Genomic DNA, 127,637 nt, shown 5'->3' with positions numbered 1-127,637 from the left:
ATGGGGATGACAGGCAACTAACACTTTCACACAAGAAACAGCCCATCTCCTATAGGAACCAGACTTGGAAGTATCAAAACTACTTTTATGGTATACATCCCTTGAACCACCTCATCAATACGTGTAAAAAAACAAACATGTTGGTAGTTTCTACTTTGTAGGGAAAAACTTTGAAAAAGCAAACTAAGACTGCCCCACCCCCAAATTAACAAAAGCCCATTTCCCCTCGGTATTAAAAAACAGGGTGGGTCTTAGGATAGAAACTGGGTCTCAGGTAGAAACTTTCTTTCAAGCCAAGCCCTATACCTCTATCCTGCCCACTCCCCACTCCCCCGGCCCCATGCCCGGAGCACAGACTCTAATCCTGGGTAGAGTTGCTCTGGCATGTAATATGTGGGGCATACATACACTAATAACCTTTTTGTTGTTTCTGACTTTTGAATTTAACTGGATGCTCTGTATTTTTATTTGCTAAATCTGGCAACCCTAACCCTGAGGTTTGCTTTTGGTGCTGATATTGGAGCCCAACTCCCAGGAGAGCCCGCAGAAAGCAGTAGATACACCTGGCATCTCTGGCGCACACATGAAGGAGTTTACCTGCCTGTGTCCACAGAGGGCTCTCACAGCCAAGAGGCGCCAGGGGTGTTCTCCAGAAACCATACTTATTGACTCTTCTGCAGAGATTAGCATCTGCTTGTAAATCTGCACTCGGAGCCAGGCCTCTGGGGTGGGCACGGGGGGTGTGTCCACGCTTCCCGTACTGAATTGTTCTTCTTCCTCCTTTTTCCAGCAGCTCTGAGGCTCCTCTTGGGCCTGTGGTTCTGGGCAGGCCCTGTTGAGTGCCTACCACTGCCTCACTCAGGAGCCCTCCACCCGCTGCACATCTCTGTTTGAATGGCCAATCTGTTTGTTCCCTGTGGCTTCTTTTGCCTTAACGTTCATTTTCTCTCTTACAGGCTTTTGATTCACTATAAATAATTTGATTGCTTTCCAAAGGCTAGATACTCAAATTCAAGTTTTATTGTGGTTTGAGATGGCTGAATATCATCAGGTGAATGTAGGTGATGACCTAGTCACACCACCATTAGGACAGTCCCAGAGATTGGCAAAAAGACTGAGACATAAGCTGATAATCCTCTGCCTGGCTTAGCAGATAAATAGTGCAATGCTGGGAACACAGAATAGCTCCCCAGGAATGAGGCTAGAGTGACCTGGAGTGACTGGATCCATCAGTGCAGGTGTTTCTAAGAAGGCCTCAACCAGCTTGAGGGACACCTGTGTCCTTTTTCTCTCTAACCTTCTTATCCTTAGTCCTTGCAGACTTCTATGAATAAGGCAGAGCTTCTCAATCTTTGGAGCACCTATGAATTGCAATGGCTGAGTGGGAAGAATGTAGTCTCTGGTAGGGGTTTTGAGGATTTGTCCTCCTGCATTGCACAGTTCAAGCAAATGGGGCTTGACCTTCACCCGTAGGAAGGGGTGTCTCAAGGACAGAAGGAGTTGATATCAAGTTCAGGTTTCAAATGGAACAAGTAGGCCCCTGCTCAGCAGGAAGTGGGATGGGAGGAACACTCAGTTCAATTCAGTTCAGTCGCTCAGTCGTGTCCGACTCTTTGTGACCCCATGAACCGCAGCACGCCAGGCCTCCCTGTCCAACACCAACTCCCGGAGCCTACCCAAACTCATGTCCACTGGCATCAGTGATGCCATCCAACCATCTCATCGTCTGTCGTCCCCTTCTCCTCCTGCCCTCAATCTTTCCCAGCATCAGGGTCTTTTCAAATGAGACAGCTCTTCACATCAGGTGGCCAAAGTATTGGAGTTTCAGCTTCAACATTAGACCTTCCAATGAACACCCAGGACTGATCTCCTTTAGGATGGACTGGTTGGATCTCCTTGCAGTCCAAGGGACTCTCAAGAGTCTTCTCCAACACCATAGTTCAAAAGAATCAATTCTTCAGTGCTCAGCTTTCTTTATAGTCCAACTCTCACATCTATACATGACCACTGGAAAAACCATAGCCTTGACTAGATGGACCTTTGCTGACAAAGTGATGTCTCTGCTTTTTAATATGCTGTCTAGGTTGGTTATAACTTCCCTCCCAAGGAGTAAGTGTCTTTTATTTTTTTTATTTTTTTATTCTTGAGTAAGCATTTTTAAATTTCATGGCTGCAATCACCATCTGCAGTGATTTTGGAGCCCAGAAAAATAAAGTCAGTCACTGTTTCCCCATTTATTTGCCATGAAGTGATGGAACCAGATGTCATGATCTTAGTTTTCTGAATATTGAGCTTTAAGCCAACTTTTTCACTCTCCTCTTTCACTTTCATCAAGAGGCTCTTTAGTTCTTCCTCACTTTCTGCCATAAGGGTGGTGTCATCTGCTTATCTGAGGTTATTGTTATTTCTCCCAGGAATCTTGATTCCAGCTTGTGCTTCCCCAGCATTTCTCATGATGTACTCTGCATATAAGTTAAATAAGCAGGGTGACAATATACAGACTTGATGTACTCCTTTTCCTATTTAGAATCAGTCTGTTGTTCCATGTCCAGTTCTAACTATTGCTTCCTGACCTGCATACGGATTTCTCAAGAGGCAGTTCAGGTGGTCTGGTATTCCCATCTCTTTTAGAATTTTCCACAGTTTGTTGTGATCCACACAGTCAAAGGCTTTGGCATAGTCAATAGAGCAGAAATAGATGTTTTTCTGGAAGTCTCTTGCTTTTTTGATGATCCAGCGGATGTTGGCAATTGATCTCTGGTTCCTCTGCCTTTTCTAAAACCAGCTTGAACACCTGGAAGTCCAAGCCTGGCTTGGAGAACATACGAGATAGTTAATGAGACAAACTGGTTGAAGTTGAGCCCATCTTTTAGGGAGGCTCAGCTCCTTCTGTGAAGACTTTGCTCTTCTCTAACTGGATTCTCAGGAATTTCATGATTTCTATACCACACATATATTCTGTGGCTTCCTCCCCTGTTCGCAGATTCCATGTTGACGTTTAACCACGAGGCAGATCTAGGAGCTGGGTGCAGCCACTCTCCGCTCCTGAGCCCTGGCCCCTCTGTGCACTGCTTCCAGGTTTCTCTGCGGACTAGCCCCCCAGGGGCCCCAAACGGGACATGTCCTGCTGACCTTATGTAGCAACCTGCTCCTCCTCTGGGCCCCTCGATGCTACCGTCTACCCTGCTACTCTTCCAGAAACTTCCTTGCCATCTCTCCTCCAATCAATCCCTTTCTGTTATTTGATTCTCTAAATCTCTCCTGTACATACTGCTCTTTACCCCACTCCCACTACCCTAAGGGAGACCATTGTATTTTTGTCACCTGGGATTCTGCAATGTCCTTCCAGCTCATTTCTCTACCTCCGTTCCAAGATCCCAGACTGCAGCGGGCACTGGGCAAGATATGGTCCCTGTCCTCGGCATTGTGGATGGGACAGACTGATTCATGATGTGATCGGTGGGCTCAGTCTTGAAAGATCAAAGACCTCCTGGAGTGCCACCTGAGTTTAGCCAGGAAGGATGAGGGGGAGTGAATGGCAAGAAGCAGGAAATGCTTCTGCCAAAGCTATGCTGTCTTAGTAGTTTTCTTCATGAGGCAGGCTCTTAATGACACATATACCCTGAATCTCTTCCTTTTCTGGATTCTTTTTCTATTTACACACTAATTGCTACTGAGTTTGCCCCACTGTCACTTACCTCTCCCACCAGGCTTCCCTCAACTCAGGTTTCTTTCACCCTAGCCTAAATCTCTGAACATGTGTTGGGGGAGGAATCACAAACCATGAGAGTGGAAATCTCAAATACATGTCCCTAGGAGGGAGAAATGCTCTAGAAATGGGCAGAACTCACTGCATTAGCACATGCCTCAAATGCACACCATCTACCTCACACATAAGCACACATACTATTCCCCATATATTAGTTATATTAGTGCTATTAACCAAGGATTTTTGCTTCTCCTTCCAGGCACATGAAAGCATTGCACCTATGGCATTCCCCTGTCCCCTTGTGACTTGCTTTGGCCAATGAAATCAGAGCAAAAGTGATCTATGTTACTTCCAGGTAAATGCTTTAAGAGTTCACGCTCAATTTGCCCCACCCTCATTTCCTGCCTTCAGAGTTGAGGAGGCAGCATGTCTAGTTGCAACAGCCAGAGTCCCTAAGTGGCTATGGAAAACAGAGGTCCTGTTGATCTCCAGAAGACATATTTCACGATGGAGACATAAAACTGTGTCAGACCACTGAGAGCTGGGGATTGCTTGTTACTCTACCACAATCTAACTGATCCCGATTGATACACGCAGTCAAACCAAGGTTTGGGGGCACCGAGGCCTTTATTCCTGTTGGATATTCAGCATCTTGAGTCTCTGAGTCAATCAAAGTTCCCATCTTCCTGCCCAGTCCCCTTAGGTTGGAAGATTTTTAGGTTATTTAATCTCTTTTCCATTATGAAGGGGACCCTTGCATGTTCCTTGTAAGAGTAGAACAAGGAGTCTATTTGACGGAAACTAAATTCAAAATGAAGTCACAGAAATAGCTGTAAAACACAAAAGCAGGATTTCCCTGGGGGCACAGTGGATAAGAGTTCTCCTGCCAAGGCAGGGGACACAGGTTCGATTCTTGGTGCAGGAAAACTCCACATGTCGTGTGGCAGCTAAGCCCGTGCACCACTGCACCCATGCTCTAGAGCCTGTACTCTGCAACAGGAGAAGCCATGCAATGAGAAGCCTGTGCACGGAAACCAAGAGGAGGCCCCACAACCAGAGAAAGCGCACACAAAGCAACGAAGACCCAGCGCAGCCATTAATTAATTGATTTAAAAAAATCACGAAAGCATTTGCTGAGTTATTCAAAAGCATAGTCTAGATACTCTACATCTATCACACTAACTAGTGCACGTCCAAAAGCAATCCACTAACAAATCTCCCTTTCACCAACAGCAAAATGCCAGTTTCTTCCTCCGGAATAGCCCTGGCACTAGTAGGCTAATTTCAAAGGTCCCAGATTGTAGGCCTAATTCTGCCATTTAGTAGTGGATGACCTTGGAAAAATTACCTCTTTGAGGCCTAGTTCCCTTACCTGAAAATGGTCGTAGTAACAACGGGCTTCTCTGGTAGCTCAGATGGTGAAGTATCTGCCTGCAATTTAGGAGACTAAGGTTTGATCCCTGGGTCGGGAAGATCCTCTGGTGAAAGGAATGGCTACCCACTCCAGTATTTTTGCCTGGAGAATTCCATGGACAGATGAGCCTGGCGGGCTACCGTCTAAAGGGTCGCAAAGGGTCAGATACGGCTGAGTGACTAAAACACACACACACACATAATAATAATAATAACTATGTCATAGAAAGAAAAGGAAAGTTACATTTGCACATTTGGTATATTCTTCAGACAGACTGAGAAAGGGTATGGCAAGGAAAAAGGAAAGCTCTATGCAAATGTAAGTTGATGTTTTTAACCAAAACATGACCAAAGAAGAAACATAAAATGAACTTCCCAATGCCTTCAGTCTTTAAACCAAGCTAAAGTGTGGACATTGGAGTGTATTTACATTTCTGCAAAAGGTCCCATAATACAAAGTTCATTCTTCAAATAGGACAAATTGCTTATTACCTAAAAGGGAAGCAGTGGTGTCAAATGCCTCAGAGAAGGTCAGTCACATTCAATCATTTGCTGGTTGGGCAAACACCCAGCAGTGGCGCTTCCACGCAGTGACTTCCCGGAAGAACCGCGCGCGCACATCCAATTATACCTCTTGCGCCCTTTGCTCAGTGCTGAATTAAGGTTCAGTTCATCAATGGAAGCCCTCCTTATTCCCCAGCCCCACCTCCATCCCCCTCCTGCGACACGCCCCCTGTCAATTTTGTATTACCAGCAGTCCTTTAGGCTTTTCCCTCTCCAGACGGTATTTCCCTTTCTAGCCCTCGGACCACCGGTGCAACCAGGTCCTGACCAGATCGGAGCGAATGCCTAAAAGGCTCAGCCCTCGGCCCCTGGGGATGGGGCCCGCCAAGCCGGTTTATAAATGGAGCCTCCGTGGGTTCGCCTCCTCTAAGCGCCTCCGGCGTGATCTTGGCCGGCGCCTAGGTGCTGAAGTAGCTTCCCGTCCACTTCTCAAAGTTGAGGGTGCAACACCCGAAGGGCTTGTTAAAACAGAGCGCTGCGCCCCACCGCCAGAGTTTCTGCCTGAGTAGGTTTAGGGTGGGGTCCAAGAGCTTGTATTTCTAACAAGCGCCCAGGTGTCGGTGACGCTGCGCACCCGGGACCGCACTTAGCTTCTAGGCTGCCCGGCCACGGAGAGGCTCGCTGGCCACCTCCGCGCCGGTCCCGGCTGCTTACTGCCCTGAGCGCTGGTCTAGTAGGAGGAACCCGGCAGCACCGGAGGCTGCAGCCCTGGGAAGGCAGGGCCTGAGGAGTTCGGACGTTATCTTAGGGGCCCCTAAAGGGTCCCCGCAGGTAGAAAAGCAAGCAGGAGTAAACCTCGGAAGCCTGTGGCTGTTCGGCGTTACCGGGACATTTCATTCATCAGGTTCTCCTGACCTCCTTTCTGCATTGAACACGTACTGATTGAGTGTCTAGGTTTAGGGTTACAACGGCGAAAAGACAGGGTCCCAACCCTCCAAGGGCTCATAGTAACTAGGAGGGAAATGTGCAAACGATTACAATACAGCTAAGACAACTGTTTCTAGGGAGGCAGCGTCAAACTTCTGGGGAGGGAGAGTGGGTGGGACTCGGAGTCTGAGGAGCCGGAAGCCGTTTCCTGGAAGAACTGGCATTTATGCAGAGACTTGCAGAATGAATGGGAATTTGGCAGGTAGAAGGAGACAAACTGTTGAAGGGGTTAAACTGGGAAGGGTTAGGCAGACGGAATGAGCGACAAGACTGCTGAAATACAAGGTTCCAGAGGGAGACTGAGAGCTTGTCTGGTAGCGGCCGGCCTCCCTCTCTGGCTGCTCCTCTGTCTCCTTTCTTTGCTGGCCTCTTGTCAGCTGCTGTCCCTCAGGAGCTGGTGTTTGCCAGGGCTCTGTTTTCCTCTCACTCTCCATGTCCGCTCCTCCAAACGTGAGGCCCTGAGCTGCTCCCTGTTGGGGCCCACATGTGTTTCCAGCTGAAGCCTAGCCTCCTCAGCTCCACGCAGATGGCCCCAGTGCCTCCTGCACTCTATCTTGGTGAATGGGGCCCTCATCCACCTCACCTAAGCCAGAGGATTTTGTGAAATGCCTCTTCCATATACAGCTGGTGAAGAGTGAAGCGGCACAGTAAATTGCTGGTGCCATTTACCAAGATAGAAAACAAGAGGAAAGATGCCGGGCTCAAATTCTGTCTACAGTTCACTAGCTGAGTGACCTTGAGCAAGTTAATCTATTTTCTTACCTGTAAAGTGGGTTTCAACATTGTTATACGGCTCACGAGGTTGTTATATGGATTAAACAATAATTGTTATTTATTAAGCACTATGTTAAGTATTTTGTATGGGTTCCTTCAGAGTTGGTGAGTCAAAGGTCACTCTGCTACTATGTGCCAGAGCCAGGTCTGGAACCCACAGTTCCCCACCTCCTAAGCCACCTTATTCATTGTCACACTATCTGGAGATTGTCTATCAAATAGGGAAATACTTACAATATAATGTTAAGTAAAAAGTGGACAACAAATTGCATAACCAGTGTGAGTGCAGCCATCTTTTAAAAAAGGGAAATACTCTAAACACAGAAAACGCTAGAAGGAAATATAGCAAACGGTTAAATGTTGTATTGAGGTTATTTTTGTCTTCTAGTTTTCTATTTCCTGTGTTTTCTTTAATGTACATGTTTATTAAAAATATTTAAAACACTAAACATTCATTACATTAAAAACAATTACAAGTCCACAAACTGTTCTCACGTTTGACTGAAAATTATACTCCATTGGTATCTCTTCTCAGTTCTAGTCTTAACTTCCCTGAACAGAAATTCTTTCCTACTCTCAAAGGCCAGAGTAGGAAGTAGGTATTGCAGCCATGTTCACCACCCTCCCCACAGCTGACAACCTGGCCACTCGAGGAGGCTGTCAAAATCAGCTCTGTGGGGAGGGAAGTTCCAGACAGAACGCGGGCTTCTCCTACCGCCTAGGGCTTTCTGGACAGCGCTGCTTGAAATCAATTACTTTTTTCTTCTTCTAAATAAGCGGCCGAATGCTCTTTTTCCAGTTCTGGCTGAGTTGTTAGCTTCAGCCCAGTGGCGACGCCTGCCAGGTACCTGGCTCGGTGAACACCGCCCAAACTGGTCAGGCCAGTCCTCCCGTGGATGTTTCTGCCAGGACTTGCCTGTGTGTGTGTGTGTGGGTGTGTGTGTTGTTAGAGACCCACCCTTCTCCCCAGCAACCCAGGTAGGTGGAAGGTAGCTTCGGGGACCAGCCTGGCAGTGAAGCCAGATGGGTGGAGCTGAATTAATCTAACCTGGAATTTCAACTTGGCCTGCACAACAGGTGAGAGGAAAAAAGCAGCAGAGAGAACGGGCAGTTAGGCAACTTAGAAATATTCTTATGCCTTGCCCCTTGGAAAACAGCCCGGGGCGACTTTTCAAAGTCTTTGCCATGGGTTATAGGGCTCGACCCGTCGAAGGCTGTCCGAGCCCCTCCAGAACGCTGTCCTCCTCGGTTACCCTCCGCGACGCGCCCGTTCCCCTCCTCTGGGAGGCAGGGCGGGGGTATCGGATTAGTCTTTGTTTTCGACGCGAAAGAGCCGAGAGCGGCGCAGGGGAGGCTCGCGTTGGCAGGGCCCCGGGGTCCGCCTGGGTAGGGCGCTGGGCTGTGATCCCGGCGAAGGTTCCTGCCGGCTGGCCCTTGGCCTCTGCTCGCGGGGTATCCCCTCCGTGCCCGCTAGGCTGACTCGGTACGCAAACGCGCGATGTCCCCCATTGTCCTGCCTCGGAATGAGCGAGCGGCGGCCAGGAGAGGGGGGTCAGTGGGGCCCGGAGCTCAGGACTCCCTGGGGCACGGGGGCCGTCCCAGGCCGCTCGGCCCGCAGGGAGTGGCAGGAAGTGGGGGCACCGAGGCCGGCTCGGCCGAGGGCCTAGGCTGGGAGGTCCGCGTGCCCCACCCCGCGCCGCCCGCCGCGCCCGCTCGGCTGCAGAAGCGCCGGAGGGCGGGGGCGGCCAACCCGAGGAGGGCGGCCGGGTCCCGGGAGGACCGACCGCGGGGGAGGGGAGGTACTGCAGGTGCAAAGGCGCGGCGTCCGGCCCGGGCCCTGCCCCCATCCGCTCCAGGACCGCCCGCGCCGTCCCCTCCCCCTCCACGGAACTCCCCCCCTCGCGCAGCCCCGAGCCCGGCGGAGGGGGCGGCGGCGGGGCCGGCGGGGCTCGGCGGGGCCGCACGTGCGCGCCCTCCCGGGCGGGGGAGTCCCCGGGCGAGCACGTGCCGCGGCGCGCGGGGGGCGGGGAGTCCCGCGGACGCCTTCATTGCTGCTGCTGCTGCTGCCGCCGCGGCCGCCGCTGCCTCTTCCTTCCTCCTGCGCCGTCCCCTCATCGGCCCGGGCGGGGGGCTCCGTGCGCCGAGCTCGGTCGGCCAGGCGCTCCAGGAGGCGGGCGCCCCAGGCGGCGGCGGCGGCGGCCGCGACGGTGGTGGCGGCGGCGCGGGCCGGGAAACTTTGCCCCTTTGTGCGCTCCGCCCCGGAGGCGGCGGGCAGGTCGGTGCAGTCGGTGCCTTTCCGGCTCCGGGGTGGGGGAGGGGAGGCCGGTGGGGGGGCCCGCAGGGGAGGGGACGGTCCGGGGCGGGGGGCCCGCTACTTTGTTGCGGGAGACGAGGCGGGGGTGCTGCGGGTCACAGCTTAGCGGAGCCGGGCGGGGGCGGCGGGGCGGGGCGGGGGCTGCGGAGCCGCCGAAGCCGAGCGGCCGAGGCCCCAGAACAAAGGAGCCCGAGCGGCTGCGCGCGCGCGGCCGGGCCTGAGCCGGAGCGCGCCCCCTTCCCCGCGCCCCCTCGTTGGAGCGGGCCGCCCTCCAGGGTCCGGCCCGCTGGCGGGGCGGCCGGCGCGGGCTACCCAGGGCGCGCCCCACTCCAGGCCGCCTCAGTGCCCGGGGCGCCCGGGCAGCCCCGCCGAGTGAAGCTCTCGGCAAACTTTATTTTGAAAGCTGTGCTCCCTTGGGGAAGGCCCAGCGACCTCCAGTGAGGGGCGTGTGGGAATTTTGGCAAAACTCTCCCAAGCCCGTGGGGCTGGGGAAAAGGACAACTTTCTTAGACATCTCTCCTTGACCGCCCCATAGATTCGCCGTCCAGGTTTCCTTAACACCACGTCAGGCCCTCGTCCCTCTCCATCAGGGAGCGGGTGCCAGTGCGCCCTGCCAGAGGTTCTGGACACAATTTCATGAGAGCAAGCCCGTTCTCTTCCCCCAGCTTCTCTTTTCCCAGAAGCAGGAAGAGGTAACAGGAAGAGTGAAAGTTGTCCCCCAGCCCCGAGTGATGCGCTTCCCCTTTCTGTCTCTTTTCCAGGCTGCGCGCTGCCTTCTCCATCATTCTGACCCGGGAGAGGAAAAGCCAGAGGAGAACCTCCTCACCCTCCCCTGCCCCCGCCACACACCCACCTGCTCACCTCATGCCTGGGTCCAGGGTGGGTGAGGGTGAAGAGCCCACCCAGCCAAGATGACCCCTTCTCTGGGGACCGCCGCTGATGTCCTCCCCCCGATCCCGGGCCCCGGCAGGTGGGAGAGTGGCCCCCAACTGAGTCCTGTCAGACTGCTGGAGAGGAGGTGAAGCGGGGTTGAGAAGAGGTGCCCGTCTCGCAGCCTGGAGCTACTTGCCTTCGCTCTGTAGATTTTGACTGCTTTAGGAAGAAGGACTTGGTGGTGGCCTTTGCAGGCAGGAAGCTGGACTGTGGCTCTGCCCCAGCACCTATGCCCCCACCTCTGGCAACGTCATGAGTCAGTTTCAGGTGCCCCTGGCAGTCCAGCCGGACCTGCCAGGCCTTTATGACTTCCCTCAGGGCCAGGTGATGGTAGCGGGCTACCAGGGGCCTGGGCTTCCAGTGGCCGGGAGTGAACCCCAACTCCGAGGGGGTGGAGATGGGCGGAAGAAGCGGAAACGGTGTGGTACTTGTGAGCCCTGCCGGCGGCTGGAAAACTGTGGGGCTTGCACCAGCTGTACCAACCGCCGCACACACCAAATCTGCAAACTGCGCAAGTGTGAGGTGCTGAAGAAAAAAGCGGGGCTTCTCAAGGAGGTAAGCTGGGTCTTGCTTGACAGCCCTGTTCCTTCCTTGAGGGTGCTGCATTCACAAGAGTCTTGCTGAAGACCCTTAAGCCTATTCTCCTGTTTTGATCCTCCTGGTCCAACTTTGAGTTGGGCTGTGAATAGGAGAGTAGCTGTCTTTAGAAGATGGTTTGGGCTAGTTTGCCGCGCTTACAATTGGTGGGAGGGTAACCGGGTTGCACAGGGCTTTGATCTAGCACTCTCATCCCTGATGCTTGCATTTGACATGGGACAATGGTATCCAGCTTTATCTTTAGAAGTTTTTTGTCTACTTGAAGCTTCAGATATATTTCAAGGTCATGCTAATGCTTGGGTGATCTGGGAGTGATGGTGTCAGGTAAGGGTTGGAGGCTGATGCTTTGGGAAGGAAAAATTTGGAGTGACAGGATGGTCTTATGCTGCCCTGATGGAGTGGGATGTTTCTTTCCCTAAATCTTTTTTTGGGTGCCATGCTTTTGGGGATGGTAACTAAAAATGTTTGGGAATTTAATGAGAACCCCGTGGTTTGAGTTCCCCTGCTAGACAGTACTTCTTGAGGTCAAGGACTTTTTATGCCTTGTGTTCTTAGGACCTGGCTCAGTTCCTTGGTGTGTAGGAAGCCCTCAGATGCTAATTGAATGAATGAATGAATGATGTGTGTTTGAGACGCTGTCAACCCCAGGAAGGAGTACTCCCTTAATTGGGAGTTGGGAGGGCAAGGGAGGGGAGGAGGAGTTGGAATGAGAACAGAGAGGAGAGAGGGAGGCGGTGGCACCGCACTGGCCGCCTTGCCTTTACGTGCTGGTGGTGGGTTGCCGGCCGTGAGGCTGGTGGCAGCCGTAACAGCAGAGAGTTGGCAGAAGTAGGGACGAGCGAAGTGAAGCAGCTTGGGAGGAGCGGTGTAGCGGCCGAGGTCGCTCCAGGCAGCGGGACTCGCGCTGGACAGAGACCGGGGCCTGCGCTGTCTGTGGGGCTTCCCCGCTTTGCCACTGATTTGTCCAAGGGCTCGGACGGCTCAGGTCCCCTCCCTGAGTGTGTCTTCTCCCTGGGGACGTGGAGGGGCTGTGCTTCTTGGCCTTTGAAGCCCTTTCCAGCTGAGCTGGAAACCTCTGTGCTTCTGGGAGCCGGGGCACCTGTGGCTTCTGATGGGCTGGCGCCTCGCACTTGGGATTTCCCTGACCGCTGAGTTCAGAGCTGTGCCGCCAGTTTGGTGGGGCCATGGTCTTGTGGCTGGGAAGAAGGATCCAAGTGTTTTGGTCAGGAAAGTGGCCGTTGCTGGGATGTTTCTGCCGCTTCTTTCCTTCTCCTGTCTGCTCCCTGTGGAAGCTGCATATCACGGTCCAGGGACGGCGGATGGATGCCCTGTTTCCCCAGTCTAAGGTTAAAGCAGACATCTGGATCACATCTGTAGCTCCCCACCCCAGCCTGGGAGACTGTGTGCCGCCCCTTTATGTTGCTGCTGTTTACGGGGGAGTTGGTATCCTGCTGGCCCAGTGCCCTGTGGGTCATTTCTGAAAGCGGGGGTGGGACCAGGGGTAGGCTTCACTCCTGGGCACGAGAGCTCCTGTTTCGGTATAAGGAGGACATGCCCCATCTACTCTGTAAGGCTTGGTTCCTTTGCTTGCTTCCCTCTAGGGTTTATCTCCTCCTTTTCTGCCTTCCTCTCACTCCATTCCTCTCAAACCCTAGGGGGATGAGCTTTCTGGGCTGGATGTTCCTCGAATGCGTGGCTCTTGTGAACCATGTTTAAGTTCTTCTTTTGGCAACAAGTAGGTGCACCTGAGTGGAAGGGGCTGGGAGTGTAGCCAGGGGCCTGTCATCCTTGTGTGTAAGCTGCTGCCCTGGGTTACCAGTGGTCGCGCTTAAGAGAGGAGGAATCTGGCGTGGCTGAAGCTTAGAGTCAAGCCCCTGGATGTCTGCGTCCCTGTGGACCTTGCATAGCCGGCTGCCTCTCAAGGCCCCCGGGACTGGGGAGAAGGCAGCTGGTGCCCCGTGGTCCCCCCAGACAGAGGGTCCGGACCAGTGCTGCCTCTGACAAGTTCTCTGGGTTTCTGCTGAAGCCATGAAAAGCGGACATTGGAGTGAGCTTTGTCTGAAAGCTAACTTTGACTGAAAGAGCAGAACTTTGTTTTAGGGATAGGTACTTTCTACTTTTTGATGTTTGAAAATATACTTTCTTTTATGGAATAGAAGTGTTGATAGAAAATAGATCTATTTTTTTTTCCTAAAAAAGAGTCTTTTCTTGGCAAAATACAGAATAGTAACTAGTGTCTCTCACCATAATTTTTTTTTAATTGGTCTGTGAAGGCTAAGAGCGTGGGAACCACTGTCCAGGCAACACTCTGTTTGACAAATGTATCGCTGGCAGAGCTGACAGGCCCTCTAGGCTGTTCCGGAGTGAGAGCCCAGGGAACCAACCCGGCATTTATAGCCCCTGGGGGAATGCTGGGACCTTCACCACCAGGTCCGAGCAGCCTTGTAAAAGATGGGACGTGTCCCAGGATCTGGGAGGTTGGGAAAGGAGGAAACCTATCCCTTGGAAATAGAACTTTAGATCTTAGCCCCTGCTCTTCAGGTGGGACAAGACAGAGCATCCCAGGAGCCTCCTGGGGGTCAGGCCCTCCCCTTGCATCCGTGCTTCTGTCTCCTCTTTGGGCATCCTTTCTTCACGTCCATCCTGTCCCCACCTCCTCCAGCTTCCTTTGGGACTTCCTCAGAGCTGTCTGCTGACAGCTGCTTTGTGTCATCCTGTAAGAGGGGGAACATTATCTCGATTTTCTTGTCTTCTTCCCTGCTCCTCACTGTTTTACCCAGTGTGGGTAGGTGGTGCTACAAAGCCCCTCTAGTCAGAGACATTCCACATTTTAATACTAGAGGCGGCTCCCAGGCCTGTTCCTGTCCACCACAGAGGTAAGTGACCACACTCCTCTGGGCCCTAAGGAGAGGTGACATGCCTGAAGGAGTTCATTTCTGCAGCGGTGGTCTTCCTCCCTGGTTGCAGAAGGATTTAGACCCTAGGCTGATGTCGGAGGCTGTTTGACTTCCATATCCTCTTTACCTGAGTGGTGGCTTGTAGCACAGTGAAGATGGGTGATTAGAAAAGTAGGATTTGGTGAGTGTGGAGATGCAGAGCCCAAAGTAAGTACTGTGCTGCTTAGTCTCTTGAGCATTGCTTTTTTCCCCTCACATGTCAGATGGAGTAACCCTTCTTTGTGAGGATTAATTGAGATAAAACATGCAGAATGTCTAGTACATGGTAGGTAATCAGTGCCTGGTGACAAAACGTTCCTAGAACGTCTAGAAGAGAATTAATCCTTATGCATAAAAATTGTGTATGTTAGTCTCTGAGCTGTAATTGTTAATTAAATGTTTATTTCAAGACATCCCAGCTTACTCACAGAACTGCGGGGCAAGGCAAGAGGAGGGAGGAGTTTGCCAACCTCTTTCCTGGGGGAGGAGGGCTGGACATCCAGGAGCAAGGAGCCGGTGTGGCCCTGGGCCTGACTGAAAAGTTACCCATGGGTGAGGAAAGTGAACGTTTGATAAAGAGGGTAGGAGAAAAACTCCTTGTGGAAAAAACCTTCCTGGAGGTATGTATACATAAGGTTGGAAGCATGATTGAGACTATTGTGGGTGAGAAATAGAAATATATATGGTGTGTCTAGCCCTCAGCCAAGTGGATTTCATGGAGGAAACAAAGCTCCATGCCCGTGTTGAGAAAAGATACTTTGGAATTTGGGATCTCTCGACAACATCGGAACGCCTGACCAATTCTTGCCTCACCTGCTAGTGGTGCTGTCTTCCTGAAGGTGGAAGCTGTGGGTGGGTGGGGTAGGGGATGCTATCAGGAGGGTAGCAGTTCCCACCAGCAAAGGGAGAATTGATTGGTGAAGTAGAAGTGATGAGACTGGGAGCCCATCTCAGCATTTGTGAGTCCAGGGAGAAGCCTGGGCAAGGAGAGATGTTGACCATAGACTTCAGAAAATTGTTTTTCAGATGTAAACAGTTTTAAACCCCATGGCTACAGACTCTAAAAGGGAAGTTAGCTGGAGGGATAGGATTGCTTTTTAAAAAGAGAATGCTGACTCAGCAGTCCTAAATGGGGCCCTAAGGAGGAAGGTGGTGGAGGTTAAGAGCTGAACCATCTGTGTGGCTGCTTGGGCAGCTGTCTAGTGAGTGCAGATGGTGAAAGATCATGCTTTTTACATGGAAAGGGGGTGCGAGTCATTGGTAGTCTGACCCTTTAAGAAGAATATTAGAGAGTCCAGTGGCCAGAACGTGCTGAGGTGGTGGAAGATGCTCAAGACAGTAAACGTCTTTTATGTGTTCCCAATAAGAACAGAGAAGGAAAGGGCGGTCTTACAGTTTTGGAGCAGAACTGGTGACAGAGAGAAGCCACTGGGTCCCTGTTGTGTCAGGGAGTATAAACTGGAGAAAGTGTAAACCATGGCATGTGTGGTTTTGGAGGGGGAGCCAGCTGCCCTACCTGCATCTGAGGCATCAGCTTCCTACTGCACACCTTCAGGCATGCCCATGGAGCGGCATCGTTGTGGAATTAGATGACGATTGGGAGAGAGCCAGGAGACCAGAGACAGGTAGAAATTTCAATTTTTTCAAAGATATGCTGGAAACTGTAAACCAGTGGCAGCTTTTGACCATCCTAGAGCAGATTTCTAAATCAGTTATTTATTATCTGTGGCTGTGCTGGGGCTTTGTTGCCGCCCGCGGGCTCCTCTCTAGTGGTGGGTGGGGGCTCCTCTCCAGTCGCGATGCTCAGGCTTCTGATCGCAGTGGCTTTTTCTGTTGTGCAGCGCGGGCTCTAGGGCACGTGGGCTCCAGGGCATGTGGGCTCAGTACTTGTGTCGCATGGGCTTAGTTGTTCTGTGGTGTATGGAATCTTCCCAGATCAGGGATCAAACCCCTGTCCCCTGCATTGGCAGGCAGACTGTTAACCACTGTACAACCAGGGAAGTCCTAGAGCAGATTTTTTAAAAGGTGGTTCATGAGATGTAGAAAGACAAACGGTGGGCTTGGGGATCCCTGTGGTTCTCTACAAAGCAACTGAAGTCAAACCAGTGGACCTGGATTTCTGCAAATAAATGGTAGTGCTTCCTTCCTGCTTTATAGATCAGAGGGCTAGTTTTTTATTTAGAGTCATTCTGAAGAGGACACAGGTATAATTACCTTGTTCAGAATTTTTATCAACCAGTGTGGATCAGGGATTCCATGTTGGGATCACCTGGATCCCACTCCCAGGGATTCTGTCAGTAGTTTGATTGTTCTGGGGAGGACTCCAATTGGGCTGGTGCTCCCCAGGTATATCTAATGTGTAGTTAAAGTGGAACTTCTCTGACACAGATGAGAGCTGATTTGATGGGCAGTCACTTGGACGGCAAATTGCTCACCTGACTCTTAGGGGACCTGAATGGATTACAACCGTATTTCCACCTTGCTAATCAGTGGACTGGCAGAATCAGCATCATCTGGGAGCTTGTTAGAAACGCAGATTCTCAGACCTTACATCAGACTTACTGAATGAGAACCTGCACTTTAACCACACTCCCAGGTGATTTGTATGTCCTTGAGAGTTTGAGGAGCCGGTCTGTGGCACTTCTGTGAGTGGAGAAGAGGGTGAGGCATGGAAAAGGGGACAGAAATAAAGTCTTGATGAACACAGGTAAAGTACTCCCGTTGTCAACAAGAGTAGGGAGGGTGACCCAGCCTATTTTTTACCTTGTAGGCCAGGGAGACAAGAACATCTTGAGATTTACTCCATGTTTATTCTTGTTTTTCTGGAGTCCATTTCAGTCTAGTCTTAGTGAGTTATCAGTAACCCCTTTAAGAACATGTGTGTGTCTGTGTGTGTATGAGTGTGTATATTTGTGTGTTCTGAGAACAGTTGCGGAAGGGTTCTCAGAAGATGTTTGCTGCTCAGCAGCCTGACTTGGGACATGGGAGCCCCGTGAGGGAGTAGTAGCTGGTGGTAGTTGTGAATAGCAGGAACACATCCATAGAACTCTGGGTTTCATGGCAGGGCCTGGAGGGTTAGGAGCAGAAGAGATGTGTGCCCTCTCCCTCGGATGTAGGTAGGAGCAGGTGTGATCAGTGGGTAGGTGTGTGGTTGTGGCAGTTGTAGTGGTGATGCAATATTGAAGTTGAATGGTAAAACACGGGTAAAGGAGATTGGGGCAGTCTGGAGCAGTGGGATTTCACAAAACTCAGTGGAATTTAATCCGGGTAAATCCAAAGTCCTGCACGTGTTTTTAAGAAAAAAAGAAATGCACAAGTAAGGCTCCCTGGCTTTCCAGCAGGTAGGAAGAGTTGAAACTCTCAAAAGGTGTGTTGAAAGCCTGTCTCTAGGAGCTCTGTCAAAGTGGGCACACGCAAGGCAACTGAAGAAGACGGTTGTTCAGCTTGGAAATGAGTAAGTAGGGGACTCAGGCTAGGACGAGTCCTGTGTGGAAGAGGGTGTTAGTTCCTTTGTGTCGGGGAACGTTCAGAACTTTTATTAGCACGTAGAAGTTATAAGCAGGCAGACTGAGTGCATGTTTGAAAAAAAGAGTTGTCTAACATTTATAGCTGTTCCAAGACTGAAGAACCAGTCTTGTGCCTGCCTGGGTCTTTGTAGAGGCTGGGATGTTACGGAGACATCCTCTATCAGGTGGGGGCTTCCTCATGTGGTGGCCTCTTGCTCAAACAATGTAAAGTGTAGCATATTCCTTAGACGACTACATTGCAGATAAAACACTGTTCTTAGGCCATGAAGTTTTTAGTTGATCTCTAGACTTAATCTTAGAGCTGGGTGGGAATATGGTCTGTGAACTTTCTGAAAATTTCAGCCGAGTGTGTGAATGTGCAGGGGTGTTTTTTCTCAGGGGAGAGCGTTTGTGGTTTTCAACAAATTCTCAGGAGTATTTATGACATCCCAAATTTAAAAAGTATGCTCCACCAGAGCTGTCTGATATGGATGCTGTTAGTTATGTGTGGCTACAAAAATTAAATTTAATTCACATGAAATTCAGTAACTCAGTCACACTGGCTGCCTTTCAAGTGGCTTGTAAAAAAAAAAAGTGGCTTGTATGTTAGAGATATATGTGTGTATATATATATTTTATCTGGGTGTGTGATTCTGCTGGATGAGTAGTTTCCCTCCACGGTTTCTAAACCCTCACTGAAGCCTGTTCCTGGGTTGGGGAAGTAGCTGTCCTGGTTGGCTATTCTTGGAAGGATTTTTTGGGTTAGGGTCCTTATCCTCCTCCCCCCCTCCCCGCCAAGGTAAGTGGTGAGAGGGATAAGGAAGTTGGGTTACCGTCTCTGTTCCCAGGAGCAGTGCTTTCTTGGGTTCTAACCCAAAGCAAAGCTTATTGCTTCTCATTGAAGGCTTGAGCCATGTTTAAATTATCTGCTGTGGGGAAAAACAATAGGAATGAGGGGTGGCTCCCTCTTCAATTTCTGAAACTCCCTGGGGGGAAGTGCCTCTCCCACCCTCACTTGTAACCTTGTCTGAGTGTACTTGCTCTGGCACGGACCCCACCTTGAGTCAGCAGTTTACCTCTCTGCCTTGGGCCTCTCGTTCTGGAGGAGGCAGTGTGGTGACTGGGTGAGTTGAAAGACCACTCTGGGCGTGGGGGGTCTCAGGAGTTGTCACTGATTCCCCTCCCCATCCCTTCTTTACAGCTCCCTTGTGGATTGAGAGCAGCATGCTCAGGAGGACAGAAGGTGTTGGAAAGGAATAGGACTCCTTTATCTACCTTGAGCCCTGATGCACTTTGGCTGGGAGGGTCCGTCAGGGTGGCTTTGGGCCTCAGTCTGAGTGTCTGTGCGGGGCCCCGCCTGCTGGGGGTGGGCACACCCCTCTGTGGCCTTGTCTCCTGTCATTTGCCTAAGAGATCTGATAACCTGAGTGTTTATTCATCCCTGAGAAAGGGGAAAATAAGTCGGTGCTCAGTGTGGGATAACTGGCCAGGCCTCCAGTGACCCCTGGGGGGTTGCCCGCTTGCTTCAGGGTGCACAAGATCTGTTCCTGAACTGCTGGTTCTGACCTGTACACATTCCAACTCCACTGTGCCCACCTCCCCACAGCCAGCCAGGGCATCTGTGGACAGACTGGTGCGCCTCCCACTACTGGTACAGAGCAATTCTCGATGCTCCAAATGAAAAGGGAGTTGCGTTCGGTAGACTCACTTGGGCCTGCTGGCCAGAATGCATGTACCCCCTAGTCCCCCACCCCATTTAATTACCGCCAGAGGAATCCTCGGGAAGGAGTATGGAGATGCTGGGTCAAAAATAAGTGACAGTGTGCCAGAATGGAGTCTGTTCCCTTCTGAGTCTTTCTTGTGGGAAGGATGCTAAGTGGCTCTCTCTGGTCTCATTTTTTTTTTTTTTTTTTTAAATTTTATTTTTTTGGCTGTGCTGCATGGCATGTGGGATCTTAGTTCCCAGACCAGGGGTGGAACTTGCATCCCTTTCATTGGAAGCACAGAGCCTAAACTACTGGACTGCCAGGGGAGTCCCAGTCTTTTGATTGACTGCTCTGCTCTCTAAGGGTAAGCTCTGGGTTCCCTGGTTCCCTGGTTGATGCTGGGAATGATCCTGGGGCCCTAGAGGAGAGAGAGAATGGTATCTGCTCATGGTGAGGCCGGGTCCAGTCTGGACGGCTGACAGTGCTGAGAGCCAGTGAGAGGAGAAGAGTGGTGCTAGAAGGAGACGGAGGAGAGGTGCCTTTCTGGGATGTTTGCTCAGCCCCTGGGCCTCCTGTGTCTCTGTGCCGGGGAGGGCACTGGTGTCGCTTCAGTTTCTGGAGGCAGGATGTCACCTGCTTTGACTGGTAGACCTGCAAGTTGCCTTCCCAGCCTCCTCCTGCACATCTCGCTCGGGACCGGCTGTGTGTGAGGCGCTGCGCTGAGCCCGAGTTGGCGGTAAAGGGGAGGCAGCATTTACTCTGTCCTTAATGAGCTCACAGTCTGGGCAGGGAGACAAGCGTGGCAACAAATAATTACAGAGCAGTCTGGTAGGGCTACAAGGGAGGGATGCCTTGAGGGCAGAGACCAGTCTTAGTCACTGTTAGGCCAAGAGAGCCCATCATGGAAGGAAAGGGACCTGTTTTGAGAGTTTCAGCAGAGTGATATGTGAAGGATGAGGTTGGGGCTTCCAGGAGGAGGGAGGCATCTCCCTTGAAGCTGAGCTGTGCAGAGATGCTACTCAGATGCTTGAGACTGGTGGCAGGGGTGTGAAAGGACATAGACAGAGCACAGGGCACCAGCTGAGGGTGTTCATGGATCTTCAAGGTGGAAGGTAAGAGGCTTTGTGTTAATTACTCTTAGAAGGCTTCCCCTGGGGCTGTCCCCAGGTTTCTAAACCACTCAGTATTCCTGTCTCCCCTTCTCAGTAACCAATTAAGTTTCTGTTATTCCAATTATTTGCTTGGATCCTGGGACATTTGATGGTCCAGAACTGTTGCATATGGAGTGGGGAGACCCTGACGAAGTTCACAGAATATAAGATCTTCTTACAAGCATTTAGCACAGCATGGTGGGGGGAAGGGGTTGTGGGCAGAGCCACACTGCTGCCTCTCAGCCTGGGGGGTCTGGGTGCGTTCTGTTTGCTGGCATGGAAGTGTGCAGGTAGAGTTGCTGGCTGGCGGTGTTTTCCCTCTGACATCACCGGGTGCCTGAGTTCAGTCTGGTTCTCCTGCATCTCCGAGGAGGAGCACCTTTCCTTCCTCTGCTGCTGTTCTTCCACCTCCTCGGCTTTCTCCTCCCCACGATTGCCGTTGACACAGACTTCCGCTGCCAAAGCTAATTGTGAGGCCTGATCAGTGAATGAAGGCAAAGGCAGTTCCCATGACAACCGCAAAGAGTTTCAAATATAGGGGATGATGTGTGTGATGGGCTGCAATTACTTGGGTGGAAATTGATGCGTGGACACCAGCGACTTCAAACATAGGCTCTGAAGGTGGAGGGGGTGTTGGGTTTCTTTGGCAGGATCCTTTGTGCGGTGGAGAGGGAAGGGAAGGTCACAGACTTCCCCCACATTGGATTCCAAGTGTCTTCAGTGTGTGGAATGCTGGGCAAAAGAAAAAAAAAAAAACCCGGGGCTTTGAAGAGGCACGACTCTAGCCATTCTGGTTGGAGAGGCAGGAGTCACAGACAAACAGCAGTACCAAGTGTCAAATGAGAAACATTGGAAGTGTTGTCAACTGGCAGAGGACTCGGGTAACCTGAGAAGGCTTCCTGGAGGAAGTGGGGCTTGAACTGAGCTTTGAAGTAAAGCCCTGTGGGGAGTGACCTTGTTCAGGACACAGCCATGGCAAGGGAAGAGAAGTCGTCCGTCTACCCCCTGCCAACTCTAGAAGAGGTAGGTTGACAAAATCCTAGAGCTACACAGAGCAGCACCACCTATATTGCTGCAAGTGAGGGAGTGATGAGAGCCCAACTCAGTCTCCCGATTTCTCCATCTGTAAAATGGGCATTAATAATTCCTATGTCATTGGTTTGTTTTGAGGGGTAAATAAGATACGGTACATCATGCTTCAGTTATGGGGCTTGGCATGGGGTGGCTGCTTGGTTGATCCTCCTGTAAAGCCCCCCAAATCTGTGTCTGGATGCATCCCCATTTCCCAGTCTTTATATATCTGTGTGGGTTCTGGCCTGTGAGGATCTGTGTTTCTGAGGTTCTCTGTGTTGAGGTATTTAGTGGGTTCTGAGAATGAGTTAATCCATTCACCTCTTCCCTAGTGGAGGGCTGTGACTCCATTTCTCCTGCTGGGAGTGTAGTAGAGTCTAGGGGTCATGATGGAAAGTGGGGCGAGACCTTCAGCGCCTTTGAGAGGGGTCCCAGTTACCTTTGGGTTGGTCACTGTGAAGCCCCAAATACAGAAAGAGGGGCCGATAGGAGAGGGGTGTGAAGGTGTCAGGTGTGAAGTGTGGAGGCAGGTGGTCCCGGTATGCGCCTCTCTGACCCCTTGGAGCCCTCGCATTCCAGCTGCTTCAGAACAGGGCAGAGGCCAGCGTGGGATGGAGGTGGTTGCCGGTGCACCGCCTTGGGGACCATGGGCTCTGCTAGTGTGTCTGCAGGCGGCCAGGGGGTGGGCTGGGACCTGCAGTCGGAGTGGGACTCAGTTAGCACTGCGGGGCGGGGGTGGTTCAAGCAGAGTCAGGGTGGCTCTTGAAGCCTTGTGAGGAAAACGCGTGCTGGCTGAACAAGGCTGGGTCTCGGCTATAGTTCAGGTGGCAGGTCCTCTCCTCCCAGGAGAGCAGGTGTTCCTCTGACCTCTGGGGACCTCAGAGAGCAGACCGACCCGGAGAGTGGCTTCTGCACCTCAGTGCCCAGCCCCCTGCCCTTCCACCCTCCTTGTGTAGAAACTCAGCTCAGCACATTCCAGCTCTGCGCAGAGCCTCATGAGTGGGGAAGATAGGGCCCCTGCCCACGTGGGAGAGACGGCCGTGTAAATAAATAACTGTACTTGGTGTGACTGCTCTAGAAGAGGCCCCGGGAGGAGTGGGGTGAAGCTCATGGGGGCTAGATGAGCTGGGAAGGCAGCAGTGGGAGGTGACGTTTGGATTAAGCCTTGTACCGTGTTAGCTTGCCAGGTGGGGGAGAGGCAGGGGAACCTAGGCAAAAAGCAGCATTGCCAAGTCTCTGAGGCGTGAAAATATTACTATTCTCAGACCCATAGCTTAAAGGGAAGTAGTGTGGTTCAAGTGACCCCATCCGTCTTTGCATTTCTCTGAGGTAGGCTGGGAGAGAGGGCTTAAAGAACTGGAATGAGAAATGCCTGACTTGGAATTCTAGCTAACCACTCACCAGCTGTGTGTTGACGGGCAAGTAACTTAACATCTCTAAGCCCATTTCCCCATAAGGTGGTGTGTGGAGTAAGTCAAACGAGATGCTCCCACAGCGTGCTGGCACAGGGCCTGGTACGTAGCAGGGGCTTGATAAACTGTGGCAGCCGTAGCAGCGACAGTATTGATCGTTACCATCCAAGCAGTGTTAGTTGCTCTTAGCCAGCAGCAGACTGTGTTTGCGGTGGGTGGGTGGGGCAGGGGATTTGGGGACGCGGGTAAAGGAGGGGGACTGGCTTGGCCGGGCCAGGGTCAGAGCTAAGGGGTGCCGGAGCACACGGCGCAGGACAGTGCCCCGTGGCCTGCTTCTTCACCTGCCTTCCTCCCTGCCCTAGGGAGGAGCCCAGTAGGGCTGCCCTTTGTCCTGAGGTGAGGCAGGTGTGGTCCCTGGTGCTTCCTGGAGTCTCCTCACCAGAGGCCAGCTTTGCTGTCTCTCCTCAGACATTCTGAGTGCCCCCTTGGAGCTTCAGGGATGGGCATGATTGGGCCGATGTGGTGGAGTTGGTAGCAGAGCACACCGCCGGTCGCTCTCACACATCCTAACGAGTCCTGCAAGCCACACCGGTGAGACAGAGCAGCACACCACGCGCGCTCTCAGAAACGAAGCGTGGCAGTTAGGAGCACCTTCAGCGTGGCAGGCACTGTGGGGCATTTTTTCAGACTCCTCATAACTGTGTATGAGGTAGCTGCTATTGCTTATGAGCAATACTAATCTATAAAATAGAGCTACAAATAGGCTAAGAGAGATAAGGTACCACCACCAAGCTCCTGCCGCTGGATAGCGGAGCCAGGAACTGACCCAGATGCGTGAGTACCAGAGTCCGTATGACGGGTCCCCTCCTAGAAGGCAGAAACTCTGGGGTGTTGGCTACAGGGAGGGCTTGGGGTGAAGCAGGATGTCTCTTGGGTTGCCTAGGAACTGCAGGGCTTTCCTCTCCCCATTCTGTTCTCCTTCAGTCTCCTGGGTGTTGCAGCCTTCAAAGGCTCAGAGTCTGGGCTGCCTCCTGCCCTCCACCTTTGCAGGGGATGGGGAGCATCCCCTGAAGTCTGGGTGTGCCACCCCCCGTGGCCTTCCTGAACGGAGGAGGGAACATTGCCACTGGTGGTGGAGACAGTGCTGTCTGGAGGGGGTGGCCTGTGTTCAAGCCGCAGGGATGAGCCATGGTAGGGTGAGGTGTGGGCGTCTGTGAGCAAAGGAGGGCAAGTCTGACTTGGTGAGGCTTTGAGCCACAGGCAGTGTTGGCTTCAAAGGAAGTCTGTTGGTGGGAGGTGGGGAGGAGACGACTGCATAATGGTTAAGAGTCTGGTCTTCAGTGCTGGACAACCTGGCTTGGAGTCCCAGAGCTGTTGTTTTCTAGCTGTGTCACCTTGGGTAAGTTACTTCACTTATCTGGCCTTATTTCCTCATGTGCAAAACGGGGTAAAAGGTTCATGCTCCAAGGCTTTTCTTTTCCTTGGAGGATTGCAGGGGCTATTGCTTTAATCATAGTGCCTGGCACTGTCCTAGCTGCTGCTAGGATGAGGCAGTTTGCTGGTGTCCTAGGGCCAGAGAGCGCCCTGAAGGGGAATCCCGGCAGCGTCTGCTCGACCCCGAGAGCAGTCAGTCTTTGACCCTGGAGATGCAGAGGATGCCTCTGGGTATTACCTTCGGGTCCCCGAGTCGGAAGGAGGCGGGGGTGCCCCGGGATCCCCAGCCTGCCGGGGAGCGGCGGCGGGCCTGGGCCACAGCCAGCCCGGCTCCGCGGCACCCTTGGCGGTGCCCCCGCCTCCCAGCCGGGCAGGTCCAGCCCCCGGCGGCCCTGCCCCCGCCCGGCCGGCCGCGGGGATTGGCTGGCGAGCGCGCCGCCCCCTCCACACCAGCCTCGCCGGCGGCGGGGAGGGGAGCCAAGCCGGCAGCTGGCCGCCGCCGCCTCTGCAGTGCCTCCCTCCGTGCGCTCCGGCGGGGATAATGGGAGGCCCGCCGGCCGATGCACCAGAGGAGGCCGGCCGAGGTAGAGCGGGCAGGGCGGGGAGGGACGAGGCCAGGCCGGACGCAGGAGGAGGGGCCGAGCCCTCCTGAATCTTGGGAGGGTGGATAGGGGGGAAATGAAAACAAAAACACTCTTGAAGGCGAATGAGTCCATCCACCGCGCGTCTGGGTGGCAGCTGGAGGCAGGAAGATGGTCCCTGCTATCCTTTCTTCCCGAGGCCCCCTTGCCTTCCCTTCTCCCCCCTCCCCTGCAGCGTGCTGGGAGTGCTGCAGAAGGACTTTGCTGCTTTCCTGGTGGGGGCCTGGCTTATCAGTCTCTCCGTCTTCTTTTGCAGGTGGAAATAAAGGCTGGTGAAGGAGCCGGGCCGTGGGGACAGGGGGCTGCTGTCAAGGTACCTTGTGTGTGCGTGTGTGTGTGTGTGTGTGTGTGTGTGTGTGTGTGTGTGGTAGAGGTGAAGTGTTTGACTGGATTGGATAAAAATAAAGGGTCTCCTCTGGTGATCCCTTAATCTCCCACTGTGTGTGTAGCAGCCGCTGAGGGGGAGGGGCGGCGGGGGTGTAGGCGGCCAATGAATTCTCAGGCCTGTGTGGGTTTTGTTTGGATTCTTTTTGCTTTCTCAGCTGGATGGTTTGGGTGCAGTTGGGATTGGGTTGGTTGAACTGTTTTTTTTTTTTTTTAAGACACACAACCCACTCCCCACCCTTGCCTCTGGAAATCTCTCGAGAATGTCCCTGGCACTGTTTGGTTTGCATCCAATCTGCAGAAATCGTCCCCCCCCCCCCCCCGGGGGGGGGTGCGCTGCGGAGGGGGGGGGGGGGAGTTGCGCTCCTGAGTCTGAAGCTGATAGGGTGTCATTAGTCATGCTGCTGTCACCATGGAGATGGCTGGAGAGGAGAGGAGGTGGTGGGGGTGAGGATATTTTGGGTAGGGTGGGGGCTGATGCAACATCATGACTGGGAATCCTGCAGGCGGTGGGCTGCTGTTACTCTGTGCAGATGGGTGTCTGGGGGACTCGGAAGGGAATGTTACCAGGTGCGTGGGAAGTGGAGAAGGGGACGCTGAGCTTCTCCATGTGGTTGTTCTCCAGGCCAGGGCTGGGGTATTTGGGGCAGGGCAGAGTCTGTGGAATATAAGCCATTATGAAGAAACACAGATGTTCTTCCCCGGTTGGCAAAGGCCAGGATCAGTAGGTTTCCTTGGGCTTTGCCCTGTTTTCAGGGCTGGGGATCTGCTGTGAGTTTGGGATTACTCAGCAGTATCTTCTGCTGGCCCAGAGTGAAGAAAACAGAGCAAGAGGCAGCTCAGGGTGGCTGCCTCTCAAGTCAAGAGCAGAGAGAGGCTGGGGAAAGAGTGTAGGGACAGGTGGGAGGCAGGACTGGATGGGACTTCTAGGAGAGCGAACCCTTTCCTGCCCCTGCCTCAGCTCTGTCTTCCCCTTCAGCCCCTGGAGCCTGTGAGGAGCTGGGGGAATCTGGTTGCTTGGGTAGCAGGTGGGCAAGCTGCTCATGTCCCCAGATGCTCTTAGATTTTCCTCCTGGGAAATCCTCCTCTGACTTCCTGGGAAAACTGTGGGAAGCTCCCTGGAGGTGCTGAAAGTGCCACCCTCATTACCTGGGCGGGACGCTGGCAGGGGGGGGTGCTCTGTTTTCCCAGTGGGATTGGGGGCTCCTGGGTGAGGCTGTGGGGTGGATCGGGAGCCAGGGTGGTTCCCTGGCCTCCTGCCAGAGGAACTTACAGCAAGGAGGTGCCTGAGGGAGGGCAAGAAATTTCCTTCTGGGGGAAGGAGGAGAGCCAGGTGGCATTGGCTCCCTGGAAGGTTGGGCAAGCCTTGGTGAGGCTGCAGGTAGTGGGTGACTGCCTGGGACTAGACTGTGGCAGGTCCCTGAGGCCAGCAGACGTGGCTGACACTGGCTTTGTTGTGGGTGGGGAGGAGAGAGCTGTGAGCTCACTCCATGCCCTTTCTCCAGAGCAGAACCCCCAGGTCCCACCCCCACTTACGCCCCTAGCTGCCCCCTGTGTGCTGTTGAGGGCTGTGGGCACAGGGATGGTGCACCTGCTGTGCCCCCCACTCTAGGGAAAGCAGGACAAGGGGGCGAGGACAGATGGCCCCGAGGAGCGGGCAGCTCCCTCCCTGCTCTGTGTCTTTGGCCTCCTCCGCCAGAGCTTCCCTTTCTGCTGAGAGGAGGGACTGCCGGCAGCAGGTCTGTTTACTCCGGAAAGCACCCCCTCCTGCCTAGCGGTGGCTTCTCCAGCTTTTTCCAAGTGTGTTCTCCATTCCTCTCTGCCTGCATCGTGCCGGCCCTGCCATCCTGCTGGGATCTTCCCGCCTAACACCTCCGTCCTTAGTGTTGTGGGCATGGAGCAGGGCTGCCTGGGAGAGTAGAGAATGCCCTTCACCCATGTCTTCCTCCTTTCCCCTTCTTGGCGTGGGGCCTGAACTGGTGGTGTTTTTAAAGCCCTGAGGTGTCTGTACTTGTTTTTATTGTTGAGTTGTCTGTCGGAAAGTCCTTGCTTCCTCTTGGCCCAGCTTGGGCAGTGCCAGCAAGCCCTCGGATCTGCGCCCTCTGCTCCTGGTGCCGCCTGCCCCCACCCCACGTAGTTCTCTCACGTAGTTTAGTGTGGTGTTCCACATACCCTCGGAGAGTGGTTTTGTGAGGCCCTCTTCTGTCAGAAGGTGGTGACTTAGGAAGATGTGTATGGTGTGTGGGCTCATTCAGAGCAGTCAGAGACTCTGGGACACGGACAAAGGGGGTCTCCCAGTTTAGGGGTTCCCACGGGAGGGGCCCAGGACGGGTAAGCTCCCTGGGTGAAGAATATCCAGCAGCCGGTGGGAATGTGCACATCTCCAGGTGCTGAGTCCTGTCAGGGTTTCAAGGATATCCATGATACAGGGTGTGTGTCAAGCCCAGCACAGGCATAAAGTTGAGCTTGATGAATGCAGCTGGTCCGTTTACTGTCTGGCGTATGACATGTCTACCTGTGATATCCCAAGGAGCATGCCGTAGCGCAAGCTGTTGTCACCTCTTGCCTCTTGGCAGCCTGGCCAAGAGTGAGTGCCCAGAGCCGAGAGCACCAGGCGCTTGGGCTTCCCACGCTGCTCCCACGCTCTGCCCCATGGGAGCCCTCGATTGGCTGAGGATGTGTGGAAACTATTTTGGGACTGTGCCCAGGATCTCTGCCTTCTGTCTCTCCTTTGGACCACTGCTCCTTTTGTCAAGGATCTGTGATCCTCAACTTTCCACACACCGTGGGGAACTCCTCCTAGTTCTTTCTTGCCTGCTCTTCCCGCTCTCCAGCCCTTTGTGAGGGTCCAGCGGGAACCCTTTTATTCCAAGCGGTAGTGAAGTTGGGCAGATGTGGAAGCAGGTGGGCATTTCAAGCTAGGCTAGGAAAGGAACCAACCGAGGGGATTTCAGAGTTGAGTTTGAGGATGGAAAGAGAGGGCTTCCCCGTGCATAAAAAGTGCAGTATTAGAGTCCCAGAGCTCGGCCCCACCTCCTTGGTGACCCCAGCTATTTTTGAATGCTGTGGAAGAGGGGGGAAACTTTGCAGCACAGATTGGGTGAGTGAGTCCAAAGGAGAGCCTTCCTGCCCCTGGAGCTGCCTGTAAGGCCCCTGTGACGGCTCCTCAGCCCCCTGGCTGGGCTGGCTGAGGAGGGGCCTAGGTGCTGGGCTCCCTTCAGCTGCAGACGGACATTTCTGCTAGAAATGGTTATTGTGGTGTTGCCAAGCCCCTCCCATGCCCCTGAGGCTGCAGCAAATGGTTTGGCTGGCTGGGGGTGGGGGCAAGCAGTATGGGGAGGGGCCTTGTTTTGGCTTAGTTTTGGGGCCTCTTGTCTTTCCCACCCTGACCTCCTGGGTTTTTGGCCTCATTTTCTCTCATCCTTGGGCATCTGGCAGTCAGCTGAGGACTCCCCTTGTTACAGGGCTGTCTGTAGCTTCTAAGGAGGAAACAGCTTCCTTACAGATTAGTTGAGGAAGCCTTTGGGCAAATAGGGATAGGGGTGGCTGAGACAATTGAAATCTACAGATTATCCTGCTATCCAGGGCTGTGACCCTGTCCCCATTCACCTTACCTCTGTTTCTTTCTCCCTTCCTCTTTTTGCATTTACGGTTTATCATGTTCTATGGATAGCGCTAGGTCCTGAAAAATAAGAGAAATCATTATGATGCCATATTCACAATATCACTGGAAGCAGGACACGTTGACTAAATTGCCTAAAACTGTAACACTGAATGGGAAAACCAGCTCTGGCAGTGGTTTTTTTTTTTTTCCTAGTGCAGTGAACGCTTTTGATCTTTGTGTTTGGGGTTGTGAACTTGCACATGACAGAGGAAGCCTCTCGCCCCCCACCAGCCCTGGTTCTTTACATCTACTTTTATCACAGACTCAGTGGACCTCAGGGGACTTGAAGGAACAATCAACATACCAACTGTGTTTTCAATAAGTTGGCGTTTCTGGGATCTGGTGATTACAGATTGGGGTGGTGGTCAAGAAATGGACCAGCTGGGACGATAGCTTAATTCTGAAAGGAAGATGTTGGCTTTAGCTGCGTTGGGTTTGAGATTCAAGAAAAGCTGGAAGGAAGTACTGTGCTGGGGCCATTTACCTTGAACCCAAAATTGTCTTCTACTCGTTTGAAGCAGTAAGCAGCCCTTACTGCTTTAGGAGGTCCCGTGAGATTGCTGACCTGGAAGAGGAGGGTGAGAAGGGCAGTCTCCAGTTACTTTTCCTGTCTAATCCCACCTCTCCTGTTCTTGGGTTCTGTCATTAGCCATTTGGCAGTCCCCGGACTTCAGTCTTCTCTGTAAAATGAAGGGGTTGTTCTCAAACTAATGGGTTTGAGGGTCATTTCCAAAACATCGCAGACCAAAACAGCTCCTGCTGTTTGTAGAGTTGGCAGCTCTCGCCGTCCGTAGCTCCCTTCAGGGGTTCGGCACCATCCAGACCCATCTGTGAGCCACTGAACGAGGTGGTCTGGCAAGTGCACTCAGATGGAGCAGGAAGTTCACCTCACTGTGCTAGTTTCTAAAGGCTTCCTCTTGGTTCCTTTGTTTATGTTGTGATGAACTGGTGATGGCGTTTGTGGGTCATTCCCTGAAAAGCATTACTTTAGGACTTTGCTTCTGGAAGAGCAGAGGGTCTTTGTTCTGACCCCTCTCTTCTGTACGCGCCATCCTGGGGACAGAGCCACTACTTGGAAGAGTAGAGATCTTGCTACCCCAGAATTCTCTTGGAGTACCTCAAAAGACTTTACTTGCGTCATAGCCTCTGTAGATAAGGATGCCTCCCGTCTATACTTTGATCTCTGCAAGTCTGAGTTCTGATGGTAGATTGGCGGGACTCTGTGTGAGTGTGTGTGTGTGTGTGTGCGCGCGTACGCGCTCGCGCACATGGGCATGTACAGTTAAGGTTGAGGCCGGGCCCCAGTAGTTGCCAGAATAGACTTGGGCCCTGCCAGACACTAAGGCTCTAAACCTGTCAGGGTACCTTGACTTCTGAGCTTCTTCCATTTGGTAGCTCTTGATAACATAGAGGTTCAGCCCCTTTCCTTTAAGGGCTGGTCACAACCTCTGCCCTGATTTCTCTAAGGATGAGTCTCCTAATACTTCTGATAGTTTGAGTTCAGGAAGTTCCCTCCTACTTTATGTCACCCCCTTAGCCCCCCACACTTTGCAAAGTGTTTTTTTTTTTTCTTCTGCTTAAGATGTTTGACCTTTTCATTTAAGATGCTGAAGATTACAGAAAAAAGTTAAAATATTAATTGCCTTCTATGCCAGCTGCCTCATCCTAGAGGAGGGTGGGGGAGGGTCTAAGGTGTAATATTGTCGTGCCACAGAAATATTCCTTAGGAGGCAGACATTCCAAGAACAGTGAGATTAGGGCCTTAGCAAATCCTGGTTACCTCTATGACCTGGAACTCTTGTGCCCTTGGTGCTTAAGTAATTGGATTTCTCAATCCCACCTCCAAGCATTTTCCATGTGTAATCCGAACCTCTTGGACTTTGCAAGGGAAATAAAGACACTGAAAGGGTTTTCAGCTTGTCCCTGACAGTGAGCTCCTGAGCTCCCGGCCCACTTGACTGAGTGTTCCTGCTTTGCCTCTGCAACATGCACACCGCTCCCAGTACCTTCCTCCCTGGGAGTCTGCCCTTTTAGCTTGCGGGTCTTGGTTCCCAGCCCTGCTAAACAGATGGAGTTTTCAGTAGGAGCTGTTTCCTGCCAGTCCACCTTCCCATGCATTAGGGGGAAGGTTCTACCTCTGATTATTGCTGGCCACTCTACAGAAGGGGGACGGACCCGGGAGGCTAGTAACTCCGGACAGGCAGAAACCTTGAAAGGGATTCAGGCTGATAGCCTCATCTGAATCCCCAGACAGACTCCCTTTGCTGCACCTTCCCCCTGGAGCGTGACCCCTGGGTTAACTCGTTTCTGTGTTGGCTTGAACAAGTTCAGGCTGGGTGAAGAGGATGCTGCCTGACTGTCCAGGCCCTGCTGGACCCAGAGAGGGAAGACTGTGCTTTCCCAGTTGGGATCGTTCTTGCCGTGCACCTGAACTCCAGTGGGGGAATACAGAAATGGATTTTCAGTGGAGTGCTGGAGGCTGTGCCTGAGAGATCCCCACCCTGTTTCCTGGCACTGCAGATGCCTTTCTCCTCTCCCTCTGTGCTCTCCATCCTAACATGCTCTTCATGGTCTCAGCCCATCCTCACTCTCAGCCCTCGCCCTTTGAGCTTAGCCCTGTAGACTAACAGAGGTCCTCCGAGAACGCCACTTTTCATAATATGGGCAAAGGCCTCCTTGTGTTGAAATTATCTAGGAGCTTGTAAAAATGCTCTGGGACTGCCAGGCCAAGAGAACCATCTGTTGGAGTCACACCTGTAGGTTCCTGTCACATAATTAGGTGGAGCGGATGCAGGCTGGGTGGGAGTGGGGGCTCTGGAGGTGAGTGTTTGAGCCTCTTAGCAGGTGTGTCTCGTAGCATCCTCTTCTCCTGCCCCTGCTGTTTGTCCGTGAGCCAGGGACTGAGCTGATGCTGAGTCCTGGTGCTGCTGTCTGAGCTGTGCATGACCTCTGCCCTGTGGCCCTTTGCCCCCCTGTTATTTCTCCTCGGTTTCCTGTTTTCCAGCTGTGGGTTCCCAGTGGTGTCATTTGGACCCTGGTTAGTAGTTAGGGCTTGGTTCTGGGGTTGTGTGGTTGGAGTGGTGTATGTCTTGGGACTGTATTGACAAGTGGTCTGAAACAGTCTGAACACCCAGCTGGGAGCCAGAGCCCAGGATTCTGTGTCCAATCCCTGGGAAGCCCCTCCCTCTTGCTTTCCAGAGGCTGCTTCCTTCATGTTGGGGGCATCCCTCCTCACTGGAGCTCTGCTGAGGTCTAGGGAAGCCGGATATGGAAAAAGACCTGGGTGGATCAGGGCACTTCAGCCCTGTATACTCACTCCCCCTCCCTCAGCCTCCACCAGGATGGGCAGGGGCCAGGCTTCAACTTGCCTCAGTGGCTGGGCCCTCTGGTCCAGCTAGTTTATTGCAAACTAGAATCTCTGTGGAGCATTTAAAAAGGAAATTATTGGTGTCTAGGCCTCAGCCCCTGAGAATCTGAAGTAACTGGTCTGGGGTGGAGCCCAGGAACCAGCATTTTTCAGAGCTCTCCAGGTGACTTAAATGCGCGCTCAGGCTTGAGAGCTGCAGCCCTCATTTGATTTGGCTTTCCCTGTGTCTCCTGTATCCTTGGGTTGCCCTGGAATTTTTTTTTTTTCTTATCTATTGATAATTTTAGTGAGACTGTTTCCAGACTCTATTAAGACAGTGAGACATGTCAGACAGAATACTGGGTGGAATGTTCCTTTCCATGAAACTGACCCATAAGTTCATATTAAAGCCAGAACTTAAGAAGGTAGTTGTGTAGCTGGTGACAGAAACTAAGTGTTCTCCTCTCAGCTTTAAATTTGAAAAAACTTTTTATTGAAGTATAGCATACACAAAAGCACATACTGTGTTCAGCTGGTGAGTTTTTACAAAGTAAGTACAGCTGTGTGGCCAGCACCTGAACCGGGAAATGAGCACCCGCACCTCGCTGCCGTTGTTCAGTATTTCTGTGGTGTTTGGGCAAAGCCGGTGAGGCTGTGCTTAGTACAAGAGTGTGTACTGGCTTGGGACAGGCTTCAGCTTGTCCTCTGCAAGGAGCGCCCTCACACGCCTGTGTGGCTGTTCCTGAAATGGAGCGGGTTTTGTGGAGATAGGGTGCAGGGCAGCCAGTCCTGCAAGCTCCTCCCTGCTCTTCCTCTTTGCGCCTTTTATTTCCTTTTCTACTTTGGCCTTCAGGCTTGCCAGTCCTCAGTCTTGGCTAAATCCAATAGTCTATAATGGTTTTGGGCTTTTATTCCCTTTTTTGATTTTACAGATGCTACATGTTCTTTGGAAGCATTAGAAAATAGAAATAAATAGAAGGGAAGGAATTTGTCCATAATTCACAGCCGGGTTAATCACTTTTAACTGGAGTATCCCTCTACCCTTGACTGTATGCACACTAGACGCTTGTTCTGTATTGTTCACAAAAAGAGTCGTGCTGCGTTATAACCTACTTTCCCCTACATGATAACTAACTGCAGTTTAACCTGTTGAGCGGTTACTGTGTGTGTGTCATGGGGCGAAGTTTTCATAGTTCTCTCTCTCGGAGTTTTCATGACAGCTCCAAGGCAGGTGGTAGCTCCACCTTTCAGATAAGAAAACTGAAGTTCGGAACAGTTGTATGACCAAGGGCCAGTGTTTCATAATGGGGTGGAACTGGAATTGAGGTCAGGATGTCTCTCTGCCCCCTGCCCCAGGGATATATTTTCAACATGGTTTGAAGATAAAAAATATTTCTCCTTCACCTACTGATAAAGTGAATTATGTTAATACAGTTCTTAATACTGAACTGTCTTTGCATTCCTTGCATATACCATAATTTGAAATGAATTTTTTTAAACATGCTGTTTTGATTTATTAATGTGGGAGTTTGGGGTCTATATTTGTGAATGTGATCGACCTATAATTTTCATTTTGTGTTTTCATTGTCAGATATTGGTATTAGAGTAATGATAACTTCATATAATGCAGTGTGAAACCTTTATTCTACAGTCATTTTTTGGGAAAAAAATCTGATGAAACTGCCTGAGCCTGGTACCTTTTTGAAGGCTGGATCTTTGCAGCTTTCAGAGTTCTTTCCCTCTGTGGCTCTTGGTACATTTACTTTGTGTTTTCCATGATATCTATTTTTCAGGTTTATTCCTAAGCTGCATATATAGTTATTGCTTTTCTTTTTCCTCGGTAGCTGTGATTTTTTTTCATTTTCTTAATTTCTAATGTTGTATATTCACCTTTTCTCTTTTCCTTTTTAGCTTTGCCAGTTTTCTGTAATATAAAAGAAGATAGATTTGTCAGTTGTGTTTTCTGTTTTCTAAAGTGTTAATCTCTACTTTAGTCTTTATTGTCTTTTTCTTAGGTTTATTTGGTATGTGCTTTTTCTAGATTCTCAGTTGGATCCTTAGGACACTATTTTTTCTGTCTTTTTTTGTGTTTTTCTTTGATCACAAACACATTTAAAAAGATGACCGTTTCTCTAAGTTGCACTATGGCCTGATTCTCCAGGTTTTGCTGTTTTATGTCTGCTGGCATTCTTGGGGAGGTGCTGATGGCTTACCCCATGTGAAAATAGCAAGTCCCAATGTAGCCTGACTACCTTGCTCCTAACATGGGCCTAGCAAAGAATCCCTGAATGTGGAAAAATGGCAAGACCAGACAATGCAGTGCTTGCTTACTTGTCTCCAAGCCCCTGGGAAGGGAACTAGTAATAGTTTATCAGCTTATTAGACAGAATCTCTGGGAAACTTTGTTTTTAAACCTAGTAAGCAGTATCAGTTTGAATTGCTAGGACCAGAGCATATCCTAAACCCAAATGGAAGTTTTAGTAGTAGTTAGAAAAACCTCACACATTAGCATCTGAGAAAATAAAGTTAGAAGCTGAGAGGAGTGAGAGAGAAATGTTTGACCCAGAGCTCATGGCCTAGCTGAGCTGGCTTAGGCTGCAGCTTCAAGCCTTGCTCCTGCTTCTTTCATGCACCTTCAGAAACTGTGGCCCAGTTGGTGCCCCTGAGGCTGTGAATAATGTCCTAAGGCGGAGAGGACAGCGGAAGACAAGTGAAGCATCCGTAGCTCTAGGAGAAACTGGGTGGGCATCTGTCTCCTGCAGTGATCCACTGAAAATCCGTTTCTGTGTGCCCCCTTCAAACTCAGGCTGCTGACAACAGCGGTCCCCACTGGGACAGTAGATTCTCCCCTCTCTGAGACCAGCAGGGCCTGGTGTGATGCGAGGAGGCCTCTGTACCCAGCCTAAACTTGTTTAAGCCCGCAGAGGAGGACTGGGCCTGGGGGCTACACTAAGGGGAAACAGTGAAGTACCTTGGTCCGTAGAGTTCCTCACCGTTTATCTTGACTCCCTGGAAAACAGTCAAGGCCGGGGGAGGGTTTGGGCAGGGGACAGAGAAGGGGTGAACTTCAAGTTCAACCTAGAAACCAGTGGCAGTATTACTACTTTTTGCTTTTCTTCCAAATGGAAAAGAAAATTTTGAACTTTAAATAAGATAATACATGCCCATTTAAAGAAATAAAATAATATCAAAATATGTAAATCAGAAACTGAAAATCCCTACATCTTTTCCATCCCAGTATAATCTCTATTAGCAATTCAAAATGAGTACATGACTCCAAAATGAGCATGTGAACTTATTGCCTTTCCTGCAATAATGTGTTTGTACCATACCTTTTTGAGGGTAATGTTTTCTTTTTTAAATGAAAAATGATTTTAAAATCAAATGTTTAAAACAAATGTTTTAAATAATGTTTATAACAAACATGTTTTGTTTTAAAATTTTTATTAGAGTATAGTTGACTTAAAATGTGATGTCAATTTCTGATGTACAGCAAAGTGAATCAGTTATACATATACATATGGGGTCATTTTTTATTTGCTCATAATATGCTGAGGCCATCTTTCCGTGTTAGTACACTTATCTTAACCTTTTAAATAGCTGTGGAGTCTTTGATTTCATGGGTTTATTGTAATGAATTGTTTCCTTTTGGTGGACATTTGTAGTTCCAATTTCTTTCAATTATAAATGATGTTAGTAGTTTACATATTTGTACATATATTTAGGGATTATTTGTTCAAGTATTTGTATAGGGCAATATCATATAAATGAAGTTTTAATTGACATCACCAAATTACCCTCCAACAGGTAATTGATAATATCTATCACATATACTCTCCTACTAACACTGAATGAAAAATGATCAGTTTTTAATTTTTGCCAAATTAGTAAGTGAAAGAAGGATCTATCATATTAGTTTATTTTATTAGTGAACTTGAGAATGCTTTATTTATTTAGGCTGCAATGTATGGCTTATGGGATCTTAGTTCCCTGACTGGGATTTGAACCCAGGCCACCACAGTGAAAAGTACTGAGACCTAACCATTTGACTTCCAGGGAATTCCCTAGAATGTTTTAAATGTTAACCATTTTGTATTTGTGAATTACCTGTTATTTACAGTACCCACTTTTGCTTTAAATTAGATTGCTTTTTTAAAAAATTAACTCATTCATTTTTATTTATGTATTTACATGGCTGTGCTGGGTTTTAGTTGTGGAATCTGGGATCTAATTCCCTGTTGGGAGCTTGGAGTCATAGCCACTGGACCTCCAGGGAAGTCCCTAGATTGTCTTTTTATTGATCCTTTAAAGTTATTCATATATTATCAGTATTAGCCTCTTATATTTTGAAAAACAATTTGGCCTCTCAGTTTTCTTTCATTGTGTCTGTCAAATGGAATTTGATTTTTGTACAGTCGGAAGTCATCAGTATTTTGGCATCCAAGTTTGTATAGTTTTATTTTACATATTTAGATCTCTTTAAGCTGGGATTTATTTTTGTATATGGTATAAGATAGAGATTGAAGTTTTCCCAATAGAAAGTCTGTTATCTCCAATCTGTTTATTAAATATTTATGGTATTCCAAATGATTTGTAATTCTACCATAAGCACTTTATAAATACCCATATATTCATGGGCAAACATTTTAGGCCTCTCTTCTGATTCTGTGTCGATATTTCATTGTTTTAATTATTGCAGTTTTTATACAACGATTTGGTTTAAACAAAAACAAATTCATTTTTTTCCCCCCAAATGTTTCTTTGGCTTTTCTTTTGCCAAATAATTTCCCTTTCCAAATAAGCTTATAAACAATTTGTCAAGTTCCGTGGAAAATGTTGGGGTTTTTCATTTGGGAATGCATGAAATTTATAGATTATTTGGGGGAGAACGGACAGCTTTATATTGAGCCTTCCCATCCAGGGAGTAGGAGGTGTATCTGTTTTTTGTAGTCTTTTTGTGTGTCCATCAGTTTTTTTAACGTTTTCTTCAGATAGGTCTTACACATTTGTTACTAAGCATATTCTTTGGATACTGTAGCTTCTGCTGCTGCTGTTGCCGTCACACTTTCTAGCCTGTTACCGCAGGTGTATTAGACATGCTCTGGTTTTTGTCAGCTGCTCTGTGATGGCCAAACATCCCTTGATTCCTCACTCCCTGTGTGCGCCGTCTGTACCAGTGCAGCGATGCTTTAGTGCCTGCTATGAGTTGCTAGTGATGAGGTGCTCATCTCACTCAATTTTGTTCCCCAGTACCTGGCACAGAGCCTGGCATGCAGTAAATCCTTTTAGTAAATGCTGTGAAATCAAATTGATGACAGAGACAATGAGCTTCACCTCCTCAAAGTGTGACAACCTAGGCCAGCATGAGGAGCAGAATCTAAAGCAGTCCTGGAAGCTGTGAGGTGGATAGCAAGAGATGGGGTAACCTGCTCTGTCCCCACATAAAAAGAAGCTCCTGGGCCATTTTCCCACAGGCTGATATCAGGGAGGAACCCTCTGAACCCACACCTCATAATTAACCCTGCGACTGACAGCCCACTGCTCATTAACCCTCATTAGCACTAAATAATAGGGAGAGCTGCCTTCCTGCTTCCCAGATACCTGAAGACAGCATAGAACAAACGTAACTGCTCACTGGGGGTGAGGCTTCATCAAGGCTGAACACAGAGCATGTAAGACCACTCACTGGTGATACTGGCTCTGCATCTGTGTGGCTGGTCTCCTTTCTCAGATGTGGTGTCTTTCTTCTATTCCTCCAGAGTCTATGACACCCTGCTCCCCATCTACCCTCAGGATTTCTAGGTGAAGTTTATTCCTATCAATGTGCTACTCCTCCTTATCATGTTTTCATTTCGAGCTTTTACTTATGCTTGGGAAATGGAAGTCACCTTTTCTTGGTGGAGCTGTCCAAATGCAAGCTACTCTGCTCTCTCCCCTACCAGTCTTCCCATAACCACAGGTCCCTGATCGCTGCTGCCTGGGATGGCGGGACCCACCAGGGCCCGGGAATGAGGGACGCCCCCACCCCTGGGGCGTGGGTGCTACAGGCCTAGACAGAGAGTCCCTGCTGCTTTTAAGCAGAAGTTGAGGTTTCTCCCTCTTAGCAGAAAAAGAAAGTGGGGAGGGAATCAACTTGGCTGGTGCGTGTAAAAGAAATAGCAATTAGAGGTGGGCTCTGAGCCGCTTCCCAGCCCCTCTGTGCTGGCATGCATCTGGTTCAGTGTCACGGAGTTGCATTGACTACAGCAGTGAATGGTTCTCATTCAGCCTGTGGTCTGTGCTCACCCTCCCCTTTGATACTCAGGTGGCAGAGGAGATAGAAACCCTTTCTCTGGCTCTTCTTTCTGCTAATTCATTTAAATCCCCCAGAAACAGTGGACCTCAGGGTACACCCATGAGGTTGAGAAGAAGGCAGGAGCACTGCTCTGCGCCCCTGCCCCAGTCTCTTACACCCTGTGCCCACCCAGGCAGGGGGAGGTTGCCGTGGGCCCTACATGGGCCATGCTGAGTCCTCAGGCTTCTTGTGGCAGCCACGGCTGCATTTCTGCCAGCTCTGAAGGAGCTGCCCTCTCCGGGTCCTGAGCAGGAACTCTTGACAGATGGGCCTCTGTGAACCCGTGGAGTTGTTCCAAGTGCCTTCTCCCAGAGCAGAGTGCATTCTGGCAGTTCAGCTGCAAAGTGGGGCTTCTTAGGGCTTCAGCTCACCGGTTGGAGAAAGCCTCTTCCTAGCCCTGCCCCCCATCTACCTGTCGCCGTCTTCTAGAAGTAGAGGCACAGATCGCTGACGGGTGGAGCTGGGTGTGCACCTGGTGGGTGGAAAGAAACTGTAGTTCTCTGCCAGCCAGTTAAGACCCTCAATTCACCCAGATTCTGAACTAGCTAGGACTTCCCATTTTCTACACTCACCCTCACTCCCATAAGGTTATTGGAGGGTGATTCTCAAAGAGTAATTTGAGGGCAACTGTGTGTGAACCCCTCCACAGACACACAGAGTTGCTATCTGCGGGTGGGACCTGGGGATCTGCGTCAGAGGCCAGCTTCCTACAGGCAGTTCCTCTCTGCCCACAGGAGTTTGAGAAACTGCTGGTCTACGGAGTAATGTAAAAGGGGCTCTGTTTATTTGGGGCTCCCAATGCTTGATGAGGACTGAAAAGACATGCCTTTAAATGCTGTGATGGTTTGTGAAAAGGCCAAGTGTTATGCAAACATTTGTGAAAAACCAAGAAAGACTTAAGTGTAAAAGCTATTAAATTTCAGACAAGATCAAACTCTAGGAAATAGTTAACTTTTTTGTTGTTGATTATAAAAGAATGCAAATTCTCTATAGAAAAATCAGAAAGTTCAGGTATGCAAATAGAGAAAACGTCTGTAATTTTACCGCTCAGAACTCCTGTTAATGTTGTTATAGCTTTTAAAACTTTACAGTCTTTATAAGTCATATTTTAAAAAATTTAAATGTCTTTAGTGAGTTTTACCCCATGATTATAAAAATAGTATGTTTACTATAATCTATTTTTAATTGGTATAAAATATTTTGATTTGCAGAATTTTTATTGCTATATTTAGGTGTGATCTGCACTTCTTTGTGAATATATTTTGATTTGCTTTGCCTATTATTCCTATGTGTGATTTTTCTTATGAATTCACAAGAGAACTTTATATGTTAATGGTATTAATGCTTCATTGTACCTTGGCAAATACTACAGATGTCTTAATTTTTTAATGTTTTTGTTTTATTTTGCCATACCTTTTTTTTTTACATGTTTATATAACTAAATCTAGTTCTAGTAGTTTAACAGTTGGTTTTTTGTTTTGTTTTTTCCCTGAAAGAACAAGCACTGCTTTTGCATATTTTAAGAGAAATTTAAGATCAGACAGACAGAGACCATTCCTCTGCTTCTCATTTTTTAATGTCCATCCAGATCACCTGGACGTTTCTGTACAATATTCTGTAACTCAGCGGTCTGGTGTGATGCCTGGGAGTCTGCATGTCTAACAAGCTCTCTGGAGATGCTGCTGGACCATGCTTTATTTTGGCCCCGCTTTGAGTTTGACAGAATCTTAGTTCCTGATCAGGGATTGAACCCGAACCCTCCGCAGCGAAAGCACACAATCCTAACCACTGGACCACCAGGGGATTCCCTGGACCACACTTCAAGTGTGGTCAGAAGCAAGGGCCAGAAGTTTCCAAGCCTGGCTTATCACAGAGGTACTTAAGGAACATTTTAAGACACTGGGTTTTCTGGGCCTTCTCCTGGAAATGTCAGGCCGTGGGCATGTCTGGCTGGGTTACTTAGAGACAGTGCCTTGGCCCTTCTGAGCCCTTGGATTTCTTGTCTGTGAAAAATAGAGATAGTGCTTACCTCACAGGGGTCTGGGATAATTAACGAATAAGAAAGATCATCATTTTTTATGACCTGGAAACATAATGTAATAAACAACTACTGGGCCTGGTGCCTTTTTCCAAGGGTAGCTGTCTGACCAGTTGCTACTTGTTTCGTGATTGCTGTGCTATGTTGCTCAGTCGTGTCCGGCTCTTTGCAACTCCATGGACTGTAGCCCGCCAGGCTCCTCTGTCCATGGGGATTCTCCAGGCAAGAACACTGGAGTGGGTTGCCATGCCATCTTACAGAGGATCTTCCCCACCCAGGGATCAAACCCAGGTCTTCCTCATTGCAGGCAGATTCTTTACTGACTGAGCCACCGGGGAAGCCTGTTTCATGATTAGTATTTTCAATATTTCCACTTCTTGAAAATCATCCTTTTGTCCATGTTTTCCAAGTTTTTAGTAAAGCAATTTTTAATCACTGATTTTTGTTATATTCTTCTTACATTTCTAATGTAAACCTTTATGTTTTCTGTTAAAAATGATCAACCTTGCCAGAAGTTTGCGTATTTTATTGGCCTTTTGATGAACTCTCTCTTAGATTGATTTATAGATACCACTACTTTTGGTTTTCAGAAATCAACTGTTTTTGTCGTTATCTTTACCAATTTCTCTTTCCTGCCTTTTATTTAGTGTTTATTTTCTAGCTTCTTGGATTGAAATATTTGTTTTCCTTCTGATTTAACAAAGTTGTTACAGAAGCATACATTTCTTCTGTTAATAATCATTGTTTTCATTGGTATAATTCACCTTAAAAAAAAAGAACTCTTGCCACTCTTTTTTTGTGCCGAGTCTTCATTGATGTGCAGGGGCTTTCTCTAGTTTGGCAAGCAGTGGGGCTGCGATTCTGCGCTCCGGGGGGCCTGTGTGTCCTCTTGGTGCTTACGTGTGTTGTACATGTTGCTAAAGCTGCAGGCTAGCTCTTTGGGGTGAGCTCTGTATGTGGGGAAGGAGAGGGTCTAGACAGTGGGGAGGGCAGTGGTCTACATTCTGAGACTCTAAATCTGACAGCCAGCCTGAAACGGCCCAAGTATCCTCTTCTTTACTGGACTTCTGCCCTGCAGTTCTCATCCAGCGCCCAGGGTGATGTTTGGGGCTCACTGTCCTTCAGTGGCTGGGAGAGTTTGGGGTCTGGTGGGGAGCAAGGACTTGAGTCCGACACCCTGAGCTCTAGAGCCCTTCTTCTGCTACCAAGGAGCCATACCTACTGTTTCCTGTTCCTTGTCTGTAAAATGTGGATAATGTTACCTTTTCACAGAAACTGGAAGAGTCTTAGAGATCTTCTAGTAACATAACTCTTTTAAAAAATATTTTGATTTTGGCACAATTTCAGTTTCAGAAAAGTTGCAAGAATCATACAAAGAATTCTCTTCACTCAGATGCCCAAATGTTAACAGTTTGCTACATTTTCCATATTCCTTTCTGTCTCTTTCACTATAATTTTTTGAAAGTAAGTAGCAAATGTGACACCCCTTTCTTCTAAATACTGAGTGTGGATTTTCTAAAATCACATAAATAACCACAGTGCAGTGATCAAAATCAGGAAATTAACAGATGCAACACCAATACAGACTTAATCTACAGACTTTGTGAACACTAGTAACACTAATCTGTCCGACCTTATTCAAATTTTGCCAATTGTCACAATATATCTTGCAGGGGGAAGATAGCCCAGATCATGCATATTCATTGGTCAGGTTTTTGTAGTCTCTTTGTATCTGGAACAGATTCTCGGTTTTTCCTGACATTTTTTTTAAAGCAAGTGAGAAATTTGAGACCCAGATAGATAAAACGATTTGTCCAGGACTTAACAGCCAAACCGTATTAGAAGGGCTGGGGGCTGGGACTCTGGTCCCTCTTCTCATGTGCTCTCCTGGCCACACGCACCGTCCAGCTCAGGCGAACACCTAACCCCTTTCCCACTCGCCAGGGCAGAGAGGTGGGGCAGGGTCCAGTTCTCCAGGGAGTAGCCTTCTTCTACACTTCCCTTTGCCCCTCTGTCTGCCTGCCTCAGCACCCCCGCTCCCCTTCCCTGGATGGTTTGGTGTTGGCCAGGGATCACTGCCAGAGGTGGTGAAAGAGAGAGACTTTAAAAACTGGTCCAGCCAGCATTACCTCAGGGCAAGTTAGTTACTTAATTTCGTATGCTTCAGTTTTCTCCTGCGTAAAATAAGGGGTTGTGAGGATGAAAAATGTAAAGCTCTTAGAACATACCTGGAAAGTACTGGTTGATCAAAAACTTCATTCGGGGTTTTTCCATAGTTATGGAGCAAACCCATAGAAAGTTATTTCTATGTGTGTGTGTGTGTGTGTGTGTGTGTGTATGTATGTGTGTATATATGTGTGTGTGTATTTCTCCAGCCTCTGAGTCAAGTAGGAAAAAATGAGTAATTCATACTAAAACATTCTGATAGCTGAAGCCAAATAAAAATATACTTCTAATTTTAAACAAACAGAAAAACTGGTTCAGCCACTGCCACTCCCTTTTGAGAACAGGGTTGAAGAACAAGGATCTCAGCCTTGGGTAGGGTGTGGCCGTCTTCTGAGGAGTGAAACCTCAGCTGGGAACGTGGGATTAACCCCCCTTGGCAATGTTGTGGCAGTACCCAGACAGCCAGAAGTGGGAGCCTCGGATATGTCCCAAGGCTGGGGCGGAGCTAGCAGGCTACCTGCCCGCCTGCCCCAGGTCCTCCTGTGGTCGTTTGTGTTGCAAGGGGGATGTGGAACAGAGAGTTGAATGTAAGGTTATCTTGCAGTGGCAGCACCTCTTTTATCAGTTCAGTTCAGTCGCTGAGTCGTGTCCGACTCTTTGCGACCCCATGAATCGCAGCGCGCCAGGCCTCCCTGTCCATCACCAACTCCCGGAGTTTACTCAAACTCATGTCTATCGAGTTGGTGATGCCATCCAGCCATCTCATCCTCTGTCGTCCCCTTCTCCTCCTGCCCCCAATCCCTCCCGGCATCGGGGTCTTTTCCAGTGAGTCAACTCTTTGCATGAGGTGGCCGAAGTATTGGAGTTTCAGCTTCAACATCAGTCCTTCCAATGAACACCCAGGACTGATAATAGGTATTAAAAACATGATTCATTTTTTCAACAAAATTTAGCTTTTTAAGGCCATGCTTATTGCTTAATACATATTCTTTGTCTCACTTGTTATAATTTTACTGAATCTCTTGCAAACTTCTCCCCTCCCCTCTCCCTTTTAAATAATAGGGACCTTTTGAACCATCCTACATTTCATGTCTGACTTATCTGTGACTATGTCCAACTGTTCAGCAGGATTTATGTCCATGTGATTCTTGGTTTTGGGGACCTTGGTGTATGCAACAGAGGTCATGTCTTTCTTCCTCAAGCCAGAACTCATGGCCACACAATGCTTGCGTCTCCTCTCACAAGTTACAACCCTGCTCTGCTAAGGGGTCCTTCTCTTTAGTACTTGGCAGTGGAGTGGGAGATGGCCTCCCCATCTTGATCACCACCACTTTCCCTGAGCTAAGGGCCATTTTATTATCACTTGTAACCCAGTGAGGAAATAAGAGGAGTGATGAGCGCTTGTGTGAAAGAGTTACTTGGAAGAGTTTTTAAATGATATTCCTGTCATTCCTCCATCCTTTCCTTCTACCTTTGGGATGGGCTCACCAGCTCAGCCCTCCTCTCCTGGAGCAAGTGTTCATTTTCTGCTTTTTTAAAACTTCTTGTTGTTGTTTAGTCACTAAGTCGTGTCTGACTCTTTTGCGACTGCATGGACTATAGCATGCCAGGCTCCTCTGTCCATGGGATTTCCCAGGCAAGATTATTGGAGTGGGTTGCATTTTTTTCTCCAGCTTCTTATGGAGATAGACATGAGGATTTTCTCTAAAGGTTTTTTAAATTTAAATTTATTGAGATGTAATTTATATAACATACAATTTCTCCATTTAAAGTGTACAGTTCAGTGGTTTTAGTATATTCACAGAGTTACGCAGCTATCAACACTGAGAACATTTCTATCATCCCCAGGGCTTCCCTGGTGGTTCAGACGGTAAGAATTTGCCTGCAGTGTGGGAGACCAGGTTCAATCCCTGGGTCAGGAAGATCCCCTGGATGAAGGCAATGGTTACCCACTCCAGTATTTTTCCTGGGAGAAACCTATGGATAGAGGAGCCTGGTGGGCTACGGTCCATGGGGTAGCAAAGAGTCGGAGACAACTGAGGTGACTTAGCACGCATGCCTTTGATACTCTCAGTAATTACACAAAGGGCAGCTTCACTCAGAGATAAACTTATAGTCAATATCAGTTCTTAATGCTTTCATCACATATTCAAAGTCACAGAGTTCATAACAGCTTTTTGATGCCACACACATTTTAGAGACAGTGGTACATGTCTGCTCTCAAGGAGCTTACCTTTGAATGGGACCCAGGACAAATCCAACATCTATAAAGTCTGTCCATGAGGCTGGGATTGCTCAGTCACTGCTTTATGCCCCATGCCTAAAACTGATGCTCAGATAGTAAATGCTCAGTATATATTTGTTGAAGGGACAGATAAATGAATACCTGATTATATATATTGATATATGAAAGGTATGATTGTTAAAACGTGTTGATAATATCCACAGATGAAATTTCCTAGTCTTTGGGGCTACTACAGCTATTTTCACTGAAAAAACTCTTACTTTCCCTCTTTTATCATTTGCATGCATGGTTTTACATAGTTCATTTGATATGATATTCACTTCCCACTTTACCCAGTATATTTCCTTGGTGTTCATAATTTATGGGTTTTAATGACTGTGTAATAGTCCACTGAGTTTTATCATAATTTACTAAACTGTTCCCCTTGAGTTTTCAGTTTTCACTAATATGTAGAATATATTTTTTGAAGTTCATATTTAAAAAGCTAAGTTCCTTGAAGCAGCATGACGAGATGGAAAGTTCTTTATTGCCCTTGATACATCTATCTATCAATCTATTTGCTTACCTATTCATTTACTTCTGTCGTTTATGTCAAGAGAGAAGGTTGAAGTAGTGAATTAGAGAGCACCCTAGCCTGGGAGTTGGGGGGTGTGGGTTCGAGGCTTAGTGGATTGAACATGATTCTGAAGCTAGTGTGCTGGGGCAAAAGCGGAGGCGGGTTGTCCGGTCAGGGAGCCTCCCGCGTTTGTCCCTGTGAGAGAGAAGTAAGGAGAGAATTGAAAGAAGGCAGATCTGGAATACTGTCAAGAGGAGCAGTTGACCGGACTGCGGTCTGATTGCATATGGAAACATAAAGAGGAGGACATCAAAGGTGACTGGACATCAAAGGTTTGAGCCAGGATTCCCAAGATAGTGACTCTTTACATGAATTGTAATAATGTTATGTTCAGGGGAAGAGTTGCTGGAAAAGGGGAACAGGTGCTAAGTTAGGTTTTGAATGTGCTGGAGTTAAGTCGTCCCGAGCTGGAAACATGTGCTGGTTGGAGAGCAGGCCAGGAGCTTGAGGAACAGTCCAGGAGAAAGACGCTTTTAGGTTACTGGTGCAGGCTAAGCAGTGCAGCCTTGGGTGTAGGTGAGGTTTCCAGGAGGGCAGGGAGCACCTCTGTGGAGGGAGTGAAGGAGGACTAGAATCCAGCAATGTCACAAAAATCTAGGGAGGGAGGTATGGGAGTGGGGGGTTGGGAGAGTGGGGGTCTGCCACAGAGAGGTAGCAGGACTCCTGCTGACTTCCTCATCACCCCTAACCTCACGGAGAAGAAAATGGGTAACCAGGGGTTGAGGTTTCTGTTGCCCTTTTTTCCAACATTGAAGACGGAACTTTGAGACAAACATGTACTGGACCCCAGGTTACTGGCATCTTTCAGTTATCTGGGCTCACAGACCTGCGGTGACTGCAGAGAATGAGACTTGACACGGAGATGTATTATGTGCTTTTTTCCCCCAGGGCTTTAGAATAAATAAAACTTGTTTGTACTCCCCAGTTTCCTGCCTCCTGGCTTCCGTAAGTGTCAGTTTCCCCCTTTTCCATTTCCTAACCCACTGTGTGAAGTCTGTCTTATGACTGGCCTCCACCAGGCTCCTTTGCCAAAAGTTATTTTTCCTATAGGTTTTTGAGTGGTGGCTTAAGGATTCGTTTTTTGAATTAAAAGAAAACTGAAATCCTCTCAGGTCTTTGAGAAAGGAATGGATGAGGGCAAACTCACTCAACAGGGGTTCAAGTAGGAGGCTGAAATCTGTAGTTGTTAGACTCTTCTGCAAATATGGGCATGCATTCTCCGAAAGACTAGAACCCTGGTGGTTTGGAGGCCATGGGCATCCACTGTCATCCTGATGTCAGATTTGGGCTTTGCCACTCACCAATTTCGAGGCTTTGGCGCACGTGCCTCCATTGCTCATCCGCTAAAATGGGGGTTGGGTTGTTGGAAGACTTCAAAAGGTTGTGTTTAAACATGAAATAAGTAAGTGTTACTGAGTAAATGTTACTCAGTTGTGTCTGGCTCTTTGCAACCCCATAGACTTGTAGCCCACCAGACTCATCTCTTCTTGGAATTCTCCAGGCAAGAATAATGGAGTGGGTAGCCATTCCCTTTTCCAGAGGATCTTCCCAACCCAGGGATGGAACCTGGGTCTTCTGCATTGCAGGTGGATTCTTTACCATCTGAGACACCAGGGAAAGTGCTTTTTTAATCCAGAGGTTAGCACCTAGCACTCAGAACTATTAGCTGCTCTGTTATCGTCATTGTCCTGTGTGCCAGTCCTTTTGACACCCTGGAACTGCTATTAGGTTTTGTGGGGTTTGGGACACTTTTAGGAGAGTGCATGGGGCTATTGGTTAAGGATTGGCTCTCTGTCAATGGACTGTGATGTTGGCAAAGTTTCTCATTTCCTCCGCTTTTTAGACTTTGGGGTAGGAGGTGGGTGGTGAGAACTGCATATGCGCAGCGGGGTGGGTGGAGCTGAGGCTTGCCTGGTCTGGCCGGGGACTCGCGGGGGCTTTTCTGGCCGTGGGACGTGCACTGCGTGGCTTGGGCCATGGCCCCGGTGGCTGTGCGCTGTGTGTGGGGTGTCAGCGGAGGCGGGCTCTCTCGCTGTCTGGCTGAGCAGCCGCCTCTGCGTGCTGACCTGGTTCTCGTGCGCTGGCGGCCTCCGAGGCAGCTGTTGCTCCTTTCGCCAGGCCTCAGATGTGGTCGGCTCCATTTCCTCCCGCTGGCCTCGGCCGGCCGCCACTTGAGGCAGGGGCTTCCGTCTGGAGAACCGGCAAAGCAGGCTCCATCCCGCCCCTGCCACGGTGCTCTTCAGGCAGGAGGAGCGAGCTGCTGCGGGGGTCAGCGTGGTAGGGCTGTACTAGGCTCGGCAACTTACAGACGATTTCTACCGGGTGGGGAATCTCAGGCTTGGCACCTTGCCTCCGCCAGATCAGACCCAGTCTCCCTCCCAGAGGGCCGCGTGTGTTTAGCAACAGAAATAGCAAGAAAATGCACCACGAGTTTCTCTCCCTGAGACTCCCCTCTAGTGCTTGTTCGGAGGTCTGCATAGTTTATGCAGAGTTTCAGATGTGTTGTAGCTACTCTATTCTTAAGCTTTCCCCCCAAATAAAAATATAACACCTACAGTAAATTCTGGAGCCTGTGAACAAGAGAACATACCCATTCTCTACTACCCAGAGATGACCACTGTTCACATTTCTGCAGACTTCCCTTTGCTGTTTTGTGTGTGCACAGATGTGCATTGTTAATAGAATTGGATTCTTAGATTGAGCAGTAATTCCAGTCCTGTTTTTTTTTCCACTTCAAATAGTGTATAAACACTTCCCCTGTCATAAAAACCCTCAGAAAGCATCCATTTATAAGTACATTCTTGAGTTTCCTTTTTTCATTGAAGGCATTGCCCAGTGTTTTTATTAATAATATGTTTTTATTCTTTATCACTTTAAGTAGGCATATCTGCTGATGGAATATTATATGTTAGTTCTTCTCACATATTATTTGAAACACACTTAGTGTTTTGTATGTGTTAAACATATAAAGCATAATAACAAACACATGTAAACTCCCTACCTGCATTAAGAGCTAGGATGTTGCTAACATCACTGAAACCACCTGGGTGTTTTCCCGACCATCTCCCCCTTCACCTCCAGAGGCAACCACTACCTTGACTTTTGTGTATATCATTTCCTTACTTTTTAAAAAACTTTTGGTTACATATGTTTGTATTCTTACACAATACATTTACATATCCTTTTTTTTCTTTAAGCTTTTTAGAGTTGATAGACTATATATAGTCTTTTGAGACTTGCTTTTTTTTTTTAACCTTACTCAGTGTAGTCTCTGAGATTCATTCATGTTCCTGTGATTCATTCATTTGCACTGCTGTGTAATATTCCATTGTCCAGTCTGTGGTTGGTAAGCCCTTAGGCTATTACCATAACTTGGTTTTTACGAGTAATGCTGCTGTGAACATTTGTGTACACATTTCCTGAGGCACATGTGCAGCATTTCTCTAGGAGTATAGAATCACAGGGTATGTTCATGTTTATTTAACATTAATAGATGGTACCACAGACCTTTCCAAAATGGTTGTTTTGCCCTCTTAACAGCAGATCATGAGAAAAAAGTTCCTGCTAAATCTCACCAGCACTTGGTGTCAAACTGAAATACCCTTTCCTAGTCCTCACTATACGGAGAAGGCAATGGCACCCCACTCCAGTACTCTTGCCTGGAAAATCCCATGGACGGAGGAGCCTGGTGGGCTGCAGTCCATGGGGTCGCTAAGAGTCGGACACGACTGGGCGCCTTCACTTTCACTTTTCACTTTCATGCATTGGAGGAGGAAATGGCAACCCACTCCAGTGTTCTTGCCTGGAGAATCCCAGGGACGGGGGAGCCTGGTGGGCTGCTGTCTATGGGGTCGCACAGAGTCGGACACGACTGAAGTGACTTAGCAGCAGCAGCCGTCCTTACTATGTGCCTGGTACTATTGTAAGTGTTCTTCATATGTTAATTTGTTTAATCCTCATGACCACCCTGTGAAGTTAGGTACTGTTATTAATCCTTGATTTACAGATAAGGAAACAGGCAAAGGGAGGTCAACTTTTAACCTCAGGTAGACAGTTTGAAGTGAAGTGAAAGTCGCTCAGTCATGTCTGACTCTTTGTGACCCCGTGGACTGTAGAGTCCATGGAATTCTCCAGGTCAGAATACTGGAGTGGGTATCCTATCCCTTCTCCATTGGATCTTCCCAACCCAGGAATCGAACTGGGGCCTCCTGCGTCATAGGTGAATTGAGCTATCAGGAAAGCCCAGATTAAAAAATGAGAAACAGAGAGGTTAATCAATGTATTCAAGACCACACAACTAGTTAGCAGTGGGGGTAAGATTTTAGCTAAACATTCTTGCTCTTAAATTCTTCAACATGGTTTTAAAATGGACTCTCACAGCAGTCTTATATTTCTGTTTACTGCTGAAGTTGAATATTTTTTACTTATGTTCATTCCCCCTTCTCTTCATAAAAAGAAACATTTAAAAATCATTCCCTTATTGTTGGGGCACTTAAGTTATTTGTAACTTTTTACTACTAATGCTTCAGGGAGAATCTTTGTAATTTTAAAATTTCTTCTGTTGTTTTATTTGTTTTGTTTACATTTCCTTAATGTGGGTTTGCCAGTGCTCATGCTGAGTCACGCAGTCATGTCTGGCTCTGTGACCTTGTGGACTGGAGCCCACCAGGCTCCTCTGTTCATGGGATTCTCCAGGCATGGATGCTGGAGTGGGTTGCTATTTCCTCCTCCAGGCGATCTTCCTGACCTGGGGATTGAAGCCGAGTCTCCTGCATTGACAGGTAGATTCTCTACCGTGGAACCACCTGGGAAACCCTTGAGTGAGTTTGTTGTTGTTGTTATTCAGCCACTGTGTCCGATTCTTTGTGGCCCCATGGACCGCAGCACGCCAGGCCTCCTGGTCCCTCACCATTTCCCGAGTCTGCTTAAACTCTTGTCCATTGAATCAGTGATGCCATCCAACCATCTTGTCCTCTGTTGCCCCCTTCTCCTTCTACCTTCAGTCTTTCCCAGCATCAGGGTCTTTTCCAGTGAGTCAGTTCTTCTCATCTGGTGGCCAAAGTATTGGAGCTTCAGCTTTAGCATCAGTCCTTCTAATGAGTATTCAGGGTTGATTTCCTTTAGGATTAACTGGTTAGATCTTGCTGTTGTCTAAGAGACTCTCAAGAGTCTTCTTCAACACCACAGTTCGAAAGCATCATTTCTTCAGCAGTCTGCCTTCTTTTTGGTCCATCTCTCATATCCATGTGTGACTACTGGAAAGGCCATAGCCTTGACTATACGGACCTTTGTCAGCCAAGTGATGTCTTTGCTTTTTAATACACTGTCTAGGTTTGTCATAGCTTTCCTTCCAAAAAGCAATTGTCTTCTAATTTCATGGCTGCAGTCACCATCTGCAGTGGTTTTAGAGCCTGAAAAGAGAAAACCTGTCACTGCTTCTGCCTTCTCCCCTTCTGTATAAGAGTTTAAGAGCTGTTAAAAATGTCTGTGCTCTTTTGGGCTGCTGTGTGGCACTGTGCCCTCATCTGTGCAGGTGAGCCTCTATCTTCTAGGAGTTTATGATGATTGGAGGAGGTTAATGAGTGTGCAGCGATGAGCATGATACTCGGCCTGTCATAAGAATGCTGCTGCTGCTGCTAAGTCGCTTCAGTCGTGTCCGACTCTGTGCGACCCCATAGACTGCAGCCCGTCAGGCTCCTCTGCCCATGGGATTTTCCAGGCAAGAGTACTGGAGTGGGTTGCCATTGCCTTCTCCGGCCATAAGAATATTCCATCATTATTATGTAGAGAAAGGTCCTATGCTTCTGCCAGATACGATGGCCTCAAGGGATTAGGCCTTGTTTCAGCTTCTTCTGAGCATCACCCCAACCATTGAAAGATTTGCTGTATCTGTTCATTTCGTAGTAGGAAGAAAAGTTAGACTTTAAAATATATTATTGGTATGTACACAGTAACCACAAGAGACATTACCTCCCAGCACCTCACAGAGGGACTCTCATTTTTACACTGTCCAGTGACCATTTCTGGAAGTTAGATATAACCCTCTGAGATTTGCTGTCTACAGAGAGAACTTGGACATGGAGCTATAATCAAGGGACTGGGTTAGCCAGTGTACCCACATATACACACCATTCATGCCTATAAAGAGAGGCAAATGTGTACGTCCTCTGAAAGGGTTTCCCTAAAAGTCTCTTTCCCTACTTATAAATTTGTGTCATCAGTAGGTCCCAGTAGGGGAGAATTCTCTAGAGAGGTGAACAACTGATCAGCTCTAGTCAGAACATGCCATGAATGCGACCCCTGTGCTATTAGAGGGAATGGGGCTGTCCATATGGGGGAAGGAAGGAAAGAATTGGTTTTACATGGAGGTGGCTGCTGAACCCTAGGACTGGGGGAAAGGATGCAGCTAGATAGCAGCTGTCGAATAGCTGCTGGAGGAGCTGAGTTGGTAGTGTACGCAGCTGGGAAAGTGCGGGGTTAGGACTTGCTGGCCTTTGTGGAACCTGCCTACAGGCTTATCCATCTGGCTCAAAACACCTTCTTGGACATGTTTCTTCCAACATGGTGTATACCTGCTGGACGACAGGACAGCCCCTGGGACTCTTGACTCTTCTAATGTCTCCTTTCCCAGAGGCCCTGAGAAAGATAGCCAGTGAGGACTTTGATCTCTCACAGTAATAGTTTTTGTCTTCCAGCCTTCCTTCCATTTCCCTTTAATGGAGGATTGTTGATCTGTTTTCATGTGTTGATATTCTGAAAGTAAGGAAAGCCTTGGAAAACCTGATGTCATTTCCACACCTTTCATTGTGTTATGGATAAAAAGATGTTTGGGGGGGCATTCCATGTTTCTGCAGCCTTGCCTGGTACCTGGGGGGCTCTGGAGCCCCTGTGGTGGGGTCAGGCTGTTGTTGGATGCCTGCAGATGTCTGAGGGACCAGCTGTGGGGATGGAGAAAGGCGTAGGCTATAGAGGAGGAGGGATGTTGGACCTTGGGAGTCCTGACCAAGCAGGGCACAAGGCCAGATTCTGACCGGGTTTCCTGGGCCCCTGGAGGAAGACTTGGAGTCTTCTGCAGATGAGAGTTGTGACTCCAGGTGACGATGCTGTACATCCATGCCAACCCTTCCTGAAGTAGGCGATGGGTTAGGTCTCTTGGCTCTGAGAAGGGCATTTACTCTGCCTGCCTTTCAGTAACAACCCCCTGCTGCCCACTGCCTGATAAGGGGAGCACATACCCCTGGCCTATCCAGGCCAAGTGGGATGGGCCAGAGTTTTTCTAGTGAAAGCAGGGAAGAGACCTGGTAAGACTAGGTGTGGGGGTTCCAGTGAGGGCAGGGTTGTGTCTGTGCCTGGAAGGTGGCTCTGAGAAGGGCAGCACCACGACCTTCGGGGTGCCCCCCGTGGACACAGATGGAGGTGTGGGGCAGGTTGCTCAGGAGCCGATGGTTTGGCAGCTTTGCAGACCTGTGTGCGTGCGCTGTGACAGGTGCCTTAACAGAGGAGGATCCCAGAGTGCCCAGAGACCCCGCAGGCCGCCTCTGAGTCGAGGCTGAAGACGCTTGTAGCAGCCAGGCCCTGGGAGGAAGGAAGAAGCAGCTGACTATTTTGAACGCATACTGAGCACTCTGTCAGGTTCTGAAGCTGTGATGGAAGCTGTGTCCCCCTGGAGTTTTTATGGTGTAATAGGTCACCCTCTCTTAGAAAAAGATCCGCAACAGCAGAGGACTGTGTGTAAGATCTGGCTCCGACCTGTGGTGGGCAGGACTGGTCCAGGAAGACTTTATCACGAGGGGCTGATTCTGCTCCTGTCTCAACCTTCGTCTCATCATTTGCTTCCATAATCAATGCTTCATTCCCGTCTCTCTGCTGTTGTCTTAGTTCAGGCCCTCATCATCCCTGATCTGATAGCAGCATGTCTCCTAACTGGCCTTCGGGTCACCAACCTTGAACTCCGTCTGCAGTCAGTGCTCTGTGGGATCACCTGAGTGCCCCTCCTGAAATGTAAATCTGCTCCTGTGTGTCCGTGATGTGAGCCACACACCTTTCCTCCCTATGCCTTGCGCTCAGGATATGCCCAGCTGCTCAGCTGCCAGGCCTTCTCATGGTTCTGTGCTTTTGCATAAGAGCGTCCCTCCATCTTCCTCCTTCCCCTCCTCAAAAATACCTGCCCATCTTCTGAGTCTCATCGCAAAGGTCTGTTCAAGAGGAAACCTTTCTTGATAGACCGTCTACCTTCCCAGAGAGAAGTGGCTCCCGTGTCCCAGGCCCTGGAGAGACTGTTCTTGTGGCACCAGTTCACTCGAGGGCATTTGTTTGTTTGTGGGTCTGTCTCTTGCCTTTTGCATTATAAACTTCTTGATGTTCCTGAAATATACAGTCCGGTCCATGGTAGGGTAAGAAACTACCCCAGAATTAAGTGGCATGAAGCAGGAATCGTTTTATTAATATTATGCTCATGGAGTTTTGGACCTGGAAGTCAGGAAGGAAACAGCATGGGTAGGTAGCTGGTCTCTGCTCTTTGACGTTAGGGCCTCAGCTGGGAGGTCCCAAAAGCTGGAGGTAACTCGATACAGGGCTGGAATTCTCGCAGGGCTCCTTCACTCACTTGGCAGGTTGATGCCCACTCTTGGTTGGAACCTCAGCCAGAAAAGTCCAGAACATCTTCATGTGGCCTTTCCAGACAGGCTGCGTTTCCTCACAGCCTGGTAGCGGGTGCCAAACGTGGGTGTCCTGGAGAACCAGGAAGAAGCTGTATTGTCTTTTATGATAGACTTGAAAACCATGACAATGGCGCTTCCACCACTGTCGCAGACTCACCCCAATTCAAGGGGAGGGAACATAAACCCCACCTCTCCACGGGAGAAGTGCGTGCGGGCGGAGGGGTTGTGATGGCCATCTTTGGAGAATAAAATCTGCCACCCCTGCTAAGCACTGGGTGCGTACAGATGGCACTCTTGAATTCTGAAGGTTGAGCAAGGGTGGTGTGTGAGGAAGGTTTTGAGGGAGGGGTATGATCAACAGCAGATTGTAGAGTGGAGAAAAGATGGGGGGCAGCGGCGGGGACTGGGAGCTACTCTCAAGGTGGACAGTTAAAAAGTGTGCACACGCAAGGCCCCAACTAGGAGGGTGAGAAGGGAGAGGGAGGAGATAGAATAAAGAGACATTCATGTTTAGAATTGTGTGGACCTGGTCGCTGGGCACATTGGAAGAACATGGGTGATGTCTGCATTGGGGACAGAGCTTTTGGAGGTGGGACAGGGAGTTTGGTCCTTTTGAGAGAGGCTGCTCTCAGTGAGCCTGTAGCATGTTCCAGGGGCTGGAAGCAGCTGGAGGCCAAACTTTAAGGAGCATCCTCAGAGCAGTGCTTGCCACAGCCCAGAGGGGAATGAGAAGTGAGGAGAAAGTGTGGAGGGCTTTAGGGTTAGGGCATATCTAGCTGGGGCTTTGAAAGGGCCTCCAGCCTCCTCCCACATTGTCCAGTGTCTTGCCAGTAACTGTCTAGTAACAGCTTGGTTTCCTTTTCAGTACTCCCTGCTTGTTCGGAGGACAGGATTCGATGCATTTTTTATTGAGGTATCGCTCCGTGTTAAAACTTTTTCCTAAATTGAACCAAAGTCGTCTTTCTCAAGCTTTACCCGTTTTCTGATTCCACCTCTTAGGGCCACTCGAAACAAGTTAAATTTTATTCCCAAATGATAGGTCCTCAGATCTTCTTGAGTTTTGTCTTCTTCAGAACCAGAAGGGACCTGTTTCTCTCGTGGTTTTGAACTGTTCTGCTTGTTCTGTCTCTGTGCCCCTCACTGCCCAGGCACAAGCTTGTGCTGTAGGTCCTGTTCCAGGCAGGTCCCATGTGCATGTCCACCTGCAGATAGGTTGGTTGGGACCTGTTAGTAGACTGTGAAATCAACCTGCAAGGAAAAGGAGGGGAGGGATTTGTGTATCTAGTAAGGGGAAATACTGTTTTGTAAACCTGTCATATGTATATAAGAATCTAATGGATCACAGTGTAAAATGTGTTTCTTATTGTTGGTGGTATCAGTAGTAAAGAAGTTTGGAGAAACCTTGAGTAATAAGACCTTCTGAAGTTGCCAGATCACATCACATTGAGTATACCGCCAGTAAGTCTTTCCCCCTCCTGATTACTAAGATGTTTTCACGAACACTATTGCTGCTGCTCTGTGCTGCTTCCATCTTTGACTTGCAGAGATGTGTTTTAGGACCTTGTTTACCTGTTAGATCTTTTTCTCTCCTGCCTGTTGACCTTTTGGCCTGGTCCTGTCACTTGTCTATTTAATAAGTGTGCCTTCACTATCATTATTAATAAACATGTTGACCAGGACAGCTCTGAGGACAAAGCCCTGTGGCAGACCACTGAAGACCCCCTCCCAACACACCCCAATTTGTACTCTGGGTATGGTTATTCAGCCGTTGGTGAGCCAACCCAGCCAGCCCATCATTTCCTGAAACTGGCCCTCAGAGGAATCACAGCCAACCTTGTGGAACTTGGATGTCTGCAGCCTGATTCACAAACCCAGGGCCCTGGCAAATAACACAAATGAATGAAGTGCTAATTAATTTGAGCAGTTAATAAATAATCCCTGACTCCTGGCCTTGGTTTAAAGGAGGCGATGTGAATAATGCGACTGGGCGTGAGCTGGAGAAGTAGTCAGTGCTCAGTTGTAGACAAAGTTGCCAGACAGGAGTGTGGGCCTTCAAGAGTATCTGGGCTTCTTGTAAAATTTGATTTTTTTTTTTTTTTTTCCCAAACAAAAACCAAAACAGACTGTGGCAGATTTGGCTTGCAGCCCTTGCATTTGTGACCTGTAACCTCCTCATCTCTTGGTTCGGTGACCACATAAAATAAGGCACTGATTACTTGGGTGTAGATGGATGGATGGCTGTGCTTGGACCTGACTCCTTGAGGTCGCTTCAGTTACCCACTCAGGACTCCGACCTGGACTGATCTCACCCAGTGTACTGAAAGTTGGGGATGACACTTGCTCTTTACTCACCTGTTGGTACCTTCTCCTGATGGCAAGTTTCTTCCAGGATCACTGGAAGAGTGTGTCAGTGGGCTCCCTTGGCTGAAATTTAGAGGCTCTTAAAGTGTTCCACCTATCTTTGCTTCACTTTGCTCTTATCTATATCTACTCTTCCTTTTCTTTTTGGTCCAAAGAGTATTTTCCTTCCCCGGAATTCATAGGCACAGGGGTGGGCCTAACTCTTCCTTGTTCTTATTCATACACCCAAAGTAACTTTTAAAAATTTTTTTAGTTGTTTTGACTATTTTGGAGAAGCCTCTGCTCCCTACAGCATTAGTTGTCCTGACACTGTTTCTGTAAATCCCTGCTAATCTCTCGTGTTTCTTCTTGGTTGTACATACTTCTTCTGTCTTTTATAGGTAAACATGTAAAATTTGACCACTTCAAATTTTGTAGCCTTTGCAAGCACATTCAGTTCAGTTTAGTCACTCAGTCGTGTCCAACTCTTTGCGACCCCATGAACCGCAGCACACCCAGCCTCCCTGTCCCTCACCGACTCCCAGAGTTTACCCAAACCGACGTCCATTGAGTCAGTGATGCCATCCAACCATCTCATCCTCTGTCGTCCCCTTCTCCTCCTGCCCTCAGTCTTTCCCAGCATCAGCGTCTTTTCAAATGAGTCAGCTCTTCTCATCAGGTGGCCAAGTATTGGAGTTTCAGCTTCAGCATCAGTCCTTTCAATGAATATTCAGGACTGATTTCCTTTAGGATGGACTGGTTGGATCTCCTTGTAGTCCAAGAGATTCTCAAGAGTCTTCTCCAACAACACAATTCAAAAGCATCAATTCTTCAGCGCTCAGCTTGCTTTATAATCCAACTCTCACATCATGACCACTGGAAAAACCATAGCCTTGACTAGACAGACCTTTGTAGACAAAGTAGTGTCTCTGCTTTTCAATATGCTGTCTAGGTTGGTCATAACTTTCCTTCCAAGGAGTGTCTTTTAATTTCATGGCTGCAGTCACCATCTGCAGTGATTTTGGAGCCCAAGAAAATAAAGTCAGCCAGTTTCCCCTTCTATTTCCCATGAGGTGATGGGACCAGATGCCATGATCTTAGTTTTCTGAATGTTGAGCTTTAAGCCAACTTTTTCACTCTCCTCTTTCACCTTCATCAAGAGGCTCTTTGGTTCTTCTTCACTTTCTGCCATAAGGGTGGTGTTATCTGCATATCTGAGGTTATTGATATTTCTCCTGACAATCTTGATTCCAGCCTGTGCTTCCTCCAGCCCAGCATTTCTCATGATGTACTCTGCATATAAGTTAAATAAGCAGGGTGACTATATAGCCTTGATGTACTCCTTTTCCTATTTGGAACCAGTCTGTTCTTCCATGTACAGTTCTAACTGTTGCTTCCTGACCTGCCTACAGATTTCTCAAGAGGCAGGTCACATGGTCTGATATTCCCATCTCTTTCAGAATTTTCCACAGTTTATTGTGATCCACACAGTCAAAGGCTTTGGCATAGTCAATAAAGCAGAAATAGATGTTTTTCTGGAACTCTTTTGCTTTTTCGATGAGCCCACGGATGTTGGAAATTTGATCTCTGGTTCCTCTGCCTTTTCTAAAACCAGCTTGAACATCTGGAAGTTCACAGTTCATGTATTGCTGAAGCCTGGCTTGGAGAATTTTGAACATTCCTTTACTAACGTGTAAGATGAGTGCAATTGTGTAGTAGTTTGAGCATTCTTTGGCACTGCTTTCTTTGGGATTGGAATGAAAACTGACTTTTTCCAGTCCTATGGCCACTGCCGAGTTTTCCAAATTTGCTGGCATATTGAGTGCAGCACTTTCACAGCATCATGTTTCAGGATTTGAAATAGCTCAACTGGAATTGCATCACCTCCACTAGCTTTGTTCATAGTGATGCTTCCTAAGGACCATTTGATTTCACATTCCAGGATGTCTGGCTCTAGGTGAGTGATCACACCATCGTGATTATCCAGGTCGCGAAGATCTTTTTTGTACAGTTCTTCTGTGTATTCTTGCCACCTCTTCTTAATATCTCTGCTTCTGTTAACCCCATTAGTGTAGGGTTTAAAGTAGGAAGGAGGGGAGAACTGGGTGCTCAGCTGCATTTCTAGAGGAAAGGTATTTGTTCCTAGTTCCTAGTTCTGAAAGATTGTCTTCCACCAGGGTCAGGGAAAGGTTGATGTATTCCATGGCCTATGGGCGTGTATGGTGGACTAGGCGGGGGGCACAGACATTATTAAGACTTGGCTCTTATCTTGAAGGAACTACCTACCATCTAGTTGGGGGAGGCAGCTACTTGGTGTGTGGTAAGTACTAATAGAAGCATGTATAAGTTACTGGGGGAACATCAGGAAGGGAGCACTCACTGGCCAGTCTTTGCTAGGTCAAAGAGGAGGTGACGTCGGGCTGATGCTTGAGGAAGAAGCCAAAGAGACCTCAGAGAGGCTGGGAATTAGAACTGCATGTGCAAAGCTCAGAAAAGCATATTAGAAAAGCATGAAGGTCCCTTGTGGCCAGAACTGGGCAAATGATGAGAATGAGGTGGGAACCATTAGGCTGGGTCTTCTGCTTACCCCCCAAAGGCCAGTCCCAATCCCAGCTTCCCACCGCCGCCTTGGAGCCCATGATGGCTCTGTTTGACCATCTAAGGACTCGTATCATTTAACATCTGCTCAATATACTTTATGTTCTACCTGGGGGACTCATTTGTTTAAGTTTTTATTTTGATAGAATTTTAAAACTTACAGAAGAGATTAAAGAAGAGTACTTGGGGCTCCCATATACCCAGATTGTTTACATTTTACCTTACTTGCTTTATCATTTTGTCTGTGTGTGATATTTTAATATACGCATTTAATTTTTGACTGAGCCGTTTGAGATTAAGTTGGAGATACCGTTCGTCCCTAAGTACTTCAGTGTGTATGTGTTCTAAGGACAAGGGCATTCTTTTATACAATCATAGTATAATCATCTTGTCAAGAACACAGAGATTGCTATGACATGCTCTTATCCACATCCATGTTGAAATTTCATCCGGTGTCTCAGTCAGGTACTTCATAGCCGTGTTTCCCCAGTCCATGATCATGCATTTTGCTGTCCTGTCTTTTAGTCTCATGTCATCTGGGAGAGGTGTTTGCTTTTCTTGTCTTTGAAATTTTTGGAGAGAACAACCCAGATGCTTTCTAGCCTGCCCTTTAGTCTCAATTCATCTGATGTTTCCGCATGATTAAGTTTAGGTTATATGTTCTGGTTGCAGGTCTGTGTGAGTATTATATCCTCCTCCTCAATGTAGCATGTCAAGAGGCACATGATGTTGGTTTATCACATGGTGATAACTTTGATCATTTGGTAAAAGTGGTGTCTGCCAGATTTCTAAGTTGCTATTGTAACTAAGTCATTTTTAGAGAGTTGTTTTGCCAAGCTTTCATCTGCTATTCGTAGCCTCCACTGATGAGTTTCCGTATCCTTCTCTGTTTTGTTTGCATTCTGCTGCAAGGAAGAGCTTTCCCTTCCAGTGGGGTGAACTCACGCGAGCCCACTTCTGCCTCGTTGCCTCACCTTTAACTTGCTGGGCCGGACCCTGGCCCACTTCCTCTGTGTTCTCCCCCTTTGGTGTCCTTCGGGTGGACGTCAGCCGAACAACGGTGGTTCCCGGGATTGGGAAGAGGCTTGGATCTTCTTCCCAGCAAGAACTCGCTTGTCATTGGCGTGAATGGCTTGGTGTGGGGCTGTATGGGGGTGATCAGAGCTTCCTCAGGCCTGGGGCTAGGCTAGGAAGGTCGTCCCGTCAGCCCCCTGCGCTCAGCCTGGACTGGAGTGAGGACAGTAACAGGCCAAGAAAAGAACGGTGGATTCCTTCCCACGAGAAGCCACGCTGGCCCCTTGTCCAGACTGCATTTGTTAGTCAGAGGTGCCCGTCCCCTGCCCGTCAGCACACGTCGCCCTGCTGGTGCATTGTCACGTGGCTGCTCAGTTAGCTTTCTTGTCCTCCCGGCAGAAAGCAAAGCTTCTGGTGTCACTTTGGCCATCGTCGAAGACCTTTACGTGTGTCCTCGACAGATGCTTGGTTTCAGGGGCCTTTCCTCGGTGTGATCAGTATGAGATCCAGAAAGGACCTGAGCACATTTGGATGTCCACGTTAGGATCTGCTAGAGACCCGCTTCTGCGGTGCAGCCCGCCGGGAGAGGAGGTGTGGGGCGACGCGCTGGGCTCAGGCTCTGTCAGAGACAGGGCGGGCTGGCGGGAAGCAGGGCTAGGTGTGCCTGTCACTGGTGTGGCGCAGGACAGTGCTTTTCATGTGTCGTGGCTCACCTTCTTCCCTTTTCTTCCTCCTCTCTCTCTCTCTCCAGACAGGCTCAGAGCTCAGCCCAGTTGATGGACCTGTTCCAGGTCAGATGGACTCAGGGCCAGTGTACCATGGGGACTCACGGCAGCTAAGCGCCTCAGGGGCGCCAGTCAATGGTGCTAGAGAACCTGCTGGACCCAGCCTGCTGGGCGCCGGGAGTCCTTGGCAAGCAGACCAGAAGCCCGGCTGGGACACGGCCCCAGGACCAGCTCACACCGCTCGCCTGGAAGATGCCCACGACCTGGTGGCCTTTTCGGCTGTGGCCGAAGCTGTGTCCTCTTATGGAGCCCTTAGCACCCGGCTCTATGAAACCTTCAACCGTGAGATGAGTCGTGAGGCTGGGAACAACAGCAGGGGACCCAGGTCCGGGCCCGAGAGCTGCTCTGCCAGCAGTGAAGACCTTGACACGCTGCAGGCGGCGCTGGCCCTCGCGCGGCATGGCATGAAACCGCCCAATTGCAACTGCGACGGCCCGGAGTGCCCTGACTACCTCGAGTGGCTGGAGGGGAAGATCAAGTCTGTGGTCGTGGAGGGAGGCGAGGAGCGGCCTCGGCTCCCAGGGACTCTGCCTTCTGGGGACGCCGGCCTCCCGGCGCCCATCACTGGGCCACTCCTCAACGCCGAGGTCCCCCAGATACCTCCTCTGGAGGGCCTGCCCCTGTCCCAGAGTGCCCTGAGCATCGCCAAGGAGAAAAACATCAGCCTGCAGACCGCCATTGCCATCGAGGCCCTCACACAACTCTCCTCTGCGCTCCCCCAACCTTCTCATGCCACCTCCCAGGCTTGCCCGCTTCCCGAGGCCTTGTCCCCTCCTGCCCCTTTCAGATCTCCCCAGTCCTACCTCCGGGCTCCCTCGTGGCCTGTGGGCCCTCCTGAAGAGCACCCGTCCTTTGCTCCTGACGGCGCCACCTTCCCTGCAGCAACTCCGAGAACAGAGTTTCCTGAGGCCTGGGGCACCGACACCCCACCGGCAACTCCCCAGAGCTCGTGGCCCATGCCTCGCCCAAGCCCTGACCCCATGGCTGAACTGGAGCAGTTACTGGGCAGTGCCAGCGATTACATCCAGTCAGTATTCAAGCGGCCCGAGGCCCTGCCCACCAAGCCCAAGGTCAAGGTTGAGGTGCCCTCGTCCTCCCCGTCCCCTGTTCTCCAGAGGGAGGCGCCCACCCCGTCCTCGGAGCCTGACACCCACCAGAAGGCCCAGACGGCCCTGCAGCAGCACCTCCACCATAAGCGCAGTCTCTTCCTGGAACAGGCCCACGACGCCTCCCGCCCGCCGCCCTCGGAGCTTCCTGCTCCTGGCTGGTGGGCGCCACCCAGCTCACCTGCCCCTCGGCCTTCCGACAGACCACCCAAGGAGAAGAAGAAGAAGCCCCTGGCACCGGCTGGAGGCCCCGTGGGAGCCGACAGAGCTGGCCCCGGGGTCAAGCCCGGTGTCCGGAAGCCCGTTCACATCAAGAAGTCCAGGCCACGAGAAGCGCAGCCCCTCTTCCCGCCTCTGCGGCAGATCGTCCTGGAAGGACTGAGGCCCCCAGCCTCTGAGGACGTGCAGGCTCACCCACCTGCCCCCGTGCCCGCCTCACAGGGCTCTGTTGTCCCCCTGCCCCCAGAACCTTCTCTTGCGCTATTTGCACCTAGTCCCTCCGGGGACAGCCTGCTGGCCCCTACTCAGGAAATGAGGTCTCCCAGCCCCGTGGCAGCCCTGCACCCAGGCTCCACTGGCCCTCTTCCCCCTGCTGACGACAAGCTGGAAGAGCTCATCCGGCAGTTTGAGGCTGAATTTGGGGATAGCTTTGGGCTTCCTGGCCCCCCGTCTGTGCCCATTCAGGACGCTGAGAACCAGCCAACTTGTCTCCCAGCCCCCGAGAGCCCTTTTGCTGCCCGCTCTCCCAAGCAAATCAAGATCGAGTCTTCAGGGGCTGTGACTGTGCTCTCAACCACCTGCTTCCATTCAGAGGAGGGAGGCCAGGAGGCCACACCCACCAAGGCCGAGAACCCACTCACACCCACCCTCAGTGGCTTCCTGGAGTCGCCTCTCAAGTACCTGGACACGCCCACCAAGAGTCTGCTGGACACGCCCGCCAAGAGAGCCCAGGCCGAGTTCCCCACCTGTGACTGTGTGGGTAAGTCCTCCTGGCTGTCAGGGAAGGGCACGGGGATGAGGCCTGGTGGGCTTGGATTTCTGGGCTCTGACTTTGCTTTGAGAAACATCTGCTGTGTGCCGGCCCACACACTGGGCCCTGTGGACACAGAAGTGAGCGTGCAGCCTAGTGGAGAAGAATCGAAGGAGACTGAACACGATGCGGGCGGGGTATCGTGTGTCAGTGGTGGCGCTCTGTTGTACAGGTTGAGGTGAAGGCATCGTGGAAGCCTTCCTGGAGGAGGTGGTGCTTGTGCTGAGGCCTGCAGGCCTGCCAGCTAGCAGGAGGATGTGCTGAGAAGCGGGAATAGCTTGGGCAACAGCTTGGTGGCCGTGACAGGGTAAGGCCTATTTGGGCGGCTCTTGGCCTGGGAAAGCGAAAGGGGAGGAGTCTGTGTGGGGATGAATGAAAGGCGGCTTGAGAAGCAGGCAGGGACCAGGTCTTGCATGCAGGGCCCAAGGAGCCACGCTTGGGAGTTTGGCTTGATCTTACTGGTAATATATAATGAGCTCCTGAGGGTTTTAAAGCAACAATCGTCAGCTTCTGCTTCTGAAAGACTATTCCAGCTTCTGGGGAGGATGGATGGATGGGGGAGCCTGTAAGAAAAGTATTGCTGTGAGCCAGGCAAGAAATAACAAGGGCCTGGACTGAAACAGTAGGTGGGGAGCGGCTGCAGAGTTAGTGACCCCTGAGGAGGGGGCCGTGGGGGTGTGGACAGCTCAGGTCTCTGGCTTGGTGTTAGTGGGCTGTGAGAACACATGTGGGGGAGTGATGAGTTCTGTTTGGACAGCCTGAGTTGAAGGGGCAGAGAGACTGTAGATCAGGCCCTGAGTTACATTTGGATGTAGTTAATTTCAGGCGATGGTTGAATCCATGGTGTGGATAAGAGCACTGAGGAATTGGGTCTCTTTCTGAGCCTTGCCTTCTGGAATAGAAGCAGGGCACCGGGCCTCTGGGTGGCTGCTCTGGGGGACTTCGCTGTCTCGGGGGAGGTCATGGATGCCTCAGGAAACTCCAGGTCCACTCTAGAATGTGGATCTCTGCTACTTCCTGAGCATTCCGTAAAAGATGTGCATGTGTCAGATGTTGGCCAAGAAACACATTGATACTGATGATGAGCATGTTGAATTGTTGTGATTTTATGATACACTAATAGATCTTAGGAGAAGGCTGTCTTCTCTGCTTGTTTAAATACGCTAATGTTTGGTCAGTTTTATGATTTGTTGGGCTGTTGTATCCCAGTGGGTAAGGAGAAGCTGGGCTGTCCTGCCTGCTCCAGCTATCCCAGACTCCTGGGGTACCAGACAGTGGGGCTGGTGACAAAGAATCTCTTGAGGAACAAGGAAAAGTTGGCCTCTGTGCTCCCATCCAGGGGTGAACAGAGGAGCAGTGTCCTGCCAAAGGCTCACAAATGTGCTCTGAAGAGGGCCAACCCTCTTCATTGTTGGGTCTAATAATGATGTGACTTTGAGGGCCCCTTATTTCCCAGCTTTTGGGGAGACTTGTTCCAATCATAGGAATTGGGGGTCCCTCCCTTTCTCTCTTCATGTTTGTAGATGTCTGGCCTGTCTTCCTTGTGTTTGGGGCCTCATTTGCTGTTTCTCCTCCTCCAGGGAAGGAGATATTTTTATATAGGACTGAGGACATAGTTGATCCATAATAAATATTTAATTATGGAACTCAGTGATACAGATATTGGGATGAAATACTATGTTTGGTAAAGCTGATTTTTTTAAACTTGAATTTTAATCCCATCTTCCTCATGCCTGAAATGAAAGGGATAGTAGTACCCTGTCACCGGGGTTTATCTGAGCTTTAAATTAGTTAATATATGTAAACCATTTAGGACTGTGTCTGGCATGTAAGAAGCACTGTAAGAGTGCTTAGCTGTTATCAAGCTGTTATCAAGTGCAAAACAGCAAGAAAAGGATGTAAAAACGTATATATTATGAAGGAAGAAAAGTGTTGGCTGTTACTTTATTCATCAGTCATTTATTGTTTACCTAGCCCAGTCCTGGTGACCAATAGGATAAAAATTAAGAGAAACGGTTTGCCTTCTAAGGACGTCTTGGTTTGCCTAAAGGGACAACGTAAACAATGAAATGCCCAGTGGCCCAGTCGGTAGATATCACAGCCGAGTGCCTGTGCTGTTATATGGAAGTGGTTGAACTATCATAGTGCTCTGAAACACTAGGCCTGGTTGTCATCATGGAGGGTAGTGCGTTGCTTAGGAAACTACCTTTCGGAGCCGGGCTTTGGAAGCTGTACTGAACATAGGCGGGGTGACATGAGAAGGTAGCCACGCTAGCCTGAGGAATTCATGAGCGTGGTTAAGGAGCAGGCTTGTAGGACCCGAGGCACCAGCTCACAGTGGACCTGAGCCCTCAGTGCGCCCCTGCATTTCTTAGGCCAGAGGAGTCCCCCAGTGGATAGGACAAGATTCAGCTTGAAGCTCGTGGGCCAGAGCTTGGGCAGCAGAGTCAGCGTCAGAGAAACCCAGTGTGGCAATGGTGGCAACCTGTTGCCAGGCAGGGTTGGGGCGGGACGGTGCCTGGGGCAGTGGGCAAGAGGTAAGAGGACCTCTACTCCAGTTTGTATTTTATTTACATGTAATACAGATAAAATATTTGTATGCTACCTAATGCTAAACAAAGAATTAGGACCAAATCCACCTTGTGTTGTTAAATGTTAAATTATGGAAAAATGCTAAAAATGAAAACAGCAGATGCAAAAAGTATTTAAATGATCAGCTCACCTAGGGTTAAAGAAAGAATAGGGAGGGGACTTCCCTGGTGGTCAAGTGGCTAAGACTCATGTTCCCAATGCAAGGGGCCTGGGTTCAGTCCCTGCTCAGGGAACTAGGTCCCACGTGCTGCAACTGAAGATCCTGCATGCCACAGTTAAGACCTCGCACAGTTAAAAAAAATAAATATCTTTTAAAAAATAGAGAAGAGTTTAGGAAGGAATACATCAACAGTGGAATTAAAATTCAAGTTTAAAAAATTAGCTTTACCAAACATGAGATCTTATCCCAATATCTGTATCATTGAATTCCACAATTAAAATATTTATTATGGATCAACTATGTCCTCAGCCACATACAAGAATATTTCCTTCCCTGGAGGAGGAGAAACAGCAAATGAGGCCCTAAACACAAGGAAGACAGGCCAGACATCTACAAACATGAAGAGAGAAAGGGAGGGACCCCCAATTCCTATGATTGGAACAAGTCTCCCCAAATGCTGGGAAATAAGGGGCCCTCAAAGTCACTTCTGTCAGACTGTGGGGGACTTTTCTCTCATTATATTTTCTGACTTTTCTCTAATGAAATATGTATTTTATAACCAAGAAATATTTTTGAAAATGCCGCCTCCTAGAAGTGGCCCAGAAGATGGATTGGTGAAGAGTGATAACCTTGTGGCAGGAGACCAGTTAGGAAGCTGTTGGGAATAACAATAAGAACTACAACAGCAGTAATAAGGTAGTATAGGAAAAGCTTGCTCTATTCCAGGCACTGTGCCAGGTTCTGCTTTGCAATGATTACCTCATTTAATCCTCTGTAACATCTATATGAAATAGATACTATCAGTAGTTCCATCATAATGATGTTTTTTCATTTCTTGATGTTTCCTGCTTTCTTGCAAAATTAGATTCAGTGACTTTTCCAAGTCAAAGAGCTGGCATGGTGGAAGTAAGATTTGAACCTAGGCAGGTGGACCACTGTGATTACTGTGATTAAAACTGTGTCATTGAGAAGTAAGTCCAACTAAAATAGTGGTGTTAGGGATGGAGAGGGCCGAAGAAGGAAGGATTCACTTGGAAACAGTTTCTGGAGGTGCTGAGGTTTTTGTTGAAGTCTGGGCAGGTGGTTTGGCAAAATTCAGCTGGTGTGGGAGAATTTATCTCTGTGAACTCAAGCTTGGGACAAGGGTTAGGAATGAAGCTTGTTCACTCTGGGATTAATGTCAAATGGGAGCCATCTCATATTCCAGAAACTCAGCCTCTCAACGGTGGTATGTAGAAAGGTGCAGATTGCAGGAAGCACTTTCCGTAGAAGTACCAGTGAAATTTGGGGATGCCATTAAGGTCTCATAACAGATGATTTACGTATGGGAACAACTTTATAAAAACATGAAAAGGTCTTAGAACATAGCAACATAAACCTAATGTTCAAGCTCCATGGTGATTTTTGCTGCATAAGAAACTTTGGCCAGTATGGGCACCACTAGGTAACCAGTAACCCAAGCACCAAGAGCATCATTTTGCACTTGTATGGAGATTACAGGTTTTCTGAAGGCATGACTGGGATTCATCTCTACTTGTTCTCTGAATCTTGAAATACTGCAATTAAAGGCACCTCTTGGGGCTTCAAAAAAATAAATTTAAAAGACATGGAGAGGAGATGCTTTACTCCAAAAGGTAGTATGATATGTACAGACTTGGGTAAACATGGCCCAAATTGAAGTTCTGTATTGAATTATTGGGAGAAGAGAATATTGACGCATTTGTAGTATTTGGGAGCACACACTGGAGACTCTTCTAACCACCAGTTAACCTTCCTGTGACAGCCTGTCAGAGGCAGGATGATGCACTGCAGTGACTGTTGACTAGGCCCTTTATGTATTTTATCTATTCTCAGAAATGGGGACATTCACAGGGAAACCAGCTTAGGACAGGGAATGAGTCCAGATGATGTTTTTGTGGGAAAAGCATTCTTTGAGATTATCTGCTCATCATTTTATAGGTAAGGAGGTGTGTTAACTTTCACATCTTGAACCTGTGGAGCAGTCCACAGGTAGCTGGAGACATATAATGACGTTGAAAGCAGGAAATTCAGACAGATTTTAGAGGTTGTTTTCATAGGAATGCTGTGTTTTTGTTCAGTTGATCATCTTGCCCTAAAGTGATAGCCAAAGATCAATACAAGAAAAACATCTCCTTGTCTTCCCTGGTGGCTTAGTGGTAAAGAGTCCGCTTGCTGATGCAGGAGATACAGGTCCGATCCCCGGTCTGGGGAGATCCCACATGCCTCAGAGCAGCTAAGCGCATGTACCGCAGCTCGGGAGCCTGGGAACCCTGGCGCCTGCTCTGCCATGAGAGACGCCACCTCGATGACACGTCCGCGCGCCACGGCTGGAGAGCAGCCCCTGCTCGAAGCGATTAGGGAAAGCCTGCAAGGCAGCAAAGACCCAGCACAGCTGCAAATAGATAAATAAAATATAAAAAGGAAAGCTGCTGCTCTGCCTGGAACATGGTGGAAGTTTGGATGGGGGGCGAATGTTGTCCAGCAGATGTTGCTGATCGCAGTATCTACGGGGTGACTTCAGTGTGAACCACAGTTTTGAATGGGAGATACAGAAACTTATCTCTGCTTACAGTGAAGTCTGTTTCCCGTAAGTTTCTGCTGCATCAGGTCTCAGCTGTGGCACGGGGGATCTTCACGGCCTCATGTGGGATCTTTCCTTGCGGCACACAGACTCCACAGCTGTGACACGTGCGCTCAGGAGTGCAGTGCGAGGGCTTGGTTGCTCTGCAGCATGTGGCGTCTCGGTTCCCCGACCAGGGAGTGAATTCACGTCTCCTGCATCGCAACGCAGATTCCCAACCATTGGACTACTAGGGAAGTCCCAATTTCCTATGGTTTTTATGAGAATATAGTTTCCTTCTTTGTATGAAGTTTGATATGAAAAAGAACTTCATCTCTTTTAAAGGTCCTTCCCTGGTGGCTCAGATGGTAAAGAATCTGCCTGCAATGTGGAGACCAGGGTTCGATCGCTGGATCAGGAAGATCCCCTGGAGAAGGAAATGGCAACCCACTCCAGTATTCTTGCCTGGAGAATTTCATGGACAGAGGAGCCTGGCAGGCTACAGTTCATGGGGTCTTTTACATTTTTTTTTATTTTTGGCAATAGAATATTTGTATACCAGTATATAGTGGGGAATCTGACTGTATAGTAGGTCGGAGGGACTCAGAAAGAACTTCTGTGTTGTCTTATCTGAGTTTTAAAGGATATGTAGAGTCTAGTAGATAATAGGGAGAAGGTAGAGTGTTCTGGGCAGAGGGACATGAAGATCATAGAGATGGAAACCACATGAAGATGTGCAGATGAGAAGGCCTGGAGAAATACAAGTAGTTCTGGTGTGACTGGTGTGTTAGGTGGAAGAGTGGGTGTGGCTGGGGAGGAGAGTTTCGGGGGAGGAGGGAATGATACCAAAGGCAGAGAAACCAGTTTGCAAGCTCAGGCAAGAAATAGTGTGTGCCTAAAGTAAGAATGACGTTGAGTGGGAGGGAAGAAGAGGAGGGGTGCATAAAAGAAAGGATGAGAAGAGTTAACTGGTTCAGTGGCCTGTTGAATGTAGAAGTGAAGAAGCAGTCACGGATGACTCCTGAGGTTCCAGGTGGATGACTGGGTGATGGTGGTACTATTAACCAGGATCTGACATACTGGCAGGGAAGCAAGTTTGGGCATCTGCCTTTGAGGTGTCTGTGGGACCAGCCGGGGTGCACTTCGTTGGATCTGTGAGTCGGAAGTTCTTCAGCAGGCTGATGGTAGTTGAAGTCGCAATTATAGACATTTCACCAGGCTGACGATGTAGATCAAGAACGGAGGATACTAACCTTCATGGCAGAGAATCTCACACAGGAGGCCCTGAGGGAAGTGTGGAAGAGATGTGGGAAGTATAATTGAGGAGAGGATAGGTTACAACAAACAGATAGTTAGGGAGAGCTAACAGCATCACTGCTGAAGATGGGTCAGAATTTAATGCCAGGTTCTTCTTTGTCTTACATGATTTGTTGTTATATGCATGCTCGTCTTTTCAGTTAAATCCCAGGTTCCTTAAGAACAGGAACTGAACATTGTATTTTTAAAACATCTAGACTGCTGCTGATTTTATGGTGGTGCTCCACATATTTTGTGGTCAACTGATTGGCCTCATTTTACCTCTATATTAAGTTCTACAAAGATATCAGATAGATTTGGGCATGATCTCCTTACCTTTCATCTTTATCATCAGTGAGTGTGCCCATTGTTATGGAAGTGTTTCTGTCTGCTACCAGCAGGCCCAGTTTGCTGTTCATGAATTCACAGGCAGATGACCGAGATTTTAGTTTTAAAAAAGTTCATCTGGCACACCTGATCCAGGATGGGGCCCAACCATCTGCCTGTGAGGATTTGTAATTACCAGGAGGCAACGTTCTAGCAGTTATTGATTTTCATGCAAATGGATTAGTTACATAAACTTAAGGTGCTTGGCTTTATGTCTGCTAAAATTACATTGGGAAACTGAAGCGTTACATAGGATTGCTTGGAAGAAGATGGGTACAATAAAACCTTTGTGTGATCTTGACGCCTATGCATTAGTTATCAACCGTCTCTCTTTGTCGGTGTTGTAAAGAAAATAGATTCCTATGCCTGTATATATACATGGCTGTGAGGTTCCCCAGTGGAAAAGTGTGGGTGCCCTCATCTCTGTGTGGAGTGGTGTAGAGAAGGTAGATGTTTCCTTTAGAATTTAAGGACTCCTCTTTCTGTTAGGCAGTAATGAGTAGTTTCTTGTGTTTAATATCTCTTCCTGATAGCACAAAGGATACATTACATTCTTCCCCCAGCCTTGTGCAAAAGTGGAACAGAGCATATTTTTCTATTTTGAGAATAAAATTAAGTGCACAGGGCAAAAAAAAAAAAAAAAAAAAGCGCACCTAGAGCCACATAACTAGCATATTCGCGAAAATTGGATTTTGCTCTCCTGAGCTCTACCCCAGAGCTTTCCACAGTGTATTTTAGGAAAAAACATCATTTCTCTCACTGCTTAAAACGAGACATAAGAGATTTTACTTTAAGAGGAGTTGAACCATTTCCTTGCCCTGTCACTTTACCTCTATGAAGAAGGAAGAGATACTACACTGGGCACTGAAAGGAAAAATGGTGACTTAATAGCAAGGTAGTAGAATATTCCTTTTCTGAAATGTGATGAAAGGAACCAAGACAAACAAAAATAGAAGGGAACATTTTATCAACTGAAATCTGAAAATGGCCCCAATCTTAAACTATGAATTCCAAGGGCTATCTGCCAGCTGACAAATCAGTTTGAATTGAAATAATGATGACACAAGGTGTATACAACTCCCAGTGTCGGGGGAAAAAACAGTGGAGGGTCAGAAGGACTCCACAGCTTGGAAGGATGGGCTGGAGACCACCCATCTAGAAGGCGTGCACTTAGGGAATTCGGGAATGCAGATAGGCTCCATTTCCTATTCTATTCCAGTTTCTGGTGGGGTTAAGGTCTGGGGTGAGGATGGTTGGCTGGAGAGTTGAGGAACCATATCTTAGGAGCCAGCCTTGTAGCCCAGGGCCAGCAGCACCAAGCAAAGGCCACTGTGCAGAGAAAAATATCTGCTAAACCACCTAACCGACCGCAGGGCTTTATCTTAACTTGATCAGAGTGACCAGTCCAGTCCTATATGAGAAAATAAACCAGAATCTTAGCTTCAGACCAGGGCACAGCCCAAGCCTCCACCCCGAGACATACATACAGATTGAGAGGCATTGGCCCAGTGAACAGAGAGCATAGAGGTGAAATTTCCCAGTTGCAGCTGTTCACAGCCAGATCCAGATCCTCCTGTGTTGCTGAACTTTTGAGCTAATAACTGAAACCTCTAAGACATCTAATTCTCCAAGCTTAGTTTCTAAGGGAAGAATTTGAGTTAGTGTCCAGGTAAATACAGAAGAATAAGGAGATTCTACCCATAAATGAGTCTAGACTGGTGACTCTCAACTGAGTGCTGTTTACCTCCTTTTTATCCCGGGGGCACCTGGCAAAGTCCGAGGACAGGTTTGGGTATCACAGCCCATGCAGTTCTACCGGCATCTAGTGGACAGAGGCCAGGGATGCTGTTAACATTCCGCAGCGCACAGGGCACCCCCACCTCCTGCCCCTCCCTGAAGAATTGTCTAGTCCAAAGTGTCAGCAGTGCCAAGGGTGAGGAAGCCAGGAGGCAGACTTCCTCCACCAAATAATTAATTAATAAGTAAAAAATACAATATGTAACCCATTCAGATTCTGTAGGGGGAAGTGGAAAGATTAACCATAACACTCAAATGAAGACTTATATTAGTAAATAAGAGTTTGAAGAACTGATTTATACCTTAAGGGAGGTTCATTGTGAAACCAGAAATGAAAGATGAGCTTCTAGATTAAAATTAGAAGGAAGTCACGAGAGGAATGGATTAAACTGTGCAAGAACCATGCAGTTTCACAAAGCACTTAGAATACACTGGAAGTGGCAAAAAGCAGAATCAGAGTTGAAAAGCAGATCAGTGAGGAAGAGGGACAGGCTTGAAAGATCACTCAAAGTGAGAGTAGAAAATAGAAATGAACATAATCAGAGTGGAGATAAGGGATACAGAAGAGAGACAGAAGGGGTCTCTAAACAGACTAGTTCTGTCAGGAATATTGGGAACATTTGCTGCTGTTCCCAACGAAATCATGGAACAAATTGAACAAAGGCAGGAGTCAAAGATCAAATAGAAAATGTTTTTGAAATGAAAGAAAATAAATAAAAATCAGCAAGTAATGATCTGAATGAGTTTCAAGATGGATTTCAAGGATGATGGATTTCCTGCCAATAATTAACCAAAAATTAAGTTGGTTATACATACTTGGTTTTTTAAACTTTTTTTTTTAAAGATATACTTTTTTTTTCATTTATTTTTATTAGTTGGAGGCTAATTACTTTACAATATTGTAGTGGTTTTTGTCATACATTGACATGAATTAGCCATGGATTTACATGTATTCCCCATCCCGGTCCCCCCTCCCACCTCCCTCTCCACCTGATCCCTCTGGGTCTTCCCAGTGCACCAGGCCTGAGCACTTGTCTCATGCATCCAACCTGGGCTGCTGATCTGTTTCACCATAGATAATATACATGTTTCGATGCTGTTCTCTTGAAACATCCCACCCTCACCTTCTCCCACAGAGTCCAAAAGTCTGTTCTATACATCTGTGTCTCTTTTTCTGTTTTGCATATAGGGTTATCATTACCATCTTTCTAAATTCCATATATATGTGTTAGTATACTGTAATGGTCTTTATCTTTCTGGCTTACTTCACTCTGTATAATGGGCTCCAGTTTCATCCATCTCATTAGAACTGATTCAAATGAATTCTTTTTAATGGCTGAGTAATATTCCATGGTGTATATGTACCCCAGCTTCCTTATCCACTCGTCTGCTGATGGGCATCTAGGTTGCTTCCATGTCCTGGCTATTATAAACAGTGTAAAGATATACTTTTTAAATGACCCTGTAATCCCACTCATGGGCATATATCCAGAGAAAAACATGATCCAAAATGATACATGCACCCCCAGTGTTCATTGCAGCACTGTTTACAATAGCCAAGACGTGGGAGCACCCTAAGTGTCCATTGACAGAGGAATGGATAAAGAAGATGTGGTGCATATACACAATGGAATATTACTCAGCCATTAAAAGGATGAAATACCATTTGCAAAAAACATGGATGGACCTAAAGATTGCCATACTGAGTGAAGTAAGTCAGATAGAGAGGGAGAAATACCCCTTATATGTGGAATCTAAAAAGAAATAATACAAATGAACTTACAGAATAGAAAGAGACTCACAGACTTAGAGAACGAACTTATGGTTGCCAGGGTGGGGGCCGGGGAGGGATGGACATGTACACATTATTATTAATATATTTAAAATCGATAACCAACAGGGATCTACTATATAGCATATGGAACTCTGTTCAATGTTATGTGGCAGCCTGGATGGGAGGGGAGTTTGGGGGAGAAAGCATTCTCTTAATTGAAACATATATAGGAAGGTATATAAATCTTAAGCATACCTCTAGAGATACTGCAGATTTGGTTTCAGACCACTGGAATAAAGTGAATATCACATTAAAGTGAGTCCCATGGAATCTTTGGTTTCCCAGGGCATATAAAAGTTATGTTTGCACTATACTGTAGTCTGTTAGGGGTGTAATAGCATTATATATATATAAAATATACATACCTTAATTAAAAATACTTTATTGTTAAAAATGCTAAACATCATCTGAGCCTTCAGTGAGTTGTAATGTTTTTGAAACAGTAGCATCAAAGATCACAGATTATCATAATATATAAAATAATGAAAAAGTTTGACCTATTGTGAGAATTACCAAAATTCAAAGGAAAGCAAATGCCGTTGGAAAAATTGCACTGATAGACTTGTTCATCTTAAGTTTGCAAGAAAGCTTCAGTTTGTTAAAAAAAAAACAACAGCAAAACAAACAGTATCTGTGAAGGATAAATGAGGAATGCCTATACAGTTTTACAAAAAGCATGTATTTGTATAACCACATCAAGATCAAGAAACAAAACTATTATTTCCCTGGTGGCTCAGTGGATAATAATCTGCCTGCCAATGCAGGGGACATGGATTCAGTTCCTTGTCCAGGGAGATTCCACATGTCATAGAGCACCTGAGCCCGTGAGCCACAACTGCTAAGCTCATGAGCCACATCTGCTGAAGCCCACATACCCTACAGCCAGCAAGCTGCAATTGCTGAAGCCTGTGTGCCTAGAGCCTGTGCTCAGGAGAAACCACTGCAGTGAGAAGCCCGCACACCGCAACACAGAGTAGCCCCCACTCACCGCAACCAGAGAAAGCTTGCGTGTAGCAACTAAGACCCAGCGCAACCACAAATATAAATATTTTTTAAAAAGTAGAGTAATCTCAGCAAGGTTTTGTTTTTTTTGAATGATTTTGTTTATTTGGGGCTGTGCTGGGTCTTGGTTGCTGAACACAGGCTTTTCTCTAGTTGCGGTGAGCGGGGGCTGCTCTGCAGTTCCAACACGCAGGCTTCTTGTGGCGGCTTCTCATTGCAGAGCTCGGGCTCTAGGGTGCTCAGGCTTCGGGAGTTGCTGCCTGCGGGCTCGGTGGTTGCGACTCACGGGCTCCAGAGCGCACGCTCGGCAGTTGTGGTCCACAGGCTTAGCTGCTCTGAGGCATGGGAGATCTTCCCAGATCAAGGATAGAACTCATGTCTTCTGTTTTGGCAGCTAGCTTCTTTTTTAAAAAAAAAATACTGTTGAGGGCTTCCCTGGTGGCTCAGTGGCAAAGAATCCGCCTGCCAGTGCAGGGAACACAGGTTCAATGCCAGGTCCGGGAAGATCCCGCATGCCTTGGAGCAGCTAAGCCTGCGCGTCCCACTGCTGAGCCCGTGTGCTGCAGCTTCTGAAAACCAAGTGTATAGTGCTTGTTCTCCACGGCAAGGGAAGCCACCGCAACGAGAAGCCCGCGCACTGCAACGGAGAGTAGCCCCTGCTCGCTGCAGCTGGAGAAAGCCCACGCAAAGCAGTGAAAGCCCAGTGCAGCCGAAAATAAATAAGTTTTTTTTTTAAGAAACATAACTTTACCATCACATCAGAAACCTCTGTATACCCCTACCTGTATACACCTGTATACACCTGACTCCCTAAGTCAAACTGTGGCCTACAGACCAATTCTGGCTTACAGCTGTGAGCTAAAAAGTTTTTTTTTTTTTTAATGTTTTTATACTGTTTTTTAAAATCAAAAGAAGAATAGTATTTCATGGCTCATGAAAATTATATGATCAGATTTCAATGTCCGTGAAGTCTTAATGAAACACAGTCACGCTCATTTGCTTATGTTCTGTCTGTGGCTGCTTTTGCACTGCTGCTTCGGCTGTTATGCCACTTCAGTCGTGTCCGACTCTGGGCGACCCCAGAGATGGCAGCCCACCATACTCCCCAATCCCTGGGATTCTCCAGGCAAGAACACTGGAGTGGGTTGCCATTTCCTTCTCCAGTGCATGCATGCAAGCTAAGTCGCTTCAGTCGTGTCGACTCTGTGCGACCCCATGGACAGCAGCCCACCAGGCTCCTCTGTCCACAAGATTCTCTAGGTAAGAACACTGGAGTGGGTTGCCATTTCCTTCTCCAGCTTTTGTACTACATTAGCAAAACTGAATAGTTGCTGTAGAGACTGCATGCCCTGCAAAAAGCCTTGAATGTTTGCCATCTGGCCCTTAACATAAAAAGTCTGCTGACTCCTGTCCTAAGGTAACTACTGTTCTAACCACATTGATCAGTTTTGCCTGTTCTTAAACTTCACATGTATGTATTCTTTTATATTCTGGCTTGTTTTGTTCAGTGTTTGTGAGCTTTATCTGTTTGTGTGTAGCAATAGCTATTTGCTATACAGTATTCCATTTTATGAATATACCACCATTTATCCATTAGATTGTTGATAGTCTTTTGGGTTGTTTCTAGTTTGGGGTTATTATGAGTCATGCTGCTATAAGACATTCTTATATACATCCCTTGGTACGTGCATGTACGCACTTATATGCTACTATTGGGTGTGTATCTAGGACTGAAATTGTATGTGTTCAGCTTTAGTAGGCACTGTTTTCCAAAGTGGTTGTAGTAGTTTAAACTTCCACCAGTAGTACTTCACATCTAAACCAGCAAATGGTATCAGTAGGCTTTCTGCCACTGTGGTAGGTGTATAATTATGTCTCGTTGTGCCTTTAATTTGCATTTCCCTCATGATTAATGTATGTCCTCTTTTGTAGAGTTCAAGCCATTTTCCCATCTCTCTGTTGTGTTTCTTTTTCTTATTGATCAGTAAGGGTTCTTTTTTCTGGATGTGACTTCTTTGTTGGATGTATGAGTTGCTTTTCTTGGGATATTGAGATTAAATGTTTGACTTAAGAATTCTGTGCCCAGTAAAGTTGCCATTCATGTGTAAAGGCTCCGTAAAAACATTTCCAAACATGTTAGAACTCAAATTTTTTGGAGGTGGATCTAATAAGTAACAGATAGGGAAGTTTGATCTGTGGTGTGAAGGGGCTGGCAGTAAACACTAAATGTATTGTTTTTCTGAAACAAAAGGTAATTACTTATTTACACTATACTTGAACTTTGTTTTATATTACATATCTCTTTATAATAGAGGGGGAAAATATGTTCACAAGGATACTAACAAAAAGCAGGAGGTAAACTGAAGGAAGAAGTATGAGAAATTGTGTAAGGGTGCTGACTTCTTTTTCCCAAAGTACTGTTAGCATTACTGAAAGCATACTATAGGTTGGTGGGGCAGGGGGAAGTAAAATAAAACACAAAATCTAAAGATAGGAAAGAAAACCAGAAAACATGGAAAACGTAAAATGACAGAAGACCATGCATATAATAAATAATAAATGCAATAATAAATATAAATAGAATCAACTCGCCTACTGGATTTGATTAATAGCATGAGACAACACCAAGAATTCTAACAAACCTTATTTCACTATGGGAAAACAGAAGCATACATTTGTCACTGATTCAAAGCATATACTATATTCTATAGAACCTTATCCCAACCTTGTGAAATGTTGTCACCTGTCTGGCACTTAGTGAAAGCCCATTGCCACACGAAAGAGGAACATGTATAATGGTATATATCCTTAAATATGTAAATATGTATGCAAACTAGAAGAATTAAAATCGAGAATATATACTAGTTTTATAGGGCTTCCCAGGTGGCGCTAGCGGTAAAGAACCCACTTGCCAGTGCAAGCAGGATAAGTAAGAGGCGAAGGTTTGATCCCTGGGCCAGGAAGCTCCCTTGGAGGAGGACACAGCAACCCACTCCAGTATTCTTGGCTGGAGAATCCCTGCGGACAGAGGAGCTTGGCGGGCTACAGTCCATTGGGTCACAAAGAGTCGGACACAACTGAAGCCACAGCACTAGTTTATGACGAAGCATGTACCTGGCTGTAAGTCCAGTTTCTTCCCACAGAATATCTTCTCCCCCATACAGGCATCTAATCAAGGGAAAGATATATATATATATATATATATAAATATATATGTATTATATATTTTAATATGTATTATATATTTTTATATGTGTGTATTGTATATTTTTAATATAATGTATTATATATTTTTAATATATATACATAAAATCAGGGAAAGGGATGTAATTAAGAGAAATAAGACTTCTAAAGGACTACTTGGATGCCTTGTAAACTGCAAGGCATCTGTATAGGAAAAGGGAGAGAATTTTCCATATAGGAAAGGAAGAGAATGCCTTTGGTTTTGCTTGGCACTTGGAGCTATGTCTGCCCTTTGTGTGTGAGTGGCCTTCCCAGAGGATCCTGACCATCTAATTTCCAGGTTAACTTGGTTTTGGAGCTTCATATCTTTTTCCCCAGCTGCTGGGATGGAGTTGCCAAGATTTCCCTCATGAAAATCTCCTTTCTCTGCCTTTCATTGTAAGTTTTGAGTTTCTCTGATTTGGGACCCCAGAAGCTACATCACATCCCAGTTCCAGTGTGAGACCCTACAGTCCATCCCTTGCCTTGACTTTTCTCCAGACAGTAGAAACGGCAAGAGCCGCAAAGTTCTGGCATATTCCTATGTTCTATTTTCTGTACAGACTCTAGTATCCTAGTGCCTATAAAGAGCTTTGAGACCACTGCTTCCAACACTCATATTCTTACGTTCTCTTCCTACCCTTACCTTGGTCTCTTTCCTCCCCCACTCCACACACATCCTTCTTTAATCCTCTCTGTCTTATGGTTCAAAATTGTGTATATTTGGTATTGTGTATATTTCACTGAAAAGGATTAAAACGTTTACACATTGATAGGTCATGGACTGTGCTAGGTGCCTTACATCTCACGTAATCCTCAACAGTTCTAAAATATAGAAACATTACTTTCACTGCTCTGAAGCTCCTAAGTATTGTGTGACTTGGTCACAGTCAGACAGTTTGTTTGGCAGAGCCTAGACAGCAGCTGCATATTGAGTTCATATTACACTCCCAATACTGCACTTGGCCCTTTATGTATTTTACACAAGAAGGTGTGAGGATTAGAGAGGCTAGGAAGATAACTCACCAGTTGCCCAGGTCTCTGTAAAATCTGTGTTCATTCTGCTGTGATGTGGTAACAATAAAAATGTGATCCCTGCTTTGATATTTTTGTTGTATGCAAGGTGCTCTGGCAGTCCAGAGGGTAAGAGGAAGTCTAAAAAGTCTTCACAGAAAAGGTGGCATTTAAACTAGGCCTTAAGACATGAGTTTTCCAAAGAAAGAAAGAAATAAAGTCACTGCTGCCAATGGGAAGATGTGTTTCAAGACACAGGAGTCTTGCGTGGTTGTGTGAAAGGAGCTACATTGACTGCTGCAGGATGCGAGGCTGAGAGGTATGCAGAGATGACTCTTTGGGAGCCATGTGGACTCTGCTCTGGAATTTGGGTTCTATCTTCTGTCTGGCGTGAAACTGGTCTGATCAGATTTCTGTTTTGAGAGCATAGCTGGTAGTATTGTGTAGGATGGTCTTTGGAGGGCTGAGACCAGTTAGGAGACCATGACACTAATCCAGAGTGGGATGAAGAGTCTCCCTGAGCAGAGACCATAAGCAGTAGACAGCTTCCATCGGTTGTTAATTCCTCTGCTGATGAGCACACCATTGCCAGCCGTTTGTTTATTTTAAACCAGAAATACAACTGAACTCATTTTCACAAACCTTGTCTAACTCTTACATTTATTCTTAGTGTGGGTAATGACACACCTTTATGTGTGCGTACATCCTGATGTATGTATGATGGTGTGTATACTAACTGTAACATGACACATGCTATACTGAAATTTGCTTGTTTTCCCACTTAAAATATCTTGGAGGTCATTTTTTGGTCAGTAAATCTGGAGCTGCCTATTCCTTTTGGTAGATGCTTAGTATTTCATTATATGGATGTGCTATAATATATTTATAATACATAATGTATTCTGGACATTTAGGTTTCTGATATTTTACCATTACAAATAATGCAGTGAGTATTCTTTTATATACATATCACTTTGTACATATGTATGTATATCTGAGTTCCTAGAAATAAATTCTTAGAAGAATTTGACATTCTTTGAAATTACTGAGGCAAGCAGATTGGGCATTTGTAATTTTGATATATTGCTAAATTACTTTCCATACTGCCTGTTTTCCTGTACCCTCACCAACATGAGGAGTTATCAGACTTTGATGGTGACTCATCTGAAAGGTAAAACTGGTACTTTATTGTACCTTTACATATGTTTGACCCATTTTCATTCCCTTTCAAAGAACCAGTTTTATCTTTTTTTCTTCTACCTCTTGTATTATTGACCTTACTTTGCTGTGGGAGCACTTGATATGTTAAAGAAAGCAACCATTTGTCTGGTGTGAGATCCAAGTATTTCTCTCCAGTGTGGTGTTTTGTCTTTTGACTTGACTTTTGCTAGTTATTACTATAAATTTTTCTTTAGTTATATTTGTCAGAGTTTGGGGAGGGTCTGTGTGTATTGGCTTCAGAATTTCATCTTATACTTAGAGAAGACCTTCCCATTTCCATGATTATTTTTTAAAACGCATCCATTTTTTTCCTTCAAGAACTTGTTTAATTTTTTGTATTTAAATCTTTAACTGTTTGGGATGCATTTGGGGGCAAGGTATTCAGTATGGATCAAATTTTCCCCCAGTTCCAACACAATGCATTGAAAAATGAATCTTTCCTCTTTGACTGGAAGTGCTATAACGTATCTTCTTAAATGTGGGTCTTATCTTACCCCGTTAGACTATAAACTTTTTAAAGGCCCAATTAGTTATTGTTCTGTCTTGCTTTCCCCCTAAAACTGAGGATAATGTTCTACATAGAATAGGTACAACATTAATTTTTTACCTTTTAAAAGTTGTGAATTCCATGTATAGGGCGAGTACACGAAACATTCATGTACAGTTTAATGAATATTTATGAAATGAACACCTGTGTAACCACTGTCTAAATCAAGTAGTAGGCCATTTCCAGTTCCCCAGAAATCCCCTGTATGCCTTTCCCAATCACCTTTCTCTCCCATCCCCCAGAGGCAACCACTCTTTGACTTGTGATGATGATTTCCTAGTTTTTCTTTATATTAAGATTGAGCTATATGAAATTGCCAGTTTTTTGTAGGTAAAAAAAAACATTGAATATCTAATTTAGTTTAGACCTATGCATGGATTTCTGTGGGTTGAACCTGGGTTTGAATATTATTTAAATACAGTCTTGCTGTATTTATTATGTACTGTGCTTCTTCCACTGACTGTGGCGGTGTGGTGCTCAACCATGTTGCTGCAATTTGTCAGTTCTCATTGCAGGATATAAGCTGTTATATGACTCTACTGTGTTTTATGTGTCTAGTCCATTGTTGCTGGATTATGAGTTGTTTCCAGTTTTGACTACTGTGAATAATGTTGCTGTGAAAATCCTTGTACATGTTTTGATGCATGTGGCCAAGAATTCCTCTAGGACAAAACCAGCAAATTAGGGTCCCCTGCATAGTGTTTTATTAAAAAAAAATTTTTTTTTTCCCTTGGAGAAATTCTTTTTCTTTTTTAAAAAAGCTTTTATTTATTCACTGGATGTGCTGTGTCTTCACTGCTGCTCGGGCTTTTTTGTGGTTGTGGCAAGCGGGGGCTGCTCTGATTTCCGTGTGCAGGCATTGCTGTGGCCTCTCTTGAGTTGCAGAGCGCCGGCTCAAGGGCACGTGGGCTTCAGCAGTTGCAGCTCCCGGGCTCTAGAGCACAGGCTCAATAGTTGGGGTGCATGGGCTTAGTCGTTCTGTGGCCTGTGGGATCTTCCTGGGTCAGGGATCAAACCTGTGTCTCCTGCACTGGCAGGCGGATTCTTTACCACTGAGCCACCAGGGAAGCTCTGTTTTTAAAACTTTTTGTTATGAAATAATTTTATAGAAGAGTTGCAAAGTTGATGCAGAGTTCCTATATGCCCTTTACCCAATATACCCTAAATATATATGTCGTACATAATTATGGTACATTTAAAACTAATACCTTAATGTTGGTACAGTACTGTTAACTATAGACTTCTGGATTTTGTCAGTTTTTCCACTGATGTCCTTTTTCTGTTGTAGGAACCATTGCAGGATACCACATTGTGTTTAGTTGTATGTTTCCCTAGACATGACGCAAATTTACCAGCCGTAGTACAGTATTTTACAGTATTTGTATAAAGTTCTTTTGTTTATAGCCTTACAGTATCCAGTCAAGATAGCATTTTCCAGAGTTACTATTACATAGTCTTTTATTTCTTTCTCTTAGAAAAATTCATATAAAACTCACCCATGTTGTTGTATGAATCAGTTTTTTTAAATTGTGGTGAACTTTGTATAACATAAAACTAAGCATTTTAAAGTGAGCAGTTCAGTGACATTTAGCACTTTCACAGTATTGTGAAATAATCACCTCTGTCTAATTCCAAAACACTTTCATCACTCCAGAATAAAATCCTGCGCCTATTAAGTTGTAACTCTCCATTCCTTCTTCCTTCCAGCCTCTGGTAACTATGATTCCACTTTCTGTTTCTATGGATTTACCTATTCTGGATATTTCATTTGAATGGAATCATGCTATTATGTGATATTTTGTGTCTTGACTTTTCCACTTAGCATAATGTTTTTGAAGGTGTCTCCCTATTGTAGCATGTATCAGTACTTTATTCCTTTCTTTTCTTAAAATTGTGTTAAAATATATGTAGTATAAAATCTGCCATTTTAATCATTGTTTAGCACGCAGTTTAGTGTCATTAATTGCATTCACAGTATTATGCAATCATCACCACTATCTATTTCTAAAACTGTTCCAACACTCTAAACAAACTGTACCCATGAAACAGTAAGTCCTCATTCCTCACTCCTCCCAGCTGTTGGTAACCTCTAATCTAACTTTTTCCTTTATGAATTTGCCTGTTCTAGGTATTTCATATAAGTGGAATCATACAGTATTTGTCCTCCTGTGTTTGGCTTATTTCGCATCAGGAAACTTGCACAAGCCTCTTATCCTCATCCATCAGAGAGAAGACAGAAGGAGCTAGAATAGAAAACTAATCAAAATGATCACATGGATCACAGCCTTGTGTAGCTCAATGAAACCATGAGCCATGCTATGCCACCCAAGATGGACGGGTCATGATGGGGAGTTCTGAGAAAACATAGCCCACCTTAGAAGAGAATGGCAAACCACTTCAGCATTCTTGCCTTGAGAACCCCATGAACAGTATGAAAAGGCAAAAGATATGACACTGAAAGATAAGCCCCGCCCCAGATCAATAGGTGTCCCATATACTATTAGAGAAGAGCAGATAAATAGCTCCGGAAAGGATGAAGAGTCTGAGTCAAAGCAGAAACAATGCCCGGTTGTGGATGTATCTGATGCTGAAAGTAAAATCCGATGCTGTAAAGAGTAATGTTGCATAGCAACCTGGAGTGTTAGGTCCATGAATCAAGGTAAATTGGTAGTGTTCAAACAGGAGATGGCAAGAGTAAACATTGACATTTTAGGAATCAGTGAACTAAAATGGATGGGAATGGATGAACTTAATTCAGATGACTGTTATATCTACTACAGTGGGCAAGAACCCCTTAGAAGAAATGGGGTAGCCCTCACAGTCAACAAGAGAGTCTGAAATGCAGTTCTTAGGTATAATCTCAAAAACTACCAAATGATCTCAATTCGTTTCCAAGGCAAACCGTTCAACATCACAGTAATCCAAGTCTGTGCCCCAACCACTAATGCCAAAGAAGCTGAAGTTGAATGGTTCTATGAAGACCTACAAGACTTTCTAGAACTAACACCAAAAAAAGATGTCCTTTTCATCGTAGGGGATTGGAATGCAAAAGTAGAAAGTCAAGAGATACCTGGAATAACAGGCAAATTTGGCCTTGGAGTACAAAATGAAGAAGGGTAAAGGCTAATAGAATTTCACCAAGTGCGTGCACTGGTCATAGCAAGAACCCTCTTCTAGCAGCACAAGCAATGATTCTCTGCACATGGACTTCTTCAGATGGTCAATACCAAAGTCAGATTGATTATATTCTTTGCAGCGGAAGATGGAGAAGCTCTATACAGTCAGCAAATATAAGACCAGGAGCTAAGTGTGGCTCAGATCATTAAGTCAAAATTCAGACTTAAATTGAAGAACGTAGGGAAAACCACTAGGTCATTCAGGTATGACTTAAATAAAATCCCTTATGATTATATAAGTGACAAATAGATTCAAGGGATTAGATCTGGTAGACGGAGTGCTTGAAGAATTATGGATGGAGGTTCATAACATTGTACAAGAGGTGGAGACCAAAACCATCCCCAAGAAAGGAAATGCAAGAAGGCAAAGTGGTTGTCTGAGGAGGCCTTACAAATAACTGAAAAAAGAAGAGACGTGAAAGGCCAAGGAGAAAGGGAAAGATATACCCAACTAAATGCAGAGAATGGCAGGGAGAGATAAGCAAGCCTTCTTAAGTAAACAATGCAATGAAATAGGGAAAAACAATAGAATGGGAAAGACTAGAGATCTCTTCAAGAAAATTAGAGATAACAAGGGAACATTTCATGCAAAGATGGGGACAGGAGAGGACAGAAGCTGTAAGTACCTAACAGAAGCAGAAGAGATTAAGAAGAGGTGGCAAGAATACACAGGAAAACTGTACAAAAAATGTCTTAATGACCTGGATAACCACGATGGTGTGGTCACGCACCTCGAACCAGACGTCCTGGAGTGTGAAGTCAAGTAGGCCTTAGGAAGCATTACTACAAACAAAGCTAGTGAAGATGATGGAATTTCGGCTGACCTTTTTAAAATCTTAAAAGATGCTCTTAAAGTGCTGCATTCAATATATCAGTAAGTTTGACAAACTCAACAGTGGCCACAGGGCTAGAAAAGATCCGTTTTCATTCCAATCCCAAAGAAGGGTAATGCCAAAGCATTTTCAAGCTACTGCACAATTGTGCTCATTTCACGTGCTAGCAAGATAATGCTCAAAATCCTTCAAGCTAGCCTTCAGCAGTACATGAACTGAGAACTTCCAGATGTACAAGCTGGAATTAGAAAAGGTAGAGGGATCAGTGATCAAATTGCCAACATCTACTGAATCATAGAAAAAGCAAGAGAATTCCAGGAAAACATCTGCTTCATTGACTACACTAAAGCCTTTGACTATGTGGATCACAACAAACTGTGGGAAATTCTTGAAGAGATTGAAATACCAGATCACATTACCTGCCTCCTGAGAAGCCTGTATGCAGGCCAAGAAACAACAGTTAGAACCAGACATGAAACAACAGACTGGTTCAAAATTGGGGAAGGAGTATGTCAAGGCTTTATATTGTCACCCTGCTTATTTAACTTCTATGCAGAGTACGTCATGCAAAATGCCAGGCCAGATGAATCACAAGGTGGAATCAAGATTGCTGGGAGAAATGTCAGTAACCTCAGAAATGCAGATGACACCAACCTAATGACAGAAAATGAAGAGGAACTAAGGAGCCTCTTGATGAAGGTGAAAGAGGAGTGAAAAGCCTGGCTTAAAACTCAACATTCAAAGCTAAGACCATGGCATCCGGTTCCATCACTTCATGACAAATAGATGGGAATAGAATGGAAATAGTGACAGACTTTATTTTCCTGGGCTCCAAAATCACTGCAGATGGTGACTGCAGCCATGAAATTAAAAGACAGTTGCTCCTTAGAAGAAAAGCTATGACAAATCAAAATAGCATATTAAAAAGCAGAAACACCACTTTGTTGACAAAGGTCTGTATAGTCAAAGCTGTGACTTTTCCAGTGGTCATGTGTGGATCTGAGAGTTGGACCAAAAGAAGTTTGAGTGACAATGAATTTATGCTTTCAAACTGTGGTGCTGAAGAAGACTCTTGAGAATCCCTTGGACTGCAAGGAGGTCAAATCAATCAATCCTAAAGGAAATCAGTCCTGAATATTCATTGGAAGGACAGATGCTGAAGCTGCGATATTTTGGCCACCTGATGTGAATAGTTGACTCATTGTAAAAGACCTTGATGCTGGGAAAGACTGAGGGAAAGAGGAGAAGAGGGTGACAGAGGATCAGATGATTGGATGGCAATATCGACTCAATGGACAAGTTTGAGCAAACCCAGGGAGATAGTGAAGGGTAGGAAAGCCTGGCATGCTGCAGTGCATAGGGTCACAAGTATGGGACACGACATGACTGAGCAACTGAACAACAGGAAAATGTTTTCCAGGTTCATTCATGTTGTAGCATGTATCAGAAAAAATCCTTTTTATGGTCAAATAATATTCTATTGTATGGATATATCACATTTTGTTCATCTGTGTTGATGGACGCATCTGCTGTTTTCACCTTTGGCTCTCATGAGTATGCTGCAGTGGACACGGCATACAGGTGCTGTTGGAGTCCTCGTTTTCAGTTTGTTTGGGGTCTGTACCTTAAAATGGAGTGCTTTGCTAACCTCTGGTTTAGATAATATATAATGATAAACTGAATGCCAAAGTGGTTAGACCTCAGTCTTGATAGTATGTAGTTTTATCAGATTTTTAAATGTTTGCCAACTTGGTCTATGTATAATGGTGTTTCATTGTGATTTTAATTTGTAGTTCCTGATTTCTAATGAGATTGAATGTATTCATATGTTTATAAGCCATTTGAATTTCCTGTTTTATAATGTACCATTCATTTTCCTACTGGTGGTTTGCCTTCCTGAATTTCTGTTGGTGAATTGATGTCTCCAAATCATGTTTACTCTGTTTCTGCAGAACAAATAGTGGAGAAAGATGAAGGTCCATATTATACTCATCTGGGATCTGGCCCCACAGTAGCCTCCATCCGGGAACTCATGGAGGAGCGGTGAGTGATGCACAGATGTCCAAGGAGAAATGGGCAAGTTGTTAATAGAATGTGCATTTTAAGCACCTCTCATTTTCATTGCCTTATACTAGACAGCCTACAGAAAGGAATCCCTGATACCCAGACTGTGAAAAGTTGAATGTGGGATTTCCACCCCACCAGTGCTCTGGGTTTCTTTCTGTCTGTAGGTCTGCCCTTCATATATTCCTCTGTCCCTGCTTTCTCTCACTCTTTATTGACATAGTTTTCCTTAAAGAAATGGGGTTAAATGGTTGTGGGTCCTGTGGAGTTTCCCATGGCTGAATTTTGCTGCTACCATCCCTGTGGTATTTAACAGGTTCTTCTGCCCTGTGTCCTGTAAATTGGCAGTTAGATCTAAAGGCTTGATCAGAATCTGATTGTTTCTTTCTTTTAAAACTATTCCTAGGTGATGTTTTGTATCACCACTAGGAGGAATGTATGCCTCATATTTGGCCAGTGGGCACCTATTTACGTGATCTCCTGAGTCATTTTGACATGATCCTAGGAGTTTTTGATTTCTTGTATTTTTATGGCGGAAAAATTATTTAGAAAAGAGACTCCAGGTGCTGGGAGTGCCCATTTCTCTAGGCCATTTCAAGTAGAAAGAGCCAAGATATATGTGTAGGTTTTTTACTTTTGTTACTGTTTAGTGATTAAATACATTTGAGTTTATGTACACTTACAATTCAACACAAGACTGTAGGGCTTTTGCTTAATAGCTCTGTTCTGCTTTTTTAACAGCAGTTTTATATAAATAGAAACTTTTAAATCCATGTGTGTCCCCAGTAGATACTAAATACTATGAGTCCCAGAGTGTAGAGCAGTAAAATAGCTCGGTGATTGGGAACACTGGGACCCTGGAGCTAGAGCTCAGGTCCAAGTCCTGGCCCTTCCACTCACTGCTGAGTTCTTCGGTAAGTTGCTCTACTTCTGTGTGACTCGGTTTTCTTATCTACAGAATGGAGATGATAAAAGCATGTACATTGAAGGAGAATTATGAGGATAAATGGAATTGATGTCTGGAAAGCACCTGGTCCTTACTCGTAAATATTACATACAGGGTGTCTGCATGATATCCACATGGACTGTGGGTTTTTTAATAACTAAGGTTTATTAGTATTTTAATAGTAAAGTCACAGATTATGTAAGACATAAATGTGTTTGCTCATACATATACATACAGATGTGGAAGGCCAAGGGCTAAGTAGCTTAGAATTTCCAGAAATTTGGGGAGCAATTTTATCTGACCAGTGTAGCTAAACTGATAAATTAGCAGGAAACATGATTTTGAATTGCATAACTGTAGTGATGTCCCCGAATGAATAAAAGGTAAGGTGGATGGAGGACAGTGATCTGCTGTAAACACTCTTAATTATCCTGTACCATCTGGAAACATTTATATTCATAGTAGCCCATCAGAAAAGCATTTGATTAAAGACCCAATCTGTAAATTCAAGCCTGATTGAAAGAGCACCTCTGAGTCCATGAAAATTGTCAAAAAGTCTACAGATTACAAATGTTGGCAAGGATGTGGAGAAAAGGGAACACTTAAAAACAGTATGTGGGCTTCCCTAATAGCTCAATTGGTAAAGAATCTGCCTGCAATACAGGAGACCCCAGTTCAATTCCTGGGTTGAGAACACCTGCTGGAGAAGGGAGAGGCCACCCACTCCAGTATTCTTGGGCTTCCCTTGTGGCTCAGCTGGTAAAGAGTCCACCTGCAATGCAGGGGACCTGGGTTTGATCCCTAGGTTGGGAAGAACCCCTGGAGAAGGGAAAGGCTACCCACTCCAGTATTCTGGCCTGGGGAATTCCGTGGACTGTATGGTACATGAGGTCACAAAGAGTTGGACACGACTGAGCAACTTTCACTTTCAATACAGTATGTGGGATTGCTGAGAAAAACAAATATCATATATGAACACAAATTATGTGGAATCTAGAAAAACAGTTCAGGGGAGCCTGTTTGCAGGTCAGGAATGGAGATGCAGATGTAAGGAATGGACGTGTGGACAGGGGTCGTGGAGGAATCGGGAGTGTAGCGTTGGCATATGTATGTACTACCATGTGTAAGATAGGTAGCTCGTGGGAACCTTCTTTGTAGCGCAGGGGGCTCAGGTCCATGCTCTGTGATGCCCTAGAGGGGTGGGATGCGGGGGTGGGTGGGCAAGAGGTCCAGGAGGGAGGGGATGTATGAATACCTGCAGCTGACTCACTTCATGGTACAGCAGAAGAGTACCAGACCTTGTAAAGCAATTATACTCAAAAAACCCAGTGTGTGTGGTTTAACACGCACCCCTGCATGTGCCCGCGTGTATATGTCTTGCAGCTTGGAGGTTGGAGTGGGCATCATTTTGGCCAGCGGTTTTTGAGAGGAATTTTGACACCATTGTTTACAGGTTGAGGGCTGCAGTGGCGTCAGATATACAAGTTTGACCTGGGATGGTTTTTACATTTGTTTGTTTCTTGGTAACAATTTTATAAGATTTCTAGACAGCTCTCTAAATAACTTTTAGTTATAGAAGAGTGTGTTTTGAAATAAGGATTAAGAGATAATGATGCAGTTGAGATTTGTCCTTTCCTTTTTTCTCATTGCTTTAAAAATAACAGCCAAGTGTAGATTCTTCAGAAACTGATCCAAGGGAGGAATTCCTCTCAAGACCAGGAATACTTGTGTTTTTCCTCAGCAACTGGTTTATTTTTATCTTAAGGACCTTGTAAATCATGGAACAGATTGTGTTTCCATCTTTATGTTGGCTGTTAGTAAGCTTAGCACCAGATTTGTGTATTCTCATTAGGAGGAACGTGATTTCTCATCTTTGGCCCATGGAAGTCTATGCAGGTTCACCCCTGAGTCCTTTTGACGTGACCCTAAGGAGCCTTCATTAGCTTCCTTGATTTCTTATGTGATGAAATGTTCTAGACTCATCTCTTTAAAGTATGCATAAGATCCCACCGTTTGCATTTTACATACAAACATCATGTCTGTCTGTTTCCCCCTTTACCCTGATTTTATCACCTGTTGTTTTTATCACATAGACATCTTTTTAAGCTTCTTCCGGAACAAGGAGGGGAATGAATGATTGCTGAAACTCACCTCGATGGGAGTCTAGTTTGGGAATGATCCGAGCTACCCCTTTCTCTAGACTTCGCCCCCACCCTTTGTCTGCAGGACCAATCTACAGCCAGGAGTTGGCCAAGACGAGGAGGGAAGAAAACTGAAACCCAGGGGATGTTGGTGCTTTTAGCTTATCTGGTAAAGACTTTGGAAGGAGGGGGAGGTTCAAAGCAAGTCCTGAAATGTTATAAAATTTGTTAATGGGTTCCATACCCCCTAGGTACCCAGGTCCTTGTCGTCATAGGTAATTGGAGTCGGGTGTTCAAACCCATATCTGAGAAGGGCCTGGTGCACAGGGCCACATGTCCTCTAACTGGGAAGGGGCTTCTCTGCAGCCTGGCAGTTCAGTAAATGTTCATTCTGGGAATGAAGCACCAACACCCTGCTAGCAAATCCTCTGAGTTTGGGGGGAACTGGTCTCATTATTGTGTGATGGAGGTAACCCCAAAGAATCACAACTTTAGATCAGCGGTTATCAAGCTTGAGCATGCTTCAGGTTTCTGGAGGACTTGTGAAAGCACAGATGGCTGGACCCCAGCCCAGGGTTTCTGAAACAGCAGGCCTGGGATGGGACTTGAGAGTCTGCATGCTGGTCCCAGCACCACCTTTGAGAATCACTGGCTAAGACGATCAAGTTACCCTTTAAAATAAAGTTTCAGCCTATCCTTGCAGACTTTACTTTAGGGTCTAGGAGTTCACCTATATTCTAACCTCTTAATGATAGGCAAGAAACTAAGACATTTAAGAAAAAAAGAGCTAAATCCAGAGTTGTTGGTTGTCTTTAAACACAGAGACAGTCCTGGTTAAAAAAAATTTTGCCTGATCAGACAGTGCTTGGCCCTTTTATTTGCTCTGAAATACAAGGTTCACTGCAAGAAGCATTTCTCATGAGGATAGGACAGTGCGGAAGGTCTTGGTCAGAAAGCCCGAGTCTGTGTCCTCAACTCACCCTTCTGTGGGGAACGACGATATCCTGTGGGTTTTGGTGAGAGCGGTATGGTCACCTTGGGTCATTCTTCCCACTGCGGCCCCAGGACATACAGTGCCCAGGCTCTGTGCGCATGGGCCACTTCCTGATAAATGCTTGTGGGGTTGAAAGTTTTCCAGGAGTCAGACAAAAGCAGCACTATCTGGTCTTTTCCTTTTGAGCCAGACCATGCTATATAAACCCCCCAGGGTCCTGTCTGCAAACACGTTCTATAACATAGCCTGAGAACTTCAGTGTAGCAGTTATCAGCTTTTCACTTCATTCCCGAGGACTTAAGTGAAACAGAGAACATTGAACTCAGAGAGACCTTAGATCATCATTTTCAAAAGTACTGTTTTCTTTTCCAGTTACAAAAATAAAACATGTCTATAAAAGGCCATTTTTAAAAAGCTTATAGTGAATAAAGCTCTCTAGTAATTATCCTCCGAGAAGAAAAAATTTTTTCAAGTTTGATTTTTTTCTGAGCATTTACAAAGATAACATGTATATAGAGAAATTTTGAACAAGATGGGATCAAGAATACTATACCCATGTTGGTGGATACTTTCCCCTCCACTTAGTTTTTCTCATGTCAGTACATATAATTCTGTTGAATCCTTTTTGATAGCTAAATGGTTTTCCACTGGCATGGACATTTATTTAATTATGTTTTATTTAGCTAGTCCTGTACTAGATATTTGGGCTTCCCTGGTGGCTCAGTGGTAAAGAATCTGCCTGCCAACACAGGAGACCTGGGTTCTATCCCTGGGTCAGGAAGATTCCCTGGAGGAGGGAATGACAGCACACTCCAGTATTCTTGCCTGGGAAATACTGTGGACAGAGGAGCCTGGCAGGCCACAATCCATGGGGTCACAAAAGAGCTGAACACAACCCAGCAACTAAGCAACAACAATACTGGATATTTTTGTTGTTTCCAAATTTTCTCATTGATGCAACAATATCTTGTTCCTAAATCTTGGTGTATTTGTACAAGTTATATCAGAGATTCCTAGAAGTGAAGTGGATAAGATAAAGAATTATGTATAACTGTATATGAATTTATATAAATAATATGTAAAACAGTAGTAGTTGTAATAGTTATGATACAAATGCCTAGTAGTTATGATAACATTACCCTCTATTAAATAGTATATTGAAATAATATGCCATGACCAAATTGGATTTGTTACAGAAATATAACAATTGTTGGATTTAGACAGTCTGTTAAAATAGCATACCTTGTTAATTGACCAAAGGAGAAAAACCATTCTTCTGTGTCCTTAGTCGTTAAAAATGTATTTGATAAAATTGATCAGTTCTTTTCTTAAAGTTTTTTAAAAATGTATCTATGGCTGTGTTGGGTCTTCATTGCTACATGTGGGCTTTCTCTAGTTTTGGTGACTGGGGGCTACTCTCTAATTGCCGTGCATGGGCTTCCCATTGCAGTGGCTTCTCTTGGTGCAGAGCATGGGCTTTAGGGCGCACGGACTTAGTTGCCACTCAGCATGTGAAGTCCTCCCGGAACAGGGATCAAACCCATGTCTCTGCATTGACAGGTGAATTCTTAACCACTGGGCCACCAAAATTGATCAATTCTTGATTAACAATTCTTAGAACAGGAAACCGTTAATAGAGCTCTTCAAAATAAGGGAGTCTCTGTCTCTAGCCCAAAGTTAGCAAGCTGCATGCTCAGGGGTGAGTCCTTGGAAACATTTCTAGGAAAGTCAGGAAATAAGCAAAGATGCCTGCAAGAGCTCTGGAAGCGCTGGCCAGTACAGACAGACAGGAAACTGAAGTAAAGCCATGGAAAGTGGAAAGGAGAAGCTGGCAAATAACCATTATTCTCAGATGATATGATATTGTATTAGAAACTAGAAGCTATTAAAAATAAGACAAGTTAGTAAGATGGATGTTTGCAGTGTGAAGAATACTTACTGGGCTCTTCCTTTGTGCCAGAAACTTTGATGTATTGGATTGGCCAGGAAGTTCATTCAGGTTTCCCAGCCCCTGTTCCCGACTGAACTTTTTGGCCAGCCCAGTGCTTTTAAGGCACTGCCAAGCCTAGGAGACAGGAACCATTTTTATGTCCATTTTACAGATGAAGAAACTGAGGCTTAGAGAAGTTCAGGCGTTTGGCCACAGTCTTGTAACGAAAGGGCTGTGTGGGCTCTCAGGCCCAGCTCTCTGACCTCCGTGGCTGCACTGTAGCCGGCCTTGCCCCCAGGTAGCTGTGTGCCCTTCAGCAGGTCATTTCAGCTCCGAGGGCCACAGTTTCCTCACCTCTGCACGTGGTGAATCCCTGAGTGTGTGCACACGTGTGTGGGCCAGCGCAGGGGTGTGTGCAGGAAACAGGCGTGTTTCCTGTAAGTCCAAGGGAATCTCGGAGCCAGTGTGTCCTGGGGAGGCCACTTCCCCCTGGACTCAGCTATCTGTCCTCATCTGTTCAAATGTCATTTGGGGATTGTTGAAAGACAGTAATAAGGGTTTCCCCCATTTGTTTTCTTTTGTCTATTGAATTTTATTGACTTTATAAGTAGCTAAGTCTGCTAACAGGGCTGCATACAAATGCCTATGTTGAGCCTTTGGTTTGAGGGCTCAGAGAGAATCATCAGAGACCTTCTGCCCTGGGGCAGGATGGAGCCAGGTGGGCCAGAGGCCCTGAGGTCTATAAGTGGAGGTGTGTTCCCAGAGGCTCGAGCACTGAATAAATGTTTAAATCTTTCTCTTCCTTTTCTGTTGCCCCCATGGTAACTAGAAACCCAAGCGGAAACACGCTGAGACTTGCCTTCTTACCAGGACTCCTTTGGGATTCAGGTGTGCTAATGGTGGCTTCTGTCTTGCTCTCCAGGTACGGAGAGAAGGGGAAAGCCATCCGGATCGAGAAGGTCATCTACACGGGGAAGGAAGGGAAGAGCTCACGTGGCTGCCCCATCGCAAAGTGGGTACGTGTCAAAGCTCCACAGCCCAAACTGGACTGGGGAGTTGGGGGCAGACGTGTGCACCACCCAGGGAGCTATGAGCCAGCATCTGGTGCTGGTTAGGGTCATCTTCCCCCAGCCTCAGCTGTTGGTCCTCACTTTGTTTAAATGCCAGCTCCTGATGTCCAGGGCTGGCCTTGGAACTTCTCTAGTTGTTATGCTCAACTCGTACTGCCGTTGTCGTTCAGGGCTGCAGGGGAAGGAGATGCGGAAGGTAGCTGGAGACATCATCGTGCTCAAGGCTGGGCCCCACCGTGACTCCTCTGCCCCCGCTGTGTGCCCTGGTGCTGGGTGTCCCTGTCTCTAGTCCATGAGAACCACGCCCCTGGGCAGAATCAGGACAGCATTGCATCTGCTTGACTTCTGAGCCACTGTTTCCTATAGGCAGCCAGCGTATCATGGCAGAGGGATCATCAGTATCTCAGACCCCAGTTTCACCCAGTTTTCTGACCTGTCCTTCCAGCCCTCATAGAGCACTTTAGAACCACTATAGAACCCTGCCCAGAGCAGCAGCAAATTTATCAGGTAGCTAATTGTTCACTGCTTGGTAGGAAGAATATGCATGGAAAATAGAAGGCTCTGTCCCTGTGTTCAAACTGCTTGAATGTAGAGACAGCAGGAAGTAAGATCGTGAAGACTTGAATAATCAGAGTTTAACATTGAGAGGCAGGCTTGGTGGTGTTGAGTTCAGGGGCAAGGGATGTGAGTGGCAGGAGGAGTTCAGGCTGGGTCTTCCAGAGAAGGTGGATATGCACAGGGCCCTATTAAATGGGCGAGGAGAAGTAGAAGCATTCCTGGTGAGGAGAGTCATGTGGGCAAAGGCAGAAAGGCAGGGTGAACATGCACTCAGCTCACTTCGAGTGAAAGATGGTAGTAACATGAGCTCTGTCAGACTCTGTTTTTATTTGGTCTGTATCCCACCCCTTTGCACCTTTATGTTTAATGAAAATAATAGGTATCTAAACCTGAACTACCACATATCTATTTGTAGCAGTTTTCAGATGGTAGCACAGAATTGTCTGGAAAAATCTGAAATACGTAAGAGTATTCAGGGGTATATAAAAGAATGTTTTCCCCACCCTCGTGAAAGGTGGTCATTATAGTAGGAGGTTAATTATTTCTCTGGCTGATCAGGGTGGGGTGTTATCCCTCCCAGAGAACCCATCAGGGAAGTGGTGTCTTTCCCTTCCTCCTGCTAATTTATGTAGTCGTTGAGGAATTCCAAAGTGTTGGGCAAGAAACTGAAGATCCTTGGGGCATTGGCAGACTTTTCCGCTTCAGAAACAGTTGCCCCCTTAAAGCCACAGTTGGCTCTGTGGACAGTGTTGAGGATAAGAATATGCATCTTAATCCTCAGACACCCATGGTGAAGCTTTTGCTCTTGACCAACGCTCATGTGTCTCTGCTGAGGGCTGGGGAGGAAGGCGCCCAGGTAAAGCGTGAGATCCGTTTCTGGGGCCATGAGAGAAAAACAGAATGATTGAGGGAAGAACGTGGTCCTCAGAACTCTGGTCCCTCCAGGCTCTGTGGGCAAATGCCCAGAGCTGGGCACATGAACACAGTGCTTTGTCCAAAGGTTGGAATAGCTTGTGAATATCACCAAGCCTGGGGGAGTGCCCATCACCAATGCTCATCTTCTTTCTTTTTGAAAGAAAAGCTCATATAGAAGGGAATACATAGTGATGGAGAGGTGAGGAAATTCCACATCTGATGAGTGAAAATAAAATGAGAGAGGAGGGAAATTTTGTTAATGAGAAGAGTGGCAGATCATAGAACTATTAATACAGTGGCAAGAAAATGGCAGTACTGTGTTTTTTGTTTTCTAACCATCTCCCACAGGGTGGTGAATTTCCCTTATTTATTGCCTACACAGCCATCAAATAACCCTATGTATTACGGTTGTAGGGCTCATCTAGAGTTCCACCTCCTTGGAAGTTAGAGAAGGGACAGAGGTTCCCTTTCTCTGCCCCCGTGTGGAAATGGCCCACAAATGCTAAGGACAGATTGTTCTCAGTGGCGGCACGGCCGTGGTCCATCGCCGTGGGGGGTGGTAGCTCCCAGCTTCCTGTGCTGGCCTGGCCAGCGCCTTCCATGCTCTCCCCGCCGCCCCGCCCCACCCCGTGTCTAGGTCCTGGGTGTTCGTTCCAGCCAGGGTTCCTTCTGGGTCTGCAGCCATGACCTTCAGCTACAAGCCGTGTGCCCGACAAGTTTTAGATTTAGCCAGCTGGGATCTTGGGCGACAAAGCTGAGGTGCATCATGGAGGCCCAGCAAATGTGTGTTCAGAGAATGATCTAAGAAACCAGTGGGGACCCCCCCCCAGAGAGCCTGCTGGTAATCTCAGATTTTAGGGTGGCCTGTACAAAGTGTGGAAGTCACGAAGCGTGGAGATGAGGGAGCGACGCGGGTAGGATCCCAAAGGCTCAGGATAAATGGAGGCATACCAGACGCAAACAGTGCAGACACGATAAACGGGCTTTTGGTAGAAGAGCTCTGGAGATGCTGCTTGGGCCAGCCCGTAATGGTAACAGGTCAGAAGGCAGATATTTGAAGGCCCACCGGGCGCATGGTAGAGCAGACTTACCTGTGGAACCCCAGTGCTGGAACTCAGACCAAGGCTGAGAGTGATGGGGGAATAGATTTGGGTTTCTGCTCTGCGCTCAGGGAACCCCTGCCCCACACCTCGGTGATTTGTTTACAGTCCTGTGATGGCATGTGAACCGTCTGCGTTGCTGTGCTCTGAGTGTTGGTGTGTTCACACCTTACGTTGGACTCTGACTTCTGCACGTTGTGTATTTCGTCCTACTGGGTTCCTTCATAGAGTGTGGATAGGGAGCTCCGCTTGGTTATAGCTCTTTTGCGTGTATCCAGAGGCCTGTGAGGGTGTGGTCACAGGGCTGTCTGCTCCTGCCTCTGCACATTTACGTGTGACTAGGCACATTTAGGGCTTCCCAGGTGGCTCAGAGGTAAAGAACCTGCCTGCCGGTGCAGGAGACGCAGGAGACCCAGGCTTGATCCCTGGGTTGGGAAGATCCCCCTGGAGGAGGAAATGGCACCCCAGTCTAGTATTCTTACCTGGGAAATCCCATGGACAGAGGAGCCTGGTGGGCCACAGTCCATGGGGTCGCGAAGAGTCAGAACATGGCTGAGCACACATGCACAGGCACGCGCAGACGCGGAAACCTGTAGGGCATGGCCTCAGTCCGCGCTCTGACGGCACAGGCCTGTCTGTGTGCTCTGAACGTGTGTTGCACATGAATGTAATTAGCCAGTGCTCTGCTGAGGCACACCCTACTACCTACTATGTGTGCATGCCCATGAAGTGCCCGGCTCAGTCTGCAGAAAGCCAGCCACACACGGAAATGATCAGTGGCAGTTCATATATTCACTGATCCACAAAAACAATTTTATAAATGATGTTGCAATCATTGCTTCCACAAAGGGTGGAGGTGCTGGCCTCCATCACTGCTATGACTCAAAGCAGGAACTCTTGGCTCAGGTATGTTTTGTTTAGTATACAAGATGTCCTTTAAATTTTTTTTTTTCCATTTATTTTTATTAGTTGGAGGCTAATCACTTTACATCATTACAGTAGTTTTTGTCATACATTGAAATGAATTAGCCATGGATTTACATGTATTCCCCATCCCGGTCCCCCCTCCCACCTCCCTCTCCACCCGATCCCTCTGGGTCTTCCCAGTGCATCAGGCCCGAGCACTTGTCTCATGCACCCAACCTGGGTTGGTGATCTGTTTCACCCTAGATAATATACATGTTTCAATGCTGTTCTCTTGAAACATCCCACCCTCGCCTTCTCCCAGAGTCCACAAGTCTGTTCTATACATCTGAGTCTCTTTTTCTGTTTTGCATATAGGGTTATCGTTACCATCTTTCTAAATTCCGTATATATGTGTTAGTATACTGTAATGGTCTTTATCTTTCTGGCTTACTTCGCTCTGTATAATGGGCTCCAGTTTCATCCATCTCATTAGAACTGATTCAAATGATGCAGAAAAAGCCTTTGACAAAATTCAACATCCATTTATGATTAAAACTCTCCAGAAAGCAGGAATAGAAGGAACATACCTCAACATAATAAAAGCTATATATGACAAACCCACAGCAAGCATCACCCTCAATGGTGAAAAATTGAAAGCATTTCCCCTGAAATCAGGAACAAGACAAGGGTGCCCACTCTCACCACTACTATTCAACATAGTTTTGGAAGTTTTGGCCACAGCAATCAGGGCAGAAAAAGAAGTAAAAGGAATCCAGATAGGAAAAGAAGAAGTGAAACTCTCTCTGTTTGCAGGTGACATGATCCTCTACATAGAAAACCCTAAAGTCCTTTAAATTTTGAAGGAAGTTCTGGTACATGGATGAAACTTGAGGATGTCATGCTAAGTGAAATTAAGCTGGTCACTGAAGGACAAATGTTGTACAACTCCACTTATGTGAGGTACCTGGCACAGTCAAATTAATAGAGTCAGAAAGCAAAATGGTTGTCCCCGTGGGCTGGGCTCAGCGGAGAATGGAGGGTTACTATTAAGTGGGTAGAGAGTTTCTATTTGGGAAAATTAAAAGTTCTGGAGATGAAAGAAGTTCTGGTGATAGTTTATATAATGTGAATGTGCTTAATGCTACTGAATTGTGCACTTAAAATGCTAAATTTTATGTTACATATTTTTTCCCACCATTTAAAAAATGAATGTGGTGTTCATATCTTTAAAAGGAGAGATTTCATGTGAAAATCTGGATTTCTGTTTTCTTCTTCCCAAACTGGAAGGGCTAGGTATGCTTGGCTGGAATTCCCACCAGCCAGTGGCCCATGGAGAGGGGTCTGGCTTCCCACCCACCTTCCACTCCTTAGTTGTACCTCTGGCCCGCTTTCCTTATTGATACTGCCTGCCTGGTGGCGCTCTCAGCATCAGCCTGCACTGATGTACTTGTGGACAAGTCTGTCTCCAGCCCAGACACCTCCTGCCCTCCAGACCGATTCTGTTGGTTCTGCTCAGAATAGCCACTCCAGTGTTCCAAAGTGCCTCCACCGTGGAGTGCTCCCTGCCCCCCGCCAGGAAGCACTGCCCACACTCACCCACTTTTCTGCACTGCAAAATGTCATTTAAGACTTTTGCCTAAAAAAAAAAAAAAGACTTTTGCCTGGCCCTCAGCTCCTATAGTGAGGTGGTCCCAAAGTCACCTTTCTCCTGAAGTTCTCTAGAATCCGTGTCTTTTCCTGTTCATTCCTCAGTGTCCTAGTTCAGACTTCATCCGTTTTGCTTGTCTTATGTCAGTGGTCTCCCCATTTCACCCCTCTCCCAACCATCTGCTCCCCCTTCTAAAGCATGTAGCTATGAATGTAAGGGAGCCCCCTGCTTACTTTGTAGAATCCCTGTCTCAAGTCCTATCCCTCCACTTGCTACTCAGAGCCCTTCCCAGTCTTCCCTCTTCACAGGCCCCCACATCTTATCTAGTCACAGAATGCCTTGGGATTTTTGGAGGGGAGATTCAGCCACCTCACCGCCCACTCCTGGACCCTTTGTGCTTTGTGTGAGCCAGGACAGTGTTTAGGGCGTGGGTGAAGAGTGAGGTGAGAGCCTGGGTGACTGGACGGCTGGACCCTGAGGAGCAGAGCAGTGCCCCATGGCCTATGCTTTTTTTTTTTAGCAGTCTTATTGAGATGTAATTCACATACCATAAAATTCACTCATTTAAAGTACACAATTCTGTGGTATTGCATTACTAATTTTAAAAATTGTTAAAACATATGTAACATAAAATTTTCATTTTAATCATTTTAAATGTGCAATCTGGTGGCATCAATTACATTCACATTGTTATGCAACCCATCACCACTGTTTCCAAAATTTTCTCATCATGCCATCCTGAAACTCTGGTTGTATTCTTAGGTGTGCCTGGTCACATATGTTTAACTTTCCAAGGAACTACCAAAAACTGTTTTCCATAGTGTCCAGGCCCTTGCTTTTTAACAAAAACCATGCACATATGCACCATTTTCTCTGCAAATGTTTTAGGACAATGTAAAAATTTCTGAAATTTTGGCTTATAATTTTATTTATAGATTTTATTCCTTTTGTTGAGTAGTTCAGTTGCGTCTGACTCTTTGTAACCCCATGGACTGCAGCACGCCAGGTTTCCCTGTCGTCCACTATCTCCCAGAGTTTGCTCAAACTCATGTTCATTGAGTTGATGATGCCATCCAACCATCTCATCCTCTGTTGCCCTCTTCTCCTCCTACCCTCAATCTTCCCCAGCATGAGGGTCTTTTCCAGTGAGTCAGCTCTTCACATCAGGTGATCAAAATATTGGAGCTTCAGCTTCAGCATCAGTCCTTCTGATGAATATTCAGGGTTGATTTCCTTTTAAGATTGACTGGTTTAATCTCTTTGCTGTCCAAGGGACTCTCAAGTGTCTTTTCCAGCACCACAGTTTGAAAGCATCATTTCTTTGGTGCTCAGCCTTCTTTATAGTCCAACTCTCACATCCATACATGACTGCTGGAAAAACCATAGCTTTGACTATACAGACCTTTGTCTGCAAAGTGATGTCTCTGCTTTTTAATAGGCTGTCTAGGTTTGTCATAGCTTTTCTTCTAAGGAGCAGGCATCTTTTAATTTCATAGCTGCAGAAACTGTCTGCAGTGCATTTGGGGCCCAAGAAAATAGTTTATCACTGTTTCCATTGTTTCCCCATCTGTTTGCCATGAAGTGTTCGGACCAATGCCATGATCTTCGTTTTTTGAATGTTGAGTTTTAAGCCAGCTCTTTCACTCTCCTCTTTCACCTTCATCAAGAAGCTCTTTAGTTCCTCTTTGTTTTCTGCCATTAGGATGGTATCATTTGCATATCTCAGGTTGTTGATATTTCTCCTGACAATCTTGATTCCACTTTGTGATTCATCCTGGCATTTTGCATGATGTACTCTGCATGTAAGTCAAATAAGCAGGGTGACAATATACAGCCTTGATGTACTCCTTTCCCAGTTTTGAATCAGTCCATTGTCCCATGTCTGGTTCTAACTGATGCTTTTTAACCTGCATACAGATTTCTCAGGAGGCAGGTATTCCTGTGTCTTTTAAGCATTTTCCACAGTTTGTTGTGATCCACACAGTCAAAGGCTTTAGTGTAGTCAAAGAAGCAGAAATAGATGTTTTTCTGGAATTCCCCTTACTTAATCTTGTTGGCAGTTGCCTTGTTGGCAATTTGATCTCTGGATCCTCTGCCTTTTCTAAATCCAGCTTGTACATCTGGAAGTTCTAGGTTCATGTACTGTTGAAGCCTAGCTTGAAGGATTTTGAGCATTGTCTTGCTAGCATGTGAAATGACCACGATTGTACGATAGTTTGAACATTCTTTGGCGTTGCCCTTTTTTGAGGTTGGAATGAAAACTGACCTTTTCCAGTCCTGTGGCTACTGCTAAGTTTTATTTTTATTCCTAAGTCTATGTAAATCACCAATTATTTAGGTTTTGTAGTAATTATTTTTTATTTTGCACTTTAACGTTTTTCTTTTCCGAATTACAATGGTCCTTTAGCCTGTGTGGTTGTGGTCGCCAGGGTATGACTCCCCTGGGACACTGCCCAGAAGAGCTGCACCCGGGTCTGTGGGCAGAGGGGGGTGTGTGGTGTCCGCTGCGGATGAGCGCGGGCGCTTGACTCCTGTGGTTCCCAGCGCCCCCCTTCCCCGCCTCCCCACAGGTGATCCGCAGGCACACGCTGGAAGAGAAGCTGCTCTGCCTGGTGCGGCACCGGGCGGGCCACCACTGCCAGAACGCCGTGATCGTCATCCTCATCCTGGCCTGGGAGGGCATCCCCCGCAGTCTCGGAGACACCCTCTACCAGGAGCTCACCGACACCCTCTGGAAGTACGGGAACCCCACCAGCCGGAGATGTGGCCTCAACGATGAGTATGTGGATGGTCCCAGTGGCGGGGGTGGGACATGGGGTCAGAGCCCTATGTGTTCCGCAGAGGTAGGACTGTGGTGGAAAGAGTGCTCCCCCACCGAGCTGGTCTGACCCTGGCTGGGGAGGGTCTCTTGACTCAGCTTAGCTCTGCTTTCTGCCCCAAATTGACTCTGAGGCCCTAATAATGGTGGCAAGTGTGGAAATGTGTGTGAGTGCCCCACTAATATAAGGCATCAGTGATATTCATAAGACCTATCCTTACAGGATCCTCCCCCCATTTTTTAAATTAAGGTATTTTTACTTACAGTAAAATTCATCCTTTGAGGTATACAGCTTGAGGAATTTGACAGATGTTTATAGCCGTGTAGCCACCACCGCAATCAAGACATAGAACAGCTCCCTCAGCCCCAAACTCCACCATGCCCCGCTATATAGCCTGGTGCTCCCCTCCACCCCTGGCATCCACACCTTGCTTCCTGTCTCGGTAGGATTGCCTTTATAAGAATGTCACATAAAGGGAACGATGCAGCAGGTAGCCTCCCGAATCTGGCTTCTTCTCCTTAGCACAGTGTTCTGAGTTTCATCTATGGATGTGTGGATCAGGAGCCCATTCCTTTTCATTACTGAGTAGTATTCTACCATGTGGATGCATCACAGTTTGTTTATTCATTCCCCAACTGAGGGGTGTTCGGATTATTTCTGGATTTTATTAAGTGTTGAATGGTAATGTCAGTGTTAATTTCTTTAAAGGCCTGTCAGCACCTGGGCCTGCAGGAAGCAGGCATGTTCAAACTCTGTGGTTCACATTATTCCCCTCTTCGAGTGGTCTGTGTTGAAGCTGATCAAGATATTAGAGTCATGGCAAAGTGTAAACATGATTGGGTTTTTGATTAGGTCCTTTCAGCCATCTCACAAAACCCAGGTGCTTCTCCCAGCAACAGACTCTCAGACCTTCAGGCTCAGGGGTGGGGAGCCCAATGGGCTACTCAGAACTGGTCCTCTGCCCACAAGGGTAGAGACTTGGGAAAGGAGTTGAGGGCAGGGAATGATGTCATCCCAATAGTGGGAGGCCAGCGGATGCCAGGCAACAGCAGGGCCTCCCCCTCAGGGAGGGGAAAATTCCAGAACAAAAAATGTGCTTTGGATGCCTAACGTGTTATATGTTGCAGCCGGACCTGCGCTTGCCAAGGCAAAGACCCAAACACCTGTGGTGCCTCCTTCTCCTTCGGTTGTTCCTGGAGCATGTACTTCAATGGCTGCAAATATGCTCGGAGCAAAACTCCTCGCAAGTTCCGCCTCGCTGGGGACAACCCCAAAGAGGTGAGCAGAGCCCCATAGGGAGCCAGGGGCTCCCACTCACCCTGTCCCACCTGCTGCCTCTAACAGTCCAGATGGCACATAGGATTAGTGCACTGAGACTCAGATGTGCATAAAATGGAACTTCCTTTTTTGTTTTTTAACTGACCTTATCTTGCAGTGAAATAAGTTATGTGATGTGATGTGGAAGGATATGACAAGTGAAAAATTAGACTTACCAATTACAGGTACCTCAGACTCTTGCAGTTTAGAAAAGTCTCCTTAAGGTAAATGTTCAGATTCCTTCATTAGAGTATGGCCCTCTTAAGAGTGATCACTTCCCTCTATTCTTTGCAAGACATCTTTCTGGGTGGGAGGTATGGGAGGAAGAGGGGCCTCAGGCCATCTTTTGACTGATGCTAGACTTCCCTCATCCTGCCCGGCTGCTGGAGACACATCTCTGCGCAGTTGTCCAGGTCTTTGCTGTCCCCTGCTGGGGGCCTGGCATGGTCCTCGGGCACTGGACTAGCATCCACATGACGTTGCCTGTAGGTCTGAGGCCTCCTCCTGCCCTCGAGCTTTTCCTCAACCCAGTAACAACAGGACAAGGGTCTCAGGGTCTCCTCCGCAGGCTGAGCTTAGGCTGGGAGCCAGGCGTGTCCAGCCAGGCTGCCTCCCCCTCTGCCACTTCTCCTCTGTTGCCTTGGTTGGGCAGGCCATCTGAGGGGCTCCCACCTGGAAGTCTAGAGGCAGAGCCAGCCTCAGGCTGCAGTGGGCTCCCTGCAGCCTCCCTCCCTCCTGCTTCTGCTCCTGCAAGGAGGGGGGCACTGGATCCCGGCAGTACCTTGATCCCACTCTCTACATTCCAACTGTCTCCAAGCTCCTTGTGCCAGAAGGGCTTCCCCCCTTTTCAGGGGGCAAGGACTCCTGGGGTACATTTTTTTTCCTAAACCACATATAAATTTCTATGCTCAGACTTCCAGGCTTTGCTTTTCAGAAATAAAAGGAAGCAGCACATCCAAATTTAGAAGCTCTTTTTTTTCCTCTCCAAGCCAGCTTTTTTGACTGTTACATAACCTAGTCTGAGTCTAATTTGACGCTAGACTTTTATTTATGGCAGCACCCTCCCTCCCTCAGAAGCAGCAAATGCAGTTGCTTCAATGAATGAAGGAGTCTCAGTGCCGCCAGAAACTAGGAATTATCATGAATGAAAGCAATACATGGAAAACAACTGTTTCCTCTGTTCCATCAGCTACCATTTCCTGTGCACCTACTAAGTGCTGGGTGCTCTGCTCAGAACCTCACAAGTGTCTCAGTTAATCTTATGACACCCTGAGGCTCTGGGCACTATGACTGCTCCCTTTACAGGTGAGGCAGATGGCTTGCCCGAGGCTGTGTGGCAGTGATGGTGAAGTCAGCATTTAACCCTGGCCTGTGTTTCCCCACCCCCATGTTGTGCTGGCTTCAGGCCCCCTGTGCTCATGGAAGCACCTGGAAGGTAGCCAGGGAGTTGCAGTGAGGCTGGCTGGTAGCTCTGCGGCCCCACTGGACAGACAGCTGAGCCATTGGTCTCACCCTCTGTTTCTAATTCTGTGAGTTTGGTGCTTTCTTCCTTCCCTCTTCCTCCTCGTTCTTCTGTGTAAACTCTTCATGCCTGTGCTTAAGGCTGGCTTGGAGCTGCTCTAGCCCTACTTGTCACCCTCAGAGGGCTAGAGAAAGGCCGTGAATACCTTAAACTCTGTTTGGGGGCTGCTTCATTGAGGTCAGCATTGTCTGGTGGAACTTTCTGTGATAATGGAAATGTTCTCTGTAGAGTTACAGACAGCCACAGGAACCACTTGTAGTCACTGAGTATTTGAAATGTGGCTAGTGCAGTGGAGGGGCTGAATTTTTTATTTAATTTTAATTAAAATTAATTTATGCTGCAGTAGCCACACACGGCTTGTGGACTGAACACCTGAGATGATAGTCTTAAAGGATAGAACGTTGAGCCTGTGTACTAGGCTCGTGACGGGTGCTGGGCCCGGCGGCTGTGGGATTCCTAGCACAGGCCCCGCCCGCCCCTCCCTGCCTCTGTTTACCTGTCTGGACCACTGCAGGAAGGATCCACACTTGCTGTTCATGCTCGCACACGCCTGCCATCCCCCACCTCTGACCGAGGTGCTCAGTAAGGGCAGGAACCTGTTCTAGGCGTTCTGAGTGGCTCTGGGCTGGAGGCTGGCAGAGCAGGTGCTTGGTAGTCAGAGTGACCAGACTCTGGTGAGCTTCAGCATCTCCAACTTTAAATCAGACGCGACCCCACACCCTTCCCAGAAGAAACACTGTTAAGATACCTGTCGGCCCCTTCTTACCTTGCCGCTGGGAGCCCAGCAGAGGTTCTAGAATGGAGGTGGATTTCCAGGGTGCAGAGTTTACCAGGCGGAGCTGCTCTGGGGGTGTGTGACTATTCTCGTCTCCGCAGGAAGAAGTGCTCCGGAAGAGTTTCCAGGACCTGGCCACCGAAGTTGCTCCCCTGTATAAGCGGCTGGCGCCCCAGGCCTATCAGAACCAGGTACTGGGTCTTGCGCTGTTCTCTGCTGTTCTGTGCCCACGTGACACCCCACCTCTGCCCAGCTCCCTGCTGTGTGGCAGTGCAGAGTGGGCTCCTGATGGGAAAGCCCAGCCAGTGCCCCAGCAGCGGTGTAGGTCTTTGTTAAGACCTCGTGTTTGCACCAGGCTCACCACACCCCGGACTCTCCTCTATCCTTAGTCTTTATCTCTCTCCCGCTCATAATCCTCCACGTCCTCTACTCTGGTAGAGGAGGCTTGAGTTTCTCTCACCAGTCACCTCTGCACTCCGTAGTTGAGGCAAAGGGGACTTGAGATAACCCAGAAGGAAGTAACCCCTACAGGGGCTTCAGCCATAAAACCTCCCTCCTGCAGCTCAAGTGCAAGACAGTCGTGTTCCTTAACCTCCTCCCTCCTCCCCTCCCTCTCTGCCCCTGGCCTCCCCTCTGCCAAGTCAGGGCCACCATCCCAGGTCACTTGAGCAGCTCTCCCTGGCAATCTCCACAGGTGACCAATGAGGAAATAGCGATTGATTGCCGTCTGGGGCTGAAGGAAGGGCGGCCCTTCTCGGGGGTCACGGCCTGCATGGACTTCTGTGCCCACGCCCACAAGGACCAGCATAACCTCTACAACGGGTGCACAGTGGTAAGAAAGCCTGTGAGCTGTCACAGCCCCACCTATGAGATGATCCTGGGAGGGGGCACACACCTGCTCTGTGCGGATAGGTGGGCTCAAGGCTGGGAGAGACCCTGCCAGGCTGCCTGCTTCTGCCAACTTCTTTGGGAAATGCAGGGACAGAGCTGGTGTGGGTGGATGCTGCAGAATACAGCCTCTTGGGCACCCAATGTGTCCTAGTTTAATCTAAAGTGTGGTTCCAGGTCTCTCTGAAACCTTGGATTTAAGTCCAGACAGTCTCTTGATTCATTCACTGGGCAAATGTTTATTGTGCCCCAGGTACTGCTCTAGATGCCAGGGGATAAAATGAACAGAGTGCTGCCCAAGGGTGTGATATAACGTCCAGTAGCAAGGAAGGCTGTGAGGAGAAGATACGGTAGGATAAGGGATGAGATGACCACAGATGCTATTTTAGATGACGTGGAGGGAGCCTTGTCTGAGAAGGGGCACCTGAGCAGACGTGCGGAGGTAAGGGACTGAATGCATGGGGTGGGGGTGGGGTGCTCCAGGACCAACACAGGCGAAGGCTCAGAGTGTGAGATTAGAGGGGCAGGCGAGGGTGGGGTCGCAGGGGGCATGGGAGGCTGGGAGGGCTCTGGGTTCTGCTCTAAGTGTGATGGGAAGCCCTGGAGGGCTTTTCAGCTGGGAATGCTAAGATCTCACTTTTAAAGTCAGAAGCACTCTCTTGCTCAGTAGGGGTGGGTGGGGAAGAACCAGAGCAAGCAGGCCAGGTAGAGGCTGGGACAGTTGTCCAGAGGTGACAGAGCTTGGGCAGGAGTGAGGTGGGACTGGGGAGTAATTGGACAGGTTTGGGATGATATTGAAGGCATAGCTGAGGGTATTTGCTCATGGCCTGGACATGGGGTGTGTGAATTGCTTGAGCAACTAGGCAAGTGTTAGTGTTATTTACTGAGATGTAGAATATCAGGAGAAGACCAGTTTGGGGTGAAAATCAAGAATTCTGTTTTGACAGACACAGACTCACAGACTTAGAAAACAAACTTATGGTTGCTGGCTTCCCTGGTGGCTCAGACTGTAAAGCGTCTGCCCACAATGCGGGAGACCTGGGTTCGATCCCTGGGTCGGAAAGATCCCCTGGAGAAGGAAATGGCAACCCACTCCAGTACTTTTGCCTGGAGAATCCCATGGATGGAGGAGCCTGGTAGGCTACAGTCCACAGGGTCGCAGAGAGTCGGACACGACTGAGCAACTTCACTTTCACTTTCAAGGATGGGAGAAAGGAATAGTTAGGGAGTATGGGGTGGACAGGTATACTGCTGTATTTAAAATGGATAACTAGCAAGGGCCTACCACATAGGAGAGGAAACTTTACTCAATATTATGGCAGCCTGGATGGGAAGGGAACTTGGGGGAGAATGGATATGTGTATATGTATGGCTGAGTCCCTTTGCTGTCCATCTGAAACTATTACAACATAGTTAATTGGCTGTACTCCAATATAAAATTTAAAAGTTTTTTTAAAAATTAAGAAAATTCTGTTTTGAAATGCCTGCTAGATGTCCAGGTGGAGATGTAGAGTAGGCTGGGGAAAAGGAGAGTCTGGAGAAATGAAGTTGAGACTGGAGAGCACTTAGTTCGTATTTAGGGCCATGAGCCTGGATGCAGGTCCCAGAAGAGTGAGTACAAGATGGAGAAGGGAGGAGGTTTGGGCTTGGGTGGGGGCGCCCTGGAAGGAGTGATGTGGCTCTCTTCTCTGCGTTTCACCTAGGTCTTAGGAGACAGGCTCCCAGGGGGCTGTGGAAGAGGCAAGGGCACTGGCATGTTCAACTAAAAAGGAACTCCTAGAGTCAGTGTAGCTTCTGTCCGCATGGGATGAATGACCCAACCCTAGGATTTCATTTCTCCATCTTGTCCTCCTTTCCCATGTTCAAGACCAAAAAGCACAATGAGGCAGGCTTCTGTCTACACTACACCATGAGGATCTTCTAGTTGAAATATAGAGAAGGAGTCGGCCCTTCAAGATTAGGAAAGGAGCAGGACAGACCTTTGGGAGATAAGAGCACAGTCAGGTTATTTGGATCCCAGAGCTTCTGGAAGGAAGTGAAAAATAAGTTTTTTTCCAAAATGAATAATGGGTTTTTTCCTACCTGAACAATTATTTATTGTAAAAAAAATTTAATAACATGAGAAAGTATAAATTTAAAATTGCCTGAAGTCTCATAGATAACCTGTGTTAGCATTGTGATGGCCATCCATTCAGATACCTGAATGTATGTGTGTGTGTGCACAGCTGTATACATTTTACACATGTGTATGTGCTGTTCCATGACCTTGCTTCTCTTAACTCAACAGCATGTGGTGGATAGCTTTCTGGGTCGGTGGATATCAGTTTACTTCAGCTGTTCTAAGGCTGTGTGTGTGGCTCTGTCACCATTTACCAACCAGTCCCCTGTGGACGGACAGTACTCTCAGACTCCTTTCCGTAAACCACAGGGAGGGTGTCCTCAGCACAGCTTTGTGCAGTGGCCCCAGGATAAGGACACTTACAGCCTTGGGGTGCTAATTTGGCAGCTTCCTGGGCAACAGTCGCGTTGGTCAGGAGGCAGAGAGGGGAGAGAAGGGCCCACAGCTTTATTGCGGATTTCATAAAACAGAATGGGCAAGGCAGGACAAATAAACTGAGTAAGTTTAGGGTTGATAGTTTGAATAATTTCTTCAGGCTCTGGGCTTTAGAGGTGGTCTCTACGGGGTGATTTAAGGGAGGGGGAATATTTGGTGTGTGAGAGTTTGATAAAGGAGTTGGTGGGGTTGGGTAGGTTGGTTTATGTATCAAAGTTGCATTGGCGGGGAGTCATTTGCTGCCTGTAGGAATTAGCTAGGCTTCCCAGGTGGCACTAGTGGTAAAGAACCCACCTGCCAATGCAGGAGACATAAGAGACACAGGCTGAATTCCTGGGTTGGGAAGATCCCCTGGAGGAGGGCATGGCAACCATCACCAGCATTCTTGCCTGCAGAATCCAACGGACAGAGGAGCCTGGTGGACTGCATCCATAGCGTTGCAAAGAGTTGGACACAGCTGAAGCAACTGAGCATGCAGTCTTAGGGAGAGTCAGTCCCTTCAAGATCAAGGCCCCAAATGTTAGAACATCAAGAATTCAGAAAATAAAATATAGTCAATACAAAAGTAAATGAAAAAAAAAAAATCAGACGCCTTAGTAATAAGAGAAGCATATTCCAATGGCGAGATACATTTTGATAACAAGTGAAAAGTTTTGAGTGAATGGCAAAAATGTCAACAAAAGTATAGGAAAATGGAAAATTCTGCCAGTGTGAGTGAAGCACTGATGCTAAATCGTTTTGGAGCACAGTTTGGCAGTATGTGGCAGTTCTTCCTCATAGTGTTTATCCTAGGGAATTAAGTATCTTAGAAAATTCAGTGAAAGAATAAAAGTATTACTTACCATAGGAGAAAATGAGAAACAGGTTTAAATAGTTATGAGGGATTAGTTAAATAGGTTAACACATTGATATAGTGGAATAATATAGTGTGGCTCTTAAATCGTATTGGGGAAGAATATCTAACATGGAAGAAAATATATTGTGTAAGAAAAAGTTGTTCTAAAACTGTATCCAGAATATGGGCTTCCCTGGTGGCTCAGTCAGTAAAGAATCCGCCTGCAATGCAGGAGACCTGGGTTCGACCCTGGGTTGGGAAGATCCCCTGGAGGAGGGCATGGTAACCCACTCCAGTATTCTTGCCTGGAGAATCCCATGGACAGAGGAGCCTGGTGGGCTACCGTCCATGGGGTCGCGAAGAGTTGGACACAACTGAGTGACTAAGCACACAGCACATACATAGTATAAATAATCCTATTTAATTATTAAAAAGTGAGCATGTCTATGACCAAGTATATATACGGGTTATTTCTAGTTGGTGGGATTATGGAGATAATTTTCATGTCCTATGTATTGCTGTAAATTTTCTGCCACCAACATGTACAGTTTTCAGTTTTAAGAACAAAAGGAGATGAGTGTTGAGGGCAAGGAGGATGATGGTGAAAGGTCCAAGGTCTGGGTAATGACATGTCCTGGCAGTGATGACAGTCGGGGGCAGAGCACATCTCCCTGTCCTGACCTGGCCCCTTTCTGGCTGTTTGACCCAGAGCCGGTCATCTCATGCCCCCTCAGCTTGGTTAGGCAAAGTGAAACGATGTGTGTTGAAAACTGTCAAGCAAACTCTAAATGGTGGTGACCCCGTTCCTGTATAAGCCAAGACAGGCGTGCTTTTTAGATGCTCTGAGAGGGGCTAACGGGTGGCTGGGGTTGGGATGGTCTGTGCGCGGGACGCTCAGCCCCTCCCTCCCAGTGCCGGGCTCCCCCAACCCCTGTCTCTGCTTGAGGCAGGTCTGCACCCTGACCAAGGAAGACAATCGCTGCGTGGGCAAGATCCCCGAGGACGAGCAGCTGCACGTGCTCCCCCTGTACAAGATGGCCAGCACGGACGAGTTCGGCAGTGAGGAGAACCAGAACGCCAAGGTGGGCAGCGGGGCCATCCAGGTGCTCACCGCCTTCCCCCGCGAGGTCCGGCGCCTGCCCGAGCCTGCCAAGTCCTGCCGCCAGCGGCAGCTTGAAGCCAGGAAGGCAGCAGCCGAGAAGAAGAAGATCCAGAAGGAGAAGCTGAGCACTCCTGAGAAGATCAAGCAGGAGGCCCTGGAGCTGGCTGGCATCACCACTGACGCAGGTGTGTGGGGAGAGCGCCCAGCAGGGGAGGCAGAGCGCCATCAGTTCGGGGGGCCCTTACCCCCCCCTTCCTGCCTTGAGATAGCATTCCAGACAGGAAAGTACTGGAATCTCTCAGCCGTCTGAACCGTCCGTTAGTCAGCGACAGAGAACGCCAGACCCGATGGGAGGCACCTGGGAGCCGAGGGCACGGAGGTCCCCCATCTTCCCAGAGGGCAGCTGGGTGTCCCCCAGCTCGCCCGCGCCCCTCGCAGCGGGACAGCAGGGTCTTCGGTGTGGGCAGCCCTGACCCCTGCCGCAGCTGGCACGGGGGCGCTTCGGGGAGGACAGGTGGGGGTCTGCCTGGGTTGGGGCGCTGAGGGCTCTGCCGGCCGCTCTCCCAGGGCTTCCTCGGGGCCAGGCCAAGCGGAGCGGCGCCGGGAGCAAGCCCAGCCTCCCGCGTCCTGCCTGCCTGGCTGAGGAATCCCCTCGGGAGAAGCGGGCGCTTCTGTGGCGGTGGTCCTCTGTGCGCCTTCTCTGTCTCACCTCCTGTCTTCCTCAGGCCTCTCTCTGAAGGCTGGGTTGTCCCAGCAAAGCCTGAAACCCTCCCTCAAGGTGGAGCCGCAGAGCCCCTTCAGCTCCTTCAAGTATAGCGGCAACACGGTGGTGGAGAGCTACTCGGTGCTGGGCAGCTGCCGGCCCTCCGACCCCTACAGCGTGAACAGTGTGTACTCCTATCACTCCTACTATGCACAGCCCGGCCTGGCCTCCGTCAACGGCTTCCACTCCAAGTACGCGCTTCCGTCGTTCAGCTACTACGGCTTCCCGTCCAGCAACCCGGTCTTCCCCTCTCAGTTCCTGGGTGCTGGTGCCTGGGGGCACAGTGGCAGCAGCAGCAGTTACGAGAAGAAGCCAGACCTCCACGCTCTGCACAACAGCCTGAGCCCAGCCTACGGTGGTGCTGAGTTTGCCGAGCTGCCTGGTCAGGCTGTTCCCACAGACACCCACCATCCCGCTTCTCACCACCAGCAGCCTGCTTATCCAGGCCCCAAGGAGTATCTGCTTCCGAAGGCCCCCCAGATCCACCCAGTGTCCAGGGACCCCTCTCCTTTTGCACAGAGCTCCAATTGCTACAACAGATCCATCAAGCAAGAGCCAGTAGATCCACTGGTCCACACTGAATCTGTATCCAGAGAGCCTGGCAAGATGGGCAAAACACCTTTGCCTGAGGCATCTCAGAACGGGGGTCCCAGTCATCTATGGGGACAGTACTCAGGAGGCCCAAGCATGTCCCCCAAAAGGACTAACAGCGTGGGTGGCAGCTGGGGTGTGTTCCCTCCTGTGGAAAGCCCCGCCGTCATCCCTGATAAGCTCGGTTCTTTTGGGGGTGCCTGCCTGACCCCTTCCCACTTCCCTGATGGCCAGCATCAGTGGGGGTTGTTTCCTGGCGAGGGACAGCAGCCAGCCCCCCAGCCTGGAGGACGGCTGCGAGGCAAGCCGTGGAGCCCCTGCAAGTTTGGAAGCAGCTCCTCGTCCTTGGCTGGGCCCGGCCTGGCTGAGAAGCCCTGGGGGGTGGGGGCAGGGGACTTCAGCTCCGCCCTGAAAGGTGGGCCTGGATTCCAGGACAAGCTGTGGAGCCCCTTGAAAGGGGAGGAGGGGAGGATTCCAACCCCGGGAGCGAGCCAGCTGGACAAAGCCTGGCAGTCCTTCGGCATGCCCCTGGGCCCCAGTGAGAAGCTGTTTGGGGCCCTGAAGTCCGAGGAGAAGCTGTGGGATCCCTTCAGCCTGGAGGAGGGGACAGCAGAGGGGCCCCCTAACAAGGGGACTGTGAAGGAGGAGAAGGGCAGCGGGGGCGGCGCCGGTGGAGCGGAGGAGGAGGAGGAACTGTGGTCGGACAGCGAACACAACTTCCTGGACGAGAACATCGGCGGCGTGGCCGTGGCCCCCGCTCACGGCTCCATCCTCATCGAGTGTGCCCGGCGGGAGCTGCACGCCACCACGCCCCTCAAGAAGCCCAACCGCTGCCACCCCACCCGCATCTCGCTGGTCTTCTACCAGCACAAGAACCTCAACCAGCCCAACCACGGGCTGGCGCTCTGGGAGGCCAAGATGAAGCAGCTGGCGGAGAGGGCGCGGGCACGACAGGAGGAGGCCGCCCGGCTGGGCCTGGGCCATCAGGAGGCCAAGCTCTACGGGAAGAAGCGCAAGTGGGGGGGCGCCGTGGTCCCCGAGTCCCAGCATAAGGAGAAGAAGGGGATGGTGCCCACCCGGCAGGCGCTGGCCGTGCCCACGGACTCAGCGGTCACCGTGTCCTCCTATGCCTACACGAAGGTCACCGGCCCCTACAGCCGCTGGATCTAGGTGCCAGGGAGCCAGCGTACCTCAGCGTCGGGCCCGGCCCGAGCTGCCTCTGTGGTGCTTTCGCCCTCACACCTGGGGGCGGGTTGGGGGTGCAGAAGTCTTTTTATCTATATATACATATATAGATACGCATATATATGTATTTATGGTCCAAACCTCAGAACTGACCCGCCCCTCCCTTCCCTCCCCCCACCCCCACTTCCCCAGCACTTTGAAGAAGAAACTACGGCTGTCGGGTGATTTTTTTCGTGATCTTAATATTTATATCTCCACATTGGTTTTTTTTCCCTCCCTTGTTTGGGGGGGCTTTTATTTTCTCTTGTTTTTAAAACTCTATCCTTGTATATCACAATAATGGAAAGAAAGTTTATAGTGTCCTTTCACAAAGGAGTAGTTTTAAATTCCATTTAAAATGTGTATTTATTGGATTTTTTTTTAAGTGACAATTGTAATGGTAAAGGATCGGCAGGAAAGGCCAGAAGCACTCATTCCTGCCCAGGTGTGCTGGGCCTGGTGAGCCTGGCCCTCTTGGGAGATGACGAGGTTCTCTCAGCCATCGGCCCCTCATGAGCCAAGTGCAGGTCGTAGCCACCCACTGCATCCCCCTGACAGACACGCCTTCCCTTCAGGGGAGGGAGCCCTCAGGACAGCTTCTGTCCTCTTCAGTAGGATGGGAGAATCTGTAGAAAAACCCCTGGGGTCCCTTTTCCAGTCCCCGGCTTGGAGTCGGGTATGGGGGGGCAGGCGCACCCCAGGCCAGGCACCTGAGATGCTGGCATAGATCTCCCCCGAAACCAGGTTGGAAGTAGATAGCTTCAAGCTTGCTAGTCTCCACACTGAATCCTCTCTGTCCGTTAGCTATCAAGTCACGTGGTACCGTGGTCCCCTCGGCAGCACCTCGGGACGGAGCTGGAATCGAGAGGTTCTCGGGAGCCTTTTTCCACCAAGCTGACTAGCCGATGAATACTGGCTGAAGGAATTTGTCTTAGTGGCAGGTTTAAAAAAAAAAAAATGCCTCCAAAGTCGATGCTGATACCGAAAAGGGCTACTGTATCTTTAAGAACAAGAAGTCGAACCCAAGCTGTGAAAAGCCGAGCCTGGTGCTGCAGTGCTGTGCTGGGGCCTCCTTGATCAGGCAGGCCGCCCTGCGGGACTCCGCACAGCAGTGAGACAGCTGTAACGCATCTCCTTATCCCTGGATTTCACATTGGACAATGGTGCATGCCTCACACCTGAGCCCACCCCTCCATGCTACCATTTGAGGAGTGGGCCTACACTTAACAATTTTTAAATGCAAGAGTCAAACATTTTCAGCAGGTAGCTATGATTTTCCTCCCTAATTGGTGCCATTTCTCTATTTGGTCATTTTCTCCTTTCCTTCCTTCCTCCCCTCTCCACCCACTTGAACATGCCCATTCTAAAATTCTGGTGCATTCGTTCAGTTCTTTGAAATGAGAATGTGGTGCTTAATTTTTTTGACATTTGTTGAGAGAGGTTGGGCCTGACAGGTAGGAAGCAACATTCGTCGACAGCACGTCAGACTTCTTGGAGTGTGTGTTTTTCCTGTGGTATTAGCAGAAATGATGTCCAGCTACCCATGTGGATGTATGTGGTGCGTGAGAGGCTTCATAAGGACACAGAGGGGAATATGGCCACGCAGTGATTGACAGCCAAACCCTGAGATAAACATCAGATATTTATTGAGCAGTTTTATTCAGATGTGGGTCTTCATATGAGTTTAACAATCAGATGACGATGCTAAAGGCAAGTTCCTGAGCTTCCAGGTGCCTTGTGTAAGAGCTGAGAATCGACCCGCTGGGTGTTTACTGTAACTGTTCCAGCAGCACTGGCGGAGACTCGCTATGAGATGTCCTGAGCATTTATGTGGTCTGGTTTTAATTGTAAATAGTGAAAAAAAATTTTTAAGCACTTTTGCCTAGATTTAAACAGCAACTTGAAAAAAGTATGTTTTAACATGTAATTGTGGGAGAAATTGTAAATAGTAGCTGAATATTTAACGTGCTTTGTCTAGCCTTCACTTTTACCATATTCTGTAAAGTTGCATTTATTTTACAGGACAAAAATGAAATATTATTGCTTTTGAAATAAATACCCAAGAGCTTATCAGGATTTCGAATTATTCAGAACTCAGATTTATAGGAAAACCTCTGACCTTCAGTTTGACAAGCTAAAGGAAGCAGAGTCTTTAATGAGCATGCTGATTTTCTAGTTTTGAGGAAAAGTTGGGTCCTTTAAATGCTATTTTGCTTAACGCATCAGTACTTTTATGCAGGTCTCATTTGACTCCGTGCTTAGGTAGATGCGGGGGTGCCTTGAAAACTTCATTTTAAATTATCTTAAACAAGAAATACAATATTTTACAAAACATTTGGAGAATGTGACCGTCTGTATGACCCGGGAAAGCCCCAGGTTGGCTGTTGGTTTGGAAGGTCCCGAGTGTAACCCAGGTGATTCTGATACTTGGCATGTATGAATCTCCTTGATGTGTGTTTAATAGACTCTTCCCCTCATCACCCTTGGTAGCAAAGCCATTAGATGAAAGGAGAAACCAATACAATCTAAAAGCATGTGATGTCTCTCCCCCACCCCCAACCCAAACAGCCTTTGGTTCATAAATTCTGGATTAGCAAATAGGCTGCTGAGAAGTGAGTCAAGAGGCAGTCTCCATTGGATGTCCCCATGCCCTCCAGAACGGTGTTTCAGAGATTAGGTGGTGCTGTTGCCATGCTCAAGCCCATGCTGATTTTTACACACTACATGTATAACCTACCTCAAATCTCAGTCATTAAATTAGCATGCTTTAGACGTATGTTTAAAAAGTAACTATGCACAGCTCTTTATCCCCTCCCCCTTGCTGCTGAAGGTTTCTTAAAGAGAAAAATGGAATTTTTATTTTTTACTGGCACTATCATTTTTTAAGTCCTAAAGATGATTAACAGACATTTTTATCATGAGAAGAAAAATAAAGCCATTGCAACTAAAGAACCTAACAGCATGACCAAGTTTTAGGAATAATAGTCTAGCAACAGAAATGATGGAGTCCTAGAGTCATCTCCCCCAGTGTGCCCTGTCCACAGATGCCATCCACGTGCAGTGCAGACAGTTGGTTCTTCTTTTGTTTTCCCTGCCTTTTTTGCATGCAAGGAAAGTACTTGCAAAGTTTTGTGCTAAGAAGTTTTTAAAATAAAAAAATCGCTTTGCGGCAGGTTCTCGCAAAATAACTGGTGCTAGCTCAAGAAACCGTTATCTAACCATCAGAAATGTTGACTGAAGTGTTTCATGGCTTTTGAGGTTTCTTGTTTTCGTTATTGTTTGGTGTGTTTTCTGGCAGGGCCTGGGTTTCCCACTCTGGCTATGTGGGTACTGCCTCGCCGTCTCACTGAGATGACAGGTGCGCAGGGAAAGAGATCCTACCCGCCCCTCTTGGTCCTCTCACCAGCCTCTTTTGGAAACAGTAGTTTGCAGAGCAAGGGATTTAAAAGTGCTGAAGCAAGGAAGGAAGGAGCAGATCTTAATTGCTTTGTGCCCAACAGCAGTGGGTATGCGAGGACGGGTGACAGTGAGTAGATGGTAACCTGATTCCATTAAGAGAACCCAGCCAGGCTTCATGAAGTTGACCACCGCCAGACCTCACACCAGGGCAGTGCTGTGGAAATTAAAATGATAGCCCCGACGTGCCTCAACCAATCTCTTTCCTTTTGTTACTGAAGTGTGTTTTATGGACTAGGAAGCATTTTTATGAATTGAAATAGTCTAAATAAAATGGTGCTATGGTGTTTTAATGTGACTGTCCCTGATCCTGTCCTGCTGAGGTGCTATCAAGGTTCTGAAACCACAACCAACCAAAAACAAGGTGGGCTCCAGTCTCTTGGCTTCTTCCCCTGCCCCCTTTTGGTGCTGTCTCCTTAGACTTCTGTTTACGTGCTAGAACCTGCTCTGAGCAGTTTTTCTGTTTTGTTCTATTCCTCCCTTGCTGGCCAGACAGAAAGGCAAGTCTCAAAGGCAGCCAGCCCTCTTACTGGGGCGGGGAGTGGGCCTGCCTGGCTTGGAGGTGGCGGGCACGCTGGTTTCACATGTGTCCTCTTGGGTCTATCAAGAAAGGAAGCATGAAGAGGTTTGGGGTTTTTTTTTTTTTTTGGAGGAAGGGGAGGCAGGTACTCCTGCGTCTTCTAACATGGCAGGCATTCTCATAGCCGACAGGCGTTTTCTCCTGCTGTCCAGGGTGCTGACTAGATGTCTCTGAGAGTTCCAAAGGTGCTCTGCAGGCTAGGGTGGGCGGATGGGCCTCCTCCCCTCCCCAGCACTGGCCAGGACCGTGGTGGGCAGGGGGCTCATTCCTTTGCTCCTCACAGCCTTTGCCCCAGCATCCAGCATTGCTTCTGCCTCTCATTGGTATCCCCTCGTGTTCAAACTAAAGGAAGGAGCTTTGCTCACTTGGTGCCACTGAGGCTGTTTTTAGTTGGTGCTATTCTAAATTTCTTCTTGGGTCCACAAAAGTTGATATTTTAAAAATTCAACAGGAAGCTCCATTTTGTGTCATCCACTGTCACAATAATTTTTTTTAAATACCTCAAAAACAGGACATCATGACAACTTTGGTAAAGTAGATTCCAGGAGGCTCTGATACGTACGGGTTGTCCATTTGATGACCTACTTGACCTTGAAGAGTCTGGGGTCATTTTATTTTTCATTCTTCAGTTAAAATGGCAGAATGCTTAGAGGAAGGACTGTGGTTGACTTTTATTTTGTTTGCTTTTAAGTTTTGCTTTTGAATAAAATGTGAATTTTCTCTGCCCATCTCATTGAGCTTTTTCAGTCATTGTTGCTGTCATTTGAAATGACTCCCTCACAACCTATTTTTATTAACCAGCTGCATCTGCTGTAGTACATGGCCAACTTCAACATACCCTGGACCAACCTGAATATTTTTTGAGGTGCATACCCCCAGCATAGGTTATACAGTCCCGCACGCACAGGGAGAGTTTCTCCACGGGCGAGGCCCCGTCTCGGCACTCCCAGCCCTTCCTTCCGCAGAGCTGCCAACAAAAGAAAAGCAATAGGCTTCTTCCCTGAGCAGAGATTGCAGCACAGAAATGCAAGGTCTACCGTCGCTTTTGCCTAAGAATCGGTGAGAATCGGCCGACTTCCCCGTTTGCTTCTCTTCTGATATCAGGGATGCTTTTTGTAGTGGTATCGTTTGCTCTCTTTTCTCACTTTGACTACCTGTCATTCAGGGATAACTCATCATTTATCACATGAGGATTTTAAAAATTCTATTTGGCTCATTTGAATATCCAAATTTTCTTGGTTCCAGTACTTTTTTTTTTTTCTTTTGAGGGGAAAAAAGGAGGAGAAAAACAGGAGTGATGTAATTTCTTTTTCATCTATTCTAATTAAAGAAACAAGGGCAGGTCATATTGTGGCATATTAATGCATTAGGCTTAATCTAGAACCCCTGTAGCTTTTTGATGTGTTTTATTTCTTCTCTCTTTGAATTCCTGTTTGGTTACTTGGCTTCCAATGGAGGTGAACTTAACAACCATACTTGAATATTCCGTCTTGACTTTGTAACTGTGGCTACTTGAAATGAAGTTTATCTGGGGTTGATGGATGAATGGTAGATTTTTGCAATGTCTCAAGGCAATAGGATGTGTATTATTAAACTGTAGATATTCTTAGTACAGTAAATTTATGCTGATAATTTTATTTTGTATAATTTTTACTTTTTTGTTAATATTTTTTCCTCCCACTTTATTGGTTTGCCTCCTGAGCTACCCTCCTTGCCCTCCCTTCTCCCCCAGTGTTTCAGCAGATTTAATTTAGGGTGCCTAGAAATTGCAAGTATGTATCCTTTTTTGATTTGTATTTTATTATAATTTACACAAACAACTGGGTTTGTGAACTGTATTACTCCTGGTATCTTTAAAATATTGTGGGTGTTTTAATAAATTTTATATTTATTTTTTGCACTCAAATTCTGTGTGGCTTCTTTTTCCCCACCTTGAATTGGGCCCAGATTGTGGTATTTAAGGTTCCCTATCATCCCACTCTGGTCCAACTCTCAGATCCATACATAACTACTGGAAAAGCCACAGCTTGAAATCCTACTACAAGAGAATCACGTATTATTGATCACAAACATTTTCGGAGTACTTAAATACAACCATGTGCGTGTACAACTTTTTTAATGAAATAGAACAATAATACTATCCTCTCCATGGATCATAGCCTTATAGTAAAGAGACTTGGGTAACTCAGTGAAGCTATGAACCATGACGTGCAGGGCCATCCAAGACAGATAGGTCACAGTGACGAGTTCTGACAAACGTGGTCCACTGGAGAAGGGAATGGCAACCCACTCCAGTATTCTTGCCTGGAGAACCCCATGTACAGTATGAAAAGGCAGAAAGATATGACACCAGAAGATGAGCCCCCCAGGTCAGTAGGTGTCCAGTATGCTACTGGGGAAGAGCAGAGGGCAGTTGCTAATAGCTCCAGAAAGAAGGACGTGGCTGGGCCAAAGCAGGAACGACACTCAGTTGTGGATGTGTCTGGTGGTGAAAGAAAAGTCCAGTGTCGTAAAGAACAATACTGCAAAACAACCTGGAATGTTAGGTCCATGAATCAAGGTAAATTGGCTGTGGTCAAGCAGATGGCAAGAGTGAACTTCAACATCTTAGGAGTCAGTGAACTAAAATGGATGAGAACGGGAGAATTTAATTCATATGACCACTATATCTACTACTGTGGAAAAAATTCCATAGAAGAAATGGAGTAGCCCTCACAGTCAACAAGAGAGTCCAAGATGCAGTACTTGTGCAATCTCAAAAATGACAGAATGATCTTGGTTCATTTCCAAGGCAAATCACTCAACATCACAGTAATCCAAGTCTATGCTACAACCACTGATGCTGAAGAAGCTGAGGTTGACCGATTCTATGAAAACCTACAAGACCTTCTAGAATTAACACCAAAAAAAGATGTCCTTTTCATTATAGGGGATGGGAGTGCAAAAGTAAGAAATCAAGAGATACCTGAAATAACAGGTAAGTTTGGTCTTGGAGTACAAAATGAAGAAGGGCAAAGGCTAACAGAGTTTTGTCAAGAAAGTATGCTGGTCATAGCAAACACCCTTTTCCAACAACCCAAGGGAAAGCTCCACACATGGACATCACCAGATGGTCAATACCAAAATCGGATTATGTTCTTTGCAGCCAAAGATGGAGAAGCTCTATATAGTCAGTAAAAACGAGGCTTGGAGCTAAGTGTGGCTCAGATCATGAGCTCCTTGTTGCAAAATTTAGGCTTAAAGTGAAGAAAGGAAGCAAAATCACCAGGCCGTTCAGGTATGACCTAAATCAAATCCCTTATGATTATACAGTGGAAGTGACAGATTCAAGGGATTAGATCTGACAAAGTGCCTGAAGAACTATGGACGGAGTTCATAGTTCTTATGCAGGAGATGGTGACCAAAACCATCTCCAAGAAAAAGAAATGTAAAAAGACTAAGTGGTTGTCTCAGGAGGCTTTATGAACAGCTGAGGAAAGAAGAGAAGTGAAAAGCCAGGGAGAAAGGATAAGATATAGCCAAGAGAATGCAGAGTTCCAGAGGATAGCAAGGAGAGATAAGGCCTTCCCTGGTGAACAGTGCAAAGAAACAGAAGAAAACAATCAGAAAAACTAGAGATCTCTTTTAAAAAATTGGAGGTGTTAAGGGAACATTTCATGTGAGGATGGGCATTATAAAAGACAGGAATGGTAGGACCTAACAGAAACAGAAGAGATTAAGAAGAGGTGGCAAGAATACACAGAACTTTACAGGAAAGGTCTTAATGATTCGGATATCCATGATGGTGTGGTGACTCACCTACAGCCAGATATCCTAGAATGTGAAATCAAGTGGGCCTGGGGAAGGATTACTACGAACAAAGCTAGTGGAGGTGATGGAATTCCAGCTGAGCTATTTAAAATCCTAAAAGATGATGCTGTTAAAGTGCTACACTCAATATGCCAGCAAATTTGGAAAACTCAGCAGTGGCCACAGGACTAGAAAAGGTTAGTTTTCATTCCAATCCCAAGGAAGAGTAATGTCAAAGAATGTTCAAACTACCATAAAATTTATTTCATTTCGCATGCTAGCAAGGTTATACTCAAAATCCTTCAAGCTAGGCTTCAGCAGTAGTTGAACCAAGAACTTCCAGATGTACAAACTGAGTTTAGAAATGTCAGAGGAACCAGAGATCAAATTGCTAACATTTGTTGGATTAGGAAGAAAGCAAGGAAGTTCCAGAAAAACATCTTCTTCATTGACTAAGCTAAAGCCTTTGACTGTGTGGATCACTACAAACTATGGAAAATTCTTAGATGGGAATACCAGATCATCTTACTTGTTTCCTGAGAAACCTGTATGCAGGTAAGAAGCAACAGTTAGAACTGGACATGGAACAATGGACTGGTTCCAAATTGGGAAAGGAGTACATCAAGGCTGTATTTTGTCACCCTGCTTATTTAACTTATATGCAGAGTACGTCATTCGAAATGCTGGGTTGGATGAATCACAGTTTGAATCAATATTGCTGGGAGAAATATAAACAGCCTCAGATGTGCAGATAATACCACTACAATGACAGAAGGTGAGAAGTGAATAAATAGCCTTTTGATGAGGGCAAAAGAGAGTGAAAAAACTGGCTTGAAACTCAACATTCAAAAAACCAAGATCTTAGCATCTTGTCCCATCGCTTCATGGCAAATAGATGGGGAAGCAATGGAAACAGTGACAGACTATTTTCTTGGGCTCCAAAATCACTGCAGACAGTGATTGCAGCTGAAATTAAGATGCTTACTCCTTGGAAGAAAAGTTATGATGAACCTAGACAGCATGTTAAAAAGCAGAGCCATCAGTTTGCTGGCAAAGGTCTGTATAGTTAAAGCTATGGAATTTCCAGTAGTCATGTACAAATGTGAGAGTTGGACCATAAAGAAGGCTGAGTACTGAAGAATTGATGCTTTGGAATGGTGGTTCTGGAGAAGACTCTTGAGAGTCCCTTAGACAGCAAGGAGACTAAACCAGTCAATCCTAAAGGAAATCAACCCTGAATGTTCATTGGAAGGACTGTTGCTGAAGCTAAAACTCCAATACTTAGGCCACCTGATGGGAAGAGCCGACTCATTGGAAAAGACCCTCATGCTGGGAAAGATTGAAGGCTAAAGGAGAAGGAGGCGGCAGAGAATGAGATGGTTAGATAGCATCCCTGACTCAATGGACATGAATTTGAGCAAACTCTGGGAGATAGTGGAGGGCAGAGGAGCCTGGCATGCTACAGTCCATGAGGTTGCAAAGAGTTGGACTAGACTTGGCAACTGAACTAAAACAATAATTATATTGTAATCTTTTTTCACTTAACACATTTTCAAGTATCAGTAATACAGAACTATAGTTGACCCTGAGCAACTCCAGGGTTAGGGGCACCAACCCTCCGCACAATTAAAGATCTGCAGATTATTTACTAGTCCACCCTTGTATCTGCAGTTCCCCAGTATCTGAGGTTCCACATCTACCAACTCAATAAACTTGGATCCTGTAGGACCGTAGTATTTACTATTGAAAAAAATCTGCATATAAGGGGACCCATGCAGTTCAAACCCATGCTTTTCAAGTCTTAAAGAGTTGCTTAGTAATAACATAGTGTAGATTTATTCATCCACATATATCATTGAACTCTAAGATTCAAACTTGTTGCAATTATACATTGAACTAATCTAAATCTGCCTTCATCTAATTTCCACCAAATTTCTTTCTACTCTAAGAAGCATCTCAATTAATCTCTCAAAACCACCTGACTTCATCCTTAATTCCGTGAACCTTCTGACATAGCTCCAGACCCTATCCTACCCCCAACCATACCCCTGTTGGCAACTAGAGCATCTTTCATTTCAGTGACTTCTCTAGAAATGGACACTGCTCCAGATGGGATCTGGCTGGTCTAAACCAAGCACAGAGACACCACAGAGTCCCGCCATCTGGACACACCATTTTTATTAATACACACCGAAGTTTATTAACTTTGTAAGCAGCTGAATCATTCTGAGGGCTATGTGACTCAGCAGAAAGAACATGGATCCCTCACTTCCCCACTGTGTGACATGAGATGAGCTGTTTCATCTCCCTGTGTCATTTTCTTGGTCTATAAAGCAGCTAATATCACCACGTAAGATTGAGATGAGCTTTGAAAAACAATACTACAGAAGTAAAAGTACCAGGCACTTGAGATGTAACTGGCATAGAAGCTATCATTATCTCTCTGCGCATCTACAAAGCTTTAAGTCACTAAAGAGTCCAAGACTTAGTTGTGGACCATGGAATGACTTCTTGTGTGAAGTGCTGCCAAGACAGGCTCCCCAGCTCCAGCCTTTATGCAATTCATTTTGTGTTTTACACATGGCACTCAAAGCTTAACCATCCTGGATGGACTGTTTAACCCATCCTCCCTGCTAGTGTTAAGTCTTAATTTTGTCAATATTGTTTAACCCTACAAAGCTGTGCAAGCTTGCTCAACAACTTTATCATAAGATCTGCTGATGCTCTTGTAGACTTCTTAACCTAAAAGAGCTGTTAGTCATTTTATGTCTCCCAGTGTACTCTGAAACAATAGGCACTCATTGTCCTATAAGAAGAAATGAATGAATACCCTTAGTGAGCGGGGGTATCAGCTGAAATACATTCAACACATGGAACTCAGCACACATTCTTGCCAGACACAAGGACACCACAGAAGATACAAGAGGACCACACTTAGAAGACACTATAGCAGATATAATCAAAGCTTCATCAAAATCTAGATCCTTCCAAAGCCATCCCGACTCCCACCTGCAGAAGCCTTGGCAGATACTTGCTCTCCTCCTCTATCAAGAAGCCCAAATCCAGGCCAATTCCCCTTCCCTCCCCTTCAAACATCATCCTCTATTTTGTCTTTTTTCCTCACACGCACCGATTCCTACTCCTTGGGACAGCTCCCCTCCCCCACCCCGACATTTTCTCCGGGTTTGCATCCTTTGCTCTGCCTCTGGAACATGCCTCATCAACCCTCTTTCCTCAGCTCCTCCCTCACCGTGATCTCAGGACCATCAGCCTGATCCTGCTCTGCCTTGACGTCACCGCTTTTCTCCCCACCTCCTAACACCACCACGTTTCTGCAGGTATAGACAACCTCCTGGTTTCAACATCCACACTACTCACTCACTGTATCCTTGGCCCTCCAAAAAGAGCTGTCTTCCAGGCCCATGATTCTGTCTTCACTGATTTCTCAAAACCCTCTGCTCCTGGAATGTGCTAATACCACCGGTGACATCCCATTATCCCAGAAGCCTAAAGCCCCCCACTCTTCTCATGGCCCCTCATGTCCTTTAAACATAGACGCCCCCCCCCCCCCCCCCCCCCGCCAAGAGAACAGGTTCAAGCCTCGCTATGACTCTAGGCTTTCCCTCAGAGGCCTTGTTAAACCACCAGGCCTAATCTATGACCCTAATGCCAAAGCTGTATCTAGTACCTCTGGATGGCTGTTTGGCAGGGTCAAAGTCTTAACACATCTGAAACTGACCTCTTGGTATTTCCCTGGTGGTCCACTGGTGAAGAGTCCACCTTCCAATGCAGGGACACAGGTTCAGTCCCTGGTAGGGGAACTAAGATCCTGCATGCCACAGTGCCACAGGGCAACTGAGCCTGTGTGTGGCCACTAAAGAAAGCCTGTGTGCCACAACGAAGACCCAAAGCAGCCAAATGTTTATTTATTTATTTTTCAAATGTTTTTTTTAAATTGCTAAGAATAATAATAAAATTAACCTCTCAAGTCTCTGTCATATTTTCCTCTGGCTGTTGATGACAGTGTCATTCTACTGGTCACATCCTGACACCACCCACGGTTGGATTTTACCTCCTCAGTATCCTCAATCCTGCCTCCCCTTTCCATGATTATTAGTAGTCCACACTGTACAGTTGCCCAGGCTGCACACTGACGTAGACTAAAATGTGCGCCTTGATCATTGGCATAAACTCCCCACGGCCAGGAGAGGACCACAGCAGGGCCTTCTAAAGCCAGGGGCCCAGGCAGAGGCCTCTCACATTCTGGCCTAAAAAATGAGAACTTCCAGGAAAATTAAGTGACTTTCACAAGACCATCAGCTAGGAAGTAGCAGAACCTAGGCTCAAACCAGGTGTGTCTGATACAAAAGCCTCTGCCCTGTGCAAATATACCCCTGCTTCTTTTGTACCTTAAGAGACATGTATCCAGGGGATACATATTGTTCTCGCTGGCAGGAATCTGCCCACAGCTGAGCTTAAGGCGCGGCTAGCAGCCTGAGGGTCTACGTGCACAAGAGACATAGGACAAGATGACTCTGCAGGAAGACGAGCTTTTCAGAGCTTTTCAACAGGTATCACTATGTGAAAGTTTGCATTCTAGCCCCCATTTTATTTTTCTGCTCACCTCACTGAAAACAATCTCCTTATCCAGATAATCTTCCTTAAACCAAAAAAGATGATACCATTTCCCAATAACACTCCTCAATGCTCTCCACTTGGCAGAGCTCTCAGGGTAAGGTGCAACGGCCTGTCAGAAGGCCCTGCAGGACCTGGCCCCAGCTCACTCTTTGTCTGACGATCTCCTAGTGGGCCCCCTCACTCCAGCCAAGTGGATTCTCACACATGAAGGTGCTTTCAGGCTAGTAGTAGTGCAAATAACACCACCATGAACTCACTCCTTTCAAAATCCATTAAAATATGTACATAAACTATGAAACTACTCCAAATAAATTATCAATAAGAACAAAAAGGAGATCAGTCCTGGGTGTTCTTTGGAAGGACTGAAGCTGAAACTCCAGTACTTTGGCCATGTCATGCAAAGAGTTGACTCATTGGAAAAGACCCTGATGCTGGGAGGGACTGGAGGCAGGAGGAGAAGGGGGCAACAGAGGATAAGATGGCTGGATGGCATCACCGACTCGATGAGCATGAGTTTGAGTAAACTCCGGGAGTTGGTGATGGACAGGGAGGCCTGGCGTGCTGCGATTCATGGGGTCGCAAAGAGTCGGACACGACTGAGCAACTGAACTGAACTGAAGTGACTGAAGAACAAAAAGATCAACAAGGTTTTACTCAAGAAAGTGAATAAAATCGAGTTATCTGAAACTAGAGATAAACTTTCACTGCACAGTAGTGTCTGACTCTTTGCAACCCTATGGACTATACAGTCCATGGAATTCTCTAGGCCAGAATACTGGATTGGGTTGCTGTTTCCTTCTCCAAGGGGATCTTCCCAACCCAGGGATTGAATCCAGGTCTCCCACATTATAGGTGGATTCTTTACCAGCTGAGCCACCATGCACCAGCAATTCTAAAAAATATCATTCAGTTCAGTTCATTTCAGTCGCTCAGTCGTGTCTGACTGTTTGCAACCCCATGAACTGCAGCATGCCAGGCCTCCCTGTCCATCACCAACTCCTGGAGTTTACCCAAACTCATGTCCATCAAGTCGGTGATGCCATCCAACCAACTGTCCTCTGTCGTCCCCTTCTCCTCCTGCCCTCAATCTTTCCCAACATCAGGGTTTTTTCAAATGAGTCAGTTCTTCCCATCAGGTGGCCAAAGTACTGGAGTTTCAGCTTCAACATCAGTCCTTCCAATAAACACTCAGGACTGATCTCCTTTAGGGTGGACTGGCTGGATCTCCTTGCAGTACAAGGAACTCTCAGAAGTCTTCTCCAACACCACAGTTCAAAAGCATCAATTCTTCGGCACTCAGCTTTCTTTATAGTCCAACTCTCACATCCATACATGACCACTGGAAAAACCATAGCCTTGACTAGATGGACCTTTGTTGACAAAGTAATGTCTCTGCTTTTCAATATGCTGTCTAGTTTGGTCATAATTTTCCTTCC

General features: G+C 47.3%; 1 protein-coding gene across 2 annotated transcripts; it reads left to right on the top strand.

Moving 5' to 3' along the window:
* Nucleotides 1–9,428: 9,428 nt before the first annotated feature.
* Nucleotides 9,429–119,680, top strand: TET3 (tet methylcytosine dioxygenase 3). Of its 2 annotated transcripts, XM_070476046.1 has the most exons (12): nucleotides 9,429–9,662; nucleotides 10,463–11,189; nucleotides 25,345–25,401; nucleotides 61,245–63,363; nucleotides 87,029–87,119; nucleotides 94,074–94,167; nucleotides 101,919–102,127; nucleotides 103,295–103,445; nucleotides 105,883–105,972; nucleotides 106,476–106,613; nucleotides 111,009–111,345; nucleotides 111,886–119,680. In XM_070476046.1, exons 2-12 carry the CDS (start codon nucleotides 10,887–10,889, stop codon nucleotides 113,682–113,684), a joined length of 5,388 nt encoding a protein of 1,795 aa, XP_070332147.1. In that variant the 5' UTR covers nucleotides 9,429–9,662; nucleotides 10,463–10,886; the 3' UTR covers nucleotides 113,685–119,680. The 2 variants fall into 2 exon arrangements, with proteins under 2 accessions (XP_070332147.1, XP_070332155.1); XM_070476054.1 differs by lacking the exons at nucleotides 9,429–9,662; nucleotides 10,463–11,189 and adding an exon at nucleotides 24,935–25,031.
* The last annotated feature ends 7,957 nt before the right edge of the window (nucleotides 119,681–127,637 follow it).

Source organism: Odocoileus virginianus, chromosome 2 (assembly GCF_023699985.2).
Source record: "Odocoileus virginianus isolate 20LAN1187 ecotype Illinois chromosome 2, Ovbor_1.2, whole genome shotgun sequence".
Lineage (NCBI taxonomy): Eukaryota > Metazoa > Chordata > Mammalia > Artiodactyla > Cervidae > Odocoileus > Odocoileus virginianus.
This window is presented reverse-complemented; position numbering and strand designations above follow the sequence as displayed.

What these genes read in the sequence shown, in the direction of transcription:
- TET3 (XM_070476046.1), top strand. Translation starts at nt 10,887, where the DNA reads ATGAGTCAGTTTCAGGTGCCCCTGGCAGTCCAGCCGGACCTGCCAGGC. An exon ending in GCTGCCCCATCGCAAAGTGG is followed by an intron (nt 94,168 to 101,918) that starts GTACGTGTCAAA and finishes GCCTCCCCACAG; the next exon opens with GTGATCCGCAGGCACACGCT. An exon ending in CCCAGGCCTATCAGAACCAG is followed by an intron (nt 105,973 to 106,475) that starts GTACTGGGTCTT and finishes CAATCTCCACAG; the next exon opens with GTGACCAATGAGGAAATAGC.